The following is a 143,122-nucleotide window of genomic DNA, read 5'->3' as shown; positions in this document are numbered from 1 at the left end:
ATGCATATCACAAACTTAATTTTCATTGCAGCATGGCAAAGTCCTTCTGCAGGAACTTCATTAACCCTCAGGCATACTCTGGGAATGCTAGCAAACTTCTCTGCAATTGGGACTTCAATATCACGAATGAAAAAGCCGTGAAGCTGAAACAAAAGAATCTCAGCACGCAAATAAAGGTACAAAGCACAGGAGGTACAAAAAGGTAGAAAGGTACAAACCCCACATGCACGAGTCCCTCTGCCAGAGGCTTATTTCTGCATAGAAATTTATGTACGCACATAGAAGTCTGTGGCAGAGGGACTCGAGCATGCTAGCCCTGTTGCTCATAGACTTGAGGTTTCTTGACTGTTTCATTTGATTTGTACTCCTGGAGTTGTCTTAGCTTCTTGCTTTTCTTTTTAAGCTACATATAAATATTTGTATGCTTCTGTTCTATTGAATGAGTGTGACTGTGACTATTAAATATTTGCTGAACAGAGTACTCTGGTTTTCCTTCCTGCTATTTAACCATGTTGTAAACAAAAGGCACACTAGTAATATCTGTGAAATACAGGGTAACTGTCAAGAGAAGGGACTTTTAGGGTAGGAACACCCAGTTGTCCAGTAAATGTTCCCAGGATATTACTCTGCCCATCTTCTAGAGAAATAATCTTTCAGTCTCTCAAGTAGTTACTTGAAGCAAGTTTTGCTTTATGCTGTTGACTAAGGAATTCTTCATTAGGAATTGTTTCCTTGCAGGAAGACCTCTCTGAAGTAAACCGGGAAGTTCTAAGTTTTTCTTTAAAAGAGAGAGTTGTTCGCATTGCTATTCATTTTGCTTCGTGGGTTGCTTCTCTGGGAACAGCACTAGCTGCTTGTGCGGGTGTTTACTTCCTCTCCACTAATAACCTGAAGGTAAGGACAGATTTTACAGTCTCATTTTGAACATGGGTATCTTACACTGAGTGCAAGCACTGGTCTGTTCTCCCCCATCAGCTGACAGCTGCTTTCCTGGGCTCATGGCTACCTTAGGGATACCTTGAAAGAAATAGCAAGAAGCAGCTTCAGCAAGGCCTGCCTCTCCTTTGCCAAGGAGCTGCATTTAATCTGGGGCTCCCACCCTTGGTCTCATGTAACATGGGGGAAGGGGGGAAGGTCGCTGTACTGCTGGACATGGGCCCATAAACCATGATAATCTCTAACTTGCAATCATGCAGGGACATGTGCCAGGAGTCTTCCCTGTGGACACAACTTGAGGCAGTCTTTTGGTTAAGGCTCTAAGTTTTGTTTTGTTTTTTTCCTCTTTAAGCTATTTGTGAAAGGGCATAGAAATGACCTAGAGAGCCAAGCTGCCATGTTGGTGCTACCTCTTGTCGCATCTGTCCTCAACGCATTCATCCCATTCTTCTACTCATGGCTTGGACGCCTGGAAAGATTTCGTACTCCTGGACAGCATATATACATCACTATTGCCAGGTGTTTGTTGCTACCACCTCTTAGTGCTTTTTGCCTGAAGTTGCCTGACTCTTTTTTCTGATAGCAATCTATGTGTAGGTGATGTGGTGGGCAGCAGGGAGCTATGGAGGAGAATGCATCTTCTCCAAAGATCTCTGTACACCAGGGAAAGGAAGGGGAAAATGGAGTGATGAGATCTTACTTAAATACAGGTGCCTGAAATTAACAGTGTGTAACTGCTGGTGCTCCTCTGACCTTCCTCCCCTGTGGAGCCCACACACCCAACCAGCAGCCTCTTTAGCAGAGGCTGTGCCAAGGTTGTCATGCCCAGGTCCTTTTCCACCAGGACAATAGAATAATGCTGTGCTTAAGCTTCGAGGAGAGTTCCTGTTGGTCCTGGCACTCTGCAGTGCTATTCTTGTTATAAGAGGAGGTAATAGAGTGTAACCAATGATCATCCTGCCATCATTCCCTCCAGTGTGAACCAGCCCTCAGTGCAGTTACTGTTACTTTCTCTTTTCAGAAATATCATCCTGAAAATATCCATTGTTGGAATTCTGTGCTACTACTGGCTTAACATTGTGGCTGCATCAGAGTCACAGGTAAAAGTTTCAGAAATACAAATCTTTGATTTACAATGCCAGGTTAGGAACCACTTTCATAAGAGGCTTAATCCAGCAAAGAGAAGTACATGTAGTGTCTGGGGAAGCTGAATTTGCCACCCCAACATTTTTTTACTTAGCATCTCTAGAGAAATTAACTGTAGGGAAAAAGGAGTCTCTCAGCTCGGGTCTCAGTTGGTTTGGAGCATTTTTCAGTGAGAGGTCAGCTAGGATGGGTCAGGCTGTTAGCAAATCTTTGGCCTGTAGCTCAAGTTTCAGATGCCCAAGCCTTTGTGAAAAATGTTAAAATCACATGATTTTTGACTTCTAGATAAGCATTTTTAATGTTCTTTTCTTCTTTTCTCCTGCTTCTTAAAGTGCTGGGAAACACTGGTTGGCCAAGATATCTATCGTCTTATTGTAGTTGACTTCATGTTTTGTTTGCTTGGCTCTTTCTTTGGAGAGTTTTTACGAAGGTGAGTACTGCTTTTCTAATCTTGTTTTCATTCATTAACCAAAGACATGGTCTTTTTTTCCAGTATGAGAAACCTAGTCTAACAGAAGCATGAAACTTCCCTGGGTGCCTCTACCAGGCATAGCCTCTGATACTCGTCTTCTGTACGTTTCAGCTCCTTCTTAGGAGGAGGTCAGAGTGTGTACTGTTAAACTTTCCCAATGTGTCCTTTCATTTTGGAGGTGGAAACACAGGCAGGGAGGAAGCTGCATTGTACTCCCATGGATCTCCTGAATGGGGTGACAAAGAACCAAATGCCTCAAGCAGAAAAACTTGTTTTCTGCATATGCACAGGCAGACTGCTGGCTTTCCTTGGTATATCCTCCTGTAATTTTCTTTCGTCTTAGTTATGTTACTCTATAGAGCGCACACAAGTTAACAATCTTATTTTAATCAGTCTTATTAAGGATGCAGTATGACTGAAGTGTAGAGGTCTGTAGCATGGTAAATGAGAAAGTATTGTTTACCGAACATGAATACAGCTAAGCATTGTAACCAAGAAGTAATTTACTTCTGACATCTGCTGCATATACCCTTCTATTGCCAAACATTATTTCTGACTCAAGGTAGTAAATTATTTGAGTGCTTGCCAGCTTTATGAGCATTTATTGTTCCTGGCCATACTTGTGTAGGAGATGCATTGTTTGCCCTTCGCACATGACGTGAACAAGACTGATTTACAAAGTAAAACACTTAGTTAAAAACTTCATGTTAAATTAACACAGAACAACATTGAGAAACCCTTGAAGACTTTTTTCTCCACAGCTCTTGCCAGCGAACTTTAATCCTGCTCCTGTTTTTGTTCTGTTCAGATAGGAAACCACCTCCCAGCAAACAGCCACAGTACCAAAACAGCAGTGTCAGCTGTGATGAATGTCCTCACAGAGCTGTGCAAAAGCACCAGACTTACAGCTATGAAAGATTAGAAGTACAATTGCTTGTATTTATGATGCAGCTGATAAGGCCATAGCAAGACCTGTATTCAGGGTGAGATGGGATAGCTACCAAAATCTTTATTGTTCCTGCTATGACAAGCAGAAATTGAATCTCCCCAGCTCAGGAAAAAAATAGATGGTAAAAATGGATTGTTGGTCCTCGTTAGGAAATCTCTGAGTACTTGCTTATCTGTGTATGTCTCAGCTGCTTGCAACCCCAGTTAGTGTGAAGTAGGATATATGATGTGTATCAATCTGAAAGATTCATTTTTTTGACTGATTGAGGCTGAAAATTCTCAGGACTCAGCAACCGAGAAGCTGTTACAATTTTGTACTGAGGCAACTTGCCATTTGGACTGTTTAAGCATGAGCATACCTTTCTGATACACTTAAAACCCCTTATATTTTGGTTTTTTCCCTTTTTTTTTTGAGTTGCTTGAACAATACCCTAGGTCATGTTCCAACCCTGCTGTATGTTATGGGAACTCGATTTTCCCCAATTCTGTTTCATTTTTAATGTGCTGTTTTATCAGTAAGCTGTGGCTGCTTTGCATGATGTGATTGATGCAGCCCCTAAATAATTTGTCCTTGATGCTTGCATTCAGGAGGCCTTCTGTAGAGATTTCTACAAAGGGTTTTATGATTTAGTAAATGCTATTATGCTGTGGTGGTGGTTTCTTCTTCCAGAATTATTGGAACTACACTCTGTGTGAGCCTGGGGCTGCCAGAATTTGATATAGGACAAAATGTTTTAGATTTGATCTATGCACAGACTTTGACCTGGTAAGTGTTACATTTACAGCCAAAAGCTCATTTGCACTTAGAAATACCATGGAACATTCTTACTCTGACACTTCTGGATGCTTCCCATCATGGGGGAAAGAACAGGATACATGCCTGAGGGAGATGACGTATTAACTATGAGGATTGTGACATGCCAGTTCTCTTGTAATTGTGCAGGTATTACCAATAACTTTACCCTGTAGTTTACCCTGTGGCCAGTGGTCTTGGAGAAACCCATAAAAGGGATACCCTAGTTTTGTTTATTTCCCCATTGGAATGGTGTTCCTGTTGAAATACTCTCAGTATTAAACCCTGGAAAAGATGCCTTATTTCTAGGAATGAGTATGTTACTCGTATTACAAGAGAGTTTTGCAGGCATGTGCATAGACATGTACGTTTGAAGTTGCATATTTTTAAAGGTTGACTTCTGTTACAGGATCAATGTTAATAACAATACTATTATTGATCACATTTCCAAATAACCAAACACTAACTGTATATTAAGTTACTGTGATATTTTCTGCTTTTAGTGTACTGAGAGCTGGGTGGTGAATAGTGAAGATTTAACTTTCTTATAAATCCTTTCTTGCAGGATCGGTATCTTCTTCTCGCCTCTGACACCTGGTATCCAGATAATATCATTTTCTATAGTATTTTGTGTGAAAAAGGTAACAAGATTTACATGTATTCATCATAAACTGACACAGTTTGAAATCGGGCAGAATGTGTAGTGTTAAAGTGCTGGTTTTGTCTGGAGGCTCTGAGGTCTTGTATTTAGGGGAGCAGGTTGGTTGATTGGGTTTTGAAGGGTGGAGTTTGCTTTAAAGGAACACAATTTAGATGCAGACCCTTGAATTACAAACTTGTAAAAGGTGGGAGAGCGAAAAAGTGTGGAAGGGTTAAGGAGGGGTTATAGGAAGGGTTATAGAAGTGGTTAAGAGCTCAGTTAGAGAGAAAGGGGAGAGAATAAAGTAAAACTGAAGGCTTGGGAATTAATAGTGTACAAGTGCATATATCAATATAGACACTTAACCTGTGGCTGTCACTTTGGCTTCCTGCTTACCTTCTTACTCCCCACCGATGGCCTCCCAAGTCATCTAACCATAAGTAGGGTGGTTCAACTAAGGATCATGATGGAAATTTCTTCTTTTCAGAATTCTTTGTCTCAGTAGTATGACTAGATGATAGATCAGTTACTGAGTCACCAAACAGTTTGTAGTGTTGCACGTAGAACAAAGCTATAGGTAGAAAGAGTGGTTCAAAATTCAGAGAAACACAGAATGGTTTGGGTTGGAAAGGACCTTAGGATCATCTAGTTCCAACCCCTCTTCTGTAGGCAGGGACACCTCACACTAGACCATATTGCCCAAGGCTCTGTACAACCTGACCTTGAACACCACCAGGGATGGAGCATTTACGTCTTCTTTGGGCAACCTGTTCCAGTGCTTCACCAGCCTCACAGTGAAGAACTGCTTCCTTATATCTAACCTGTACTGTCCCTGTTTAAGTTTTAACCCATTACCCCCTTGTCCTATCACTACAGTCGCTAATGAAGAGTCCCTCCCAAGCATCCTTGTAGCCCCCTTCAGATACTGGAAGGCTGCTCTGAGGTCTTCACACAGCCTTCTCTTCTCCAGGCTGAACAGCTCCACCTTTCTCAGCCTGTTTTCATAAGGGAGGTGCTCCAGCCCCCTTGTTATCCCTCATGACCTCCTCTGGACTGGTCCAAACAGCTCCATGTCCTTCATACACTGAGGTCACCAGAAGTGTACACAGTACTCCAAGTGGGGTCTTATGAGAGCAGACTAGAGGGGCAGGATCACTTCCTTTGACCATGTCGCTGTCAAAACTCATGTTCCCTAAACTATGGGTTTACATATGCTACAAAAGCAAACTCTACCCGGCGGAGTCCTGAAGAACCCATCGTTTTGCCTCTTACAACTTAAAGACTATATTCTTGCCACTTTCTACAGTTTATCTGTCATAGTCTCATAAAAGAAGTTGTCGGAAACTTTTGATACATGCTATTCCAGAAATTGCTGCCAGCAATTTCAATGGGATTGACTTAAACTGAGTTGCTGTGGCAAGTAACACCATTCCAAGAGTCAGTGTACCTTCATCTCTTTAAAGGTCAGTCTGATGATGAATTGCCAACCGCCTCGCAAAGTCTGGAGAACTGCTCAAATGACAACAACCTTCCTGTTCCTGCTGTTTTTCCCTTCCTTCCTTGGAGTCCTGTCTGTCATTGGAGTCACTGTCTGGAGGTGTGGAAGATCACTGGCATTCAAGCCTGCTATGCTACACTGCGTGACCTGATACAACGCAGAATAACCTGTGGTTTTCTGTTGATAAAGCTGTATTAGTTGCTAATGGAAGGTTTTAGACATTCGTGAGCTGTTCTGTGTTCTGAAAACAAGACATGCTCAGTGAGTTTGCAAGAATGTGGTTAACACATAAGAAAGTAGAAGAAACAAGGTTACACTGAAGTTTTGGGTTCTATTTAAATGGCACAGCAAATTTCGCTTTTCTTCCTCCTTAAAGGTTTCTGCGACCTAGTCCTAGTCCCTGGGTTTATTTATGTTATAGGCCATACTGGGTCTGGAAACAGCAGCTGGAAAAACTCAATTGAGGTAAACTTCTGGATTATTTATGAACTTCAGGGACTCTTTTTGCAGTAAGTGGTGACCTCTGCAATAATGCATCTTGGTTGTTACCAGGAGTTTAAAGCTGCTTTGTTTACCTGCACATCACTGGCCACAGTAAGGAGGGCAGCATGGATACCCCTTTTCTTTTTCCTGGCAATTCTCAGCCACATAGTTTTGATGCTTAGTAAGGCAGGTGACTACACATGAAACCAGGTGGGATGCAGTACTTCAGAGCAAACATTTCCAGACTGCAAGTGGGAATTTCAGGCTGTCTTGCAGCAGTTGAGTTTCAAAGCAAAGAACACTTTCCTATTTCAGTCTACCTGAAAATGTTAATTCTTGCTACAGGCTGCCTTACTTCAACACATCCTGTTGTTACTGAAAATCTGTAGTGACTGATGTCTTCAAAGGCAAGGTGAAATGATGTGGGTGAAACTTTGACAATCTGGATTTTCTATTAGCTGTAGCTTGAACTACGGATTGACTTGTTGCATTTATGTCAAGGGCTTGTTACCTGTCCATAGCAGCAGGGTCTCTTATTTCTCACTGCATAGTCAGGTGGGATTTCAATGGCTGGAGAGGACCCAAGTTAAAAATCAAACAGAGATCATGGAAATTCCTGGGAGGCCCAAAGAGCAGTGGGCTATAGCAAACTAATGAGCATCTTAATGCACAAAATCACAATGTTAACTAAATCACTGGTCAATACATGAAGCTTTAAGTAGCTGTTTTCTCACACTTTCAGGTTAAAACCTTCAGAAGAATGTGGTCCTTTCAGAGGTTTGTCTTCTATGTATGCTGCAGTCTCCGAGTGGATAGAAATACTGGAAAATTACACTGCCTCAAAATGGGTAGTGTGGATCTACCATAACTTAATTACAAGTGAAATTTTCTTCTTCATCCTATCCACTTCTATCCTGTAAGTACCTGCAAATGAAAAGCACTGCAAAAGGACCCGAAGTGGAAAAAACTGCGTATGACGCAGCCATTCTTCATTAAAATAAAGTATCAGAAATGGTTAATATATTGGAAATTCATGTATTTGAAGTTATAAATGGATATAATATAATATATATATAAGAAGTTATAAAACCTGTTCCTTTAGTGTTGGGGTGACAAAGCTCTTTACAAACCAGCTTCATGCTAATCCTAGGATACACTGCTTTTAACTGTGTCTAGGCAGATCTTATTACCGCTGGCACACTTTGCCTTAGGAACATCAGTGAAGAGAAACATGCTGCATACACTTGGCAGCATAGATTGCATTTCTGTTTGGTTTTTTTTTCACCATTGCTTTTTTAGTTCCTTCCTCATTGGGTCATAAATCAGCAGGGAAAAGCAAGCTTTCACAAGCACAGCCAGTACAGGTCAAATGTATACTAGGACTCTGCACAACATAAAAAGCAGAAGTTTGGGAGGTGGTTGCTTTGACTTTTCTGACCATTTCTCATCAGTGGAGTCATTAGAGGAGCTGATAGCATGTAAAGTATAGCTGAAATACCAGAGGCACACTGTGGTGGAGGGGCATAGTAGCGCACAGTGTGTTCAAGTGAACACACTACATGGGGAAATGCTATTAAGTAGGTTGTAGTCTGCTTCCAGCTAATCTCTGGCAAATTCACGTACTGTCCCCTTGGCTGAAGTATATTATTTTGGCAAACCCAGTGTGTAGGTTTGATGGTGTAGCTGTGCTGCCTGGTATTTCTGGTATAAGCCACACACACTGAAGAACCCAAACCCGTCCTGATGAAACCAGATCCCACTCATTCTGGTGGGACCAAGACTGGCCTGGAAGCAGTAGGTGTTCAGTGTTGTGGTTTAGAGTCCAGGCATATATGTAAGCAAGTGACAAAAAGTTGGATAAGAGCATTAGTCTCCTATCTGTTATCTGGAATGCACCTTGTATTTCTGACTTACTTTTACTGTACCTTTCATTCAAATACAGGTCCACAAATCTTTGGGTCTTTTCCAAGAGAATGTTTTAAACAACTTCATGTGTTTGTCATTCCTTGTCTAATGTAATTGTATACATCTATTTTTTAATACGTCTGTGTATGTGTTTGTATATGTATATATGTATATGTATATATATGTGTGTGTATCTATAGATAATAGAATCATAGAATGGTTTGAGTTGGAAGGGACCTTAAAGATCGTCTAGTTCCAGCCTTCCTGCCATGGGCAGGGGCTATATATGTGTGTGCGTGTGTGTATCTTTAGTGACTAGGAGGGAATATTCATGGGTGGGAGTGCTCATATGCTGGACTTTTTTTTAATATTATTTTTTATTTTTTTAGAGTTATTGCTTATCTTTACTGGCAAATAATAGAAGGAAGAAAGATGATGATCAAACACTTAAATAAGCAAATTATTAATGTAAGTTTGACTTTCAGCTGTATCTGTTTAAAAAAACTTGGCTTCGTTGTTGATTGTCTTATGACACAGTCAGTGCTACTGCGGAGCTGTGATCTGCTTTGGCTATGACAGGGCAAGGGGGGTGGGAGCCCTCCCCCATGGGAGCTGCAAGGAAACTCAGAGTTGTTGCAGAACAATTTTATCCTCAAGCTGTGCTGCTGCAGCTCCCTCTGTAGACGGATTATTTTAGCATAAAAGGAATTGTAATGATTATTGTGGTCAGTGGCTCCTTACACGCCTTGAGCTAATGATCAAATGCTTCTTGACCACAGGGAGGAAAAGATAAAGTGTTTTTACTTGAAAAACTACGGGCACTGCAAGTGGCAAAGCAAACCCCATCTGCACCAGGAGGACAAGGCCAGCAGGTCAGTCTGATAGTTTAGATACCATCTCAGTTACGTGCTTGGTGCAGTTTCATGGGATTCCTCTAGCCTTGCAAACAAGCTGTCATGCTGGGATATGTCTGTATTTGAAGTTTCATGTGAGTTGATTGATGGCTAATTAACTCTGGGCAGGAAAAGGATACCATGGAAGTTGCCTAACTATGTGTTCCAGACTAGAATTCAGCCTGGGAAGAATATAGAGAAGTTCTTACCCTCGCTAGATGTCATTTATGGTTGTGAAACTGCAAGAAAGCATTCCTCATCTAGGAGTGCAGTGATGGTCACTGAAGGGCTTGGCCACACTTGAGCCTTGCCTAGGCTAAGAAGGAAGCTGCCTTCCTCCCCTGACTCTGTTTCCTTAGGGTTTCATGTTTTGCTCCTCCACCCAACCTTTTCAGCTGAGGTAAAAGTGAGTGCTTTGACCTAACCCCATTTTAAATCCCATATAACATCAAGATAGGCGCCTAATGTCTTAAGCTTGAACTTATTTTTCAAGTTAGTCCTGCCTGCTGAGCCATCAAATTAGTGTTAGAACATGCACATTTAGGTGCTGTGGAGCGTGGTTTTCATTTGAGTTGAGTGAAAACTCTTTGACCCTACATACTGCTGAAGAAAAAGGGTTTGTTCAGTTCCTCTCCTTTCTCCCCATAAAACATATCCCCCGGTATGACTGGCTGTCATTAATGTGATGATACAAATAAATGGAAATAAGCTTTGGTAATAATTGATATTGATATATTGATAAACAGTAATACATATGTGCTAATATAAACAAATATAAATAAATATTGACTATAAAGAGGGGACCATAAAGTAAACGGGCATTTTCTGTCTGCTGGGGATTTTCAAACACTCGACAACCCTGTGGCTGTATCCGGGAGTCCCACCTGGGACCCTGAGGGCAGGGTTTGCTGCAAAATATGGATTTTCTTGTACTTATTAAGGTCAGATTTCAAAAGGAGATGCCAGAATAATCTTATTGTGGATCTAATAGAAGAGCCACCTCCCTAGAACAAGGGTCATAGCCTTGGGTGGCTGTAAAGTCAGGACTGGAAGCCAGACCACAGTACCGCTAACGCAGCTATTCTGTCTTTCAGAGAAGCTCTTCTTCATACCACCCGTCCTGGCAGCCTGCCCAGCAAGTGCCAGGCTACCTAGAAAGGGCATTTGACAGAAATCGAAATGCATCCTACAACGAGGTGAGACGGTCAAAAGCAGAAATCTCTGCTAGATTTTCCTATATAGAGCCTGGGGCAAGATGCAGACAAGGGGTGCATATTGAACAAAGAGGTCATCCTGTACGCATAGAAAGAATTTTAAAGATTAACTTGAGCAAAATGTAATCAGAATAGCTGTTGGAATGCTCATACAAGCCTGCTTAAGATCTAGAGAGTACTGTTGCATTATAGGTAACCAGTATCTTTAAGTACAAGATAAATGGCACATGAGGGAAACATCAACCTCAATCTCCTCGTGAATTTTGTTTTCAGTATCCCTATGCTGCTGGGATCTTGAGGGGGACTGGCTTCCCACAAGGTAAGCAACAAATGCTGAACACAGAAAGCAGCTCATGTAAGCTCAACTCAGTAAAAGTGTTTGTTACAGTACAGACACAACTCATAACAGATGTAAGAGAGGCAGGATTTTAGCATCTTGTATGAAGAGAAAACAAAAAGACTGGGGGTTTGGGGTAAACATTTCCTATAGGGTGTGCTTGTTGTGATGTTGGTGGTGACTTCTGAAGACTGATCACAAGCTTCTGTATCCCAGAGAGTTGAATTTCTTTGGGTAAATGAGATGTTTTGTGTTATGGGAGCAGTCACAAGCAAGAATATTACATCACATTAGAGAGATGTTTTACATCTTGGTGTGAACCTCAGCAGAGGCTATTAATGATGTAGAGTCCCTAGGACACGGTATGTCCAGAACATAAAAAAGCTACGGGAACTTAGTGTGGTAGGTTGAACTATTCCTGGTTTACACAAACATGTAACTGCATTCCAAATACGGGACAGATGAGACACTTCAACAGCATGGGGCACTTTAGTGGGGGTGGTTACTGTAGTGACAACAGCATACTTAATGTTACTACCCCTGTGACAAGCAGGGCTGGAGGGAGGCCCACGCAGCAGTGGGCCCTGCATGTCAGAAGCAGTGGCGATCGCTCTGCGGGCCAGAGAAGCAGCTCAGTGGGAAGATGAAGATGATGACATCTATCCTTGACTGCGAGCCAGCAGAATCAATAATGAACGTACAGTGAGTGTTGTTCTGCAGAAAGCAGTGCTCGATTGCACTAAGGACTGTAGGAACCATTCGCACTTCCCTTTTTATCCTTAAATGGAAGAAAACAATAAGAGAACAGATTGAAAAATACATCCTGACTGGAGTTTGTTATTGTGATGGGGAATATCCTGTGTGTTTGGTTTGGTTTTGAAGTAGGGGTACTGTGCTGACAGCCTTCTCCAGGACTGGCTCACACTCTGACACTGTAAAGATCCCTACACAGCAGTCACTTGCTCTTGACTAAAGAGAGGAAACTTGTGCCTAATTGTAAATACAGCTTTGTTCCAAAACTATTTTTGTAACAGTTATATTGTTCAAACTGCTTTTATCTAATCTAAACCAAAAGCAATGCATTGGCCAAATAAAAATAGAAGGAAATTAACGTGCAGTTGTTTTTAATGCTGAAGACATTGTAATGGCTGCAAAGTAATTTCTGTGACCCACTTTAAGTTTCTATTCCATTTGCACTTTTCTGAGCCATTGTTATAGCTTATTACAGACATTAGAAGTTATCTAAACTCCTTTTTAAAGAGTGATTACTCATCAAAAGTCTCGTGTAAAACCACCGCTTGTAAACAAGAAGTTTATACATCCTTTCCTGTAAAGGATAGATTGGAAGTAACACAAGTGAGATTTTCTTTATCATGTATGACTTTCAGACACTTGATGCAGCTTCTTTTTACTCAGAGGCACAACTTTGCCCTGATGATAATTTTTTGTTTGTTTTTTAGCCCATTTTCTACTACTGCCTGGTTTGTTCCTCTCTCATTGCTTTACACATAAAAATGCCTTTAGGGAAGAGGCACATCTTGCTGTTGTGCTCGTAATTTGAGTGAAAGAATCCAGAAACAGCCACCAAAGGTACAGAAAAAAGGATGAACTTTATATACAATGTGAGACCAGAGGTTCAATTGTATTTAACATGTTTTTCTGCATGCAGAGCTCTGGAGTCGGGCTGTGACTATTGACGATCTTAAGGTCCTTTCCAACCCTAGCTATTCTGTGATTCTGTGAAATGGGCCTGACGTTTGCACTGAGGACAATGACTCCAGTGCCAGCAACTCATATAGCAACGGGCATTTGGCCTCCTGCTGGCTGCTCGGGGAGTGCCTGTAGAACATAGCAGCAGAGGAGGAGGTTACAAGCATAGCATACACGTGCAATAGGATGTGCACCAGGAGATGAGGTGTGGTGGTTCTGCAGTGCAGGGTAGATGCGGGACATGAACTGAAGAGGGTCTTGTCTTATCCTGCCATTAAAAATCAGCTCCTTACTCCTATGTTTCTTCATGCTTAGCTATAGCTAAAGGTACAAGCAAAAAAAATCCATCACCCCTTGCAGAAGGCAGCATTAATGTGCTGTTAATTCATAGGTTTGGACTTACCTTAATTGGGACAATTGTGTAGTTCTTTCTACCAATGACTGATTTTTACTGGTTTTTTAATTATACTTTGTCTCTTTTCTAGGCAAGCCATCTTTTATAGAAGTTTAAGAGTCCCAGTTGGCTCTGCGAATGAAAACCAATCCCAACCATGAGGCAGGCTCTCAAGAGCATTTATATCCAAAGTACAGTACCCAGCTGCACCCCTAGTCTGCTGTTCCATTTCTGGGAAAGGCAGCTTTCCCCTAGCACCTTGTAAAGGGCTCACCCAGTGCACAGTGCAGCGCCTTACCTGAAACACAGCAGTGCCCGAACAGGGAAAGGGTGAATTCAACACCACTGAAGCAGCACAAGGAACTACCTTACTCAAATGTGGTTACACTTCCTGGTTGAATATGCACATTGCTACATGCAGCCAACAGTGTCTTGTGAGACTGTGTCTGAATAGCCTGCAGCCTGTAACAAGTTAAATGCTCAAATTCCTCATTTCTGTTGAAATTAGTATTACATTCTCCTGAAATGAAATCATTAAACTTAGTAACTCCACATGTTGGCCATGAAGAAAAGGTGGTCTAATTTATGGTAGGGCTGGCTCCACAGGAGTTTTCTACTCTTTTAAGCATTGACAGTCTTCTCTAACCACCAGCTCCTTCCAGAGCAGAGGCAAAATTGTTCATTCCATGTTGATGGGAATACCTGGGGTTTTACATGTTAGAACAAACAGCACACAACCTGCGCTGGCTTACATCAATCTGCTGCTGTGCAGCTGATAAAGAACACCATACCCGTGAGTTATCAGATTACTTGTTTATTGTAACTTTTGATTTCAAGTTAAACCGGGGTTACAGTTTCCCACATATCTTTGTGTGTGGCCTTCAATCATCCAAACAATAAGGAAAGTTAAAAGACATTTCAGCTCTCATTTGTTCTACTGCTTCCAGCACTCAATACATAGCTTTCTTTGAATAAATACATTCATGTTCTGTGTCATTAGAAGAAATAACCTTCTATCCTCCCTTGGTTCTTTAAAAAGTCTGGAAGATAAGCAGCTATTCAAGTTTTATTCATTGATACTCACAGTCTACACACGGAACACTGAAATTTGGCTTGCTTTTCCTGGTCAAAACACAGCACAGGCATCTTCCTATGCAGCAAGAGAGAAACATATGCATGCTCTACTTAGCACCATTATTTTCAAGTTCTGTTTTAAGAACAGTAATGTAGATGTTTTTAAGATACCATAAATCAATCTCAAATTATTATACAGTTGTAGAACAGGCTGTTTAAATTACAAAAAAAAAATCAAGATATGACTTTAAAACTTGCCACCAAAAATTGCTGATTTGGCTTCATAATCAAGAGCTGAACAAAGCAAAGGAAGAGTCTGAGAATCACAAAGCAACAGGTCACTTGTCAAACTGGATCCCTTTATGTTAGAGTGTGATTTACTCAGACTGCATGTCCCTGTACCTTGTTTTTCCCTGGTGTTGCATCAGAGGGTTATTGCATTTGAGGTCTGACCACAGAGAGGAAGCACAGAACCGCCACTAGCGATCCCATCTGTGCTAGTGGGTACCCTCCTGATGGGGAGTTCAGGCTGCTCAGGCAAGAGAGCTTACTTGGAGTGGTGCACAAGTCTAATAATGAGGTTCACAGTCTTCCACCAAGCTGTCGGTGATGTAGTTGGATTCAAGGACACTTTCATAGTAGCTTTTTTCTGCAAACGTGTTCACTGTCCAGGCAACCACCTGAATCCCTTTTGAAGACCAGTGCCTCACATAGTCTCTGCAAGGAACAAGGACACCATAAGAGGAAGGCTGGCACTACCATATTTAATGCAGACAGTGCTGAGACTACAGCTGCGTTTTAGTCTCAAACCAGTTATCACATCAAGAATGATAGCGCATCCTTTTGCAACATCATCTTTTTGTGTTTTATTACTGTAAACAACAAAAGCAAAAATTTTCTCCCCCTTTAAACATCAAGCATAAGATAAAAATACACATTAAAGTGATAGAGGCTTAAAATAGTAAAATAGCACGGGCTAAAGGAATTATTCAAATAACCTTACACAACACTGAACGGAACACATTGGTTAGCATGTACTATGTTAACTCCATCCTTCTGTACTAACAGAATGGTAGTACCTCCCAGTATGTTAGGAAGCTTAACACTTACTGAGAAACAAAATTTTTCTGTATGAGGAGAGCTGAAACCCCACACAGTCGCCACAAGAAACTGTGTAGGCTCCAATCTAGAATGATATCCAGCATCATATACAAGTGATGTTTCCAGGAGGAACTGAAACGGGGTGTCCCGTCTCCAAAATGGCTCAGTAGCCAAGGCCTGTGTGTTAGTGCTGTTACGACATTTCTGTCAGCTTGTCTCATCTGGAAGATGAAGGAGAAAAGACTAATTCATACAGAAACCAAGCTGCATTAAATATGAACTGTGAGAGGTTAGATACAAAGTGCTAGCTTGCATTTGCAGCTCTCCCCCTCCTGATTCTTTTGTCACTCTTTTAGAAAGCTGCTTATGGTATTTTACTGGTTTTTTTTTTTTTCTTTAAAACATACTGAATAAACAACAGCTTTAATGTTAAAAAACTGCATGAGAGGCAATGGAATAAAATACACAATAAATGGACAGGGCAATGAGAATTAGGAAGCAGTTTTAAGAATAGCCTACACTTCCATCAAAACATGAGCTCTGTTTAACCTTCATCTCTTGTGCACAGATACCTGGCCACATGCCAACTGTAAAAGCAATGCACTCTTTTCTATACAGCTTTCAGGATGGACAGAATTGCTGTAGGTTCCTATGTGCATCTAATAAGCACAGAGTGATCTGGTAACATTATAGAATCACAGAATCAACTAGGTTGGAAAAGACCTTCAAGATCATTAAGTCCAACGATTATGTCAGCACTGCCAAGGCCACCACTAAATCATATCACTGAGGGCTTCATCTACACCGTTTGTGAACACTTCCAGGGATGGTGACCCCACCACTGCCCTGGGCAGCCTGTTCCAATGCCCGAGCACCCTCTATGTGAAGAAATTGTTCCTAATCTCCAATCTAAACCTCCCCTGGCACAACTTGAGGCCATTTCTTCTTGTCCTATCACTTGTCACTTGGGAGGGGAGACCAGCCACCTCCTCACTCCACCCTTTGTTCAGGCAGTTGTAGAGAGCGACAAGGTCCCCCCAAGCCACCTCTTTTCCATACTAAACCTATACTTTGTTCATTTTCAAAAGTTTTGGCGATTTTAACAACCCAGAAGTAATCCTGAACTGCAGTTGTTTATCTAACAAATTCCCAGGCAAAACTAACAAAACCCAAAGTAAACGTTGAGGAAACATCACCTTATACACAACATCTGGCATGAAAGAACAGACTATGCTGCTGTTGTACAAAGATGGAAACTCCAGGTAGAGTTGTTTCAGGGCATCAACTGCCTGCCAATTGGAGAAACACTCAGATGTTATATCTGTACATACACCCATATACACACTGCAAAGTCCTGTTAGAATAATCCCCTTGAAAAATACTTGTGTAGCAACATTGAAATGGAAAGCGGGGAGAAAAAAAATGGGGTATTGTTTATAGCTTTAACACAGAAATGATATTTTGGTTTTTGCAACATAAGCCCTTTTCATGAGTCTGTCTACAGTAGTGATTAGCATTCTTGGTGTTCACAATACCCTTGACTATATAGGGGATAAAATGAAGCACACCTAGAGTTTATTTCAAGGGGATTTTTTTCTCCGTATTTTGCTATGCTAGAGAAAATATTCCAATCTGCATAGAATTTTAATGATTGATCATCTGTATCTGCCTTCAGTAACACAAGTTATACACAACAGTGAGATCCCTAGTTGGAGGCTGAAGACAAGGTACTAACTCCCTTCAGCACAGGCTGGGAATTCACTTTGCTTTGTTTCGTGGTGGTGTGAGCTGAACTCAACACTCACACAAGTCTCATGCTGATTTTAAGTTGCAGCTTCCCTGGACAATGGAATGGGATGAGGGAACATGTCTTTGCTTTGACAGCCCAGCTTTGGGTGACACAAACAGCAGACCCAGTCTCATTCATTAGAGAAAGGACTGTTCTACACATCAGTTTGAGACCAACTGAAAAGCAGGTTAGAAACCCAGAGAAAAGGTGAAAAAAGGTCTTAGTACAGCAAGTAGTACCTGATTTGCATGGCCTTTGACATCAAAGTAGATTACAAGATTGTGCTGCATAGACTCCACAACAGCTTCTCTCAGAGTTGGTATCTTTTCACCTTGGAATTTGCTCCTGCAGAGACAAAGAACTCCTCACTGGAATGCAGTCAAGATACACGTGTGCACACACACGGGCACACAGCTACACAGAGCTGTTTCCTAGGGACTCCTGACTTCACCCTGCTGTGCCTGCGTCCCTAGCCCTGAGCCAGAATCACAGACCCTGGCAGAATAAGCCAGACAAACCGAGGATACAGGAGAAGCAGCTTCACATATCCATAAATTATTCCTGGTTAAGGTGACAATATACAGCAGCTGGTCAGTGGTAACTGCCTATGTGGAAGTTCTGGCTGTGTGGTTCAGCTGATCACCTTCCCAGTAATAGATGGGGAAGATGCTACTTGTACCACAGACTCACAGCTGGTACAAGAGCCTGGAAATCCCTAATGCAGTGTCTCAGGAGCACACACTAAAAGCTCTTCCTCTAAAAAGGATTCGTTTATGATACTGTACCAGTTGCATTGTTATCAAAATTTTAGTAACATATAAAAATACTTTCTCCTGCACACACTAGAAAGAACCTAATCACGGCTCCCACCTGAGGCTACCCAGGAAATCTATCTAGCTCCTTTTCAACAGTATAATCCTGATGTTTATAATCCCTAAGACACAATCACTTAAGAAATAAATGTGAATAAAATTAATTTAAGAAGTAATTACTCAAGCAAATTTTGACATCTCCTGAAACTCCCAGTATCACTGGTGTCCTGCAGTCAGTTTAAGGGAAGCTTATGTATAGATTAACCTGTTTCACATTAGATGCCTGTGGATTTTATCCTTGAAAGCCAATTATCTTGAATCTGACCCACAGTTCTGATTGCCAGGATATGTAAGGAGATACGGTCTCATACACTTCTAAATTCAAATCAGAAGGAGCATACGGGACTCATTTTTAAATTTAGAGAAGTTTTCACCAGTGATAGATCAAATCAATAATTTTCTTTACCAAGAATATTTTTTTTCACTGTTGAAACTGTAGTTTTGGAACAGCAACAGTTCAGTTACCATAGCCTGTGCTTTGCAGATGGATTAAGCCTCCTAATTTCCTCAAAAGTCAAGTCACGCAATCTTCCAGAGCCATCAGTTGTCCTTTCCACTGTTTCATCATGCATTAGGATGGGAACCCCATCTGCAGTAAATTCAAGATCCAGCTCAACACCTGTCGCTCCATTCTTAGCTGCCTTAAAGAAAGAAGAAGAGAAAAAGAAATCACATACACAACAGGAGACAGCTTTATAGATCGAATATAGGCACAGATATAGTTAGTCTTTATTCTGGCAAAAGGAAAAGATACACTAATAATGTTCTATTCAGTAAGCTTGATCTGTGGAACAAAGTAGGTTTTATCCAAGTTATTGTGAGAAGCATTCATAGATCAACTGAAAGCATATAACTTATTTTACGGCTAAAACCATAGTGCTAATGTCTCAGTCTTGGGATTGGGACTGTTTCAAGATAAAAATGCAGAAAAGAATCCTGCTTCCTCCTTCTGGTCTAATAACCCCTGAGTCCTTAAGTTATGTTAATTTCAAAGAGAGAAGGGAAGCAAATGCCTACACTTTAGATAATTTATAGATTAACACTTAGAAGCCAGAATCAGAGCAGGCCATCAGAGCATAGTGCCTGCTTGCACAGGGAAAAGTTATTACTCCTCTTTCTATGGCACACAGGTGCAGTATTTCCTGTAACACTCAGATTCACCACTCACATGCAGTATGGTCAATCCACCATACACAGTAGACAGAAAACCTCCCACAAGCACCACACACCATGCTCGTACTAAATACCAGATGTATGTGGGCAAATCCCTGCTCCTATCTGAGGAATGCCGATATCAGAGAGCAATAAGCAGCTGGGCTTCCTTAAAGCATTTTGTACATCCTGCTCCTGCCCTGGCTCTTTCCCAGGAACTCCTCAGAAAAGCACCCGAGTGAACTGCAAGCAAGTTGAATTGTTCTCAAGGCCAAGTGCCCTCCTGGGAAAAGGCCCAACAGAGCAGAAAGCCAAATGCCAGGCATGCACTAGAGGTCATAGCATTAGAGGTTACTCCAGAGGTATCTGCCAAGTTAGTTTCTCTATTGCACAGCTTCAGGCTTTGTCAGAAGAAAGAGCCCTGCCTTGCCCAAAGGTAAGAAATGATCAGAGCAGCAATGTCCCATCATCACAGGTACACTGCACTGAGAGGCTGCTAATCACGGTTTCAGATGGTCCTCAGAAGCAGATTCTGAACCCTGGCAGCACCACGGTGCCTCGCAGATGAGGCAGCAGTGAAGTTTCAGGGCAGGGCTGTACCAGTGGAGCTCTCACAATATCAGATCTTGCCATGACTGTGGATTCTCGTTACAGATCTTCAAGGCTCCGACGGCAAACAAGCTGTTACTAGGCTGCTGTCTGCTGTCTATATTCTGTTGCAACATCAGCAAAACACAGGTATTTCCTTATTGCTACACTGCTAAAATATCCACCAGCACCAAGGATGTAACACAGCTCCCACGAGCCTCGAATCTGACCAAACCGTTCGGATCCCGCTCCGGGACGAAGGACTGACATCCATACACAGCTCCCGGTGGCAGGTTGGAAGAAGCCGCAGTTATTCAGGGCGAGAATGGCTTGGTGCCTGCTGAGAAGGCAGGTTTTCAAACAGACCCCACAGGCCTGTAGTGCTGCCCACCGACTTCAGCTTCAGCACCGGCCTTACGGGGAGACAGGCTCCCGGGCCTCGCCCGCTCTCTACAGCGCATTGGGCAGCTTTGCCTCATGCTTCGAATCTCGCCCGGGCCCCGCACGTCCCTTGGCGGCTGTGCCCGCCGGGTCGGGGCGGAGCGGCTCGGGGCGCAGTGAGTTCTCCCCGTGCTGACCTGTCGGATGGCCGCCAGCGTGTTCTCGGGCGCGTCGTGCGCGCCGCCACGGTGGGCGATGCGGGCGGCGGTGCCGTGAGGCCGCAGGACGCTCTGTGCGCTCTGGGGCGCAGCGGGCTCCAGGCTGAAGAGGTGCAGCGCCAGGTAGAGGCCGGCCGTCAGGAGGCCGGACAGCGCCGGGCTGCGGCTCAGTGCCAGCGCCACCACCAGCAGCGCCGTGAGGGACCCTAGCAACCCCTCCCCGCGGCACAACATGGCGGCGGCGCCCACCACGCCGAGCCGGGCGGCACCGAGACCGCGAACACGCCTTGGGGCAACAGCGACGGCAACACCGCCCCGCCCCAACTCAGCGACCGGCAGCCAGCAGCCAATCGGCGCCCGCCGCTCCCCCGCCTTCAGCCAACCAGCTGTCCCCGCCCCCCGGCCGCGCTGAGGGGCGGGTGAGGCGGTGGCGGGAGCCCCCCTCAGGTAATGGTCAGAGCGGTGGTGCGAGGTGCGGATGGTTCCAGGTTAAAAATGCTCAGTTAAACATAAATGTTATACAGCTGGCTATATATGTTGTGTAGCTAACTGGCCCCCATGCCTGCTCGCAAGCTAAACCCGAGACTAAACCCCGGTGCTGTGAGGAGGGCCGAGACCCTGAGAGCCATCCGAGTGACAGACCCACATTCCCTCTGCCCAGGGAGGTGTCTGCTGGAGAGGGATGCTCGCTCCTGCCACTGTGGGTGACAAAAGGGAAGGATGCAGATGAAAAAGCAACAAGACAGGGGAATCGGTGAAGCTTGAGGAAACTGGGCTTGTTTAGTCCAGAAGTAGAATGGCAACGCAGAGGAGATAGCAGTTTGTATTCACATAAATGAGGATTTTGTGGGGGTTTTTGTATTCTCTGTGGGAAGAATGGAAAGAAACTGACTCCAGTGAGGAGCTCTTGCCAACCAGAGGTGGAATAGGCACCAGGTAATCTTCTAAACTGGAGATATATATATATATATGTCACATATCGTCCTACCTGGTTCTGAGCATCTTGGATATTCTTTTCTGTCCTATGGCTTTGTGTTTCTGCTGGGTGTGTCTGAAGAAAAACTTGGCACACACATGCAGGCACATAACATAATGGAATGTATAATTAAATGTCTTTACATATTTAGAGATCTCTTGATAAACAACAGCATGTGTTGAGATTAAAGACAAAGATTTAACCCCCCTCAATGATGTTTAACATACTGAAGAGGTAACAGATGGAGTTGTGTTTCTGAAACAAGAACAGCAGCTTTAACACCACGGAATGTTAATGGGGAACTAGGTGTTAAATTCATTGTTCCTGGGCCCATTGCTGGCAGACAAGTGTGCATTTTCCACCTGACCTGCCTCCTGGGTGAGTATTACCTGCTCCTCGGCTGGCGGGACCAGCAGCTGCCTGCTGCCCGGGTGGGATGGGATGAATGTCTGCCATGATACCCTGATGCTGTCCTCGAAGAGCGCAGTAGCAAGTTCTCATGTTTATCTTGCTCATCACAGTGTGTCTGGTGGCACCAATACTTGCTGGTGATAGTCTGCGGTCCAGGTTCTACAAGAACTGTGCAGTTGTGTGATACTTGGTGTGATAAAGCTGAATAGGCTTCACCCGTGCTGATAGGGATCTCCTCTTGGAAACCTATGGGTGGGAATCACTGGGAATCAGTCCCGGGTGGCCCTCGGTGCCACTTCATGCCTCTGAACGTTGGAGCTGCCTTTGCCCGGGAGCAAACCCAAACACGACCGGTCTGTCCCGTGGGCTCAGTGATGTGAACAGGTTTGTGGATCGCGCTCCCGCCCTTCCCCACACCAAGAGGGTTTTCTTCCTCAACTTTGGGCCGCAGGGAGCCCAGCACCTCGCCCGCGTGCCCAAGACCGCCCGGGAGGAGGAGCGGAGCGGAGCGGGCCGCAGTGCGCGCTGGGGCCTGTAGTGCTGCGTCCGGCTCGGTTGCCGGGAGGCGGCGCCGCTCGGGGCGGCCGGGCCGGGCCTCCGGGACCCGCGCAGGTACCGAGCGAATCGCCGGGAGCGCGGGCGCTGTGCAGGGCACAGCGGCCGTGGTGGGCACGCTGCTGGCGGGCGAGGAGGGCCGCGGGGTCGTGGCCCGGCCCCGCCGGTGCCGCAGGGCGGCCGAGGAGAGAGGAGAGGCCGCCGCCCGGCCTGTGGAGGTCTCGGTGCGCGCGGGGCGGGTGGGGAGACGGCGGGCAGGCAGAAATCGGCCGAACGAGTGTGCGAAGGGAACAAAAGCGTTGGCAGGCCTTGCCAGGAGATGCCTGGATCTGGGTTCTGACTCCGGTCGGCATGGGCACTGTGAGGAATGTCGGCTTCTGTAGGGAAATACGGCTAATTTAGGGTTTTGGTGGAAGCATTGGCGTGTACAAGCATGTATGGAGGAGGAGGCTCTTGGGGGTGAGAGACAGATACCCCTAAATATAAAGGCTGGTCTTGGTTTAACACCATCCTTTCTATAATTTTTTTACTGCAATTTTATTTATTCATTACAGTTGATGAGATCTGTCTGATAGCTGTGGGAGGCCTTAGAGGTTTAGTCTTGGATGGAAATTGGGAAGATTGTCTGTGGCATGTGTGGTTCTGTAAATCGATCATCTCGATGCTTGCTTTCCTCTCTGTACCTGTGATCATCGTTTTTTGCTCATTTATTCAGATTCTATTTTTATACGGGAAAAAAAAGAACAGCTTTCTAGCTTTTGTTAGTGATAGGAAGAAGAGAAACTTACTTGGGTTTTCTAATGAATAATTTGTTTCTCTGAATAGAGCCATACAGAATTAGTTGCGATATTGTTTTCCCTTCATGGTCTTGGAAGTACATGGAAGTCTAATGTTACTATTCTTTGTAGCTTTGTTAAAATGAAGATGGAGGATTATGAAATATTCTGTAAGAAGCATCTTGCCAGAATCCAAGAAGAAGCATTAAAAAGAGAAACCTCTTTTGTTATTCAGCACAAAAATATCTCCCTAATTCAGTTCCATGGAGTTCCTGTGCTTTCTCCTCTGGTAAGGGCTGTTATTTATTTATTATCTTCTTCTCTGCTGTGCTAACTTGTGCTATTGGCACGAGCCTTGATGTCCGCATGTAATGATTCTACTGAAGGTACAGCTCTGTGTGAGGTATCATCTGGCCTGCTCTTTATTGTATTATAGGCATTCCTAGCCTTAATATTAGTAAATAAAATGATAAAATAAAGGGGTAAAATATTCTTTTTTTTACATTGACTACGTTTGCTTTAATTTCTTGAAATTTGTTCTCTTCAGAAGGGCAATAAAAGTGTTTGTGGTATTAAATATATGAATATTATATTCCAAATGTTGAATACATAAAAACCCAGCCCAGTGCAAATAGGAAATACTAGGACACTTAAAAAGCTTTTAAGTAAATTTCTTTCTTGTATGTGTTTGCAGCTTCTTCTAACGTATTTCACAGACTCATCAATTATGTTAACTCATTCTATGGTTAATGCAAACAGAGCCAAGCAGAAGACTGTTGGTAGTTTGCACAGTAATGCAGCTGACTTCCTTGTTTCAGGGATGGGAAGTATGAATGGAGAGACTGTGTACCAACCATGTCCAAAAATCAGGATACAGATATACATCAGAGAATAAATGGTGTATCTTAATACTTTTAATTCACAGATGAGTTGTTATTTTAAGGTTTCATAAAATAAATGTATTATTTGACTTGAGAGTATTAAATTTTGTAGAACTTTGTGAGACTAATTTTTGTAGCTGTATGTTATAGATCTACTTCTGACTTTTATCCAAACCACATATTCTGAAGTTGTAACTCAGAAGATTTTCAGATTCTGATTGTTGAAAGGATCCAGCAGACTGCTTGCATACATTTCTTTCTTGTGAAATTCCCCTCTGTTCCAGGAAGGCACATGTGAGCTAGTCCTTCACAGAACTGACTATTTTGAGTACGGGTTTGAGTTGCAGAGGGGCTTCACAGGATGGCCAAACTTACCATTTCTATAGGGGACTGAAAAAGACCTGTCCTGCAGTGTCAGTCCTGTGTCATTTGAAGTTGGTGCTATAGCATGTAATGTTCATGCAGTGTTCTTATAAACAACCTTTTAAATTCATGTTCATTTGCATGTGTGCCAAGAAGGAGTTTTATGGATCTTCCATGGAAAAAAATATACAATTGGTTAAAAAGAAGCTGCTGTTTAAAATGTGTGCAAAGTCTCAGGTGATTTTTGTTGTTCTGTTGTTTTGTTCTTTTGTTTTTCTTTCTAATTTAATTCTGTATTGCAGTTTGCATTTAGTGATATAAACTGTGTTTCTTACATTCTGTTTTGCAGCTTAGCGTTGAAAAGAAAAAGGAAATACAGCAATATAAACAGAAAGCACTGGACCTAGAGACCTGGAGACAGAACTCCCGGAAAAGAGCTTTATTGAATCGTGTTCAGGAGATTCTAGATAATGTTCAGGTAGTGTTAGTCCAAAGACACCTTACAGCTTTACAGAAAACATCTCCTTACAGGCATTTTGAGAAAGTGCTGGGGTTTAAGTATTTGCCGTGAAATTGATAGCAGTTAACTCTCCAGAACCAGTACGTGCTAGTGCTTCATGCTATGTGACCTGATAATGGATTATTTAGTGATACATTCATTATCATGCATGGAACTTGCTTTTCACTGCTTTTGTTGGTATATGCAAAAGGCAGACTACACCAGATGTCTGACTGTTGCTTTTGTATCTGTTGAAACAACTAAACAGTAAAAACAAGTGAACAACTTACCTCACCTCCAGGTGTTAGAGCTTGCTGTAGTTGCAAGCTTACAGTTTAATCAGAAAATAATCTATATTCAACCTTACAGAATTACAATTACCTTCATAACAACTTGCAATTCTGTGTGCTTTGAATTTTACTGCAGCTGTCTTCTTTGCTGCTTCACTGATGAATTTACTAGAGGCTGAAATTGAAAAAGCTATTAAATACATCTAATTGAGATACTATTTTCCTTTGAAACAGTTGTAGTACAGTCTTTAAATTAACGTGTGGCTTAAGCAAATACAGTTAACACTGGATTTGTTGGGTTGCTAAGGTGGCAAACAAAACTTTGTGGTTTGCATTGTTAACTGGACTGTACATGGCAACACTCACGTGGCTTGGGACTGGAAGAGCAGATCAGGAATACAAAACAAAAAAAAGTTAGCCTGTTCTTTTTTTCTGAAGGTGTCCCCTTAATAATTGAGTCGCAACACACAGAATAACCTGTAGGATAATTGTAGTGTGAAAATCCTTTTAAACAGATGCTGGCTAGAAGTAGCATATAATACTTAAATAAAGGTGGTTTTCCAACTACTTTACAAGTGAAAACTCTTTTTTTTCCCTGGATTAGTGAAGAAATGAACAGATTTTAGTTCCACTATTTTTGTTAGGAATTATGTAGATTTGTTCTTAGTTATCTATAGGTTTATCTATATTTCATGGTGATTTTTTTCAATTAAATTTCTTACTGTAAACATGTTTTCATGTTTTAAGAGGAATCTTGCAAGATATTTTCAAGCCATAAAATGATTTTAATATATCCAGATTACCTTATGAAGAAAAGAGCATCTTTGTACTCTTACTTGGTATCAGTAAAAATTCTAAGTGGATCATTATTCAAATTTAGATTTTAATTCAGATAATTTGTTTCTCATTGAAAAGAGCTTTCTATTTTAAGGAATTTCTAGGAAATTGGTAACAGTTGAACTGTATTGGTTTTAAGGTGATAGTATTCTTTTATAAAGTCAGATGAAGCTTGCAGGAATCTGAGAATCTGAGATTTAATTGAAAATATGTCGTATTTTTCAATTTTTTATTTACAGACCAGGAGACGACCTAGTGTGAGTGACGTGAACACACAGGAGGCTGAGAATACTTGCCCTGATTCAGATACAAAAGCTTCAGCTGACTTCACAGTTCTATCAGATGGCACTTCGACATGTTCTTCTGAAAGGCATAGTTCTACAGTGCTTGAAAAGACACCAGATCTTAAGGCATCAGATGCTATTGGGCAGGTGACACCAAATGTGACAGAAGTAGTTAAAGCAGAAGAAGAAAATGTTATTTCAAAGCAAAGTGAGAGCCATGTCTCAAAAGATGTACCTTGTCCAAGGGCTGCATCTCCTGACAATGTGCATAATAAGCCTGCTTCGTTTGCTTTGCAAAAGCAGGAGAGACTAGGAGCATCGCTGTCAGATGAGGAAGTCCAAGATCCATGTGTAATGAGTCTTCAGAACCTGATGAAGAAATCTAGGGAGTGCATAGAGAAAGAGCAAACCAAGCGTAGCTCAAAAAGTAATTCAAAAAGGAGTATGAGTGAAAGTCATTCAGATAAAGAAAATGATGGTGTTAAAACAGCTGACTCTGTGAAAGAAAGAACAAAGCTTGCAGGCAGAAGTTGCAGTGCTGTGACACTTGATAAGCCTAGTCTTAATAAATCAAATACCCTTCTCCAAGGTGCCTCTACTCATACAACTAACACAAGTATGTCCGCTTTATCCAGTTTTTCTAAAGTGGACATACCAATGAGAGTTGGAACACCTCCACTGGTGGATTCAGATTCAGATGAAGAATTTAAAAAGACTTCTGTGTTTGATCGTGATAGTAGCATTGTCAGGAGCCTCACAGGCTCTTATGCCAAATTGCCATGCCCAGAGCCAAGCATGAGCCCTAAAATGCACCGGAGGCGCCCGAGACCTTTATCAATGGGACACATAGTTATAAATAACCCAGTGAATGCCTATGAATTGAGTCCTAAAGGCAAGGGTAGAGCGATGGATTTAATCATGCAAGATATTGCAGACAAAAACAACGTGTCTGAATCAGTGCCAAAGTTCATGGTGGACTTCACTATGGCTTGCCCTGGCAGAGTTCCTGGTGTCAACAGGAATTCTTCAGGCCCTTATGATGGGTTGGGAGTTGGCAGGCCGAATCGCCATTCCTTTGGGCTCTTTGAAAGCAAAGGAACATTGTCAACTACAGTGGAAGGACAGCTAGTGATGGACACCAGAGGCCCCTATAAAGTAGAGACCAGCACTAATGTTGTTGCTGCAAAACTGAATGAGCCATTTGACAGCAGCCAGTCTACAGTCATGCAGAAGCTCCTGCCTGCAAATGAAACCAACCCATCTAGTCTGCTAGAAAATACAAAATGTAATTCTCCAGTAGAACTCAATAAGTCGTACGATGTAGAAGACCCATCTCCACTACTAATGCAGACCAAGAATATGCAACAGCAGGTGGACACTCCAAGTGTTTCCTCAGCACATGAGCAGTTTCTAGAAAATAGTTTTGAAAAGGTAAAACGCAGACTTGATTTGAACACCGACAACTGCCAAAAAGAAAACAGTCCCTGTGTTCTAACAGTTGGAATGGAAGAACAAGAGAAGCAGTGGTTGCAGGAACAGAAGTATCCCATGGGATCAGTTTACATTACCAAGACTGCAGCCCCTGATAATATGGCAAAAGGTAAAAGATTTCCTGCACTTGAGGCCTTTTCTTACACTTCTCAGTTTATAAATCTTTTGGAAAAAACCCCAATGATCATTTGTCATTGGTGTTCCTAAGTATGTGCATATATTAAAAAGCTTAAATTTTGTCTAGTGTAAATTACCTTTTTTTCAGTAACCTCATTACTTCTCTCATTTTTAAGTAATGACACATTCTGAAATTCAGCTTGCTACGTGAGCTGTTTTTAACTGCTACAGGATGGAGTAATGGCTGTCTTAGGAGCCACTTGGAGTTAAAAGTCTTACAACAGTTATTTGTAACAAATACTTGATGAAAACAATTGATGAGGAAACATTGGCTAAAACATTGTGTATCAGTTTTGTCAATTCTGTATTCTCAATGGTATCATTTGACAGCACAAATAGTAATTTCCTGTTTGAATGTAGAAATCTGAATTTGGTTTTGCTAAGAAAATTATGTCTTATTCCACGAGGTTTAAATAAGATCACTAAAGATAGCCTGTGTATATTAAAATGCCTTTTAATGGGTTGCAAATCACTGTATAGGTATTTTGTTCAAATTCAAGACTGTTATATCTGTATGTGCCTCTACCAAATCAAGCTGGATTGACATAATTCACCCAAGTAGGTGCAGGTGTGCTATTTTTAGAGCTAGTTTTTTTGTGACCTCATTTTACTATAGGCTCAGATGGAATTACTGCTGGTCCATTCACATGCTTATCCCTCTAATGTGGACATGCAAATATTTTGAAGGACTGCAGTAACTGATGAGGTTCTTCGCAAGACATTGTAGAAACATGATATCAAGGTTCTTTGCAATACGTAACGGAAACCTGATAGCAAAGATCTGTTGTACATTTTTACTGATGATGCAAAATCCTTCTGTTAAAAGTATCTATGTCCATGGCAAAGATCATATAGAAATTATTTAATACTTGATTCTTTGTAATGTATCTTCTCAGAGGAGATTTTAAAAACTAAAATGTTGGCCTTTGAAGAAATGAGGAAGAGACTTGAGGAACAGCATGCACAACAACTGTCGATTCTGATAGCTGAGCAAGAGAGAGAACAGGAGAAATTGCAGAAGGTAAGGTAAAAAGAGGAAAAATTCTAAGCAAATGGCATGTGTGTTATGTTGCAGCTTGTCAGAAAGCAGTTGGTGTAAGAATGTATGTTCTGTTGCTTTGTAGAGGTAGAAAAATAGTCTCATACTTAATTCTTTCTTTTGTAGGAACTGGAAGAGCAGGAGAGAAAGTTGCAAGGGAAGAAGGTTGCTACAACAGAAATAGAAATTTCCAAAGTGAACATTAACAGCAGGATGGAGTTGGAGTGGAGGAAAAAAAGCGAAAGCAGCTTGCTGGAAAGTGTGCAGTCTCAGCTGGAGACGGTCCATAATGCAAACTCTACCAGCATTGGTAAAACTGACTGGGTAGAACGTAGATTAAATGTTGTAATATATTTTGGTCTACAATTCTTGATGGGACGAGGTGCCCCACTGTATTGATAAAAGCAGTGTTCCTGCCCTGGAATACTTGTTGGTAAGGATCATGTGGACAGCTGCTGCCTCCAGCTGTCTCCAGCACATGTAAAACAAATTCTGTGTTGCATCTTTGTCTAGATGGCATTTAGCACAGTTTCAGCCATCCTTGTACTGTGCCATGTACTGCATTTGTTATATAATTGTTATAGGTCATATTCGAGGACAACAGGCTGAGAGAAAACTCATTTGGTCAAGGATGTGCATGTGGATATGCATCATGTCACAGAAGGTTAATTCTCATGCCATGTAGCTGCCCAGCAGCGTGACAGGTGTTCTCCTTTGTGTAGGAGGATTAGAGGGGCTCTGCCAAGGGGTCTTGAATGCAAGAAAGTACAGCTATAGCTGTTGGAACACCTCTCACTGGTTCTGGGGCGTTATGAAATGTTTTGAAATGAAATGTCTTCTGTTCAGCAAATTTTGCTAGGAAATGCATCAGAAATACTCAGATTGCTTCTTCCAATAGACCTTGTAAACAAAGCTGCTGCCTCAGAGGTGTGTATGCACACACAGTCATTACTTTATGGACAAAAATGTAGGTTGAACTGTACTTTCTGCTTTGCATGCAGGTTTTGCTCATACTACAACACCTAGCACCTTTGCTACAACAAGTGAAACGTCATTCTTTCTCTGGGGACCATCAGGCACTGGAGTTATAAAAACCTCTGTATCTAGGCCAAGTAACAGGATCAAAACTAGGTGGACTCAGGTAAGGAAAAAAAAAGCTATTTATAGCTTTAAAACCCTGTAGTTCTTGTAAGTGGGTACTTCTGGCACAGCCAAAACTTTATCATAAACAGCTTGTTTCTCACCTCAAAATTTCGATCACATGATTGATGTTAGTTGAGTGAAAATGCATAATTCTTGGCTTTTTTAATCAAATATGTCGAATATGCTTCTTTTTTTACTTTAAGGTTTTCAGTCCCGAGATACAAATGAAGTTCGATAAGATCACTGCTGTGGCAAAGGGCTTTCTCACTCGTAGACTCCTGCAGACAGAAAAACTGAAACATCTGAAGCAAACTGTAAAAGTAAGATCAGCATTTTTATATTGTGCAGCTTCACCTCCTGTTTGGTTTTGTTCCTGTCTTCATGACACATGAAATGATGCATTTTCTGCTTTCAGAAGAATTTTGGCATGTCTATCACTTGAACATGTATTGCACTGCAGTGTCATAAGGCCCAAGTCAAAGACTGTGTGTCCAACAATACTGTTTGTAATGATTTCTTTGTTGCGAGGGATGATGGTTGGTGCTTAATCTTGTTTTCCTGTCTTCCCCAGGATACAATGGAGTTCATAAAAAATTTTCAGTCCGAAGCCCCATTAAAAAGAGGAAGTGTTTCTGCACAAGATGCATCCCTTCATGAAAGAGTCATGGCTCAGGTGACACAATTTAAGCTTTTTTCTTTTCCCCCTTTTTTTTTCTTTCCTAGCTATTCTGCTTTTGTAGTATAAATACCTAAAACCTTCAGGGTGACTTTGTTTAAAGTAAAAACTTTAAAATATGGCTGTGAAGAGAAGATTCCAGTTTTGTGCTGACACATTAAGAGAGATACCAGAATTATCTTTTCAAGTGTTTTGTTTAGATTGAAAGCAAGAAGAGTTTGATCAAAACCTGACACGTTACTTTATTAAAATGTTAATAAATGTTAATTATTCTTTCCAGCTGCGAGCTGCTCTGTATGACATCTATGACATCTTTTTTACAATGGAGGTGTCTGAAAGAATGAATATTCTGCGTCATGATCGTGAAGTTCGTAAAGAGAAGATGCTCAGGCAAATGGTGTGTTATATTCAAGAGAATGTGAACTGTTAAGGATTTTCAGTACTGAACCATTTTGCTTTTAGAAGGTTCTTCCTCAGCCAGTAAAAAGTTTTTAAAATCTAAGTTGTTTAATTATTTAAAAAAGTTTTTAAGATCTAAGTTGTTTAATTATGCTTTTTATTCTTCAGATTAAAAAAAAGGAAAAAAAGAGGTCAGTGCAGTAGGAATTATTATGTTGAAACTTTTAAAGTGTAGATGTATAAAAAGCGAGAATTAAAAAGTTGATGAAAATAATAACAGAAAGTCCCTAACAAGAATTTGTTATGGCACACAAACCTTTTTAACCTGGGAATATGAGACATCCTTGAATTTTAAAAGAGAAAAAAACCCTTGAATTGAGGCTGCATGTGAAATTAGTACTGAAAACAGTGTTGGTTTTGTCGGTTCTTTTGCTTTTTTAGGATAAAATAAAGAGCCCAAGAGAGCGAGTGACACTTTCAACAGCTACACAGAAATCTCTGGACAGGAAGAAGTACATGAAGTATGTGCAGTTTTCTCCTTTTGTGGTGGTGGTGGGTGGTGGTGGGTGGCAAGAGGATGAGTAGGAGGCATTGGAAGTAGTGAAAAGACTTTTTTGGAGTAAGAGCTTTTTTGCAAACTAACATATCTCCCAGGAAGAATGGACAAAAATCTGTCTGTGGGTGTGTGCTGTCTTAGTGATAGTAGTTCACCCTTATTTTTAAGAGACTTCTTGTTTGCATGGGAGAAAAAATGTTTGTTCTAAGTTGTGCACTTAACGTTATTTTCTAGTGGTGAGTACTTAGGTTATGGTTGATTTTGTAAATTGCAAAATTGTTCCAAGTTATTTTAGCAGTCTTTCTAAAGTGCCTAGCAACAGAAATACTTGATGGAGTATCTCTGCCAAAGGTTTTTGAGGGGATGGTAGCAGGTGGTGTTCTGCAACACAGTGGATTGAACAGTTGCGTGGCACTTGCTTGAGAGTAAAAAGTGGTGATCTGTAGTACTGCTGTAGATCCTGTTGTAGGCTTTCTCTTACTGTTTCCATTCAAGACCTAAATGATGATTTTATGATTTAAATATATTTCTATACTTTTGTTTCTCTAGGGCTTCAGAAATGGGAATGCCGAGTAAAAAAATAATCATAAAACAAAAAACTCCTGAAAGCCGGTGAGTGAAGATGAAGATTTCTAAATAATTCAGAAATTATTTATTTATGGCTTCAAATGTCTGTGTTCAGGTTCAACGTTTTTCTTCAAGATACACTGTTAGTATTTCTTAAGCTTCAGTTTGACACTGCTTATTTTAATACCTTTTACTTTGCAGTGTAATCATTGATATGCTTATCTTTGGAAAGCTGTCAGAAAAGAAGCAGTTTTCTGCTGTGATGTGATGTTCTTGCTCCTAGATTGTGTGATGGTTTCTTTAGATCACAGAAATTACAGTGTTCAGTACTTGCTATCCAGGAAGACAGCAGCTGCTCTCTTACGAGGCCTGTCTGCACCTTTCTCTAATATAAAAATACTTGGCATCCCTTAAAACCAATTTTTATCCCATGCTTACCCAAAAGCTTTGAAGATGTGCTGTCTACTAACACAGTTCAACCTTCAGTGACTAGTTTACGCGATTCAGTCCTTTTTTCCTGTATATTCTTATCAGTGCCTAGGACCCCAAGGCACTGTTGAGGAGTTTTATTATCTGTGTTCTTTCTTGTTTCTTTGTTTTAAATAGCAGGAGTAGTAATCCTATTCTGGAACTTTAATTCCATCCACTTTTGCCTACAAGTCATCTGCATTACAGAACCCATTGGTCTTTCTGAAATGTGTTATGTGAAACATGATCTATGTTGGAATTCAGTATTCCTTATGAGTTTTGGGTTGGTTTGGTTTTGTGGTTTGTTTTTTTTGGTTTGTTTTGTTTGGTCTTTTTTTAAGAAGGGAAAAAGAACTAATAAAGGTTTGTATTTTACCAGTGTACTTCAACCCAACCAAGGACAGAATGCCCCAGTTCACAGGCTTCTTTGCAGACAAGGGTAAGGGCACAGCATTTTACAGCCTGAATATGAAAGTAAAGCAAAGCGTAAGAGCACGCTGATTTCTGAATAATATTTACACATACTGGTGCAACTTTTGTGCAAAGTAAAAATACTTCTCACAGTATTTGGAGAGAGTGATGAAGCTTTGTTTTACCTTATACTGCAAGAAAATAGTGTTCTCGTCCTCTTGTGTATTGTCTCCATTTACACTGTGTTCCAACATTTCTATTTGTAACATTCATTCCACGAAGCTTCGCTTCCACGTAATGAAATATGTGTATTTTTATATTCAGTACCTGAACTGAATCAGTTTCTTGAATAGAGCTTTAAAAATCTGTTCATGGGGAGATGTTCTCCTATTTAATGTATCTATGTAGGCCATAATAACGTCAATAGGAATTGTACTCAGGAGGAGGCTCTGTGGAACACTGTAAAAATGTTTTCATGCCAAACACAGTTTGATAGTGTCTTTATATGTTTGGATACAGCCTTTCAACTTTGTTGCAAGTGACTTATTAACTCTTTTATATTTAATTAGAACCCCTAAGACCTCAGTGAAGGGGGTTGAGCAAAATAGAAAGAAGGCCTCAGAGAGCAGAATGTCTAACAAGGCTGTTTCAGGTGTGTAGAAAACTGATGCTTGGATCTTCTAGTAAATATGTTGTTGGTATCTAGAAAAAGTAAATGGGCAATATATTGTTTCCTTTTCTTGTGCACCTGCTTTGCTATGTCTTAAATCTAACCTATCTCTTTAAACAAACACGCTGGTAACTTAACCATCCACTTTCAAATTCTATAAACATAGTATATAGAATGCGCAGCACAGCTCATTTGCTTTCACTCACCAGATGCCCAGTCGTAAAAAAGTTTGCCAGGTATATTCAGTCTAACTGTTTGAAAAGCTCATAGTAGTCAAAATAGACTTACGGATTATTTGAATGGATAATGGATTAGAATCTTAATCTAGCATCCTACTGAATGTATTAAGTGTCAAACCTTTTTTGATAAGGGAAATTCTTATTTATTACTGCCCTGGAGCAGGTGCTGGCAGGGAGTATCTGCGAGGTTTAGTGCAGTGTGTACTGTTTAAATGTGATGTTTTCCCATAGTGTTTGGTCTTTCCATAGTACTTTGTGAAGCCAAGAGAAGTGGCTATAGAAGGATGTACCATAAGACACTAGGCAAACACATCTGTAGCATTTCAGTTTGAAGAGGTGAAAATAAAAAAGCAAACATGGAGTTTACAAACAAGGTTTGTTCATTTATTTTTCTGTTCTCCTAGTGGTGCTGTCACCACTAAAGTGGAGCAAGGCAGTTGTTCATTTGCACTCAAGTGACACTCCAGCAAAACTAGCAAAGGTTGTAAATAATCTCTCTGAAATATAAAGAAGAAAATTAAGTAAGCAATGTAATTTTAGCAACCAGAGGTAGTCATTAAGGGAAGTTTTCATCTCAAGCTTGCAAAACTGTGTCTTCTATTGACTAGTAAATGTGAGTGCTGCAGAAGACAACAAAATAGTCAATACGTGTACCAGTTACAAAGGTTGTAAAAGAGTAGTGGTGTAAGGGTGATGTCAGTGTCAGGTTCATCACTGGTTTGAGATTTGGATGCCCTCCCCAATTTCATATAATTCATGCTCAGCTCATAATGATATACAGCGTTTTTTACATTTGCCTCTGGCATCAGACCTCCAGTTAAAGCATTCTTTCTCTGTGTCGGCAGAGTGTGCTGCTCTGCTAATCTCTGAGTTTATTTCAGTCATGATTATTGAAGTTGTAACAGTTGATACTTGGCAATGAAAAGAATGCTTTGGTTTATATCTCTAAATTTCTCTTTGCCTTTCCTTATTGATGTTTGTTGAGTACCTGGAAACTTGTGCAATGCCTTCAGTAGTGGCCTTGGAACTTAGAGCAGAAGTGTCTAACCAACTTTATGCTGCCTAGTTCTGGTTGCACAACGTAACCTCATTTAGCGTTTGGACATCATGTGTTCCCATGTTGTAATACCAATACTTCCATATGCTCCTTTATAAATAGGTTAGACTACTTGTATTAATAAAAATGGCTTCTGAAATTATTAGGTGAGGAACACTTGGCATGAAAGAAATAATCTCCATAATTTTGCAATAATAGAAAGAACCTTAAGTTGAATGCATTTAAATATAAATTGTTTTCTTTATACATGGATAAAATGTGAATAGTGAAGAAAGGCTTGGCAGTAAGTTGAATAGAGGTTTGAAAAGAGGATGTAAAAAGCCAAACGAATACATATGCTTCTCTTATTGTAGTAGAAGTTGTGCATGTCAGAAAACAAAGACTTGTAGCAGCAGCTTGGTCCAGGCAATACGGAGATTTATTTTTACCTGTAACTATGCCAGTCTGCTGTACTCCTAACCCATAATATTTTTAATTTCTTTTCTTCATTCATCCCTGACTCCCAGTTAAATTGTGTCTATTACAGGGGCAAAAGGGCAGGAGGATTAGTAGAATACAGCTATTATAAATACATTCAAATTAGATACAAGACAAACCTTCAGAAGAAAAACAAGACTGTACTCATCCAACTCTTCTTTTTCTTCTTTCATTTTTCTGATTGTTTTAACTTCTGTCTACAAAGTGCTTTGTATCTTAATACCACTCCAATTGGTGGTTGTCTTTTTCTGGCAAGAAGGCATCTCATTCAGGAATCAGCTAGTGACCCTAAATTTATTTTTTGTTGTTTTGTACTCCTTCAAAGTTCTGTTCTAAAGAGAAAAGTACAAACTAATAGATCTATAAAGAGTTTTTTTTGTTGAGTTTTTAAGAAAGTATATTTTAAATAGCACAGAGATGTTCAGTCAGGAGCCTGCAAGCTGTACCAGGGTGGCATTTAATGTGGTCTGATTGTATTAAAAAGGTGTTTGAGATCAGGCTGCTGATACAACTAGACCTATTAATCTCCTTTGTTTTTGCCCAGTCTGACTAAGTGTTGTGGAAAAGAGGGCATGAGGCATATAGAGTATTTGGGTGGCAGAAGCACTTGGCCAAGTGTGGTGTTTCCCGCATGCCTGTGTGGGCTGACCAGGGAGCAGATGGCCTGTGTGAGATGGGATGTGCTATGAAGTGTGTTAAATTGGGCCAGCACTGCAGGAAGGCATCAGGCTTGCTCTGTGTGAGCAGCAGGTCAATTGTATACCATAAGAGAGAGGCTGCTTCTCTATACTGTATTCTTATGTGTGGGAGATTTTTATGTAACTTGGAGGAAAGTGAAGAGCTAGTGTTACATCACCAACAAAGCATCATGCCTGTCAGCCTGGTTGTTTTGTCCTACAAGATCACAGGTGAGCTGAAGAGTACAGCACTGGAAAGTGTTGGGCCAGCACAAATGCCTGTTTGTGTAGTGGGAAACAGTGTTCAGATGTGAGGGATCCTGACAGGGTGAGGTCTCTGTGGGCATTTCCAAAGCTGCTCTGCACTGTGCTGAATGTAGCCCTCGGACAACTGTGAGTAACCACTCCAACTCTGAGAAAGAGTAGCTGAAGAGCCTAAAAAGGACTGGCATGTACTTTGTTATATTCATGTATTTGCCTGGTAACTCTTTCTCTCCATGGCTGTCTTCCATTTCCACTGCTCTGCACCACATGGTATGATTGTCACTGCTTTGTGTGAATGTCTGCTCACACTGCTGGGCACTCGGTAGCTGCCTGAACCTAGTGAATGCTGAGCTGTGCTACTTCTTAGCAGCCTGCAGCGCTAAACCCTTATTACTGGAAGATATTTGTGCTATGCATAGTACAGTATGGCTTCATAAACATATAAATCTGTGTATATATTTGTTTCATGTGGAGAGATTTATTTGTTATTATTTTGATACTTGAGCACCTTCACTTTTGTAAGGGCCCTGCCTGATGACCTTACTCATACTGCACTTTGTGTATATGGAACCTGTGGAAACCTACAACTGTCTCTTGATTTATTAATGTGGCAGCTGGAGAAAAGGAAAGAATTATCTTAAATATTTTACTTTTATAATATTTTTTAATTGATAGGTTGTTTTAAAGTAATATGTGGCATAGTTAAACTTGTCAGTCATTTAATCTCTGTCTTGGTAATGTGACAGGTGTGCTATAAAAAATTTATAGTTGTAGATGTTTTAAAGTAGCAGAAAAGAAGATGGAATAATTACTGAGGAAGGAAATATTACAAAATATCATTACTTTCAAACCCATAGGTAATTTTTGTAAGGCATTTTAGGTGTAACATTATGAAAACTGACATTTTAAAAGTAGCCACTGGATATATAATAAAGCTTAAAAATATATAAATTGTCCTACACTTTTTCAGCTATATTTGATGGATAATCCTGTTAAAAAAAACAGTACTATTTATTATAAAATGGTAATGTTTCTACTTCATTTTTAGGAGCATATGCAGGAAGAACCCAAAGAAAGAAGCCAAATGTTGTGACAATTTAAGAAGGCAGCACTCACTGGGATAAAATGGCTGTTCTTTAATGATGGCATTCTCAGCAGTGATTGAAATACTGCGTCTCCTATGCGTATATGTATATTTAGAAATTATAAACATATTTTGTCATTTCCAGATGATGACACGTTAATACAATCATATTGAAGTAATAAAGGGCTGTGAAGCTTGAATACCTGTGGAAAAATTGCATGCTAAAACTTATATATTCGTACTGCTACATGCACATAAGATTATTAATCTTGTTTATTTAAAGACCACCACAGGGCAACATTAATTTGTGACTTTTTCCCACTCTTAATTCTTGTGTCTGACACACGCTTTTTGCATTACTTAAAATCACAATTTCTGTGTATGACTGAGATTACCTCAATTTAAATACTAATGGCCTAAATGTTTTGCATTTCTGCTGAGTTGGACAGACATGGATCCAGATTCACTGCTCGCCAGACAGAGGTACTTTCAAAGACTATACTGAAACAGTGCTTTTATACGTGAGGTAGATCAAACTGATGTGCTGAAAGAGTCCTAGGATTTTTTTTTTCCTTGCTGTCTACAGCATTTTCTTAATGGAAACAACTTTTGACCAAGATGAAGAGAAGTGTATGTGCTACAAAAATTTCAGAAGGCAAATTTTAATTGTTTTACCATTTCAGACTTACAAGTGATTGTCCATAATAATAATTCAGATGTCTTTTGTGTCATTGATGACAGTCACGATTTTTCTGGGCAGTTTCTCTTCTACCATGATCTGATAGGCCGTTGTAGTGAAATAATGATTCCAAGGAGGAAAAATGTCCCTATCAAATCCCAGCAAACACAATCTCGTGTTTGTGAAAATCTAATATGAAAAGATTGTGCTTATATTTTGCCTTGGCTTTTCTCCTGATGGATAGCATCCTTCAACTTGAGCAGAATCCTATAACTTCTTTTAATTAACTGGGCACATTAATAGGGAATTGGTAAGGAAAAGCTTGGCTGTGTGTGTCTTCGCAGGGCTTGCTTTGCTCTGCAACAGTAGTAGTAGAGAACTGACTAACAGAATGTGAAATGGATTGCATATTGTTACTTTCGCAGTACGGATACAGTGCAACACCCTGACTTTGAAGGCTTTGTAACATATTTAAATGGCTATAAGAAGGCTAACCAAAAATTTCCTTGTGTTAAATAGCGTGAAAGAGGAACATTGATGGTGGGGTGAGGAAGAGTGTTTTCAGAGCAGCAATGAGTGAATTGTCTTGCTTGTGGCACTGGTTGTGGCTTTCGTCTGCCACCACGTGTGTGCTCTGCAGCTGGTGACATTGTTCAGAACACACGTTTTACACCATACAGTAAGTTACCCGAACTGCACACCTGGAGAATGGAGGAAATGCCACCTGAACACTTTGAAGAACACCACTGCTTGGCAGCTCTTTACTGTGGTGTTTATTTAAGAGCCTGCGGTGGGGATTCCTCATGGTGCAAATTTAAGAGTTTTCACCAGTGGAGGACCTGATGCCCCCATACAAACGCTGTGATCCTCAAAATTCCAGATGTGATGCTGGAAATGCCTGAGGCAAGCTTCCCGCTCCCCCATGGAAACTCCAGTTTGGTTCCCACCTTTCCTTAGGAGTGGAAAACAGCTCGAAGGGAAAAATTTACAGTGACGAGAGTAACCTGTGTCACAGGTGACAAGATGTGCTGTTGGTATATCGGTGCTAAAGGTGGATGTTTTTAAGGGATGATTTATGTGCTGTATTTATTATTAGCATAGGTGATATGTTGATGTAAAATTAGGTTTAGTTTAAGTGTTGGTGAGAATGAATGCTTGCCTTCCGTTCAGGTTTCACATCTAAAACCTCTCTTACTTTAAGCATGCTTCCAGTGTGTGTATTAAACCATTCTAGCACAAGGGTTTTTTTAACTTTCACGAGGCCTTTCTTCTTGACAAGTGCCAGAATTTGTTTTTTGTACTTGGTGTTTTGTATTTATACCTATTTATCTTTTTATTTTGTGTGGAACTGTGACATCGTTATGAAAGTGTATTTATTTTTGTACTTTATTTCGTTTTCACCAGTCTTGCTTTTTACTTACAACATACTGCACAATAAACTTTACCGTCTTTGACAAGAACCGCGTTTCTCTCACCGGCCACGCCGGGGCAGCCGCCGGCCCTGAGGCGAGGGGCTGGGCGGGAAATGCCGGCGGAAGGCACCGCCCGGCTGCGGTGTCATGTGAACGGCGGCAAGATGGCTGCCTTTCCCTGGTGAGGCGAAGGGTGGTGGGTAGCGGGCTCTGAGGGGCTTTGGGTCCCTCGGTGTGTGGGGCAGCCGTCATGGTCAGCGCCCCTCACAGCCGAGGGGCTGAGGGGTGGAGGGGGCTCGGAGAACGCCCGAGTGTGCCGGAGGGGGAAGCCTCGCCCTCCGGGAGCGAAAGCGCTCGCCGCTCCCGAGACTCTTTTTGCTGGAGGGCCTGAGGGAAGTGGGACGTCCGAGGGTGGCAGGAGGGAGGGGGGCGCTGGGTGCAGTGGCTGCGCTGCCGTGGGGTCGCAGCCTGTGGTGCTGCTGGCAGCCGTCCGGAGAGATGGCGCCGTCCAGCTCAGATTTACAACGCAGTGGCGTTACCCTGGGCTCTGCGGGGTGCCGGGGCGGTGACGGGGGGCTGCCACACGGCAGCGGGCCCTCGGGGTCCGTGAGGAAGGCGGCCGAGGGAGCGGGCGGCCCCGGAGCGGGTCTTGCCCCTAAGCGAGGTGGTGGGTGGGTTTGATAACCTCATCCCCCCTGCTCGGAGGAAGGAGCAGCTGAAGGAGCGGAACCAGATGAAGGTTTCGTACCGTGAGCCTGAGTTTACATCACAGGTTACTGGCACAGTTTAGCTGCTTCTTTCACTGGCCCTTCAGAAGTAGACAGGGTGCTTAAGGGCTGCAAACTAAAGACAGCTTATTGCGACGTGCAGTATTTCTGCAGGAAAACTCGGTGTACTGCTAAAGAAATTGCACTACGTGGGACATGGAATAGCTTAGTCTGGTGTTTGTTGTGAAAAGGAAGGATAAAACAGGCACTCTTTCTCTGCCAGAGAAAAGGAAAATATGTTCATAGTTCGTTTTTCTTCAGAATTGTTTAAAATGAGCTAATTTTCTGTTTGTGGAAGACCTGCTCTCCTGAGGCTGTTGTTCTTTTAACACAAATATACCCAGTTCTAAGTTTTGATGTGGTTGATGGGTTATAGTCCTGAGAAAACTAGAAATGAAACCTCATGTGAGGTTCATCAACAAAAGTGATAGGCAGTAATTAGAGCATTAGGATGCCAGAAGGTTTCCTCCATATATACACTGCCGTGCTGGAAATCACCTGTCTTATTCTCTCATGTCATTAAGATGCGAGCAAACTTTCATGGTTAATAAAAAGCGGAAATAATTCATGGGTTTAAAAGTTAAAAAAGTTAATAAAACCTCAGTCGGTTTCATGAAAACACCAGAGCTGCGCTTTTGATAATGAACACACCGGTGCATGAAATACTTTAAAACCTGAACCTGTGTAGCTGAGGAAATTTGTGGGTGTAAGAGAGCTCTGACGCAGCTGGCTGCTGGAACTGTTGGTGCTTAGCGAGCACAGTAGTTTTGGTGGGATCTGTGTGATCTTGCAGAAACAGGAAGGAATAAATGTGCCTGTAACTTACGAATTTCTAGCAGTACCAAAATAGGATGAAAACCGAGGCCTGCAGCCACAAAGCAGAGCAGTGGGGCTGCCAACAGTTTGGTTTTTGTGTGATGCAGCACTGAGGTAGCTGGCTAACAAGTGGTAACACTGGTGCAGAAGTGGCCATGGAGAAATAACAAACCAGAGTAAAATGTTCTGATGCGTGTTTTTCTGTAATGTGGAAGATACTGTCTTGCTGCAGGGTTTCCCAGAACACTAGCTGCCTTTAAGCATTGTTGGATGCTGATTTTAAAGAGCTGTTAAGCTCTTTAAACAGCTGTTAAGCTTAAAACCTAGGGCTAGAATTCATTTTTGTATTAAATATGTGTAGATACCTAGATATATTGCTTGGGGTTTATGTTTAATATTCAAATAACGATAGGTACATTCACTTGTCGGGTGCACTTTTTTCTGTTATCAATACCAGTACATCTCTAGTGTTGTAAAGCGATTCTTTTCCATTTTACCTGCCGTGCTTGTTTGTGCTCCCTGCAAGCTTTCTGAAGTCTGTGCTTTAGGATGTTGGCAGCCTGGCAAGCGTCAAAGGTAGAGAGAGGTGGCAATTGCAGTGATGCTCATGTGTGTATAAAAAGGCCAAAAGCCACTGTTAAAACAGCACCTGCAGGCAGGAGTGTATCTTGCAGTATGCACTCGGGATGAAACCCTTGCTTGGCCCAAGCCTTATTTTAAGTTTACTTAAAATAAGTTTGCTCTCAGAAGTTGGCTGCATTGCTGTGGCCAAGAAAGAAATTCTTCATCTCCTTTCCCTAGAAAGTGGAGCATCATTTCAGTGCAAGCTTGGACTTGTCCCCTGTATTAGATATGTTACAAGCTGTCTTACCACTTGAACAGCCACATTGTAAATGTAGTTTTGCAGGGTGAACAGTTGCTCCTCATTCACATGTGTGTATTAGACATATATACTGCCTGGTGATGTCTCGCATTCTAATTAGAGTAGGATTGATTTTGGCCTGTGAGTGGTATGCCAAGTGTGAGCTGTCAGCGACATCTTTATTTACTGCTAGATAAGGAATATCTGTAAAGAAGAGATATGGAAAGTTGAGTGGCTGAAAGTAAAATTTCTTCTGTTTCAGTTTTATGTATCTTAGTAGAAAGGGAAATTCTGGTCTTTACATTGACTTATTTTTCAACATGCGTTTCTTTTTGTTAATGTGTCTGCATCTGTATAGGTGTAGGATGTGTTTCTCTGTTCATTAAGTACGTATATGATTATTCATATGCATATATACTTTCCTTTTACTCTTTTTAAGGCATGCAAGATCAAGAAACTATGTTTCAGAATCTGAAGCATGCAAACTGGAATCCATACCCTTGGATTTTGGCGATTACCATCCACTAAAGCCCATTACAGTGAGTTTCTTCTTGTGCTTTTGGAAAATTGAATGTGAATTCAAACTGATTGTGTTCTTCTTTTTACTTCTGTTCCTTTAAAATTAAAATGCTTTGAAGCTGGTGGTAGTACTAGTGAAGCTGCTTTCTCTTAGTGACGTATTATGTTAGAGACATCAAAGTTTATTCTGTTTGTCCTTTACAGAAATCTGCTGATGCTGTTATGGGTCAAAACCAGTCTCCTCCTGACAAATATAGCATTCCAACTTGTGGGTTTTCTTGGTTGCATTAAATGCTGAATAATGGATAAGTTTAAAATCAAATTGTTGCATTACAAATAACCTGCATAATTGCTTGATGTAAGATTTGGTTTTGGGTTAACTTCCAGTCAGCTGTATGCTTAAAACATTTATCATTTCCTTAATGTATGAGAGGCTTTTAAAACTATGGATGTACAAAAAAAATCCAGCCTCAAAGAGATGATAGTCATATTGTAATGAATGATAAATGGACAGCACCTTCTGCTCAGGAAGGTCAGTAGAGAGATGTGGCGGAGGTCTTAAGAATGGATGTGATGTTTCAGGCTTGAGTATTATACAAGAAAGTAAAGATGAGACAAGCAGAGGAAAACAAATAGCAAGGAGGAGGTTGGAGGAGATGGACAAAATCAATAAAATAGAGGGGGGGTGCTGGAAAGAAATTTAGAGTGGTTGTTCTTGTAGTTCTGTGGACCTGGAATTGGAAGGGGAAAAAAAAAAGTAATGGAAATGCTATCAAAGAGTGCCTGCAGTTCAGGGGTAAGGAGATGCTTCAATTTAAATGTGGATGCTCATTCTAGAGCTGGTTTTAGTTGTCCCTGCTCTCATTGCAACAGCAGAATTTATGTAGCACATATTTTGATGATTTATTAAAGAAAAAAGGGGGAAAGAGAAAGCCTTTTTAATAGTTCTGAACTTTTCTTTTAGGTTACTGAATCCAAGACCAAGAAAATGAACCGGAAAGGAAGCACTTCTTCTACGTCCTCCTCCTCTTCCAGTTCTATGCTGGATCCATTGAGCAGTGTACTGGATGGTACCGATCCCTTGTCTTTGTTTGCAGCAGCTGCAGATCCCGTGACTACTACTGTGACCATGGTAACACTGGAGGCAGTTATCTCCACTACATAAAATAACCCCTCCCCTCAAAAAACCCCACAAAGCCAACCCTGGATAAAATAGATTTGTTCTGCCAATTAGGAGGTTAATGCAAATGAGAAATATGCTTTATTAGTAGAATAGCATATTCTTCTTTTCTTTACCTCTTCTATGTGGCTGATGTTGACATATTTATTGAAATATGGAATTTTTATTTTTTTTTTTAAATACTGTAACTTTTGGAAGGATCAGTTATAACTTGAAATATGAAGTTGACCTTTATAGGTCTTCTCTTTTTTTTCCAGATTTGTATTTAACATTTGCACTCCCAATTCCCCTTGTAGGATAGCACACGAAAGAAACGGGATAAAGATGACAGCTCAGCAGTAGGAAGTGACTTTGAACCATGGTCAAGCAAACGTGGTGAAATCCTTGCTAGATACACGACAACAGAGAAGCTCTCTATTGTAAGTGGCATCTTCTCCAGTTTTGTTTCTACTAGACCTTTAATGGATTTTGGTTGTTGTTGTTTTGCAGTTATTTAATGGTTAAGTACTGTCTCTCTAGATTTCAGTTTTAATGTTGTAGAAAGCTGTACCACAACTCTCACTTGTAATAACTGTTCTGGAGCCAAGTCCAGAGATCTGTGGATACTTAGAAGCCATAACTTTGTCTTTTTGTGTAACAATACAAATTACTTCTGGTCTTATATCTGCTTCTAAACCATTAGGGACTTCATTAAAAGAATAAATTACCGTGTGCATTCTTGGAATGCTAGTGAGTACATGTTTTCTGAAGTCTGCTTTTTCTCTTTCTTCACAGAATCTGTACATGGGATCTGAAAAAGGTAAGCAGTTTCTTTAACAGCAACAAATTTTGCTTGAGGTGGTGTATAGTGACAGGTTTGCGGTCAAGTATAGTTGAAAAGTGTTTTCCTGGCCTCCCCCATTCCGACATGTAGTTGGGTCTGTGTTTTTGTGAACAAGATTTCTGCTGGAATTTTACTTAAAGTAAGTATTGAAAATAAACCACACAACCACCTTTGTCTTGTATTCCTGTAGGCTGATGAATTTGTGATTATGTGTTGTGGAAGGAAATGGAATTCATTACCTTCCACTATAACTTAAAACTTTCATTTAAGGTTCTGAAGGTCATCTTTATCAACTCTCCTGCTTTCTGGAAGGGAAAGCAAACAAGTCCCCTGGGAACTTGTTCAGTTATTCTCTTTACATGAAAGTGAAATGGTTTCAGCTGTATGCTGAGTGTTCAAAAAAGAACCAAATGTTAAATATTTTATCATGTTTTCTAGCAAAGCAAGTCTGGCCTTGCATAGTAAATCAGAAATTAGTAAATCAGAAAAAATAGTAAATCAGAATTTTTATATATGATTAAGCATGCAGCGCTTCAGCTTCTGCAAAAATATGAAATAGTTTTTTGGAATGAGAATGGTCAAACACTGAAACAGGATGCCCAGGGAGAGTGTGACATCTCTGTCCTTAGATATTATTGTTAAACTGACTGGATGTAACCCTGTGCAATCTGTGATAACTTCAAAATCAGACCTGCTTTGAGGAGGAGAGTAGGACGTAGATCTCCATAGGGCTTTTCTAGTCTAAATTATCCTATGGTTTTACGCATTGGGTCTTTTCTTACCAGCAAAACTTGCAAGAAAATTCATTTATATTCAGTTTTGCTTACTTGCCATTTCCTGTTCAAAGTGAATGAGCTGTAGGTATGTTTAAATGTGTGTCTTCAGAAATAGTCACCAAATAAATCCAACCACTTGTCTTCTAGCATGGAAGCTGACTAGTTGTCTGAGTCTGTCAAGCTTCTTCAGGTTTGTTTCCCTTTAGAGGTCCAAGTAAAGAAACTCAAGTATACAATTCTTTACAGGAAAAGCTGCAACTACTGGCTCAGCAGTTTCTGAAAAAGTGAGGACAAGGTTAGAAGAACTGGATGATCTGGAAGAGGTGAGACAGTCTTCTGATGCAGTTACATCACCATTTGAAAAGTAAAGTAAATTTGTGAAATAAGAATCTTTTACGAAACTTTTAAAAAGGTCCTGATTCTGCATGTGCTTATGCAATATTTAGTTAAGTATATACTTTCCACGGGACTTCCCTAGTAGCTTCAATCCTTATTGTTGCAGAATTCAGTTGGAGTCATATTTTTATATCATTAGAAATTGTGATTTGAAAATTCACCTGGTGTACCAGTGCTGCTTTACCTCAGTTCTGTGCACGGTCTGCAGATGCTCTAAACCTTTGTGGAGCCTGAAGTTTTAACATCTGATAATTTAATTTGCTGTCGTTGCAGAAGCTTCATCTCGTCTACCTGAGATTAATTAAAGTTGCCTTTATGTGCTTGATAGAAATACTGAGTACTCAAGTTGTTTCTCAAACTGCAGTATTTTACTGTGCAAAGATGAGGTGTTCCATAACTCACTTTCCTAGAACCTGAATTTATGGGGTACTTCTAGAATTGTTTTGGGTAATGTTGCTTTGAAAGTGCTGCCTCTTCACTAACTTCAGGTTGCCTGTTGCCTGAGCCAGCACAGTTCCAATACTTGCATATCACAAAGGATTGAATTATTTTAGTAGAAAAATCAAGTTCCCTTTATCATAAGGAAATATGTAACCTTTTGTGAAACTGTAATTGCATTTGCATTTTATCTCTTCGTCTGTGACTGTTTTACTGATGGTTGTTTCTAGATTCTCAGGTATTATGAGATCTGTTCTGTAATACAGCTTAATAAACACATCAAAACTAGTCCTGAAGCTATTTTTTAATGTCACTCTTATTTCTGCTGAAGACTGTTCCAGAACCACCTTAAGATTTTTCTAAATGCATTTTTAGTCACTTTTTTCCTGTGTCAGTTTGATTCTAAAGCTTAAACAGTTATTTCTGCTTCCAGGTTTAACTAGCTTATTTTTGCTGTGTAATCTTTTTATAAGGTCTGTAAGGTCTTTGAGAAGACAGGTCATAGGAGTGCTTTGGTACTGAGTATGAAATGAAGATGGTCTCCCTCTCGTGCTAATTAGGTTTATTTTTAATTGCCAGGGGTCACAGAAAGAGCTGTTGAATTTGACTCAGCAGGATTACATGAACCGAATTGAAGAACTGAACCAGTCTTTAAAGGATGCTTGGTCCTCTGATCAGAAAGTAAAAGCTCTGAAAATAGTCATCCAGGTCAGTTTTAATATTTTCATTCTGTACAGAGCTGATGAGTTTGGTAGTGGTGTGGCTTGTCCCATTTCTTTCTTGGGGAAAGAAGGTTTTCTGATACTTTTCTATTGCTTTATTCTGTTCTTCACTGAAACCAATCTCTTTGAGTTTTATGACTTCTGACAACAGCTGGATTTTCAACTTTGTTGTTATGTATTAATTTTGACTAGGGTATGGGGAATGGAATTCTCATAAAGAGAGTGGCTAAATGACAGATGTGGAAAATTTACCTGGTTAGGGATAATTATAAATAACATGTATAAATAACATGTAGTGATATCAACTCTTTTGAGGGCTTATAATTTATTTTCCTCTCCTTTTCCCCTTCTAGCCCCTTGCTCCCTACCCCAAGTCGTAACAGAATGACTTTTTGAATGTCAGTGTTTTCCCCATCTGGAGTAACTAAGGCAACTGAATAATCTGATTTAGGATCCTAGCAAGCTACAGAAAACAATTCCAAATTTTTAAAGTGTGTGTATGTTTTTGTTTATTCTTTAAACTTGTCCACAGTTGTCTTCTGGCTCATTTGGGGCAATGTGCTCTGAGGGGGGCAGGGGGAAATAGGACAATTAAATGCTCTTTTTGTTTGGCTTGGCCTTTAAAAAAAGCCAGAGGCAGAGTGCATCAGAGGACAGATGAGATAATGGCATCCTTAAAAGCTGTAAAACTGATATAATGCTCATAGGCATCAAGTGGGGTTATATAAAGTCATGATTTTTTTTCTTTTATCATGCTGGATACTCTTTTGAAAACGGTTTACAGTAATTTCAGCTTAAATTGTAGTAAAGATAATAAAGGAAATGAACCATAAAGTAAGTGAGATCAAATGTGTGACCCAGGGTGACTAATGTTCTATTGTAATACTATGAAAAACACTTAATACTGTAATACTAAAAAATCTTTATATAACATTTTGAAGCGTGAATATTTTAGTGAAAGAGAATATGAAAAGTCTTTGGATGAAAAGGAACATGGATGTACTGTATTTACAGTGCACTAATAAATGTATATGTATACAGTGTCTGACATGCAGTCACAATCTATGCTTAAATATGTTCTATGCTCATTAATTTAATATCCCATCACATGTTCTTTTGTAAATGGTTTCACAAACAGTTTTGAAATAATGTAGTTTCTAAGATGGGATTCAGTGCTTCCTTTTAGGAAAGTAGTATCAAAATGCCATATGTTCCTCTGTTAGTGGTGTGTGTGTGTTGTTCACTTTGCACTAGAACTTCATGCTGCAGATGCTCATCATTAATTGAAAGACTGGGTAAGAATGAAACAGGTATTTGAGTAATTAATAAGAATAAAAAGTTATAAAGGATAACCATTCTAGACTTAGAAAGCAGGATAGGGTGGAAACATGACCGAGCTTTCTTTGTTGTGGTTCTGCCTAGTAAATAATATAATATTAAGAATGTTATATCCTCTAAAAGAACTAAGCAGTTTTCTTGACATCAGGCTGTGATTATATGCATAGTCTATGATTGTCATCACCTACTGATTAGTGTGTAACAGGAGGGGTAAGTTTGGCTTTTGATTGTTATTTTCTGAAGTGTATGCTAGGCTGGAAAAGGCAATTTTGATTTGAATGCCAGAATTATCTTGATTTAAGAACTAATGATGAAATTACACTGATCTTTCATTTGGACATTGGGGATGAAGCTGTCATTCTATATGCAGGAGTTTTACAGAGCTTGAAGTGCAGAAAGAGTTCTGGTTGTTAAGGCAGGGTGTGACTAGTTGCTGAGGGAATACAGAGCTTTAGCTGGAGCTTAAGGAGGGAAAAAGAGAGTTTGTGACCTTTGGAAGAAGGGGCAGGCAAATCAGGAGGACTACAAGGATGTCATGAGGTTATGCAGGGAGAAAATTAAAAGGGGCAAAGCCCAACTAGAACTTAATCTGTCTGCTGCCTTAAAAGACAGTAAAAAATGTTTCTATAAATACATCAGCAACAAAAGGAGGGCTAAGGAGAATCTCCATTCTTTATTGGATGCAGGGAAACATAGTGACAAAGGATTAGGAGAAGGCTGAGGTACTTAAAGCCTTCTTTGCCCCAGTTCTTCTCTGAGTATCAGAAGACAGGGGTGGGAGCAGAATGAAGCACCCATCATCCAAGGGGAAATGGTCAGGAACCTGCTACACTACTCAGACACACATGCCTATGGGGCTGGATGGGATCCACTCAAGGGGACAGGGGTAGCTGACAGAAGTGCTCACTGAGCCACTGTCAATCGTTCATCAGTCCTGGCTAATCAGGGAGGTCCCAGTTGACTGGAGGTTAGCAGACATGACGCCCAGCTACAAGTAGGGCTGGAAGGAAGATCCAGGGAACTAAAGGCCTGTCAGCCTGACCTTGGTGCTGGGGAAGGTCATGGAGCAGATCATCACCATGCCATCGCATGGTATGTACAGGACAACCAGGTGTCCTGTATGGGTTTATGAAAGGCAGGTTCTGCTTGACATAACCTCATCTCCTTCTAGGACAAGGTGACCTGCTTAGTGAATGAGGGAAAAGCTATGGATGTTGTCTACATAGACTTGAGTAAAGCCTTTGACACTGCTTCTCACTGCGTTCTTCTGGAGAAACTGACTGCTCATGGCTTGGACAGGTGTGCTGTGCTGAGCAAAAAACTGTCTGCCCAACCGCAAAAGAGTGGTGTTAATGGAGTTAAATGCAGCTGGTGACCGGTCACTGATAAGTGATCTGGATGAGGGGATAGAGTGCACACTCAGGAATTTTGCAGATGACACCAAGTTGGGTGGTAGTGTTGATCTGCTTGAGGGTAGGAAGCCTCTGCAGAGGGATCTGGACAGGCTGGATTGTTGGGCCAAGGCCGGTTGTATGAGGCTGCACCTCGAATACTGTGCTCAGTTTTGGGCCCCTCAATATAAGACCAACCTTGAGGTGCTGGAGGGCACCAAAGCTGTTCAGGGGTCTGGAGAACAAGTCTTAGGAGAAGCAGCTGAGGGAACTGGGATTGTTTAGCCTGGAGAAAAGGAGGATCAGGAGAGACCTGATTGCTTTCTGCAACTACCTGAAAGGAGGTTATAGTGAGGTGAAGGTTGGTCTCTTCTCCCACGTAACAAGCGATAGGACAAGAGGAAATGCCCTCAAACTGCACAAGGCGGGGTTTAGTCTGAGTATTAGAAAAAAATTCTTCACCGAAAGAGTTGTCAAGTATTAGAACAGGCTGCCCAGCGAGGGAGTGGGCTCACTATCCCTGAGGCATAGCTGTGGCACTTAGAGACATGGTTTAGTGGTGAACTTAGCAGTGCTGGGTTAACAGTTGGACTAGATGATCTTAAAGGCTTTTTTCCAACCAAAACGATTCTATGATTCCTCAAGTGCCTTTTTACCATATACTTTGTCAAGAAGGAATAAGCTACTTAGAGTAAGCTGAAGTAAGTTGATTATGTGTGCTCTAAGAAAAGTGGTAATTAAGTGTTCATGGTACATGTAGGTTCTAAACAGCTACTGAATTACCTTTTTTGAAGATGACAGATTTGCCATGCGGTAGGGAATATTCTGCTTTCATTGTAAGATGCGAATTCTCTTGCCTGTCTTTCTGGTGCACTCACTTTAAGTTCCTCCCTGATGAATAAAGCAAAAAGGCTAAGCGTGCCCCTCGTTTAAGCATGTTCAAATGTCATTATGTTCTTGTTAAAACCAAGGAGTCTTGTGAGGTATTGGATTGCTTCCTGGATTTTTGGAATGCAATGAAAACTTGGGTCTTTATTCCACTGAGATCAAAGAGCTGTTTTCTGATGAAGGAGAGAGAAGGGGCAGAGATCACAGAGAATACTGCACTTATCAGACTTAAACAGAGATCAGAGAAGACTCTTTGTCAAAGGCTGCATTTAGCTGAAGTGGGGAGGAGGTGGGTTTCTCTCCCCAGTCAGTCATTTGCCTGTTTTGTTCAGGTGGAAGTTGATTTTTTTGTGAATTAACTTCTGCCAAACTTTTGATTCCAGTTCAGTCTGCAGTTTGTGCATCATCTTGGAAAACAAAGTATCATTTCATTAAATATCTTCAAAATGTCTTCATTCCTCGGTGTGTATTTTGAATTTATGTCATAGATGGACACATTCCTACCTGGACTTAACATTCAGCAGCGCTAGAACTAAATGGGCTGATATGTTTTCATATGGGACTTTGTACCAGCTACCATTATAATCCAAATGCCACAATGATGTTGGGTGCCTGTGGGTGGTGATTGATCACAGATTGCTCCCTGGGGCTGACTGTGGATCAGCTAGCCTGTTTCCAGGATGTTTGAACACAAACATGTGTTGAAAAGCTCATCAGCTAAACTTTTAAAATTGTTTCTTAATGTAGTCCATATAAAATTTTGTGTTTGATGTGGATGCTTAGAGAGATGCTGAGTAACTGAAAAAAACCCCAAAACCCTTAAAAAATTATTTTAGAAATGAAGTGTCTTTTAATGCTTCTTCTGGGAGAGGATTTGTCTTGTCTGAACAAATGCACAGATCTGCATGGTCAGCTGAAATTTTGCACTGTAGATTACCTTACGTAAAGGAAAACCAGATCTATGTCTAGCTCTGCTGGACATGAGTAATAACCTAAAAAATACCAAGAGTACCATGATGTTAGGAGTTCTTCTGCTTTTTGCTGGATTGTTTGTGTTGGTTCTTTCCATCTGTAGATATTCATCTGTTTTAGCCTGTCTGGGGTAAAAACACGAACTTGCGTTGTCCTCTAAAAATGTTTCTGTTCTTGTTTTTCTTTTCCCTCCTTCTAGTGTTCGAAGCTTCTTTCAGACACAACAGTAATCCAGTTCTATCCAAGTAAATTTGTTTTAATTACGGATATCCTCGATACTTTTGGTAAGTATCTCTTGTGCCAGACTAACTACACAATTGTTAAAAAAGTGAAATTATTTCTTGTGATGTTGCAAAACACCAAAGTTATGTGAAAATTGCTGAAATTACTCTGGTTTAATGTGGAATATTTCCAACATAAACATTTGGGCATTAGTGGTATAAACGTGGTATGTAATTGTTCAAAACTATGAGTGAAGTCTTTAGAATGAAAATACTTCATTTTCTAGTTCTGTGCTTTATGTATTAGTGAATATCTGAAAGAAAAATGATCTCTGCATTTTGAAATTTAAAACAGTGTAATTGGCATGAAAGTGTTTTGGTTTTGGCAACCTATCGACTTAGTATTTCATTCTGTTTATATTTGAGGAACAGAAGTTGGGAAGTTTTCTTTAGCTGAACGGGGGCTATGAAGTGATCAGAAAGTAGTTACTGATTTTTTTAAATCTATTTTAATAACTTTTAAATGATCCTTTAAGTGAAATTGTCATCCATTTCATGTGATTGTCTTGGTTTTCTGCCATGTTATGGAAAAGATTTACAATGGCATTCCAAGTAGAAGGGTATTTTGATGTTCAGCAGGATATGCTATGACAGATCCAATTGTTTTTTCAGGCTTTGTGCTCTTTCCTACTTACCAAAAATTGCTGAAGATAACATAATACCCAAGCTCAGCAAAGGCAGGACACTGGCTGTCCTTTCCTGGCTGGGGAGAAATCTGACCTGTGCTAGCTCTGCTCTTAAGGGAGCCAAATAATTTCATTTTATTTTTTATAGTGTGCAAAGTGCTAAATTTAGACTTAACAGTGCAGCCTCACTAGAGGGCAGCACAATGTTAGTGTTCTGGAGAGCTTTGTTCCAGCTAATTCCAGTGTATGTTGGAGAGGGAACCTTTGTGTCAACATTTTGTGTTTTACAGTTTGTTCATTTGTTCTGAATGATTTTTTTGTTTATTTTAAAACCAGGAAAACTGGTGTATGAAAGGATCCTGTCAATGTGTGTGGACAGCCGTGTCTCTTTGCCAGGTAATTTGGTGTTTGCTTCTGCTGTGCTGCTGGAAAAAGTCATGTCTGAACTAACCTGAGGAAGGTTAAGCAGGATCCATCTACTGTATCCCCTGTGGGAAAAGTTCTGATTTGAATCTTGTGATTTTTGGTTTTTAGCAGAGTAAAATCCATTACTTATAGCTTCCACCGTTCACCATTCATAAGTCATGCAAGGTTACATTGTAACTGTGAAGAGTATACCTAAGGTATAATAAAATATGCTTGTCGCTTTGATGTTACTAAACATAAAGTGGGTCTTCCTGAGACTCAGAATTGCAAAGAATGATATATGTAGAGGGTGAATTAAACATGAATGGCCAAATTAGATGAAGGAAGACCTTTTTCTTTATTTCTTAGCATATGCTCTTTTCTGAAGTACTGTGTAGCTTAAAGTTAGTGATACAAATCTAACAAAGCTGAGAATCTCAGAGTTTGGTAAACAGATTTTTTTAGTTGCTACATTGGAAACTTGATAATTTTGCTTTAGTTAGGGCAGGTTTTTGGAAGAAGCTGCAGAGGCTGTCATTGAGTTGGTGATGAGTTTATAAGGATAGAATAATCTTTCTAATTTGGGCCCTTTTTATTTTTTAACTTGAAGTTCCAACACAATGTAAAAGTCTGATTTGACATTTACAGTACAAATGTGTATGGAAGAACCTCTTTAGGAAGGTCCTATATCCAAAGATATATTCCATGGAAACACAAGTATTTTCTTGCAGTTTGGAGTATATTAAGTTCGTGTCCTTGAAACATTCTTACTCTGTTGTTGGCAATTCAACAGTATCATTAGTTTGTAGTTAAATCTGTAGGATTTGAGCCAGAAGCTTGAAATCAACAAATACATAAATTTGAAATAAGGGTACAGAAAATATTTATGATAAATTTTGTTGTTGCAGATATGACAAACTGTTCTGATAGATGTTAATGAAGGCAGACAGTTCCTGTAGCACATCATGATTACTGGGCACAGCTACCTCCATTCTGGAGAACTGAGCTACAGAGCTGCCAGAGGCATTGCTGGTGGGAGCTTCCCAAGCAGCTATAAAAGTGGGAGGGAGAAGGAAAATCTGTGCTGGCTGTGCACACACTGTGAACCCCCAGGGATTTCACACCCAACCGCCATGCTCATCCCTTGGGAACCATGTGAAACAAAGTTGGACAAGAACTCTTGTGGCTCTAGATGAGAAAGATATCTTCCTTTACCCAATCAGCATCTAGTGTGTGGCTTCACTAGTCTTGGAAGTTAGAAACCGTTGTGTGGAGCTGGAGCTTCTCCCTTTCTGGGAGCAGGGTTTGGAGAGCACTGGTATTTTACAACTGTTTCCCAAAGAGATAAACAGACATTCACAGCAGAAGCTGCTTGTGTAGCTTTATCACTGAGAGAAAATGGACCCATCCTCCCCAACTATTGTGCCTCAGACCTTGGTTGATCCCACGAAGCCTATTTTTGCCTTCTGCTTCAGGCAATGTAGAGAAAGAGGAGTCAGTTGCTGTGCAACTGCTTGCCCCCCTGACCAGAGCACTGCCCCCCAACCCATCTGTTCCACCCCAGGGTGGCAGCTTTTTTCTGCTGGCAGCTGACATGAATACTCCCAGAGCTCGTGAGGAGAGAACTGTGCTGCAGTGTTACATGTTTAGGGTAAAAAAATAAGTGTTCTGTCAGTGTTTAATATTTCCTAATTCTTGCACTATAGTTTTAAATAACATTCTTTAAAAATATATTAGCCTTTTAAAGTAAAGAATTTGAGTGCTTTAATCTTTTTTATATGTATGCATTTGGTACAGATTTATATAGCTGTATTTGTCACAGATTCCCTGTATTTTTTCTTGCAACTTCTCCTTTTGGGGGAGGCAGAGGTTAGATTCCTAAGTAGCAAATACAAGATTAGCTTCAAGTGCTCAACTTCAGCTTCTGACATGTTAATGCAAGCTAGAAGCTCTACTTACTTATTCTTGCCGTCTGTATACTCAGCTCTTACTGCTGCATGGGAGAGCTGAGAAGCAAACATGTTGCCTAGTTTATTATGGTGCGCCTGATTTCTTGGTGGAAAGAAAGAGAATATGGTTTTAAACCAACCTCAGCTGTAAAGTAACTTGTTTCCAGAAAGACTGTGACTATTTCTGGGCCCTTGGTTTTTTTTCCCCTCAGATAACTTTTCTCCAGAGAGTGTGAACGACACGGCCAAAGAAACTTGCTTAAACTGGTTTTTCAAGATTGCTTCCATCAGAGAGCTCATTCCCAGATTGTATCCTTGTCAAATTAGACTCTTGGAGTCTGTTTGCAGGTTTTCTGTAGACTTTCCCTAAAATGAACATGTCTGTTTCAATGAAATCCACAGCATCTGATGTGTATACTGACTTTGTTTTGTTTGTTTCAGGCTGTATGTTTTGAATTTAAATTTGAGTCGTGTTTCATAGTCAGCTGAACGCTGAATTATTGGCAGTGTGGCACTCATAGAAGAGATGATGTGTGAAAACTTTTGAAACAATAAACATCTAGATAAATCATAAAAATCAACAACGTGTAGTGAAATTAATTACAGAGAGCCTTGAAATAGTTGATTCAATATGTATTTGGTATGTAAGTTTGGTTTTATGTTTTTAAATGTCATGTATCTTGGTTTTATTCCTTAACTTGGCTTCATTTTAGTTATGTGGAAGCAGCAATTCTGAAGTGCAATAAGTTCCTGTCAAAAATGTAAGAGTAAATGTTAAGTATGGGAAGGAAGAGAATGGGCAGGCTTATAAACTAATCTCAGGAGTTAAGCATGCAAATTCTGGGATTAATGGTGAATTAGGGTCTTAATAGGTCTAAGAAGAAGTCCTGAGGGGCTTTGGAGTGCTAAGTGGGAATGCTATGGAAAAATTCAAGGTGAACTGTGATACAATTTGAGATGCAATAGTGCTTTGCAGTTTTGGAATATAGGTATAATTGTGACATCAGGAGTTTGCAAATTAAAAACCAGTGACTTCAGATGGTGGGGGGGGGAAGCAAGATTGCTGAGATGAGGAGTATGGAAAAAAGACGGGATAAAAAACTGACAGGAAAATACTGATATGTCATATTGCTAAAGGCAGAGTTGGAGAAACAATTTAGGAGCAATGAACTGCTATCTATTGAAGATCTTGGTATAAGCTTCCTGTGTTGCCAAACAGTGTCAGATGCTGAGCTGAGAATGTTCCTTCACCTGTAATCCTCCTTTTTCAGTTTCATTTTGAAATGAGTGTTGTAAGCCAAATTGCTACTATAGTGACAACTGTATTATCCCTAAAAAGCTGTTCTTTTACTGGAATTGATGGGCCTCATCTGCAGGCACGGGTACAGCTCTGTCAAAAAGGACCTGTGGGAAAATGAGACATACAAGGAGTTCTGCCAGTTCTGCTTTAAGTGGCTGCTTTCTTCTCATTGAATTACACCCCTTCTATAGCTTTGCTGTTCCTCCGAAATAAAGGAAGTTTTTCAGTTGTGCTTGTCTTTAGAAGCCAAGCATCCAACCTGGCTATCTGCACTACTGCTAGTGGCAAATACTGCTACTTGGATATAGAATGTGTGTGTTACTATACACATAAAATTTTGCTTCTGAAATAAATTTTTGTGCTAATGTGCTGCTGCTTTGGTAGTTGTTTCTGTGACTCAGACTCAGTTGTCAGTCTACAAGGCAGCTACTGACGTTATCTCTCAGTGATGACATTCTGTTATCGATCGTTGAATCTCATTTTTGTTTCTGAAAAATCTTCGCAGGGGGATTTCGGAATGTCTCCCACGGTTAACATCTATGATTAGAGGAATTGGAGATCCACTGGTTGCAGTCTATGCAAGAGCATACCTTTGCAGGGTAGGCTGTCATTTAACACTTTAGATTTGTCACAAAGATTTACTGCAGCTAGCTCTGCTGCTAAAGGGGAATTTCTTTTAACTACAGTTTGTATCTGAAGCAGTCAGCAGCCTGTCTCCTCCTTCTAACAAACAAAAAAATAAAGTTTCTTGTGTTTTAATAATGGGAAATCTTTCTTTTAAATGTTCATAATAAGTAAAAATAATTTTATGTGCTGCTTATGCTGGTTTTTCATCTTCAGGTAGGGCAAAATATAAGGGACCTAAGTAGAAAGAGAGTTTGGACTTTAAGGCTACCTGCTGTTGTCTGATTGCTGGGTGCTGTTGTTCACAGTTAAGATAAGCGCTTTCTCTATGTTCATCTTCCTTCTGCTGCTCAGGTGTATGTGGCAGGTAGAGGGCTGGCAAGCTCCTTGGCAGAGGAGCCACTTGGTGAAATGTTCAGACAGTGTCCGCACAGTGTGGCTGTCTTCTTATCCTCAGCTACTCCTGAGTTACCTTAGCAGCTCAGCCAAGATAAAATTACTCAAGAAAAGACCCTAAAATGATACAAGAAGTCATCAATGCTGGAAAAATAATTGTGAAACACATTTTTGAAGTAGTGGCAAAGAACTCAACTATGACTGGGAAATGGTAGGGCTGCTAATTAGCAATACTTGGTACACTATTCAGGGGTGTCCATGTGAATTCCTTTGTCTGCAAGTAATGGCTAACTTCTTGTTTGCTCTTACAGATGAGCTGCTTAGTCTATTTGAATCTTGAAATACAAGAATGCATTTTTGTTGTACCCTAATCATTCCTGCTACATAGTGCAAGGCTTCTGAAGGTTTCATAGGAAACATTTTGTGTGCACAGTCCACCTTTTACTACTCTTGATACTCCTAAAAGAGATGCATAATGATAGAGCAGTTAGGCCTAATAATCTAGTAATAGTAATTGCAATTTAGGGAGCGCTTGGCGTGATCTGTTTGTTCACAAAGATGATCATATAAAATAAATAATAAGATTTTTTTGGAATAAAATAGTAGCTACTAAGATCCTGACTTTTCTTTAAAATGAGAAATCTTAGTGGACTGGGAGGCATTTAATCTTCTGTATTCCAGCTGCTGACACTATATTAATACTTTCACAATGAAGATAAGGAAAACAGATATTTTAAAAAATATAAATTCTGGAATAGGAAACTTGTAGCATCAATATAAATGATGTCTAAAACCACAGTGTAATAAATTGTGCAAGTAAACTCTTGTATGAAACCAAAGAGCCAGATATTTACACAGCAGTGGAGCCACATGGTTTGATATGAAATGATATATAAAGAACTGTGCTGAAGTCGCTAGAGCTGCATATGCTTAGGGATCCCAGAAACTCAGACCCCTGGCTTTGTTTGGAGAGGGGGACCTTAAGCTGTTGAGATGGATTTGTTTGTTTATTAAGCCTGATCTGTTACTAATCTGTCAGCAGCTTCTCATTCATTATTGCATCTTTAGTAATATGTTTAATAGATTTGAATTCTTTGGTATTTTTCATCTGTGTTACTGAAAACAGTCATGTAAGGATGAGTTTCCTTTGCAATTCCACCTTTACTACATAGGCCTTGTGTTTGTGCATCGGCTTATATTATTTATCAATATTATATCTGTCAATGTATTTTCCTTTGGGATCTTTGCTTCATTCTGTCCATGGAATAAATACACATGATTTTAAGCAACTTCTGAACTTTGACTTTTTTAATGTTCTTCATCATAAGACTTTCTGCATACAATGAATATAGGCTGTTGCAGTGCAGGCGCTGGGGTAGACATTGATTTCCTCACTGTTTACAGGCACTTGGAGCTTGATGTTAGGAGAACCATGTTTAAACACAGCTGTAACTACTTCAGGATAGTTGTTAGTGGACATGACTAACATAGTAAGCAAGGAAATAATCAGTCAAAACCATGACTCAGTATTGATTTGATATGTGTGACTAGGTATTCTCCTCTGGAAAATGTGTTTTATCTTACAACTGAAGGAGAATCATAGCTGATAGGTGCAGATAAAATCTTTCTTTTAATACAGGTTGGAATGGAAGTGGCACCACAACTCAAAGAAAGCCTTAATGAAAATTTCTTTGACTTTCTTCTAACATTTAAACAAGTAAGCAAATAAGGTGTTGGGTTTTTTTATTTGCAAAACCACATGAATACACTCCTGAACCAAACTACCACATACTTTTTAAAAATCTTTAAAGTTCTTAAATCTAGATTTGGGGATGCTTTTGTTCCCAGAGGCAGTATGGGAAACTTTACATACATTCAGATAAATTGAAACTGCTCTACTCAGCATGTTTTAATAGTAATTCTTATGAGCTCCATATTTTTTCCCCAGCAAGCAAGAAATGCTTCAGAAAATCTGTATCTTTGTGATCTTGTCTGTTGTCATGTCGATTCATACACAAACTTTGTCCAGTTTATCTCCTATTTAAATACCTTTTCACAGCAACATGGTTTTGTCTTTGTTTTAACAGATTCATGGGGACACAGTTCAGAATCAGCTGGTAGTGCAGTGTGTGGAGATTCCTTTGTATTTGACTCTATATTCTCCTGCTATAGACTGGATTTTACAGTGCATTGCATATCATGCTCCTGAGGTAAGGAAGCATGGTAATGCTTGGTACTTTTTTTTTTGGCGTTTGGGTTTAGAGTTCATTTTGCGTATTAAAAAACTCCCTCAGTCAGTATTTACATGGGCGTGAGAACTGTCTGTTTATCTTTCCTATATAGGATGAATGTTCATGTCCACAAAGCTCAAGTTAGACCGTTTCAAATTCATAGGCAGTATTCCTGTTTGTTTCTTGCTGTCCTTTAGCTAGTTTAATCTTTATTTCCTGAATTCATTAGTTTCTTCTGTCATATAGATATGAAAATGATTTGAGTAAACTGTAGCTTTGTAATTGCTTAACATAGTCAACAGGCAGTCTGGTTTGCATTCTGTGGCAGAGAGTTGGTAATCTTCACCTCTCTTGCCAGAGGTAATTGACCTGGCTGGCAAATAGTAATTACTTTGAGAAATGGCATGGCTGAAGGATTGCAAATTTCACCTCCATAAAATGGTGGGCTTGATTAAAATGCCACTGCACTTATTCCAGGAGGTGTGTTTTATGTTGTACTACACCATTGTTTTCTTGTATTATAAATGCAGGATAATGTATAATACATTATATCCTGTCTTATAAATGCAGGATAAGTCAGGATTATTGGAAGGTATTGGGTAGGTAATTGAAACAGCTTTTAGTAGATTTTACTACAGCAATTAAAGCTGAGTTTATTTGCAGTCTCTACTTCCTAATTTTAATAAGTAATTCTTTCAGGTTCTGCTTACTGAGATGATGGAGAGATGCAAAAATTTGGGGAACAAGTAAGTATTGTACAATGTAGAAGACATGAATCTGTAATGAGTACCTGTGAGCCCCTGTAATAAAACTCTCTCTCTCCCTTTTGAAAACACTTTTTGGATGCATAGTATAGCTTTTGTTCTCCCAGTATCTTACTAAATCATGATTATGAACATCTGTTTTCCAGAGATGAATTCTAGAATATGGTCGATTACTTGTAGAACGAAAGTTAATTAATTTAACTTGGTTGCTGCATTCTGGTTCCTCAGCCAAAGTTTAGGACACATTATATGTTCCCCATCAGCCATGTTTGATTCCTGGTTGTGCTTCCTTTTTCTGTTTTCCTCCCCTTCCTTCCCCCTAGCCTGCACTGGCTACAGTCAGCCCACACATGAATTTTGCAAGGGAAGTTGTAAAGCAGCTTACACCTTTGGAAGATGGTAATATTTAGACGGCTGCTTTTTTCAACATTAAAATTGGTATCCCAAATGTCTCCTAGAAGTCTGTGTGCAGAATAATCGCCTTTGGTGACTAGTTCAGGAAGGTGGTCTGAAAGTTTTGGATGTACTTTGAGCTGTGTGTATGGACTTTGGCCTGCTGGCGAGCTAATCTCAGTTCATTTTGTTGGGTAGGCAGGCTGAGTTCTGTGAAAGTTTTCAGCTATCTGTTTTTTTCCTGATGTGCTTTGCACAGTCCAGTCCTGCAGTAGCTGAGGAACTGAAATATGTTAATCATTCAGATGAGGAATGCTAGCATTAGCAGTCTGTGACTGAGCTAAGGGGTGTGGGGAAAGTGTGATTTTAAAAATGCAAGGTGAAGATGCTGTTATATCAGAGTGTATAATATGGGTAATAATCCATATACTCTGCTGTATTAATTATTTTGTATCGGTATTGATTTGCTTTGTGGAACTTATAAATCACCTTTTAGCAGTTCTTGTAAAGATGGGCAAGGGGCGTTTTCTTTGTGCCTTTTTGCCCTTTGAAGGAAGGACAAAATGCTGAGTATGATGAGTTGAGGTTTTTTGCAGAAATGTTTTTGGGACATATCTTGTATTATTATTATTATTATTATTGGGAAGTTGACTAATCCATTGTAGATGATCTATAAAGCATGACAGTTTTCTTTTAAAGTGGAGTTCTGTGGTGACTGTCAAAATATTACAAAGCAAGAGGCATCAGTATATAAACCTTTAAATAATCTCAGTGTGTTCCGTGAACTACATTGCCACCATCTAAGTGAAAAGTGCGAGCCTGCTTCTCTGTATGGTGAAGCATATACCTACTGAACTGGAAGTTCTTGTCTAATGATAAAATACAAATCCCAGTCAAATTGCAGTGAGACCACTAAAGCTCAGTCAGAAAGCACAGAGGATGCTGGGCTATTCTAAGCACTCCGTAGATTTTGCTCAAGGTAAACTGCCCTGTATTCAAACTGTCTGCTTCAGCCTAGTGAAGGACACAGTGTTTTATGAGGCAGCTTCTGTGCTAACTCATGGCTGAGTTTGCCCAAAGGAACTGCCTTTTGAATGGTACTAGATTTTGTTTCTTATGTTTGCATAATACAATCAATGAACTGGGTTTTACAGTAACATGATGAGTTCTCTGTTCCATCGGTAACTTTGGCTTGATAGTAATACAGATATGGGTCTGAATGATTAATCATAAATGTCTGAATATGTCACTGCCAGTTATCATATGATAATGACTGTTTGGATTTATTTAAATCCAATTCAGCTGCTAGAAATTTCATTTTTTTAATGTACATATATATTTTAATTCAGTGAGAAAAACTTCAATAGAGATTTGCCCTCCCAAAATATACTTCTGAACTGTAGTTAAAAAGAGAGAGTAAGTTTCCAAATTTGTTGGCTACTCCTGGTTTACTTGATCTTTCCAGTAAATTTCTGGTAGAACAATGGCTTCAGATAAACCTGTGTGGAGTAAGTATTCTACAAGCTGGGCTATATTTTCCTTATCTGATGGCTTAATGTTTTCTTGTTTTGCTGTGGGTTCTTTCTTCCTTATCGCCTTCTTTACAATTTAGAATTGATTCTGCACAGTTTTTAGTTTAAGAAGTTTGGATTAATGTAACTGAAGGGACAATCAAAGTTTCATTGATGTGGAGCTTAATTGATTTGTTTTATGTTCATTGTAGTGCTTTGCTGTTGAATTCAATAATGTCAGCATTCAGAGCAGAGTTTATTGCTGCAAGATCTATGGACTTCATTGGCATGATTAAAGAGTGTGATGAATCTGGATTCCCGAAGGTAAGTTTTTGTATGTAATTTGTAACAGTTCCTGTTTGTTGTCTGACAGAGTTCTTTATGCAGTTAGTTGCCTGCCTAACTTGCACAGCATTTAAATTAAAGGTGGTGTAATCAAAAACTCTTCTTGCACAGTGTATGTGCCAGAGCAGTGTTGAACAGACATGCATCTTCTCCTCGTAATTTAAAATTTGTCATTAACTTTCAGCATCTCCTCTTTCGCTCCTTGGGATTAAACTTGGCATTGGCTGATCCTCCTGAAAATGATCGCCTTCAAATATTAAATGAAGCCTGGAAGGTTATAACAAAGCTGAAGAACCCGCAGGTGAGTTATTGTCTTTTCTGTTTCACTACTCATTTTGTGTTTAAGGCAGAATTGTTCAGTAAGCATATGCTTAGCATGACATGGTTTACCTTTTCTAGATACAGACAGTTGTCAAAAAATATAATGCTTGGTAATATCTGTATATGACCGCTGTTTTCCTGAGTTCTGTTAGAACAACTTAATTCTATATAATATAAGTCTACATAAGCAACTTTTGAGGTCTGTCATTAGTGCTTGATCCTTAGGTCTGCGTGAATAGTACCACAGAAGTTTATTCTTTTAAGTGTAATTTTTGCAAGTGTACTTCTTATAACCTCTTGTAAATAGTGGTAATTGTAAGCCATGTGTATTTCTAGGATTATATCAACTGTGCTGAAGTGTGGGTGGAGTACACATGCAGGCATTTTACGGTACGTGCAACTTATTTTGTTTCATTTGAAGGTTTTCTGATACAGATTAAGTAGCTGTATTAGCAGTTTGGTGTTAAAAATGGAAAAGCTATGAGTACCCAATGTAAGTGTATAGGACTTCAGTAGTGAAGGAAAAAATGTATTTCCTTTCGTGAAAGATGAATAGGGACAAAAGATGCAGATTTGAAGGAGTCTTTACCACTGCCCAGCACTGCCTGTTTCTTACCCTTTTATTATAATGGCAGATCCTACAAGGATGCTGGGGATGGACTATTCATCAGGGGCTGTAGTGACAGGACAAGGGGTAACGGGTTAAAACTTAAACAGGGGAAGTTTAGATTGGATATAAGGAAGAAATTCTTTACTGAGAGGGTGGTGAGGCACTGGAATGGGTTTGCCCAGGGAGGTTGTGAATGCTCCATCCTTGGCGGTGTTCAAGTCCATGTTGGATGAGGCCTTGGGTGACATGGTTTAGTGTGGGGTGTCCCTGCCCATGATAGGGGGTTGGCACTTGATGATCTTAAGGTCCTTTCCAACCCTAACTATTCTATGATTCTATGAACCAGTTTAAGTAATGATTTACTACAGCTATGCCTGAAGTTCCTGACTTAACTAGAGCTCTGTAGAAAGCTGATGCTTAGGCAAATGGAACTCCGACTAGTTTTCAGTGACTTGATTCATGTACCGATTTCATTACTGTATTTTGTAACCTCATTTTTCGCTAAACAGAAACGGGAGGTCAATACAGTTTTGGCTGATGTTATCAAACACATGACTCCTGATCGAGCCTTTGAAGATGCTTACCCCCAGGTAAAGAATTTGTTTTGCCCAATCTGTGAAAATCTGGTGTGCATTTTCTTAAATGAATTTAAATCTTAAACGTTACTGATGCCTGTTACCACAAAATAATTATTTTTAAACCCTGGCTATAATTTGGGAAGCCTTTTGGAGCAGTGTAATGCTGTGATTTGTTCCTTCATTTTTCTCTGCACATCAGTCTTTCAGAAAAATGCTAAACCAGAATGACATATGTATTTAGAAGCAGCAATAGTTAACTCCTACACCAACAGTGGTCTGCTGAAGAAAATGAGCAATCATGGCAGGCTGTTTAAACAGAAGTAAAATAATCAATCTCTACTTGACATTGTTAAGGCTTCAGAGAATTACCATGTCCAGTTCTGCATGCCAGGTGAGATATGGATTAGTTGAAGAGGTTCTAGAAGAAGGTTTTTGTGGTTACTTGGATGGTAGATAAAGTGCCTACAAAAGAAGATTTAGCAAATTGGTTTGGTTTTTTGTTTATTTGGTTTGTTTTTTTTTCTTTTAGTCAAGAGAGCTGGGATATGCAGACTATAAATTGGAAAAATCTGCCTAACTATAAAGGACAAATAAAGCCTGGGCAGGCTGATGACCCTTCTTTATATGAGTTCAGAAGAGCATGTTGGAAAAACATCTGCTAGGAACAGCATAGCTGTAGTTGATCCTGCTTTGGGGAAAGAAATTACATTGATGAATGCTTGAAGTGTCTTCCAACCTAGTTTTCTATGAATAACTAGAGAAGAATAATCCCAGGTGTGGATAGTCTTGATTCAACTTGTATTACAATAATTTCCCTCTTTTTTTTCCCTTTTTTTTTCTCTTTAGCTGCAGTCAATTATTCAGAAAGTTATTACCTATATCTATGACTTCTCTTTGCTTTTCTCAGTGGTAAGTGATACTCTGTTTAATAAAGTTTTAAGAACCATTTAGCACTGTTTCTGTAAGAGAATTTACCTGACTTGGTAACTGCTGCTTACTACTTATATATTCATTATTCTAATTCAAATTTTTTCCTTTTTTTTTTTCCTTAGGCTGTTAGATTCTGTATGTTTGTTACTATGGCATAAGTGACAATCAGTGGAAGATAAAATACCGTTTAGTTGTTTGTGTGTTTGTGTAATTGCTGATAGCTGGTTTTATGTTATGGTGTATACTTAACACGCTCTGTTATAGGGCTTAAATTTGGCATTGAAACCAAGTGAAATTTAGAGAGGTCAAGGACAGTGTATGAGGTAGAGAAAGAGGAACAAAGAGCATCAAAGTGCTGAAACCAGTTGAAGAGCAATATTCAGGAGTGACCCTGTGGATTTGAAATCAAGTCTTGTTCACAAATTGCTCAGATAATTCTGAAAAACTTACCCTTGCTATGTTCTTGATATGATACAGAAACAAAGTATTTCAGTATTTTAGCAACCTAAAGCCTTATCTTGGAAGGAAATGTGACTATCTTGGACCTTCATAAGTTGCCCTGGGTACATGGAAAATGGTTGCTGGCGCATGGCTTGTTTTCATTGTTTTTAATATCCTTCCTTTAGTTCCCATAGATGTCTGAATTTGTCATGATGTTAAGCTGTTTCAGTAAAATAATTTTAACTGAAACAGCTATGAATGTAAAACCCAACATATTTACTGTTTCAGTGTTTTGTTTGTAAAATACCTAATTTTACTTGTTTGTGTATTTGTACTTTCAGGAGAAATTCCTGCCATTTCTGGATATGTTCCAGAAGGAAAGTGTGAGAGTGGAGGTTTGCAAGTGCATTATGGAATCTTTTATTAAGTAAGTGGGGAATATTGAGATTAAATGCGTTCTGGAGGGTCTGGGGAATGTGTTGACAGATTGCTAGGGAAGGTAAGTCAGTATATAGGCCACGTAGCTTGTGAAGATGTTCCAGGCTGTGGACAAATGAAAATGAAAACGTGTGAATTTTGTTAATCTGTTGATTGACTGTTTAACTGTTCACAAAGAGAACTGAAATTGAAGAACTGCTGTTGATGCTGACTTGCTGTGGATTAACACAATAGTTGTAATCTGAGCTTTTTAAAATCTACATTGCCTAAGTCAGTTTATGAAATTTATTTCATGTTCCAGCTGATGTGACAGCACAGAACTGTTACTTTGCTATAATGAAGGAAGAGAGAGTCTCTTGTTACAAGATCCATTATGCAGAAAAATGGGTATTTCCACAGTTGAAAATGAACTTACAAGATGAGACTTCAGCTTCAAATGTTGTACAAGTCAAACAGTCCTTTTCTTTTCAAATAATTAACAGGTTCCTTGAAACATTTTTTACTTTTTCACCTTCCCTTCATGTATTTATGTACACTGCTCATTCTCCCAGAGCCTGCTTTTCCCTTGGCTAAACAGCCTTTGCTCATGAGAGATGCTGCAGCCCCTTAATCATCTTAATGGTGCTCTGCTGCACATATGCCCCTGTACCTAAACGTGACATACATCCAGCCTGCCTGTCCATCAGTAGCTGAGAAACTTTATTACTTCTGGATAGATCTAGGATTGCTTTGTTTTGATGTTCCTAGATTGTCTTAATGTATCCCATGTCTAGCGCTTTGTGTCCCTTAAGGAGTCAGATTCTGTAGCTTGGCAGTAAAGCTCCATGTATTAAGATAGCATTTCCTGACTGACATTTGTTGGAATTGTACGTCTGTAACCACATGATCTTAGGAGTTCTGTTGGTTAGAAAATGAATATAAAACTTCTGTAGTGTCATACAGTGGTGATAATTTGAATTATGCATTAAATTGGTATTATTCTAGTAACTGTTTTTCATTTAGACAGAGCAGGATTATTCATCGCTTTTCCTAAAACATTTTTACAGGCATCAGCAGGAATCTACAAAGGATCCAGTTATACTCAATGCTCTTCTGCATATCTGCAAGACGATGCATGATTCTGTGAAGTAAGATTAACTTTACTCATACTAATAACTGTCTTTATTGCAGAGTTTGGCTGCTTGGTGTACAGTTTCACATTTCTGAGGCTGTTTGTTTCATGGTGGATTAAGACATGGACCCAATTAGCGGTGAGGGAAGAGCTGTGCGGTGAAGTTGCAGCACGTACCATTTGCTCTTTAGTTACTGCTTTATTTTGAATACTGAAGCGGAATGTTAAAAGGAAAGTAGCAACAGTTTTGTAGTTTCTAGTGAAGCAGGGACTCTAAGCTGAGACAGAAACCAATGTAATCTTTGAGTTACAGCGAATAATAAGCTATTTTTGAGATGTTTTGAGATATTTTTTGAGAGCACAAATTTTCATGCTCAATTACACCTTTTCTTGGGCCACTTTTTTCAGCCGTTACAAAGGGGTGTGAAATCTTTAAAAGGTCACCTGCAAGATCTCTAGGAACTTGAGTAGGGGAAGTTAGAACAAAGGAAAAGCTCTTTGAACATTCGATGTCTTTCCCCTAAATACTCCTCTTTTCCCCTTGACTTTGAGTGCTGAGATTGCTGGGGATCCTGGTTACCCTGTGGCACCCTCACTGTTTGAATAGTAGTTGTGCAATCTGAAAAACAGCTGTGGTTTGCAGGTAACTTGAAAAAGCACACAGAAAACTGTGTTTGAAAATAGAGCCGGAATCACAGTGCTGCAAATTTTAGATCTTAAGAGCAAAAACCTATTTTTTTTCTTCTAGTTTGGGTTGAGTAGAATTGTAAGGGCAGTTTCTTTTTGCACTCTGAGCCCAGAGCCTCTTAGCATGGCAGATGCTGTAAAAGAACTTGTAACTTCCTCAGCCTTGATATGCCGTGAATGCAAGATTTAATGCCTGTAAAGAAGTCCAATTTGGCATGTAATTCCAATTTATACCAGCTAGAGTGCTTTATTTTGGGTTAAAGCACCTTATTTGGCTCTGTGTTGCACTAAAAGCAACTTCAACCTTTACATAGAACAATATATTGAAGGTGAAAGATCTTGTTATAAAAATTAAGCAGTTTATTGCAACCCATATTTGGTGCTCCTCTGACATTTTGCCAAAACATTTTCAAGCATTTACTGGGATCCTTAATGTCCCCTAAACCAGCAGTTCATTAGCTGGGATAAGCTGGTACATCATTAGCTTGGTTATGTTGTGTCATCTCTGATTGGCAAATCATCATAAAGTCTAACTAACTTAAAGTAACTCCTGCATTGACTTTACATCCTGACTCAGGAAACTCCCAAGCCATTGTGTAGGGCTCACTGACCCCCATAACAGCTGTTGGAGGATAACAGCCTGTAAGCTGGTGGGGGTCTGATTCAGAGTTGAACTGGAAACCTATAACTGACCCAGAGATCTCATTACAAGTCTTCTGAGCCTTTCAGAGCCCATCAGTTGGCTCTTTTGATTGGCAATGCACTAATGAACTAATCATGCTGAGATTTTCTTTCCTCCTTTACTGAATTTGTATAATAAAACTATTGTTCTCTTCCCATCTGGTGTCTGAGCTAGGAAATTGGTAACTAAAGGTCAAAGCTGGAGCCAAGTAGATAATAGTAAAAGGATTAAATTGTATTAGTTAATTGCAATTTAACTTTTTGTTCATCCATTTTCAGCAAACCAGGTTTGACTTACTGGATTTTCATGTGATGCAAATTTGTTTCAAATCAGATTTGGACTGTTGCTGTAGAACAGGTGTCTGTGATAATCTTGAAAAGAAACTATTTTTGCATGTTATTTTAATTCAGTTCTTACTAAAACATCAAAAAGTTAGAACTGTAACAAGATGATGTTAATTATTTTTCTAATTATGTGGCAGGGTTAGTTAAAAACAAAAATCCAAACAAAAACCCAGGCGAAACAATAAACGGATGTTGTTTCTAAAATAAGCACTTTAACTGTTACATATACTATTTAAAGTGTATTTTAAAAGCTTTACCCCTGCAATAAGATAATTTTCTTCTAAGAATAGATTTAGTAGTTTCTTTAGGTTTTTATAATCAGTTCCTGCTCAAATTCTCACGTTGTAACACAAGGCTGAAGCCGTTTGCTTGCTGCAGAAAAGAACATTAGCTTAGCTTCCTTCTCATTCCAAAATCGAGTGTCTGTGAAATCTGAAGACACTCTTAGTTATTTTTACGTTTATTTTCTATAATTTGGAATTTAGTTTGGTGCATGGTTGACCTAGTGGTACTCTAAAATTAGTTTTATTGCTTTATAACTAAAATTATGAGCTTAGTGGACTTAGTGTGAAAAATACTTTCTATAAACATAACATTATATAAAATACTATGTGTCATTTGAACCTTTACAGAGAGTAAGGCAAGAAATATGCTAAAATTTGCCATATAAATTTTCTGTTGTAGTGCACTAACACTTGAGGATGAGAAAAGAATGTTAGCAGCTTTGATAAATGGATTCATAAAAATGGTGAGTGACAATTGTGTGCAACTGTTGGGGTTGTACCTTATAGCTTGGATTTGCCTGGGATCCCCATGAGAAACAGGTGCCTGTTTCACTGAATCAGAGACTGTGTGTCTGACTTGCTTAAGGCCATTGAAAAGCCCAACTGGTGAATTTTATGAAGTAAGTATGTGTGTGTTGAAATAAATGTCATACAGTGTTGAAGCTGACATGGTGCACTATGAGAGTTTAAATTGCATATGTTTAACCACATTTTCTGCTAGGTTTTTGGGAACATGGGAAGTATTTGAAAGTTAAACAGCAGTTAAAGTCTTCCCTGTTATAGCTGATTTATGTGAATGAAGTTCCACTATCCAGCTCTAAATGGAGACAATGCCAGCTTTAAAAAACAGACAAAAAAAGACTTGCAATTTCTTATCTCTGCTTATCTTAATTTATAAATAAGATAATTTGAATTGTCAGATTAGGAATCCCACAAAAACTCCAACTGTTTTATCTTGAAATTTATTTTTAACCCTTCCCTCCCTCTTATCCCAATAAAATCTTTTGTTCTCATCTGTTGTGTTTGAAATGTCAGGTTGTTTTAGGGAGATGTTCTCAAGCTTTTTTTATTGTCTAACCAGGTACTCTCAACGCTTGGCTTTTCTTTCACATAGAGCTGACAGGCTTTGTCTCTACTTGTCGTCTTTGTTATTTGTTACAGTGCCATGAATTTATCTCTAGATGGTTGCTTTCTCTTCAGCTATAATAATTTGCTATTTAATATGTTCTAATATAATTTTGCTTTATTAAGCTTTATGTGCAGGATAATACTGTATTATTTCCTTTAGGAGGATTTCCCACATTGAATAGTATTTGATGTGGCTTTACAGTTTTGGTTTAGGGGGAAATAAAATCCCATAGCAGCAAAATGACTAGTTATAAATTTTAAACCAGCACACATTAGATGTGGGGTGGGAAGGTGTTGTGGCAGTCATTTTAGTCAGGCTTTCATATGGAAAGCACTGTATTTTTAGAGATGTTTTCTTGAGACTTGTAGTCAAGAATCAGCAGTTGCACAAATAGACGAAAGGCGAAGGCAGTTGTCTGTAATGCAAGAAGCAATCCTTTGTTTTCCAGTGCAGTTCCTTTGATCTTTCACTGTATGGATTAAGTGTCGTTTTCATTTTAATTCTGAAAAAAATCTTTTGCATGTGGCTTGAGAAATAATAAATAATGCAACCTTTACTTCTATTAGGAAGAAAAAAATCCATTTAAATTCATAAATGTAGACTGCCTGGAGACTGTTTCTCTTGCTGCGCTTTTAACTGACAGCTGAGACACTTCAGCTGACAGCACTTGGGGTTTTAAAATCTAGAGGCTTGGAATTAGAGTGCACTTACACAAGGGTTGTTTTTTTTGACTTCTCTCTTTCCTGCCAGCATCCAAGCTTACAGGCTTTTGCCATGCTATATAAGCATATATTTATTAACCAAATTCAAGGAAACCCTGCTTTTACAACTGGTACATCTGGTTAGGAAAATGCTAATCTCTCCCAGAGGCCCTGCATCAACTAGAAATTACAGTAATCTGAGTACAGATTCACTGACCTGTTTCTCGTTTTCTGTTGTTTGGGGTTTTAGAATCATAGAATAGTTAGGGCTGGAAAGGACCTAAAGATCATCTAGTTCCAACTCCCCTGCCATGGGCAGGAACGCCTACCACTAAACCATGTCACCCAAGGCTCTGTCCAACCTGGCCTTGAACACCGCTAGGGGTGGAGCATTCACAACTTCCCTGGGCAACCCATTCCAGTGCCTCACCACCCTCTCAGTAAAGAACTTTTTTGTTTTGTTTTGCTTTTCAAGTATGAGCAAGTATGAGCAAGTGTTGTTCCCTGTTCTGTGAAGAATTGAGAGTTCTGCTAGTTTTGAAAGCTCTTCACAAATCTAGGATTTAAGTTTCGTTTTATTGATAAATTCTTGATCTGTGAAGTAGGAGATCCTGTGGAGTATGGACAGAAAAAACCCAGCAAAACGTTCAAGTTTCCCTGAAAGTTAGGTATTGGAAATCATACAGTTAAAAGGACACAGATTCCCCAGGTGCTATTTTTTTGTTAGTGATGGGGGGTTTTCTTGCCCCAGTATATAGAGATTTTGATTTTTGAATATCTGTGCTTTGTCTGTATGCATTTTTCTTGTTTGTTTCTTAAAGTTAATGGCCTACAACGGTAAAAACTTACGAGTTTTTGTCTTTTATAGGTTTCATTTGGCCGTGACTTTGAACAACAGCTGAGTTTCTATGTTGAAGCCAGGTCAATGTTTTGCAATTTGGAGCCTGTTCTAGTCCAGTTGATTCATGTAAGCTTCAGTTTATCTCCATTATCTTAACAAGTGGGGATATATTTGCCATTCTCCCATTCCCTCTCCAGATTATTGGTCTATGTCAGAGTAAGTCTGAAGTCTTTTTATCAGGTGTTTATAAAGTAGACTTTGATCTTGTCTCTCATGTTATCACGCTAAACTCTGTGAAGTTTTTGCTTGACAGGCATGCATGGTGTCATTGCAACAAAGAAAACTGGCTATCTTGCTAGAGATTTCATGTCTTACAAAATAAATGGCACTTCTATGCAGTCAGAATTTTGGTTCTATCTTCTATAATCCTCCATCTAGGAGAGATTAGACTATGTCTGGCTGCAGATACAGGCAGAGTCCTGCTGTGATGGGGAAGGTTAATCTCTTCTGTATTCAGTCACATGTCAGGTGAGCATTAGTTGCATCTGATTGCTTTGCAGCACTGTATCTTCTCTTAAATCCTTTTATTATCTTGTGGTTGGTTTTTTTTTTTTGTTGGGTTTTTTTTTTAATAAACTAGAAATCATGGGTTTTCTGCCAGGCAGGAGTTGATGACAGCATTATAGCTGGGAAGCAAGGAAGGACCTAAAGCCTGAATAAATCAGCAAGTCTGCCTTCACAAACCTTCAGAATCATATTTGCCTTAAGGCACAATCACTAAAATTCTCCAAGTAAAAACAAAGTAGTACAGTGAGAGCACAACGTATCAGGGTCCCTTTTGACAGTTTCTGTTCTCTAAATGCATGCAGTAAAGCATGCAGTTTGTTACTTGCTGCTGACCTAATAAATCTGTGCATTTTTCTTTAATGATTTGCCTTTGTTTTTTCTGTGTAGTCTGTGAACCAGCTGGCAATGGAAACAAGAAAGGTGATGAAAGGAAATCATTCCAGAAAGACTGCAGCATTTGTCAGGGTAGGTCTGACTCTAACAAACTTTGAGCCTGCTGCCATAGCAGATAATACTATCTGCTGCCACCTAAGTTTATAGTTTTTGCAAAACTGATGTGTTAGTAATTTTTACACTGTTTGTAGTCCTGTTTTCTCTTGTTACCATTGATCTTTACTCTCTAAAGTAAATGCTGCTGTTTTAGGAAAAAAAAGCCCCAAAGCATCTAATATAGCAGCTTTGTGTTAAAAAAGAACAGCAAGACTGACTCCCTCTCCAAAGGAAGGTCCATTGGAGGGGTGTTCATGTGAATTCTAGAAAGCTCAGCTTTTCAAATTAGGTATGAAACCAAGTACGTAATTTCTGTGTAACCGTCGCAGCAAGAATGGGAGTTAGGGAGAAAAGAATATGTTTAAACTGTCTCATAATATCAGTGTTGATATGCTGAAATCAGTATTTGAATTTCAAATAAAGTGCTGCTTTCAACTATAGTGCCTCTGAGTCTATACAAATACGGTCAAATGAGCTTTGAACCATGCACAAGCTGTGCAAGTTGCTCGTGTTCCCCTCTTCTCACCTGAAATGTAGCAACTAAGGTGTCTTCATCTTCATGTGCTGGGAAGGTGTTTACATATGCTACCATTAAAGAATGGATTTTTGTTTGTGGTACCTGGGCATTGATGTCCTGGACAAAGGATAGTGAGGGTGGCAAGGGCCAATTTCTGTATGGCTGGGAGCTACTTCCTCAACCTAGGTATTTGGCCTGTTCCAGTAGGTTTAAAGCTGCAGCATGCTGCACTGGATCTGCTTCCTTCCAGATGCACACAGTGCACCTGACAGATAGATTGTCCCTGCTTTCCTACTTAGATTTTGGTCTTGAGCTGCAAGCTGGTTACCTGAGGAGAGAGGGACTCTGAGCTGGAGTCATAGAGTAAGCTTTGAGCTAATGTATTTATAATAACAATAATTAATAGTAATAAATGTTGTTATACTTATTGAAATAATGAGAAATTTGAAGTTGCTGGTTTTGGACTTCACATAACATTTTATGGAAAGTCTTTCCCAAAACCGATTTACAGATTTTGATTCCTAATGGTGTATAAAATCAGTAATGATTGCTGTAACTCTGAGATTGGAATTTTCTTCAGTTTCCTTTTTTTATTTGCTTTAGGCTTGTGTTGCCTTCTGCTTCATTACAATTCCATCTCTGAGTGGTATCTTCACACGCCTTAATCTGTATCTACACTCTGGACAGGTTGCTCTGGCAAATCAGTGCCTTTCACAAGGTAAGGCACAAATTTGTCTATTTAAAGGTTCTCATATTTCAGAAGTATTTCTAGCTATGAATAATAACTTGGTTGAAATCATAAGTTGTATAAGAATGTTTATGATGTAATTAAAATACAGCCCTGTTTGAAGCACTGTTACAGTGAAAACTTGTCACATAAAGCAACTCTTCAGTTCTAATGCATCCTGTGATCTAAAAAACCAAGACATCTGAGTCTGCTTGACATAGTCATGGCTATGAGGTAGGTTGTCCTAAATTACTTAGAAATTATGGAAAGCATGGAATGTTTTATTTTCCTCTTGCATAATTATGCAAGCACTCTGATCACAAATTACGTGCTTTATTATAACTGTGGGAAAAGAAACTAGTTCATCTGTGTAGTAGTTCACAAGCTGACAAAATCCTGCAACAAGCTGGAAAAGAATTAAAACTTAGGTCACTGACACTAGAAACTTGCTACCAAAGCATGTGTGTGAAAAACGTTTAGCTAAGAGATATGCCTCCGCATCAGAGTGAAGCAATTGAGTAATACCAAATAACATGAAGGATGAAAAATGTATTTTCTGATTTTGATCTGAAATATTTATTGAACCAGGGCCTGAGTACAGTTTGTAACCATCCTTTAGCTCTGTCTTTAAGTAATTGGAAATTCTGGCAAAAAGTGATTTGGGGAAACAACTGGAGCTCCCCTGGCACCAGAAGGAGTATTAAGTCTGCATCACCATTTAATATCATCTTATGCCTGTTCATATCACAAAGGGAACCTATTACCTATTCTGAAAGTCTTTTCATACTTTTAACTGCAGTATTTTATTTTTCCTTATTTTTTATGTGAAGTCATTCTACTTTGTTTCGCAATTTTAATACTGACTTTAAATGTCTCTTTTTTAATGGTGAATGCTTTTCCTATACATGTTTTTGGTGGAGCTGTGAAAGTAATAAATTGGATACTTTGCAACATCTTTTGTTGTGGCTATTAATTCTTTGTTTTAGCTGTCTGCTTCTTCACAAGAGCTTGCTTTCCAAGCCCTGCATTTACCAGTAAGTTCCAGCTGCACAAACAAGCTGACTTAGGATGCTGATAAAGACTTTTTAGTACTGGGTGACTGTTGTGTTTCTTTGTTTTGAATCTGACACTGCCCGTGTAGCAAAGCAGAGGGATTTAGAATAAAGCTGTCTGTTTTGTCCAAGTATATTGCGCAAATAAAAGATCTGCAAAGTCTGTTGTTGTACAATTAGTACTGTGCAGTTTCTTTGTAGATAACAGTTTACCAAAAATGGACTCACTTTTTCTTCCTTGTGTTTGTTTAATTGATCAGCTTACTTTATCATCTGTATCTATTCTTGTTATTGTTGCTTTGTTGCAGTGCATCTCTAGTTAGAAGCAAATCCAAAGCAGTTTTTCTGCAATGTTCAGTCTTTGAGGTCTATGTCCTGCCCATTTTGGGACCATCTCTGTGATGTAATAATCTTTCAATTTATAAACTGCCTTTCCACCATTTTTGTGATCCACGTCTTCTCTGAGAGAGACTCTTGGGCTGTAACAATTGCCCTCATTTTTCAGTGTGGCAGTTTGACATGTGAACACAGTGCACTCAGTGAACAATGAGTAGGATCCCCATTCTAAAATCTTTTAAGGTAACAGGTATATGCAAAGTATTGTGAACTCAATCTCTAAAATACATATCTATTAGCCACTGTCTCCTGAATTTTAGACTCACAGTCTAGAGGAAGGAGCATTTGGTCCATCTCAGTTTTTGTTGAAATGAAGCATATGCAAAACTGGTGTTCAGCAGCTTACTTGGTTTACCAAGGTTTTATTGTTATACACTTTTCTGCTTCCTTAGGAAAGCTATTTCAGGTATAAAATAATATATATAATTATATACATATATTATATAATATATATTATATATATAATATATATAATATACATATACATATATATGTATATACATATACATATATAATATAATATACACATATATATTATATAATATAATTTGTATTCAGAGACATGTCACTTGCATGAGTAATTTAGCATGTGTTAACCAGTTAGGGAACAGTGACACCAGTCTTGGGACATTTTTTGTGGATTGTTTTTGCAGATTCTGATGTACTGTAGTCAGATAACATGTCCTTGAAAGTTACTTTTAACACAGTTTAATCTGTAATGCATTTCATTTGTATAAGAAGTACTGATTAATTCATAACAGCAACTTTAAATCCAGTCAGTTAACTGAGTTAACTGATGGCAATTAGACACTGATCTGCACGAGCTAATGCAGCGTGACGTGAAGTTTCATTAGTGTGCAATTAATGATAGCGGTAGGCTATGAAGTGAAATTGTGCCTTGTATATAACCTTTATTTTATGCTGATTGAAATCAGTTTAATCAGTTTAGAATTGGGAAGAGAAATAAAACTGAAAGGTAATGTACCTGATCTGATAGCTCAGTCACCAGTGAGGTATGCATGTGTGTGTGTACATGTGCCTGCAGTTCCTCTTTAAAATTCCAGCTGTTGTTTTCTGTGAATTTGAATTTTCTGTGAAACTGAATTTCGCAGATCAGACTTATCTTGGTAATGGGTAATAGGAAAATTTCTCTAAATTGCCAGTGTATCTGACTTGAAAAAGGAGTTATGGTACCTGTTGGGGTAGAAAAGGGGAATTTGAAAGATTGCTTTTTTATAAAATGGATGTGCAGGTCATAGCAGTAACTAAAGTTTGACAGTCTGAGAATTGCACTGAGATATTACCGACAACTGTAGAGCCGCAGCTAACATGCCTGTAACTGGAGGAGTTTGGGTTTTGTGTCGTTCCCAATCCCAAGGGGTAGCAGTAGTAACCATCAGTCCTAGTGTCTCGCTGTTCCAATTTCCTATCAAATCGGAGCATTGCCTGCTGGGATTTGCCACACTGTTAATCAAAGCAACTGTGTGGTGCTAGTTTGAACTCACCTAAAAACTTCAGTATTAGAAAACTGTAATTTTTCTTGGAATAGATTTTCTTTAATATGATGAAGTTGTGTCAGAAAAAATGAATTCATAGGCTCATGAAAAGTCCAGTATTAATACACTGGCAGATGTCTGTCCAGTCATGCTGTTCAACATGTATTAATCATGACACCCTTTAAACTGAAAGAGGGTAGATTTGGATTAAATATTAGGCAGAAGCTCTTCCCCGTGAGGGTGGTGAGGCGCTGGCACAGATTGCCCAGAGAAGCTGTGGCTGCTCCATCCCTGGCAGTGTTCAAGGCCAGGCTGGGTGGGGCTTGGAGCAACCTGGTCTAGTGGAAGGTGTCCCTGCCCATGGCAGGGGGTTGGAACTGCTTTGAGGTCCCTTCCAACCCAAACCAGTCTGGGATTCTATGACTATTGTCTCTTTTGTTTCCAGCTCTCAAGAAGTGCTTTAAATAAATTGAATCTGTAATTATGTTCAATACGCTTTAAGTGATTCTGTCCTGGGTGCACAGTTTGTATCTCTGGTGAGCTTATTAAGAGCCCACCCTAGAAAGGAAGATAGGAAGATGCTAGATTTTACAGAGATATGCTTTTCTTTTTTGCAATCTGAGCCACAGAACACTGCATGCTGCCAACATAAAATAATAAATTCTCATCAGCCATGCTTTCTGTCATAGGGAATGCTTGGACTAAATTCAGATTAAATGCATGCTCTGTTACCACTTTCCTGAATTTTTGAGATAGAATCATAGAATCAACCAGGTTGGAAAAGACCTATAGGTATTATTTTAATTGCATATATTTCCTCCCTGCTGAAATGCTGCTTTTGCCTGTCAGAGAACAGTGTGATTTTTTAATTGCTGGTCACAGCATTCAGCAGGTGGGTAGAGATGATGTAACTTTCTGGTAATGTGTGTTGAGCAGCATTTTCGTTTTAAAGGCCGTGAAATCCTTGCTCGTTTCACAAGTAACATGCTGAGTGAACAAAGTAATTCAGCTGATTCTGTGTGACTAATTTCACTGGGATATTGTCAAGCATAAAACTTCATAAAAACAGGTAGTTTTTGTCCCCCAAAATCAACTGACACAGATCTTTATTTTGTTTAGCAAATGCTTTTGGGGCTTCTTGGCTCAGGATTTTCTGGCAAGATCAGTGTATGCTTTCTCTGATATGATGTCTTTGTTATGTTTTTAAATACTGTTTTCCTTGAAGGCAGCAAAGTAGCTTTGGCAGAAAGTGATGAGATACAGTTTTCCTCACTAGTAATACTAAATGTTGCTTTATTTGAACAAAATTATGACTTTTACCTGGAATTTCCACAGCTGGAAACTTCTCCCATTCACCGAGCTGCTTCTTGTTCCTCTCCTTATCCCAGCCAATAGCTTTTCCAGAGAGGGCATCTCTGTCTCTGTAAGCTTTTCAGACTAGCATTTCGCACCAGTTTGTCAGCTGTTCAAGACTGTCTAGCCCATGACCTGTTTTTGAAGGTGTCTAGTAGCATCTACCAAGGGAACATACAAAAAACAATAATGTAGAATGATGCTTCCTAGCTTTCAGCTGCAGGTGGTCTAAATACATCCTTCAGCAAAGGTTGCACAAGGATGACAGTATTTAATAAAAGAGATGGACCGATCCTTAGGAATTTTTATTTTTATATCAAGTTTTACTTTTTGCCCTTTGTAACTTCATGTGACAGTGAATTCTATGGTTGCATAGTACTTGGAAATCTACTACTTAGGGATTTATTTTCATATGCTGTTTAAATATTGAGTGTTTCAGTGCAAGCAGCTACTAGTGGTACTATGATAAATTCAGGCATTCTTGGTTCATTTTCTTCATGCTGTTTATGAGATGATGGAGTTGGTAAGTTGATAAGAATTCAAGTCAGTAAAGTCTTTTCTAATAAGGAGACGGTTCCGTGCATTAGGGCCTTTTTAATTTTCTTTTTATTCTTTTGGAAATGGGAAGATCGGGACCATATCCCAGGTATAAATGCACGACAGCTGTAAAAATGATACAGTGACACCTCAGTTTTCCATTACTGTCCTAATGATTCTTATAATTGCCTTGCCTTTTCGACAGCTGTTTAGGATGTAGTTTTCAAGGAACCATCTATAATGACTCCAAAACATTTCATGAGTGTAAATAGCCTATTTAGAGCTTAACTTTCTATAGTCACTGCAAGGGCTGCTTCTTTCTCCGTATGCCTTACTAATATTAGATTTCATCTGCTGTTTTATTGCTCAGAATCATGAGATCCATGTGCGATTCTTTGCAGTCACGTTCCAGACTAGTCTGCAAACATTGTTCCCTCCCAGCTCATTGTAAGGACGTTTCCCTGACAAACCTTAAGGACACAATAGTCATTTCACTCCTCTGTGAAAACTTTTTATTCCTACCCCTTTCCCCCTCCACCTCCTCCTTTATTAAGTTATGAATCCTCAGCAGGACTTTCCTCCCTATCCTTTGTCAGCTTAGTTGTTTTAAAAGCCTTTTGTATGAGGAACGTTGTTAAATGTTTTTAAAAATCTGAGTATTTCTATTGGCTGTGGGTCACTTTAAGCACAAACTTGTGGGTTCTTTGGAAAACTTTGAGGAATGATTTCTCTCCCCAAAAACCATATTGACACTTCAGTGTTGTATCAGGGTTTTCCTTGTGTCTGCTCATTTGATAGAATTTTTTTCCCCATTTCATAATAACCAGGAGAAACTACAGTATTCAACTTCGTTATCTCAAAGTTTACAGTATTACTGATAGACTGCTGACAATACCTTACCTCGCACTCTTTAGCGATTACATGGAATTTAGAGAGTCAGGCTGGATTTTTTGGGGTTTGTTCGGTTTATTTTCTTTTTTGGGGAGTGGTGGTGTGTGTTGTGTTTTTTGATCACAGTTTAAGAATAAAATATCTTGTATCCAGTGTTCTTGCTCATACTCCAAGATCTCCCTGTACAAATCTTCTCCTCCGCTTACGCCTCTGTATGCCTTTGTCTGGAAGTACGAAGGCCTTGTAGCAATCTATAATCAAGCTATTCCTCTAACTCGCACTAGCAGGCTTCATCCACATAATTACCTTTTTATCTACAGCTAATTCATAGTATGAATTAGTATGAAATAGTATTATTTAACATAGTGCATTCCAGTTCACCATGCAGCAGCCATTAGTTTCATCTTTGTTACTTCAAATAACTTTTCGTAGTTTCTGGATTGGAAGTGATGTGTAGAGAATTCTAAGATGGAGAATGTTCAATAAGCTCAAGGGGAAAAACACATTTCAGCAATGTGGCAAAACTCTCATAGTGGCCTCACCAATGTGAGGAGGAGGAGTTCCAAATGTTTGCAATGCTTGGTTGACAAAACAATAATGCGTTATTTTATTTAACAGAAAAAAAAAAGAAAGGCAACAAAACCCCCCCACACTTGCTTCCCATTATTTTTTTGCACTGGAGTATAAGGCTTCATTATATTTCCAACATCTGTCATATGTTGAAGCAAAATCTTTGGAGTATTAAAATAGGCTTGACAGTGTTGTAGGGCGTGAAGGTGATGTGTAATGCAGAAACACTGCATATGGGTCCTGATTTTGTCCTTTGGGTGTACTTAGCCTTGTGTAATTGTATCCATGACTAAAAATAGTTTGTGTAGGTATGTCAAACTCATTCCCTTTTTGCTCTTTGAAGGTGGGCTTAAGGAGCTTAATTGTTTTCCCCATTATTAATGGCTTCGTTCCTCGGTTTTTTGCCTGATTCTCATAGATGCAGCAAATATGATGCAAGTTAAATTTTTATTTGTAGGAAGATTGATATACAGAAATATATGGAGGTACACATATTTGTGTATATGTATAATTAAATGTGTGTGTATATGCACCATCATGAATATTGACAAGAGCAAAATGTTCAACACCAATTTCACTTGCTTTTTCATAGGGGACAGTATTACTGGAAGTGCTGACTTGGATATCCAAGACTTACTTTTTGCAGCCTGAAGGTCAACATGTGTGCTCAGGGGAAAGATTTATAGGATTATGGTCAACTAAAATGAAGGAGCTGCTGTGAAAGGATAAATTTAGCAGAGCATGAAGTATGTCATGTTCGGAGCACTGCACAAGATATTAACAGCAGTCTGGGAAGACTTTATCATGATGATTTGTTATAATGTGCAGGCTGCTGTCCTCTTATCCAGCTTAACAGTGGCTCACTTTAGAACTAGTGTCATACATTAGGCAGATAATAGAACAGCTTCCTTCACCAGAAGAAGTCTTCTTGTATGTATGTTATATTTTTCTATTTCTTTTTAATCAAGAATGTAACATCATTCTGGGGTTTGGTACTTACCATGTGGCTCCTTAAACCGGGAAAAGCAAGCATGTGGTTTTCTCTTGAAACATCTCTACAGCAATGCTTTATAAATTGACTGTTAAAAGATATAGAGAAAGCACTGTTGCATAACCTCATAATTAATGTAATTAAGAATTAAGTACCAATGCTCATTTTATTCTTATTAGGAAAAGAGCATGTCTGTGACATTCTATTTAGTGATTTTTTTCTCCAAACTCAGAGCATGCGATGTGTACTCTGACACCTCTCTGCAAGTGAGCATGGTGGTATTGTTTGCGGGACAGTTTTCTGCAAAGTCTCCAGTAAAACCTTTGCATTAATGTGAAATGTGAATTTATTTTTGCTTCTCACAAAGCACATATACCTTGGATAAATGTGCTTTTAGTGTTCCAGCGTAAGAACCATTTTGTGGTTAGCGCAGATTGCCTGAACTCATAGCAGAATGAACATATTCTCCTTTGCCGGTACGTCTGGATGTACCAAGGTAAAATCACCATTTTTTTAATAGAAAAGGTATCCAACAGCTTCTCTGCTCTATTACTTTTTTGGCTTGCCTGGCTGTGTTGTGTGGGGCAGGAGGAATGAGGCAAGGAGAATCAAAAGTTTAGGGGGCAAAAGCCCCACAGTCTCCCTGTTGCGCTGAGACAGCAATAGTATGTGGGGCTGCAAACACAACCATGTGGCAGCGGCAAGAGGACAGCAGCCACGAAGAGTCATAGCAGGGAGGCAGCAGTTCTGTGAGTATCATAGTCAGGAAGGACCAAGATGGAGGCACAGAGGAGCTTGTTGCAATGAGGATAGGTCCTGGTGAGCTGTTTGTGGTGTGGACAGCTCTCTCTTGGTTCCCGGCAGCAGTCACCTGCAGAGCTGGGCATGCTGCTCTAACTAGCAGGTCTAATGAGGGAGCTTGTGTCTCTGAAGGTGCTCAACCAGATGAGAAGGCAGCTCTCATTTGCAGTGACTGCAGGAGGTCAAGGAAAAGTAAATTTAATCAAATTGCAGTAAGTCATAGTGAAGATAGAGGGTTTGGTTTTGTGCTGTGGCTAAAGTTTAGAGGAGAATGACTAGGACTGTGATTGCTGGGAGAGCAGATGAGGTACTTTTACTTCTCTTTCATTATGGAGACTGATTGCTGCACAGACCCTTCTTGTCCCGCTGTGAAATAACTTTGGAAGGCAGGGGTATTCTCTGCACAGATGTGGGTACTTTGGAATGCAGACTATTTTCTGAGACACATTTTTTCATTTGTCTGGTCACATGTTTTTATTATAAAGTGATGTAGGGCATGGGCTTTTTTTTTGTCCTGAGACAACTGTGCAAGTGACAGCAATTCATTTACTTGTGCTAGAATGAATGTCAGCTGCTGCTTTCCTTCCTCTAATAAAGCTCAGCAAGATTACTTGCCTTCCTTTGGGTTGGCTGTTCAAACTTATATGTTTGAAATAAATAAGTCATTCTTTCACCTCAGATGTGCAGAATAAAAGAAGTATGATGTTTGACTGAAGGGGTCTGTGTTGTAAGCGCTGAAAAGTTAAGAAGGGATTGAGCATTCGCGTGCTGAAAAGAAATAAGAGTCAGAAGAACTTACAGTTTTTCCAAAGCAGATGTTTCCCTGGTATTCCTCAGGAGCTTGAATTAGATATCAGTTGGGGCTATATTTAACAAGTTTGCTTGGAGTCCCATGTGCTCAAATGAATTTTTCCAGAGCAAGCTGTGCTCCTGGAAGTGCCCATGCATGCCTGGCAGTGGTGTCTCCATCTCAGCCATGGGACGCCTCTTGGCTTTCACCAAGAATTCCTTTTTATTCTTTGCTAAAATTTGGTTTCATGGCCTCAATCTCTGTGCTAAAAGTAAAGATGCAGCATTAATTCTGAAGGTTGCTTTGAAGCATATAGCTAAACAGCTTGAGTGGGATTTGGGTGCTTTAGTATTTTGAAATGTAGCCAAGAAAGTGCAAAACAGTGCTGCTGTCAGAATCTTTTTTGGGAGTTTTTAGCATATATAGGAGGTGTAGGGTTAGAGGGAAACTATTGGTTTTAATTTATGAATATTAACTTAATAAACTGAGGAATAGATGTTCTCGTGTTTGAGGGGTTTTGTAGAATTAGAGACTTAATAGAGAGTTATGAAAAACATCTTAAGAGCTATTTTGCCAAGGCCATAATGGTGGATGGTTTGTGTAATTCCTCTATTGTGATTCTTAGAATCATTTTATCCAGCAATACCTTGGGTTCTGGTATTGTATCAGTATTTTACTGTTAATAACTGTAAATAGAGAAGTGAAGCCACCCATACTTCCTTAAAACTTTAACAGCCTTTTGTGAATGAATTTATGAACAAGATAGCAAGATCTTCCCCTTGCACCCTCCTCTGGGTTCCCCATTCTACTGGCGTAAGCCAGATGAGTCAGTTTTGTATTGTGTGCTTTTCTTGTTAATTATATTTGCAATCTGTTTGAAAGAGTGGTGTCTTCCTGTTGGGCAAAGGAGAACTGTAACTTCACAAGTCTCGAGTGAAGTGGCAACTTCTTTTGAAAAACCAGCATCACTTAAATTGCAGCAGATACTGATTGCTCAGTCTCGAGCTTCTTTGCTGTTAAGCATAGGTTCATTTTCTGTCATGTTTCAAACAGACTTGAATCAATCCTTGGATCAGGGGCATGACTGTGCCACCACAGCTGGAGTAATAATGCAGCAACTGTATATTTCTTTTGTAGCTGATGCTTTTTTCAAAGCTGCAGTGAGCCTTGTTCCTGAAGTGCCAAAACTGATCAATGTCGATGGAAAGATGCGACCTTCTGATGCCTTCCTCCTGGAATTCCTTTGTAATTTTTTTTCCACCTTATTAGTTGTTCCGGTAAGTCATGTGTTTATGAATAGCACATAGGCTATTTCGACTTTCCTGTTTAAAACTTTAGAGTATAATGGGCTTTTGGGAGTGGGAGATCCAGTGCTTGGTTTTCCATAAGCAAGCTGAACCCATTTGTTTATTGGCTGCAAAATCACTCACCCAAGTGCAAAATGGGGAGACAGAATAATTGGAGCTGGAGAACAGCGCTGCCTCTCTCAGTAGCATCTTGCACTTAACTGGATTTGGATACACCTCATAGCAGTATACTAGAAGTACACTTCATAGCAGATACTTCCAGTATCTGAAAGGGGCCTACAAGGATGTTGGGGAGGGACTCTTCATTAGGGACTGTAGTGATAGGACAAGGGGTAACGGGTTAAAACTTAAACAGGGGAAGTTTAGATTGGATATAAGGAAGAAATTCTTTACTGTGAGGGTGGTGAGGCACTGGAATGGGTTGCCCAAAGAAGTTGTGAATGATCCATCCCTGGCAGTGTTCAAGGTCAGGTTGGACAGCACCTTGGGTGACATGGTTTAGTGGGAGATGTCCCTGCCATGGCAGGGGGGTTGGAACTTGATGATCTTAAGGTCCTTTCCAACCCTAACTATTCTATGATTCTGTGAAATCTCACCATCATTTAATTGTGTAAGCATAATTTACTGGTTTAATAGATCCTTGCAGAAAAGTGGTATTTTAGCTAAGCACTCATAAAATCTAATACCTGAGGAGGGGAAAAATATACAGCTGTAGTTTCTATTAGTTTCAGTTACTTTGTTACAGGTTGCCTAATCTTTTGAGTGGAAAAAAAAAAAAAAGATAGGAGATGTGTTTTTGCATGATTTTCCTCTTCTGATGAATATTTCACAAAATACTGCCATTCTACACCCTTCCAGTTTTTAGCCAACTGCCAAGTTTAGACATATAGATGTAATTTTCCTTCCTGTATTTTCAGCTGTAGCTGAGAGATGAGGAAAAATTGTAAATTAGTCTGGAAGATCTGAGATAAAACTTACACAGCCAAGGTATTTTGTTGACCTTCCTCTGAAGGAAGGCTATATCAGAACTTGATGCTGCTCAAAGAAATGGCTTGGATCAGATGATTGAAGGAGAAATTTGCCTCTTGGATTCAGTACTGAGGAACTTGCAATGAGATACCAGGATTCAGAAATCAGCTTCCATATTTTTTTTTCTGCTTACTTTATGGGATAGATTATCAGAAGGAATTGTCCCCAGTGGACTGTGATTTGTCTTTATGTATGTTGGTGTCATTACACCATCAGCTTTAAATAAGCTGGGCACAGTATTAAAACTACTTGCAAAACCCCGTAACTTATGTAAATCGGAGGTCTTTATATTCCTTTCATAATAAAAGATTGTTGATTGTCTGTAGCTTTGACTTCCCAGTGTAGGTGTTCTTCTGAAACTCATAATTATATGAGTAATATACTTGTTTCTGTAGCTTACTGACATTATTTAAATTAAAAAGTCTACCCGGTGTGTTTAATTTTAGAGGCTTAGCTGTTACGAAGCTGGCAATTAAATTTTGTACTACTCCCCCATGACTAGAAAACAAAGCATTTTAAGTTTGTCTGTGGAGGCTGCCTTAGATCAAGTTTATGATTATGGGTCAAATGGGCATTTTAGAAGGAAACTGGAACAATTTTTAAAAAGGATTTGCAGGAAGCACTTAACTTAAGAAAAGTAGTTGTCAGCTTTAATTATATTGTGGTGTTTGCTTTTATAGAGGTGATATTATGACCAACCCCCTGAATTACTGCAAATAATCCAAGTTTGGTTTTGGGGTGGTTATGGTGGTGTTTTTGACTTGTCTTGATTTTTCTTTTCTACAGGACCATCCAGAACAAGGAGTGTTGTTTCTTGTGCGAGGATTACTAAATGTGATCCAGGATTACACTTGGGAGGATAACAGTGATGACAAAGTCAGGATTTATACTAATGTTTTGCATCTGCTGTCTGCGATGACTCAGGAAGTATATATCTACCACGTAGATAAAGGTAATAAATAAGGATGGCTCTGTATCCTTGTCTTCCACCATGCAATTTGTAGTATTGTTATCATCTTATCTAGTTAATGAAGATCAATGATGGTCAATAATACAGAACGGATTATTTTCCTTGTGCAGGTCCAGATACTGTAACTTAAAGTAATCACAGGAGTGACTCCTGAACAGATGTACAGTCTGTTCTTTAATGTGGAACTGTGTAGGGTGGTTTACATATTTTATTCCTGGTGGTGCTGGTGCAAATACTTAGAACTGTGAATTTTTCAAGTAAATATTAGAAGTTCGTATCTATGGAGGGTTTTCTTTTAGTCTAAAGTGTCAACCTGACTTACACCTGTTGTTGGTGTTTCATTCTCACCTATTAACTACTCCAGTTTAGCATGCAATGCCTACTCTTCGTTATTAAAAGATGTATTTGCTGCTTTGAATGCCAGCTTTTAGTTTTGGAAATTGTGCTGGTAACTTACAAAAAAATTTTCAGACCAGCTAGAGAAAAAGAATCTGAAGATTTTTCATTTTATTAAATAGCTGTATTCTTTTTGTAATATTTTGTAATATGCTCTAAGATTTGAGTGTTTGCCTTCTGATCATAAAGAAGTTACTAAATTAAGGTAGAGTATTAATCAGGCCTTTTAAAGCACACTGACATGATTAGTTAGTCTGAGAGGCCAAGCTAGTTTGGCTTTTACTTCTAGTTGCACAGGGCTTTCACAAAGAGGCAGGCTGGAATACATTCTGCAGTTTTCCTGCTGGATAGTCTGTCAGAGTTACCAACCATGACAAAGCACCTCTTGCAGTTAGCAGCACAGAAAATAGTTGTCAGTTGAACAAGTACTCTATAGTAAATCTGCTCTTCAGGTTCTGTAAGGAAATGTGGTTTAGCTGCCCTTTTTTTCACTCTGTGTTTTGTATGACCAAAACAGCTGCATAATCCCAAGATGAGAAATCTGAATTAATTACATTTCAAGGGAAAGGAGCATGGAAATATAAATTACTGATTTTTCCCCTGTAGCTGGATGATTTTTTTTTTTTCCTATGTGGACCATGTGCGTTAGCTTCCTAAAATGAAGTTTACTTGGGAAGAGGGGATCACCTTTTATCTCGAGTGCTCTCTGATTTACCCAGAATACACTTAAACCACTTAAACTTACAAATTTTTGCAAGCAGCTTCTTACTAAAACGTAAACAAATTCGGCCAAAACACGTGTTTAAAATCACAACTATATAAGCTCTAAAAACTTGGAGCTCTCTCTCCCCTTACACCCCCCCAAAAAAAAAAGTCCTTCAAGGTCTTTGACATTGAAAAGACACTTCCTGAATTTCTGTCCATAACTCTGAGGTAGTCAAGGCTTTATTTTAGTTAAAAAAGGCAGTTTCCTTTGAAAATCTTGCTGGTTTTAGTAAGTAAACTGTTTGGCCCAGCCCTGCCGCCATTGAAGATGATAGCCATGCTCTTCTAAACTGATGGGAACAGAGAGTCTGTGTCTGTGGAAAAAGTGAAAATTAACACTTTATGTTGCTTTGCATGTAAGTCTAGCAGAAGGTTTTGAACCTGGCTGCATTGAGGAATACAGCACTGGCCTTAACCTAACAAAGTGGTAGGCACTTAAAGATTGTTCTGTTTGTGTTTCATGGAGGAGAATTTTATTATAAGGGTCATTTATAATATAGGGTCATTTTATAACTTCCAAATCTGGTCTTCTATAAATAGCTGGTGTTTTCAGTAGCAAATGAATGCATAGCTCCTTAGCCAAACCTAAGCTTGAATTCATCTCTGCAGTTGATTCTAATGATACCCTGTATGGTGGAGACTCCAAGTTCCTGGCTGAAATTAATAAACTGTGTGAAACAGTGATAGCGCAGATCCTGGATCATCTGAAAACCCTTGGAAAAGAAGAGGTATGTTCTTACTCAGCTCGATTCAATACAAAGCCAGAATTACTTTGGAGTTGAATAAATGGTCTAGCTTCTTGACCAGGCTTTGTCATATACAAAGCTCCAGGAACCTTGCAACAGGAAGAAATTAGGTAATTTTATTTGTTAAAAGGTGGATCAGTCACGTAGCCAGGCTTGTGGTGGAGAGACCTAATGATGTGAAACAGATCATGTAGCAATTACAGTACATTTCTACTGTTCAGGCTAAAGTTACCTGCTTAGCTATATGTTGTACACAGATAGTACAGCAAACCAACAAACAGTAGAAGCTACGCTGTTGTATTGATTGTGCACCTGCAGTGCCTAGAATAATGATTGCAGAGCAGCATAGTGAGGTTGGCTTTAAATTAACCAGCTTGAGCCCTGGTGTAGTCTGATTATGGAAACATGATGCTCTGTGAGGTTTACAGTTAGCTTTAAATTAACTGGCTTGAGTCCTGGTGTAGTTTGGTTATGGAAATATGATGCTCAGTCTGGGATAACTTTTTTTCTTATGAGAGTCTGACTATAATGAGCTGGATGATGCTGGTACTGCAATTATTGGGCTAAGAGAACTGGAGACAATGCCACAGTCACCCTTTTGACTGCCATATAGTTATGCCTAGAATCTGCTCTGTATGTGTCCTTCCTGTTGTTTCCTCATGGCTATCAACTTTCTCTCTCTGTAAATAAACCATATTTTCTTGGCAGCTAAGTTAACAGTAGCCTGGAGTGCCCAATTTTGTAATGGGAAAGAAAGAATTCATAGAATCATAGAATAGTTAGGGTTGGAAAGGACCTTAAGATCATCTAGTTCCAAACCCCCTGCCATGGGCAGGGACACCTCACACTAAACCATGCCACCCAAGGCTCTGTCCAACCTGGCCTCAAACACTGCCAAGAATGGAACATTCACAACTTCCCTGGGCAACCCATTCCAGTGCCTCACCACCCTCACGGTAAAGAACTTCTTCCTTATAGCCAATCGAAACTTCCCCTGTTTTAAGTTTTAACTTGTTACCCCTTGTCCTATCACTACAGTCCCTAATGAATAGTTCATCCCCAGCATCCCTATAGCCCTTCTTCAGGTACTGGAAGGCTGCTCTGAGGTCTCCATGCAGCCTTCTCTTCTCCAGGCTGAACAGCCCCAACTTTCTCAGCCTATCTTCATATGGGAGGTGCTCCAGTCCCCTGATCATCCTTGTGGCCCTCTTCTGGACTTGTTCCAACAGTTCCATGTCCTTTTTATGTTGAGGACACCAGAATTGTACACAATACTAACCTGTTACTGAGTAAAATACAGTGGCAACCACCTTTAACTGGTAAAAGTTTTGGGTTCCAGACACTAGGATGAAGTCAGGAGAAAGGTGCAGAGGGAGGGGGAAGATGTTTTGGCTTTATCCTGTTTTTAATGCAGGGTCATATTTGTTCAATATTGAATACAGAAAACTCTAGGCAGCTTATTGGATTTCTTGATTGGAATTCAGAAGCTCTGAGGGATCAAATACAGGGTAATGGATTGTATGTGAAAGGCAAGTGAGTGAAGTTTTCAGTGTTACTGAAATAATAAGAACTTGCTGTTTCTGAGATCGAACCCCTCCACAACTTCCTAAACACCCCTTACTAAACTGCTGTTTTGATAGAAATCCTGTGTCTTGTAGAGTGAAATGGGAGGGCAGGGGATGATTAATTTGATGTAACTTTTTAGGTAGCCTGTTTGCACAATAGCCTGTAGTGTTTGCCGATACAGAATGTGTTGAATGATATGTATTTGGAGGACACTATGCTAAGTTTAGCCTTTTCTCTACTTTTGGTATCCTTTCTATCCTTCCTTTAGCAATAGTAGAGACATAAGATGAATAAACTCTTTGCTCAAATGACTCTACATCATTATACACATCATCACAGTGAATAGCAGTTCTTTCTCAGAACAGTAACAGAAGAAAACAACTGCTCTTGCACAGCTTAGAATATCCAAGCAGATATTGGGAAGAGATTTTTAACAGTGTTTTTAGGCCTGTGGCTTGTATATTAAGGATTTTTTGCATCTGACTCGTATGCGGAGTATGTGTGTGGGGATGTTTGTAAAGCTTGAAATCTGTGGTTTCTGAAAAGCTTTTTCTTTTTTTCTTTCAAGCTTAGTACTTTGAGTAATGAGATCCTGTGTTATTTCACTGAAGCAGTTGTTGCATGGAAAACTGGATTTAAAGCTAAGCAGCATGGATGTAGGTCCTTGCCCTGCGTCTGCCTCTGTGGCGCTGGATTTACTCCTCTGTTGGTCCTTATTTACAAAGGGGGAGCATTTATTTTGCTTAATTGAGTAAAAGTCCTTGAGAGGTTGAGATAAAAGTTGATGTGTAAGAATGAATAGTTTTTTGAGGAAGCTGTTGTTGCTGAGGGAATGGAGGCGACGAGAATATTGTCAGACACCTCCATTTGTGCTAAAGTAGAACCAGTCATAAAATCACTGTGGTATTTGGATTGCTTCAGTGTCAGTGACCTTTTATTATTCATCTTCTTGGCTGCGCGTTTAAATGAACAAGTCTCTGATGATTCTGCATTTTTTATTGGTTCATTTCCTTTAAAAGCTATAAAGGAAAATAAATTTTACTCACAGTGAAATGCTTTCACCAAAAGGACGATTTGGAAGAGAACAGTGCATCTTATGTTAACACAGCATGATGTTTTCACAGTATTGGAGAATGCTTCAGTTATGTGACAGTGTTGGAATGGATATTTTCTGTTCTGGATAGTTCTGTAAACTTCAAGCTGTTTGTGGTCACAGGAGCATGTACCAGTGAATCGTCTCTGCCTTTGGGTGGGTGGAAGACTGATCTTATGCTTCAGTTTCTTAGGAGTGTAAATACCTTGCCTCTTGCTACTCAGTGATAAATGTCCAGATTGAGTATGTTTTATTCAAACATGACTTTTGATCCAAAACATTCGGAACATGTTGTTGTGTCATTGGCAGTGTCATGTTAGGATGGCAGTCTTCCCATGTACTGTATGATAGGTACTGGACGTTTTATAGTAAGTATCAAAAAAGGAAAAGTAAAAAGCAATTTCTGGATATACTCTTGAGGCCTTTGCTTTCAAAACATCTGATTGATAATTTTATATAAACTTATAAAAACTTCAGTTGATTTCATGTGTTTGAATACTGAACTAGAAGCAGAGTTGGATGTAGTTCTCTGTGTGTGGACATGTTTTAAATTGAGGAGAGATTGCTCATCCTTAAGAATTTTGTGTCCTTGGCCAAGATTTTCTAAGGTGGTTAAACATCATATTCCACTTTGGGAGGAGAGGGACAAGAGAGTTTACCTGCTGCGGTTTCCAGAAGACACTGCAGATGGTGGAGGTTCCTGTTTTGGCACCTTGCAGCTCCCCTGCTGATGGGTCAGCAACAGGATAGGTACATTGCAGTTAGGAACTGTGGCTGGTGAGTGTGTGTCAACGCCACTTCTTTGTCTCAGAGTTGGAGAGTCTGAACTCCCGGGTTAATCCTTTTATTACACCATTGCCTCTGGCATGGTGGTGGAGTTTAAAGACTAGAGAAAGTTTAATTGGGAACATTGTTTCTGCATGTTTGCAGCATACTTGGTAAATGGAGGAAACCAAAATACATAAATCAGAATTCTGCTAACAGCCTACGGTAGGATTACTCAGTATAGTTTTGGAAAGTGTGGTCTGGTTGGCCGTGAACCACAAGTTAGTTCTACATGGAGCACTTCTTTGTTGGATTAATTTTAGAGGGAAATAAAACTGATGTGAGCAGCACAATGAATATTAAAAGCTTTAAAAATATATCAAGGACTTTGAAATAGAGATGAAGCTGCCCTGGTGCTGGTATAGAGCTAGGAGTAAAGTGTTTCAGCCTGTCTTAACTAGAGGTGTGTTACTGTACCTTGAGCCAGCAGAAGCTGTCACTGAGATTGAGTATTTTAGAGGGAGGTTCAGGACTGCTGTTTCAAGGATTGTGTCCAAGAGAAAGCTCTTTCTCTTCTGGCCATCTCAGTGTGCTAGAGGAGTTGTGAAATAGGGGATACGTGTCCTCTTGTGTGGTATAAGAGCTCCCAGCTGCAGCTTGGTGCTTGGTGTTTTCTGAGATCATTATTTCCTTTTATTATAAATGAGCCTGTATGAGCTGCTGGTGGTGCTGGGTGCTTCATTTATCCTGTGTTAGGACAGTTGTGTAATGAGAGAGTTGAGCACATGGTCTGCCCCATGCAGCTCATGATCTTTTTCAGTGAACAAACAGATGTTAAAAGGTTCCCAAAGAGCTTAACGTGAGAGCTTTTAAGGAAAGACAAGGCTGCCTTCATGGCTTTGTTTAGGAATATCTAGATTTGTATCACAAGGACGTAAGCACCAGCATCACAGTAGTGTTGGCATTAATCTCAAGCCAGATAGTTCAGGTAACACCAGCAAACAGATGCTGTATCAGCGTGGAGACTCAGCCTAGACTGATATATTTAGTACCTTGGAGGAGCCTTACAGGCCATGCTGAGCTCTGTGCTGCCACATATGGCCTGTTAAGGAGTATCAGAGCCTGTTACATGGGAGCTGCAGCAGGCTGGATGCACTTTCAGAGGAGCAACGTATCTGAATGCACAAATGCTTTTCTGACAGAAGGCTCAAGGTATCCTTATGACATCGATGTCTGGCAAAAGTCACTGACAGGAATGAATATTTTAATTGCTAGGCAAAATTTGGTGAAATATGTTACACAGTCATTTGTATGGAAGGTCCTTCTTTTTTCTGTTATGCTTGCATGAAGTTTGGACATTGCTGTGCACTTCAGTAGAGGGGCTCGGGCACAAGGGGGGTCACATTCTGGGATGAGGTGTTTTGTTTCACTGTCATCAGCATTATTCCAAAACTTATGGAAAACGCACTGCCTAGAAGGCTGGCAATTCCTTTTGATGTGGGAATTGCTAGCCCCATGATGTCTGTGGCTGCCAAATGGCTGAGCTGTTGCTTTCTCCTTGCTGCCTGTGAAGATATCCTGTGAATTGGAGTGCCATCCACTTTTCCATCTCAGGAATGCCAGCAGGCGTGGCAGCATGCTGGCACAGGTGTCTCTCTCAGGTTGGAAGTCAGTGCCATGGTGCACAAACATTCCTGTTCATCATCATGTGAAGCCTTTTCTCTGTCTTGTTCATTTTCAGACGTGGTAGGGTTTACTGCATACCCAAGCCTGCCTCTCTCTTCTCTCTGCATTGTGTTACTGATGACTAGATGTCAACATCCTGTTACACCTACCCCAGTACAATGAGAGTCAGTGTGCATCTCATTCTTCCAGCTTTTTAATGTGTTTTTAGAACCTTTTTGAAATGTGATCCTTTCTGAATTATATATAGAATCATAGAATAGTTAGGGTTGGAAAGGGCCTTAAGATCATCCAGTTCCAACCCCCTGCCATGGGCAGGGACACCCCACACTAAACCGTGTCACCCAAGGCCTCATCCAACCTGGCCTTGAACACCGCCAAGGATGGAGCATTCACAACCTCCCTGGGCAACCCATTCCAGTGCCTCACCACCCTCTCAGTAAAGATGTTTTAAATTAGTCAAAATAGCATCCTTCTTTTAAAGAACGGTTTTTGTATTTGCATTGGTACTGCCTGGAAAACTTCATTTGTTGATACTCAGACCAGAGTACTGCTGCTTTTGCATTCTGCCTGATAATTTGACTGTCCCACTTGTTGTGAGGAAACCTCCAGGCAATTCCCAGGAACCTCTTTGAAGTTAGTATTCAGCAGAAGACATACAGGCATTAGATGGTCAATGGGAAAAAGAAATACAGTTAATAAAGGTTATTTTGTTAATCCAGGATACATGTTAATGTGGCAGGATGCCTTGTGAATAATGTGGCAAAACATGGACCAGATGGCTGTACCTTCTGGTTTTCCCTTGAATAATGGGAGTCCTACACGAGAAATCCTACAGTGGCATTTAAACATAACCACTTTCCATTTTATTGTCTTTTTGAGTTGTATTTCTGATTTTTTTTGTTACTACTACTGGACTAAACTGATCAATTGTGTTTCTCTGTCTGGTATGTTCAACACTCCAAATGATGGTTGTAGTTTTAGCCTATGGATAGGTTTTGATGATATTGGGATGGAAATTGCTAATGTAGATAACTGTTACAGGAACAGCTGTCATCTCGGGAGCTTCATGCAGTTAGTTTAGTGCTTAGGAAACTTCCGGAGCCTGGAGCAGCTCTGGGCATTGCATATGCATGCGTGTGTGTGGGTACACAGTTTCTGATGTGTCAGATCTTTTCTGTGTGCACAAATCTACTCTGTGCGTCTCGTACATCCAGTAGCAGTCTGATGCTTCTAGTCTGGGGCATGCTGTGTTCTCTTTTCTAGTTAGCCAGGTTTTTAATGATGCCTTTATCCTTTTCCATGTTTGTCTGGAGGACTGATAGCTCAGTGTGTGCCCTTTCTTTGATGAATAGCATCTGACCTCTCTTTTGCTGGCAGTGAGAAGGGAAATTAATTTACTTTTGATCCCTTAGGGAAAGGGCAGAGGCTGCATAGTTGCATTGGTATCATTTCAGGAGTGCACAAGTCAGAGATCACTGCACTCCTCTTATCCTAGTCTCTGTTTCAATCTTCTGTAACTTCATATCTGAATGCTGTGCGATACCTACCTCGTATGTGTTGAACTCAGAGGGCTAAAGTGAAGTATTAAGTTCATTAATCGAGCTGCTCAGCTGACAGTTTTGTTTTAACTGCTACTCTGCTGCTGTGGTTTCTTTGTAAGATGGAGCTGTGCTTTTATTAGTGGTTTGTCTTGAGCAAAAAACAAAGGATAGCTGCAGCAAAGCACTATAAACAGATACTACACTCACATGCATCCAGTAGTAATTCATCTTTTTAGCCTTTTAGAATTTATTCTAAAGGAATAAGCAGAATCTGCAATAGCATTTTAATTCTGTTTTCCACTCATCCTAAATCAGCATGGTAGCAACGTGTAAGCTTAGTGCAGGATTGTCTGTGCCCCAGAACTCCTTTCCAGAGGCTAAAGGGCATGGTGCTCCTCTACGGTAGGCTACCAGGAAGCAAGGATCTTCCTTAAGGTCCCTCCTTGGCAAAATAGCTGCAAATATGGTACAAATATGTTGGTATCACCAAAGTCTCAGTGAAAGAACAGCAGGGGAAAACCATCTTTAGTAGAACAGACTGCTGGAAAAGGCCTGAAATTGCATTCATCTAGATTGATGATAGTGGTCTCTCTAAAAAATACATAGCTATGGTGATGTAAGTTGAAGGTTGGTTGGTGGGGAGTGATTTCTGTGCAGTTGTAAGGAGTTTTTGAGTTAAAAATGTGTCAGACCTACATGCTGTGCTAAAGTGGGACAAGATGTAGGAGTCTTATGTAATTATTTTAGTTACAGCAGCTTAGGCTGATTTGCGATTATCACTACTTGTTGTGTTTTGAAATTAAAAACTATGCCCATTTTCTTGTGTATTGCTGTGTATCACAAAATGAGTGTCTGCCCCTTGCACTTCTGAGAGTTCAGAGAATACAGTGAGGCTATGCTGGATATTTTGGGATGACTGCCTGATAATACAGGATTTTTATATATTTTTTTCTTTATTATAGACCCTAAAGCGACAGAGCCAGTTGGCACTCTATTTCTTTAACACTATTCTAGCTCATGGGGATCTACGGAACAACAAACTAAACCAGCTTTCAGTCAACCTCTGGAATCTTGCTCAGAAGCATGGCTTTGCTGACACCAGTACTATGGTAAGGAAAAGGGGTAATGCAGGGAAATTGTAGTTCTTAAGATCTTTTTGAACTCCTTATTTGCGAAAAGGTAACATTTCTTTATCTGAATAAAGCCAGTAGCTTTACAAGTTGCTGTCTTAAAAAGTATATCAGCTTAAACCCCACTTATTTTTAAATGCTTCTTAAGGAATAAGCAGCTTGTCTTTCTTCAAGTGGTCTGTATCTTTCTGGCACTTTTACATGTATTTCACACATTAAGGAATGTGCAAATGTTGGGTGCTATAACTTTTTTCAGTACAGAAAACTAAGAGAAGTACAACATTTTTGTTAGTGGAAGGAACTACATGGTGTAAGCTTGGAAAGTGGGTGGTTTAGAGCCTTTAAGAAAGATACACGATAAGCAGCTCTGGAGCAAGAAAAGCAAGTGCTCATGTAGCCAGTGACATTTAGGGAAAATCATGAGTGTCTATTCAAAACACCTTCACATATAGATTAAGTGATGGCCTGTGAACTGAGAACACAGACACTAAAAGTCTCAAAATACCTTTCTTTTGTACCCAGGTGACAACACTAGAATACATCAAGAAGCAAAGCAAACAACCTGAAATGAGTCACTTCACAGATTTGGCCCTTCGGCTTCCTCTGCAGTCCAGGACCTGAGGAATGCTGCTTTCCCAAGGAATCACCTGCACAAGGGAGTGTGTAGCCAAGGCCCAAATCACTGATCTGGGTTGTGACTGGAGGAGTTCAGTGTATTTTTATTTTACTTAGTGTGACAGATTTACTTGGACACAGATAAAGGTAAAACTGTTCTGAGTGCAATAATTTAACCTGAATTTGTTTCCAGTTTTACCTCTACATTCTTATTAAATGCTGATTTAGATTCAGTAAATGGTATTTTGAACCTCTGTGGTTGCAAAAGCCTTTAGAAATCTAACCTGTTGTCAATTTTAGCAACAAAGAAAGAAGATAAACTGCACGGATCAGTTCACATCTTCCAGACTTCATCCCACATGCAGAATAGTCTTTCTCCTCTGTAGAAACCAGCATTTCAATATAATAGTCCTACAAAGTCATCTTCCTGCTTTGGGAAGCTGCCAACATTGGTTTGGTCAGTTCCGGTAGAAGAGAAAAATGTCCGAGGTGTTATTGTTCTAATTTCTGCAATGTATTTTCATGGACATGTTGATGCTTTCATTTTAGTTCAGTGTTGTTTTGTAAAATGGAAAGAATCTTTTAAGTGCTGTCTGCAAAGAAAAATGGAAATGTATGCAAAGTACTCTGTGTTTGCAAAGTACACTATCCCTGAATAAAACAATTTGCAGTTCATCTGTTTGTTCTTGGGGACTTTGTGTATACAAATTTGTCACTTCACCCTTGTGGAATTAAGTTACATGTACTGCTATTACATCTAATAACATTTCACTCTCACCACTTCTGTCCCATGGTAAGGAGGAACCATGCTGAGACCTTGCATCTATTGCTGGTTTTGCTTAGTGGTAAGTATTTTAATGAGCTAAATTCACATATAGATATTAAGATACATTTTTGCACAAAACTGCTTTATTTTGTTAAGGCTAAACAAGTAATCAGTTTTGCCAGAACCGTATATTTAAGGAGTTAGCAAGCTGATAATAAATACCACCCAAATTATTAAAGCATTCTTGCTGCCTGTTTTCATCTCCTCTGTGGTTACAGAAGCAGGGTACATCTAAAATACGTATTTTCTGTTAAGGTTGTAAAGAAATGAACCAGGACATTTTTGTCCTGATACAGACTGTAGCTGTAACCTAAGTAAAACTGCAGGAATACAAGATAACTATGAAGTGGTATCAGCTTGGTACAGAACCTTTCCGACTTTAGTACATGGCCATTTTGATTATACTGATGTTCCTTAAATAATTCTTTATGTAGTGCACATAGATATTGATGCACATGATATGTTATCATGTCCCACTTTAATTTAGCTTTCCTTCTTTCTGCAGCTGCACAAAACAACTCTCAACAGTATGGAGATGATTCTTCGTGTTGTGCTTGGAAACATAAACCACAAACTGGGTAAGTGGGATTAAACTCTGAGCTGTGTAAACCACCAAGTGGGTCACACTAAGCAGCTGTGGTATGGCAGAAATTGCCCTCTGGAGGCAAATGTACTGCTCTAAACCAAGTGTGGAGTTCCTTCAGACTCTGTAAAATAGAAACTCTTACAACAGGCTTACAGACATGCCCACTGTTCCTCTTTCCATGCAGGCATCCATTTTTGCCTGTTGTCTGTGAAGCACAGTATTTATTACTTTCTTTCCTTTACTGATGCAACACCACCATGGGAAATGTTTTACTACTACTTTTCTATGGGTGGTGAGGCACTGGAATGGGTTGCCCAGGGAGGTTGTGAATGCTCCATCCTTGGTGGTGTTCAAGGCCAGGTTGGATGAGGCCTTGGGTGACACGGTTTAGTGTGAGGTGTCCCTGCCCATGGCAGGGGGGTTGGAACTGGATGATCTTAAGGTCCTTTCCAACCCTAACTATTCTATGATTCTATGATTCTACTTTTATTAGTGCAAAAATAGCTCAACAACAGGCAGAAAACTCTCCTTAGTTATCAGAAGTAAACTCTATAAAAATCCAGCTTAGAAGCTAACGCAATCACTCTAATAAACTGCTTTTAGCTTATTTCCATGTTAGAGAAAAACTAATTTTAGTTAAAACACTCTACTTATTAGAACCATAGAATAGTTAGGGTTGGCAAGGACCTTAAGATCATCTGGTTCCAACCCCCCTGCCATGGTCAAGGATACCTCACACTAAACCATGTCATCCAAAGCTCTGTCCAACCTGGCCTTGGAACACCACCAGGGATGTTCAACTTCCTTGGGCAACCCATTCCAGTGCATCACCACCCTTACAGTAAGGAACTTCCTCCTTATATCCAATCTAAACTTCTCCTGTTTAAGTTTGAACCCGTCACCCCTTGTCCTATCACTACAGTACATACAGTACTGTACACTATTACAGACCTCCTCTTTCTTTTACATGCAGCACATGTACAGGCTAGACCAAGTTTATCTGCTTGAAAAAAGCTGACAGTTTTTTTCCCTCAGGTATGTGTCTTCATTTTTAAACTACATTTCCATATGTACATTACTATCAATTCATACTATCATTCTAGATGGGGAGAGAGAGTTCTTATCTAAAGGCAAGGCTGGGACTAATATCACCTTCAGCATCTTGTCAGTGATAGTGCAAAACAAGTCATTACCGATCCAGGACTGACTCTGCAGCAGAAAGCTGTATATGCTGTCCCTTTCTTCCTCAATGAAGTCACTAGTTGACATTTTCTTACCTGTTCCTTTATTTTACATCAGGTTTTTTGCTAGGCAAGTAGCTGAGGGCCTGAATTCAGCATTTGTTTTGGAACAGAAAACAGAACCTCCACTACCTGGGTTTAAGTAAAGCAAAAGCTGCTGCTGGCTGCAGCCAGTCACTGAACTTTGAGAGCACTGGTGCAAAACAGATTCGCCCTGAGGTAGTGGTGGTTTTAAATGACACTATAAAGGAGATGTTTCCTCAAAGACCCTGCAGGAAGTGGTTCAGCATCTCCTTCATCCCATCATATGGGAATGGATTCATAGCAACCCCTTAAGCTGGAGCGTCTCCATAATTTTCACTTCCCCTCAGGAGCTGCCCAAAATATATCATCACATTTGTAGGCATATCAGTAGTGTTTCTTCAAAGTAAAACACCATCACTTTGTAAACATCATCACTTACTGAGTGTAAAAATGTCAAGATTTTACAGAACATCAAAATCCCTTTGAATCACTGAGGTGTTGTCCTGGGTTCAGCAGTAGCAGTCATTTTTCTCCTTCTTAGTAGCTGGTGCAGTGCTGTGGTTTTGACTTTCAGCCTGGGAACAACACTGATAACACCGATGTTTTTAGTTGCTGCTTAGCAATGTTTACCCTGACCAAGGACCTCTGAGTCTCATGCTCTGCCAGGGAGGAGGGGAAGCCAGGAGGAAGCAGAGACAGGACACCTGACCCAAACTAACCAAAGAGGTATTCCATACCACAGCACATCATGCCCAGGATGTAAAACTGGGGGCGGTTACCTGGAAGGGCTAGATCACTGCTTGGATCGGGCTGGGTATCGGTCAGCGGGTGGTGAGCAGTTGTATTCTCTTCCCTTGTTATTTCCCTTATCATTATTATTATTGGTGGTAGCAGTAGTGATTTGTGTTATACCTTAGTTACTGGACTGTTCTTATCTCAACCCATGGGAGCTACATTCTTTCGATTCTCCTCCCTATCCCTCCAGGAGCGGGGTGGGGGAAGGAAGGGGGGGAGGTTCTTCTTTCACTGTACTTTATGGTAATGACTTGTAATACAATAGACTCATTGATGATGAAACTGATCTGGCTTGCATTCCCACTGTGGTCACCATCTCTATACCTTGGGAGGTATAAAATAGAAGTGTATAGCAATTACACATCCTTTTTCCTCTCCTTGGGTGGTCAGCCTATGAGGGAGACATTCCCACACACCCTAGTGACAAGTACAGCAGCTACTCAGACTCTGACTACAACAGATAACACAGCTACTCCAAGTACAGCAGCTACACCAGCCCCAGCGACAAGTACAGCAGCTACTCAAACTCCGACCACAGCAGACAGCGCAGCTACTCCAGCTCCAAGCACAGCAGCTACACCAGCCCCAGTGACAAGTACAGCAGCGTCATTTGAGAGTTCTGAAGGTTTTGAATGGTCTTTGAGTACCCTTGAGACCTGCCTGCTGATTGTGATGGGGATCACTATGTTGGCACACATACAGAGTGTGTTTTACCCACGGCCATTTCATCTGATCTCGAAAGTTAAGCGGAGTTGTGTCTGGGTCTTGTCTAGGATTAGACAACGATATAGGAGGACCAAGAGATTTTCCCCAAGGCTGGACAGTCATGAGTGGCAGGGTGTGTGGGACAATATGCTCGAATATCTAGTCCACTGGGCCCCTCCGGTGCTTTGGAAGCATTGGAGATGGAAGGCAGCTGTATGGAGTCCCCAGTGAGAAGTTGCAGAAACTGCTGAAGGGGAGGGTGAATTATTTTGAGCCTGATGGGCCCATGACACATCAGGGCAGAGATGTGACATAGAGATGGACTCATGATCGAGGGGTGGACTTAACAATGGACACTATTGCCCAGGTTATTCATGAGTGTGAACACTGCACACAGCCTCTCCTGCTCTGAAAGACTGTTACAAGAGATGGAGCCCGACATCATGAACCAGATGGACTCAGCAGCTTTATAGGGATTGGTCCATGCACTAATGATCTCTCTCTGTGTGTGTGGATCTGTATATATGTATATATATAAGAGTGATGGTATATTGAAAATGTGGGATCTGAGCATGACGTGAATGGTATGGAATAAGGGGTGGATACTGTCCTGGTTTCAGCAGTAGCAGTCATTTTTCTCCTCCTTAGTAGCTGGTGCAGTGCTGTGGTTTTGACTTTCAGCCTGGGAACAACACTGATAACACCGATGTTTTTAGTTGCTGCTCAGTCATGTTTACTCTGACCAAGGACTTCGTGAGTCTCATGCTCTGCCAGGGAGGAGGGGAAGCCAGGAGGAAGCAGAGACAGGACACCTGACCCAAACTAGCCAAAGAGGTATTCCGTACCACAGCACGTCATGCCCAGGATGTAAAACTGGTGGCAGTTACCCGGAAGGGCTAGATCACTGCTTGGATCGGGCTGGGTATCTGTCAGCGGGTGGTGAGCGGTTGTATTCTCTTCCCTTGTTATTTCCCTTATCATTATTATTATTGGTGGTAGCAGTAGTGATTTGTGTTATACCTTAGTTACTGGACTGCTCTTATCTCAACCCGTGGGAGTCACATTCTTTCGATTTTCCTCCCTATCCCTCTGGGAGCGGGGTGGCGGGGGGGAGCAGGGAGGAAGGGGGGAGTGAGAGAGAGACTGCGTGGCTGAGTTTAAACCACGACAGATGTAGCTGAAAATAAGGGTATAAAATCAGCATTTTAAAAAAATTTACTAAGTTTCAACTAGTTACAGGTATTGCTCACGTAGTTGAAATCTTCAAAGCAGACTGTCTCTTGCCTTGTAGAAAACATTGTAAAGGTATCAAAAACTTACTGCTTAACTGAAGGGAGGACTCAGCTCTGGTTCATGTAGTTGACAACTTGTAGTACAAGTACCTCATAAATCAAATTTCTTAAATATTTTATATCTTATTTCAAGTTAAAAAGATGTGGGAAGTAAAAGAATTTGCCTGTTGAATTTCTATCCCTTTTATTGCTTCAGAGTTTTAATCTTCAAATTTTATAGATCTGGATGTATATTTGTCTATGTGTACTTTTTTGTTGGCAGCAGGTTGAAATCCAAGACCAATTCCTCTATGTTGCTTCAAGTCCATCGCTTTATCAAATTCCATCTTCAGAGCCTGCTGTAACTTCTCCTCCCCTTCCCTGTTCAGAGCCATGTTTGGTTTGTTTGTAGTTGCTGAGAGATTTTGGATAGGACCAGAGCCCTTTTTAAAGCCACCCATCAGTCTAAGAAACTTCATTTGTTGCTCAGAACTTTGAAAAGCAGCTGTACTCCACTGGCCAAACTTTGCATCCTGTGAAGCAAAACAAGGTTAGTGCTAAAATTCAATAATACCAAGATCAAGGACGACAATTTCTGGCTGTGTACCATGAGAACAGAACCAACTAAACAACCCAACAGGGCTGAGAAACAGTAATTTTATGGGTAGTATCTCTCGAAGGACATGATAAAAGAATGACACAATCCTGCATGAGTGCATCCTCATTAGCATTTCAGCTCATTTAACCTGGAGACAAGGTTTAATGCACTTTGAGAATCTCCTTTCCCTCTGTCTTAGGAATCTTGGCTTTTCTGCAGTCTGAATACTCCTCAAAGAGCCAGACATTGTCCAATCATTTCTCTTATTCTAAGACAATTGACAGCTTAATCCTCTTTCACTCTGTCACTTTGTGCAGTTATCTTCTCATTTTCCTGTTGCCTAGTTAGGTATCTGTGGGTTTTAGCAATGTCTTAGTATGTTTTGGAGACAGTGTTCAATCTGGCTCTCAAGCTTTGAGTAATATTTGCAGTCTCATCCCACTGATATCACAAGGGTGCAAAAACTGAAGGCGAATCCTTATCTGACAGGACTAAATGTAGTACTCTGAAAGCCTCCCTCCCGTGCAGCTTGCTCTATTCCTTGTATTCGCCTCTCATTGTATACTTTGAACTAGTTCAGTCCTTCAGGATTTTTTTTTTGTCTGCAGCTGTGTCCCTTCTGAGAGAACAGCCAATGTCCAAGTAAAATCAGGGTTCAGCCTTTTGTGGATTACCAAAGACACATCATATGATTTATAAAGTTCATGAACTTTTGGCTTACCTAAGAACAGGCTTCATTATCTAAGGATCTTATTTGACTCCCAAGCTATATCTAGGAGCTCTGCTCTTGTTTGTAACTGGTTTTGGCAGAACTGCTACTCCCAATTTTTTCTTTAAAATTGGGGGTGATACTAAATAGACTGAGCTGGCTACATCAAAGGAAAAAACATGAATTTAGTGGCGTGTTTTATGGAAGCCTGAAATCCTTCCAACTGAACAGTTCCAGCTTGCATGAAAGAGTCATTCTCCACTCGACAGCCAACATGACACACAGCATGCTACTCAATATTGCAGGCAAGCTGTAGCAGGCTTTTTAAGCTAAAAAATTGCAAGCCTGGAGTGTCATTCACTATCAGAGGCCGGAATACCTGCTGTTAAAAAAGCTACCCATAATACTTCTGTATTTTTACTATGCTCAAAGACAAATTGCTGTATAAGCCCAGCTCTGTGACAGATGCATGTGCACATATACATAAATACATGTCCTCCCTTTGGCATGGGAGACATCTGCACAGATGCAGAAATAATTATGCCTTGTCAAACTCTGTAATTTCTTTTAAGTGAAGCGCTGGCAGGCACTACACATAGCTTTTGCTGCAGCATTTCCAGCTCGCTCTGTGAAGCTGATGAATTAATTTTCTATTCTTCTGTGTACTCCTAAACAGAGACAGATCAGCACCACAGAACGGAGATCCCCTGCCAAGGATGTCATTTTTCTCAATGGCTTCAAAGACTATTAGATAGTTGCAGTTCCAGAGCTATTGCAGTTTGCCTCCCACTATGTAAAAACCTACAGGAGTTGTTTCTGGCATTTCACTGAGGTATGTTCCAACTTTCTAGGCATACTGGCAGTCTTGTGAAACAACTAAGAATACTGAGTTGCAAGCAAAGCTTTCTCTCTTTCTGAACCTTTTTACCACTGCTACACTACTGCCACAATTTCTACCACATTCCTGTAAATGTGTCAGGAGGCAGGCTGAGTAGGATGCAAAAGCAAAGAATAAAGAATCATCTTTCAAAAAGGCAGAAGAAAGATGTAAAAGTTAGGAGGGGACTGACTGTAAATATCACACGTGTTATCAGCTGTCATCCCTTTCACCTTTCTATGTTCACCCCTGTTTCTGAATGTCTTCCACATAACAATTCAGATACAGTTCAGTGACTGCTATATCCATAGTCTAGAATTATTTGTATTTCAGAGTCAGCAGAAAACGCTTCTGTAGCATTTTGTCATGGCTCATTCTCCAGAGGAACCAGACAAAATGTTGCTTTTGAGGACTGATGCTGGGAATTAGAGCACTGTACAATGCCAGCTGTTGTTGGGAGTTCACTGGTCAGCTCCCAGACTCTCCTGGCATTGTACTAATTTGTTCTATAGCATGCCCTGAAATTTACAGTCAAAAGGAGGAACGTTGTGGCAAGCCTTGTACCTGAGCCACATACAAAGAGCACAGTGCTTTTCAGGAACTTGCTCTGTGACACAGTATTTCTGTCAGATCGTGATCTAAGTTCATACATACCTCTTTCACTTTGGGACTGAAAGCCTTAGTTTTGCCAGATTCCCTATCAATTTCTTCTTGCAGAGCCTGTCGCCTCACCTAGCATGCAGAAAAAACAGCACAAGGCACTATGTTCTGTGTGTTAAATGAGTTAATGTCATTCATAATGAAAAGATAAGACTAAAATAATTAGTTCTCTTCAGAATTTTGCAAGGATAGTTAAAAGGTTGCATGTGATCCATTTACATCCCTCAACATCAGAACTGTGATTTTGCTAGTGGTATTTTAAATTAACATTTTGCCATATCAGATATATTTAGTCTTCCAACTGCAGGTAATAGCTACACTGAAACTGTCAAAGTTAATGAGAAGCAAAGAAACCTGTATTTAACTTAATAAGCTTCTCAGACATTGACTGGAGCTGTACATTTTGGACTTAACCCATGGAAGGTAAAACACTCTTTAAGAAGAGCTCTATCTGCGGAAATCTTGCCATAGACAAGCAACAAAGGTTTTTTGTTACGAATTCTATGCATACAGTAAATGCTGAATTGCTTTAAATCTTACACAATTAAGACAAAGCATACCTTATCTATGTTAACTTCATCACAGTTTCCTTTTTTTTCCTGCACAATAGTTACATCATCCACATATTCCTGTAAAACAGTAAAAAAGCTTGTATGAATGTTTTTATCCATTCTGGTTAATTAGAATTTACATAGCTCTGACTACAAAAGTAGTAAAAAAAAAAAAAAGTAGTAAAACCACCAAGCAATAAATCAGTACTAATGTGAGGCAAGAAACAGTCAAATCTAAGCTGGAAATGCCAATTAAAGCTGTGTATTTCTATGGAGAGACTTTTCTCTCCAAGGAAGAGATCCTTTTTTTCCTTCTAAACAAAGAGCATAAGGGATTTCTTTAAATTCACACATTAAAATGGACCTGCCCACATCACTGGCACATACAGTAATGTCTGCAGACAGGGTCATTTCAAATTAAGCCACTTCATAAAAGTTTAAGTTTATACTTCAAGCAGGGGGCAGAAAGAGTGAAAGTTAACATAAATTTAAAAACCTGGAAAGAGCACAGGAAGAGGTGCACACATACACAAAGTGTCTCCTACAATGGCAGTAAAGAGCACTTCAGTTCCACATTTGGGAGTGAGGAATGGGGAGCTGATGTGGAGACAGAGCAGCTCTGGCAAGTATGGCTGGCTAAAATAGCAAGGTAAATCAGTGCCAGAGTCCCCAAACAAATACTGATACTGCCTACTCTAAAGTGCAGCCCTTCAGGTTCTGCTCCCATTGACAACTTCCAGATCACTGCCCTCAGCCTTTCCTTTCCAAATTGGTAATAAGGGTAAGATTTTGGGGCATCCAGTGTAACAGGGTAAGTAGTAAGTCCAGGACAGGGGTAAATTAGAGCCATAAGCTTTAGACCAGCCTGGAAAAGGTGGCCAAAGGGAAGATCTATTGATACACCTAACATAATAATCGAAGCATGAATAGCCAGGGAATGCAGGACAAGGAAAAGATTTGTAACATACTTCTGTCAGCAAAAGCTGCTGTTACTTTTTTTAGGTTTTATAGTTTTATTTAAAGCCATAGAATCATAGAATAGCTAGGGTTGGAAAGGACCTCAAGATCATCTAGTTCCAACCCCCCTGCCATGATTTAGTTAATTTTCCAAAGCCACCTTTTATGTACTGATTTCACACACACACAGAAGTACATGCACCATTAAAAATGCGAGAACACTGTCTGCGATAAGGAAAGCTTGTTCTCTTGGATGAAAAGAAAAGATCAAAACCCCAATTTACTTCTAGATGGCCTGGTACTGTCTTTTCAGATCTATTCAAACGAGCAGAACTGATGTGACAGGATTCTGCAAACAGCTGCAATGTTACCTTTTTTTTTCTAGCTGGAAGGTCAAGTGGAAGATGGGGAAGGAGGAAGGGTGCACCCTCATCCCTGCCAATTCACAGCCTGTTGCTGGCCTCCTCTGTGGCAAAAATTACCCCTCCAGGAGTGGCGGTCTTCCCCCAACTTCATGGAAGGGGAGCACGTTCACATGTGGTAGGATTATGCTATCTGCAGGCAAGTAACTTCAAGGAAGTAAACCAAAGTTGTCACTCTGCCCAAGGTGACTGTCATGGTCTCCAATTGGAAAAACAGTAATCATTGATATAAAGTGGGTATCACTCCACACTGTCTTGAAAAACTCACTCATTTGTTTGCTGCACAAGTCCAACAGAGGATTTTTCAAGGCATGCAGCAGTGTGTGTGACAAACCATAGACTAGAAAATGTGTCAGGACTATGGCACAGTTAAAAGTAAGACCGACATTATCAGCCATTTACTACAACAGTGTCTTTTGGTCTGGCAGGAACTAGATCGCTCTGGAACTGATTTACCCAGACTTCTCAATCTTCAGGAGAATTTCCCTGAAGTGCTTTTTATTATTAAAGGTCAGAGCTGAATATGGGAAAGAGAAACAACACATGCATCATCCTATATCCTTCTCCTCAATTGTTCGCAAGGTATTTGCTGTGTTTTCCATTGTAATCCATCATGAGATTTTACTTGTTATTAGGCTTATCTTGCCTCCACAGAATGTGAACAGCTACAAGAATCTAAATAATGTCTAACAGTCTCAAAAAGTCAGTGTCAGTTTAATTAGAAAATATATGCCAGCAATAAAACCATCTTGTCCTTTGAATGGTCAAAAAGAGAAACCTAAAGACAAAGCCCCAAACATCTGCTCAGCTGGTGACTGAGAAGCATACACACTCCCAACACAAACCTTTGTGGAAAAGCCTCTACCTGGGTCTCCATGGACACTGAAGAACCTGCTTATATAAAATCTGTATTGAATTATTAGCCAGATACCAGAAAGCTGCGGGTTTCCACAGAACATGAATAAACTGCATACAGGAGTGCGTAAGAAAGCAAAGCACACCGTGAAGCGGGTCGGAGAGGCAGCCAGTGCTGCAGCCCGCCCTGTCCCTAGTTTACAGAAATCTTCAATGATGCTTTACTTACAAGAGCTTGACTTTTAAACAAGCCAAATATCCAAATTCTTGATAAAAACAACTGGAGTGCAGTTTCCCATTACCTCTGAATATCAAAGCAAGCTCCTAGTCATTTGCAGTTAGCCATTGTTGTTTAAGTAGTAAAAATACAGATAGGTACCTACTGAATTTCTAAGCATCTCACAGCTTAATTCCCAACAATAACAACAGAGGTTAGGCATGTAGGTACTAACTTTAGGCACTTAAATAGCTCTAAAATAGGACCCTAATCAGATTTAAAAAAAGAAGTTAAAAAAAAAAAAAGTTAAAGCAATAAAACAAGATTTTAATAGCCCCCCCTTTTTTTTGGGGGGGGGGGCGGGGGATTGGGGAGGGAATCAAAGAAAAAACTTCTATATTTCTGTATTTCAAATCTTCCATCAGTTGCTTTCCATGTTTGTTTCACCTCAGAAATAGCAGTACTGCAAGACGAGGATGGGATTTCCTTTAACAGCCAGTCTGGGTACTATTCCAGTTACTTTCAGGTATAATTTACAGCTCTTGTATCTACTTATTGTCTTGCATTGATTTATTTTTTTAATTAAGAATTTGTGTTTAGGTTGTTCTCTAGTATTCTTCTATAAGAATTCATACATCAGTGCTCTAGGCCTCATCTACACTTTGGATTCTTAGGATTTTCTCTAAAGTTTTGTCAAAGTTAGATGACAGGTTTTGGCTAAATTTCCCCCTTGTTTCTAACACTCCATTTCCAGCATTAACAGCAGCAAAAGCTTAAGGAAAAGTCTAACAAGGTTAGATGCACTCATGCTGCCAATGTTACCGACCTGCTCAGGTTAAATGACATGGTATTAAAATCCTGTTTTACAGGAGTGCTGCCACTTTGCCAAGAGCAATTGAAGGAAGGACAGAACAACACTATGTCTGTACATACGAGTTTTCTTTTGGGGCCAATACTTGCTCTTAGTTGTAATATTTACATTTTCACAGCTGAAACACGATCACTACAAGAGTTGGCATTAAAAACCATTTTGCAGTGTTTCACAAATATTACATGCTGAAATCAACAGATCAGCTGATCCTGCTTCTTGAACACCAGAGAAGGCCCCTGTTGACCTAAGTGTATCCCAATGGTCTGAACAGGCTGAGCAGCCTGCAGGAGGAAACTGCCTACCTAAAAAGCTTTCAATTCCTTAGCAGGATTCCTTAGCAAAGACAGCCTTTTCTTTACAACTTACCAGTGCCTCATTTCCCACGTCTTCTTCTTTGATCTTTTTTGTGTTTGCTTTTGAACCTGGTTCTTCAGCAGAGTCCTGGTGTGATTCTTTTTTCCTTTTTTTCCTTTTTCCATCACAGTGTGTGTGGTTACTGTTGCATAATACCCCATCTACAGTGTCCCCTGTGACACATTCTGCTTGCTTCATTTCCCTCTCTTGGTTCTTTTTAGTGCTTTCTAGTAGTGTTATTTTTTGGCTTTTTGATGGACTGTCATTGTTTAACAAAACTTTTGAGTCCTTCTCTTTCTGAATCTTCTTTTTCTTTTTCTTCTTGATGACTTCACGATTATCCTTTATATTCTTCCTGCTTTTCTTCCCAGAAAGCTCTTCTTCCTCAGACTCAACTTTTTGCTGTGCTGGGAGATGCTTATCAGGAGCACCGTGACTGTAGTCTTTATTATCTGTATGTGTTAAGGAAGAAACATCTTTTCTTCTCTTCTTCTTCTTCTTGGTCTCTCTGCTACTTCCAGAGTTCTCAGCTGTGTCCTCTTCCTCTCTATTTGTCAGTGTAATTTCCAGGGAATTCTTTCTTTGCCTTTTTCCAAAGTCACTTAATGCAATGGGGCTATCAGGAACTCCATTGGTACTGTCCTGATTATCTGCTAGTGGTAAAAAGGAGTCAGGCTTATCTTTCTTCTTTCTCTTCTTTCTTCTCACATAACTCTCCCCATCATTCTGGATAATACCTGTAAAAGGTTTTTCTTGTGAAATACATTTCTGTGAGTTTTTAGGAACTTTTTCAGCCTGTTCATGTTCACTGTCCTGGATGTCCTCTAATGAGCAAGAAAAAACGCCTTTCTTCTTTTTTTTCTTGGTTACTTCACCATCCAATTCCAAATTCAAAGCGATCTTCTTTCTGCTTTTTTTAAAAGCAAATCCATTTTCATTAGTACTATATGCATGGTGATTTGAAAGCTCCACACCACGACTCTCATTATTCTCCAATGATAAGGAGGAATGACACTGGGGTTTTTTTTTCTTCTTTTTGACAATTTTAATTTGTTCCTCTGACTCTTCTTTAGGTTCGGAATCCAGATGGCTGCCTACATTTACAAAGCTTTCTGAATATGCTTCTTTCAGTAATCCAGAGCCAGCTTTCTTTTTCTTCTTTTTCTTCTTATTATTTTTCAGTTCTAATTGGTCTAAATGTTCATCTTTTAATTTTTCCTTTTTCCTTCTCTTTGTTTTTGTCTCAAGCTCGTCATCATCCTCAATTTTAACAACATTTTGAACATCTTTCTCAATGGTAGTGACAGTTTGGCTCCTACTCCTTTTGGCTTTTTTCTTTTTTCGTACAGGTTCCTCATGGACCTCTTTTCTCTTTATCATTCTAAAAACATGAAATGGAGACATCAGTCCACAGCTTCAGCAACTCCCAGGCTATCTGGTCTCCCTTTACTCCGAAACCATCCTGTATCTCTCATTATCACTCTCTTTTCAGTTTCACAATCTGCTTTCTGTGATACAGGGAACCAAAAGTGCTGCACTGAAAACAGTGTACCGGAGTGGCCACGGGGTGTTTTTTCATCTTCTTTGTTGCTGTCCTTCTCTGTTTGTAACTTTTTATGTGTCTCTCTGCCAGCTGCCCTGCATGACCTTTTCACAGGTTTAGCTACCCTCTGAAACATCTTTCCTAAGTGACAAAGCGGATACCTACTATATATGTGTGTGTATACATGTGTGTGTGTATACATGTGTGTGTGGAGTTAAGGTGGTTTTCCACACATGTGTAACTTTTCACTTATTTAACACTGAACATCCCTTTACTGCCCGCTTGGCACTGCAGGATCCTTTCAAGGCACCTTAGTAATTACCTTGAGTTTGCTTCTGTTTGTAATTGCTTGTCCTTGCTCTGTGTTTTGGGACACTCGTGCCTATGCACAGGTTATAGCAGACCTCCGTACCTGTGGTACCCACGCGGTGACACCCCTGCCTTTGCTGAGGAACCTATTTGGTTGAGGAACCTAGATGGTCTCCCATCCTTTAATCAATAACTAACCCACAGGGCTCTTTTAAGTGCCTCTCACACCCCTGCCGCAATCCTTCAAACCCCCAAGTGCACCAGAGCACACCGCGGTGACCCGCTCGCTGCCTCTCCCGCCTGACCCGCCGACTGGGCCCACCCAGCTCCCGCTACACTCCGGCCCCCGTTAGACGGACGTGACGGAGAGGAGCGCGGAGGCCTCTCATATAGGAACACACCAGACCCCGCCGCCGCTTACCTGCCGCGGCCACGTGCAGCTCTCGCCGACCCGGAAGGGGAACGTGGCCGCGCCCGCCCCTCGGCGGGGACTGGTGGAGCGGTTGCCGCGGCAACACAACACAACGCGGCGCGGCATGGAGGAAGGCGGGAGGGAGCCGAGCCTGTGGGAGCGCGTGTGCGCAGGTGGGAGCCGTGAGGTGCGGGGGGCGGCCCGGCCCTGACCCCGCTGCTGGCACCGGGAGGGTGGGCCCGGCCCTGACCCCGCAGGCAGAGCCCCGCTGCCTCGGTCACTCGGGGCTCTTCCACGCTGCTCCTCGCTGCTGCAGCGTCCAATGGGGCTCCTGCCCTGCCCGTGGCGATGAGGCGCCCGGTCTCAGCAGCGCTGTGGAGCCGGCGGAGGGGCTGGCTGTACCTGCTAAAACCCGCGCTTCGCACCGCTGAGAGCAAGCCCCAAAGAGGTGCCGCTCCCGAGCGTTACCTGTCCTCTTGCTGTCATCAACTTGTGACAGAAACATACCTCTGTGCGTGTTTCTGCTGCCGGTAGGGCCAGAAGTACCCAGGTTACTGCAGTAGCGTCATGGCCTGTGGCTTACCACACAGCAGTCTGTGCCCTGCGTGGAGGCAGCTTTGGGTTATCCTGGCAACGGAGTTAGGTTGCTGCCTTGGGGAAGTAGAGAGGTTACTGCTATTCATGGCAAGTTCAGTGAATACACATCTTCTGTTACCAGAGCCTGATTCTAATAGCAAAAGTCTTGGCGTTTTCCCAAAGTCAGAGTGCTGAGGCTGGTCAGGAAGCTGAGAGACCAGCACCGCAGCTTTGTAGTGGGCTTCTCTTCAGTTAGTACTTTATAGTGCCTTAAAAGTAGATATTTTGTGTTAAAATGACAATTTTAAATGTAGGGATAAACTTTCTTATTCTAATATAACTCAGCTGAGCCATGTGTAGTATGTGTAGAAGTGGCAATGCCAGTAAGTCTGATTATAATGGTAGAATGGTAAACCTGGGTTTGGCTGCAGGAGTTTTCTGTATCATGGAATCTGGAAGATTTTTTCTATTTTTTTCCAAGATTCAATTCCATTGTCCTTATCTTTTAATTTTATTCCCCTGATTCACTCAGTAATCTATATCGGTCATGTACTGCTTTCACCTTTTGTGTTTTGGTTGATTGGTTGGTTGTTTTGAAGGTGGAGACTAATGCTTGGCAATGTCATGGGGATTTAATTGCTTATAGAGGAATACAAATTAAAAAGCAGTATTATACACTGATAAAACAATGGCTAATTCTATGCAAGCATCTGCATTTCACTTACATTAGATTACATCTAAATTGTTAATTTCAATAAAGATCTCTTTGCATTAAAGGATTCTGTTATCACTGGGAACCTGGGACTTGACTTAAACCACAGACAAGAGGCTCTGAAGTTCTCACTTGTTTTAAAACATTAGAATTCATGTTAAGCATTTGTGGTATACTAAGTTTTACTGTTTAAATCCGGAATAGGCATCTTTAGAAAGTAATGTTTGTTTAGGAGAAAAATAGTTACGTTTTTAAAGTCTTCTGAATAAATGTTGTACTTCTTTTTACTTCCAGAGTATGAAGCAGAGCAGCCTCAATTTCCAGATGGTCCCGCCTCAAAACAAGAATATGTGAGTATAGTTCAATAAAAAAATCTGTATAGGGCTGGTTTTAAAAATATTTTGCATAACTAAATGGGAAAATTAGATACCCACAGAGTACACTCATTCATAAAGTGAAAAAAAGAAAACCCAAACCCCAACCATATTTTGCAAACAACTTCTGTGAATCAACAAACATAATATTCCAAATAATTACTTTATTTAAAGCAACTTGGGTAGCGTTACCCTAAAATTAGATTGGCAGCTGTGTTTGGTTTATACGTCTCGCTGTCTTTTAGCTGCAACTGTCTGCTTTGCAAGCAGGGCTCTGAAGCATGCCAGGAGCTCCTTTGAGTGATGGTTGAGCAGAGCGAGTACTGCTATGCACGGGAGAGAGGAGCAAGCACAGCAACAGAGTTACTGCCCGGTGTCACATATGTGATAGGTCATGTAGACGTGGCCATTGAAATTAGTGGATTAAACCTGGTCAAAGTGGTTTGAAGTCTAATTTTGATAAATTCAGTCTAGGAAGATTTGTTTGGCAGACATAAAAATTTAAGAAAGACAAACCAGTTTAAACCTTTGGCCCCAAAAGTTCTAGGAGCAGCAAGATTAATTCTTTTGGGCATCTCACACAAAGTTAGCTTTCATTTATGTTAGGCATTTTTGTAGATGTGTTATCCTATTTTTCTTTGTTATTTTTTTAAAGCTATTTTAAGACATGGTTTAAATTGTGTGACAGTGTATCTGTTTAGATGTACCCTGCTTCCCCAGATGAAACTGGCTTCTTTCCAGGCTGTTATTAAATGTGAATAGTGAATTTTGCTTGGGGCATTAGTCTGGGCATAATATATTGATATATTTGAGCATTGAAAATGAAATAATATACCTTGTTACACTGATGCACTTTCTGAATTTGCGAAAGTACCGTTTTTTGTATCTTGCATGTGTTAAAAAGGAATCTCTGCAGTTATTGACATACAGTGTATTACAAGCGTAGTGGCCTGATCCCACCACCTGCTTTGCAGTAGCTCATAAATCCAATTGAATTTAAAATTAAACTATTCAGGTGACGTAATTTTCGTAACATGTTTTCATAGCAAACTCTAATGTGATGCATTCTTGGGGATAAAAGGCTGTACCTATCTTTCTACAACAGGTGTAGCTCAGCGTCTCATAGGACTATTCTGCAGGCTCAGTGCAACAGTTCCTGCACTTCTAAAAAACATCCGTAAAATTGTGGGCTATCTTTTTTTATGGCATCCATAAATGTCCCTGTGTGGGGAAACTAAAGATCTGCTCTGAATTTGTCTATGCTTTGTTTAGAAGGAAAGTTTCTTTTCTTTATAAGGCGAGTGTCAGGACTTCTGAACCATACAGAAACAAACATATCAATCTCTGACTGGAAAATACTTACTCATAAAATTTTAATTTTCAAAGAATTACTATTTCTTCCAAAGGCTAAAATATCTTTTAAATTGTGGTGTCTCACCTTATTCTCTTAGAAGCATTCATATACCTTCTGTTAGGTTTGGATGTTTTTCTTGTGCTGGAACTGTGCAGACTTTTTAAAAGCTTAATTCTTTCTTTGAAAGTACTCATAAAATAATGAAACAATTTAATATTGAATTAGAAATTATATTTTTTTTAACTGACTTCATACTTTTTCATGTTGAATTGGATTTTATTTATTTTTTTTACAGTCTTAATTGGGATATTTATATAGGTTACATTTATCTTGAACAGGTGTCTTTGGAAGCAGGAATAGCGCAGCCATTACGTATGGAACAATTTTATTCAGCCCCTGCAGCTGGTACTTCTGTCCAACAGTTGCTTTCCACACCCAAGGCAGATCTCCTTCCAGAACCACCTGATCCAAAAACATGTAAGTAGGAGCTTATTATCTGGAACCCCGCTGTGATTATTTTTCTTGCATTTGGCAAGGGTTTGTCATTTGTTATATTTAAAGTGTTAACAGCTACAACACCTTAAGTGGAATTTGCGTGATCGAACCCGTGTTCTGTAAACAGGGAGCCAGCTTGGTCAATTGGTCAATGGAAGAAAGCTCAACTGGTGCATCATGAGTCAGTAGCATTGTCTAGCTGTTGAGATAGTTTTGTCTCTTCCAAATAAGTGACATTTTATTTAGCCACTTAAATCAGAGAAAGGCAAGCATTTTCTCCTCTAATTTAATAACGCAAAACTAGGATCAATAGATTAAATAGACAATTGAGTTTGAAAACTGCTTTCAAAATATCATATTTGCCCGTCTGCTTACAAATTAGAATGGAAACAGCTCTAAGGTTTTGTTCCTCATTTTTATCTATTTCTATACTTTATAAACTTTACCAAGTACCAATGTATTTTTATTATGCATTTTAGCCCTCTTGTTTGGCTCTTCCTCTCTTCCATTCATTTGTGCCCATTGAGAATTCAGGTTGCTTATCAGAAGCAGTATTACCCTTGCCTATTATACATATATAGTGTCCTTCCAGTTATGAATATTTTTTGGCAGGAGATGAACCAATTAAAGGTATAAAGAAGAGAATAAATTTTCAGCTGTGTTGCCAGAAGAGAACACTTCTATAACTTAATCTTTACTGACCACACCAAAACCTGAATACTTACTGAATGGCAGGCAGTCTGCCTTTAACTCAAGGACAGTCCTTTAGCCAATAAGCCATGCCTGCTTGTCTAGGATCCTAACAGGTTTTGGTTTGTTCATCTTTCTGAAGGAAGTGCTCTTATGCCTTCTTACAGGGTCAGGCTCCCTGTTCCCTCTGGCCCAGGGGTTCAGTGCCTTCATAGAAAGGGGTAGAAGGCTCCTCCACTTCACCTAGTTTATGATGGTGAAAGGTCCTGTTAGGGAAGATGGAGATATGGGACAAAACTGTGAAGGAAAGGGAGCTTGAGTCTCTAAATTGAGCAAACATGTAGCTATTAGGCTATATGTAGAGGAGCATGGGCAATAGCACTGCTAGCTTTTGGTTTTAAAGACGGCAACTGCTTGCTTCTGCATGGAACTCCATGTTGCCAATGTGTGCAAGCATGTGAGGTATGGTAAGCAGTAAGGGCAGTGCAGTCAAACATGAGAGAGATGCAAACCCAGACATCCCTCTTGAGTTAGGAAAACTGGGTATATGGAGTCACATTCAAATTTCTGAAGGATCTGGCAAGTAGGAAGTAATTATACAAAAGAAATCACAGCACCACTGAAACATAACCTTGATTTTTCCTCTGTCTAGAAATTCAGTTTTATGACCAACTCTGTTACTGCACATTGTAAAGGGCATGAGGATAGATACCAAAAGTGGTCTAGCTGTAACAGTACTGAGTTCAGGGCATGCCAATTTACTTTTCTTTCTGTCAGGGTAAATTAAACTGCTTCTGGTATCTGAGCTTACTCATTTAAAACTAAATCTGACATCTCTAAGGAACACTGTAGTTTGCAGTGTTGATGCACGTTTACTATGAAATTTACTCAAGTTTATGTTGTCTTGGCTGAAGAGAAGTGAAGACAGATTTGTGGCTGTATCTGAACTGAATTAATCTGTTTAGTTTAAGCTGTGATGGTACTGATAAAATAACTGATATTTAGTTTATGATATCTAATGTTTGCTTTTCTGTGAAATCTGAGTGTTTAATTGTAAATAAAGGCCGTGTTGTTTTCTCAGGTCCTCCTCGAGAATACTTGGAGTATTACGTATTTCCAGTACTCTTACCCGGAATGGCGGAACTCTTGCATCGAGCACAGGAGGAAAAATGTTTTGAGGTTCGTTTTCAGTTCAAATCACTGGCAGGAAATCACAGAGTTTTATTTCACGGGCTGTATTTGGTGGTTTTTTTTTGGTTTTTTGCAAGAAAACCACAATAATATGAAATAACATATCATGAGTTGTTTTAGATCTGGTCTTGGATATTGTTTTCTCCAGTGATTTAGAATAGTTTGCATATTGCACTCACTTGATTGTTATGATGATCTCTGACTCCCAACCAATCCACCTTAAATATCCAGTTTAGCAGCCTAAATAGTGTCGTATTCTAGAGAAAGAGGCTTCCTGTCAGGTTCATACACTCTATTGAGGGTGAGGTAAAGAATCTGAATTCATGACTCAAATATTTTTGCTGATCTGGCATCCTAACAAAGGTGTATTTTGTTCTTTAGCTGTTTAACGTTCAGTGTAAATTCCATTTAATTGGAAAGCAGGGTATTCAGCATTAATGAGCTTATAAGAATTGTACATCTTAAAAATAATTTTGTTACATATATTTTTATACATTTGGTTTCAGTGTTTGGGTGCATAATTGTATCTGGAGAGACATTCCTCACTGTATATAGGGAATGCTTTAAAAAGCGTTAGAACTGGTGCAAAATAAAGCTCATTGCATCACCACAGCCTAACTTGAAAACCACCAGCAATAGATTAGATACTGGGAGGTTTGAGGTCTTCCATCATTTCTGCTATTTTCTTCAACCATAGAAGCAATTATTTTTCTGCCTTTCATCCACACTTTCCAGTGAAAACTTCTCTATATTTTTATGCCTGTGGCAGAGCCTCCTCTTACTTGCAGCTTCATCATATAAAAAAGAAATTCATATAAATGCAAATGCAAATTTCTCCCTTTTTCTAAATAATACACATCTGAGAAATACAGTCTGTGCTTTTGAGGTTATTGATTAAAATGATAGTGAAATGAGGAGGACTTTGTTACTCATGGCTTATTAATCATCTTAGGCCCTGATCTGTATATATGATAACAGACATTATGTGTGCTGTTTGCCGCTGATCTGTACATGCCTCACACAGCCAACATCCACAAAGCTTACCACACTTGAACAGGCACCCCAAACTAGCATTTTAAATCCAGATTGGTACATTTAATAACAGTAAGTTATTTCAGTTTTTGCTTAGATCGTCACGAGATTTGTGTGCCTATAAACTGGTTCATTGATAGATGTGTGTATATGTATTTATAATCTGTAATTAATACAGGTGAAATAGGAAAATGGTTCATTTACATGTCGTTATGGCATGACACCTCTGTGCATCATTCCTGCCATCACATTTACATTACCTAGCCAAGAACAGTTTAAACATGTATATTATTCATCACACTTCTAATGAAATCTATATTGATCAGGGTTTGATTTTTTTTTTAAAAGGAAGCACATATCCTTTAACAGGGAAAAGGCATGTCTTACAGCTGGCTTAAAGCACCGTCCTTGATAGATGATACACATTTCTGGAGGCAATAAACCAGCGCTTAGTACAAAAATGCTGGAATTCTTAGAAATTTCAGTTTCAACCTCAGGACAAATCTTAGGTTACTTTGTCTATTTTTAATCAGAGCAATTTTACAGAGCTTCAGTATTACATAGATTAGAAAGTATCTGATCTCAAAACGAATTTTCTATGGGTCTGTGCTGCTTTATAGTAAACTAATAAACCCAATTACTTTCTAATGTATGGAAATGTCATAGAAGTGAGCATATCTTATAAAAAAGACAGTGATTTTTGTCGTTACATGAAGGGATGTCCTGCTATTTAGTTTTAGTTTAGGAAAGAAAGCAAGCTTATGTCAGATGATCATTTTCCATTGTGACATCATCTCTTCCTTCTTTTGAACAATAACTAGTAAAACAATGGCTCTTTGTGCTTGTCATATAACTCAATATTTATGTTCTTTTCCATTACTGTCCAGGTGCTGGTACTTGGACGTTCTATTTCCTGATCTGACTTAAATACGTCTTTTCAAATTGTACTTTTGTTTCATAAGAAATGTTTTGTTCCATGTGGATTTGGATTAGAAAGCATGCTATGATTTGTATTTAAATGGTTAGTGCAATAACTGGAATAGATTTAGGGTCAAAAATAGAGCTCTTAGAAACCCAGGGAGTTAGTGACAGGGAGAAAGGATCTTGTGATAACACCAGAATATAGCTTCAAAAACCAGGAGAACAAAGAGTAGAGAGATTCATGGAACTCATGAGAGAACAGGAGAGGAGCATGATTAATTGTGATCAAGCTAACTGAAGTCATGAAGGACGGGAACAGAATACTGGGTTTGAATTTTGGCTAGATGTGCATCATTAAAGCCTATAAAGGGCAGCTGTACAGAACAAACCAGTGGAAGATGAATGGAAGGAGCACTGAAAGAACGGGAGGAATAATCGAACTGACTGCAGTCAACATTGAATGAGCCTGTGAGAAGAGAGGGGCAATTGTGATGAAGAACGCAGAGCGGGTGTTTGATGGGGGAGACCGCAGGTTCCTGTGTTTTGAAGGGGAGTGGAGCTGACTGAGGGGCGGGTGGCGGGAAATCCGTGTGCGCCCACTGCCCACCAGAGCGCTATCATGAGGCGGCAGTGCAGGGCGGGCGGCGTAGCCCCCCCAGGGCTTTTGTCCTTCAGCTGAATATAGAGGCTGTTAATGTCTACCCAACCGCTGTAGGGAGAGCTCACAAGTACATGCGTGTGAAAAGTATTTTCTTCCATGAGAGAATGACAGCCACTCTCCAGATGTGCGCCTTGCGGCCGTCCGGCTACCAGCACCGGGAGCAGATTAGGGCACCCCGGCCCCAGGGACAGGGAGCCCAGCCATGGAATTGTCACAGGCAGGACTCATACTACAGGCTGCTGCCACCTGGCAAAGAGCGCTGCCATGCTGTGTGTTCTTCCTCCCTGCTCGTTGTTCATTCCTGTACCCGTGCTCGGAAAAGCTGTTGGGACTTCTAATTTGTGAATGCAGGAATCCAGGTTCCAAAGGTTTGGGAGAAAGTGCAGACAGCCTCTTCCTTCAGCAGATGTAGGTGTTTCGTTGCACATTTACGTCCTTTTATAACAGCTTTGATGAGATCAAGCTATACAAGCTTATGTCTTAGCATAATGCAATGCTATTTGACAAAAAGTGGCAGTGATGCAGCTGCAACTCGAATCTAGAGTGTCCTCAGTAATGTTCTTTTGTGCCTATGTGTGCCACAAGCAGGCAACAAATAAAACCAGCAAACACGGAGCTTGGTGTTTGTTATTTCCAGCCCAGCACCTACACTTTTTAATTTTTACACTGGATAATTGTTTCTAGTTCTAAGTTCCACTGATTTTGCCCTCTTACTGTGCCTAAGTAATGGAGCACCAGGACCAGGGCCTCCACAGGTGATTTTAAGAGCAGAGGTAAGTTTTTACAGGATCAGGTCCCAGAGCCACTGTCAGCAGCCTTCAGCAGCCTTCCAAATGAAACACCTCTGTGGTGCAAGGGGAAGCTCAGCTTCCTGAACTATTCACCCTTCCCTATCTACACAATTAGCAGTTTTGATGGTGTATTATTTTATCTGGAGTACTGCGTCCAGCTCTGGGGCCCCCAGCATAAGAAGGGCATGGTCCTGTTGGAGCCAGTCCAGAGGAAGCCACAAAGATGCTCAGGGAGCTGAAGCACCTCTGCTCTGGAGACAGACTGGGAGAGTTGGGGTTGTTCAGCCTGGAAAAGAGAAGGCTTTGGGAGACCTTAGAGCAGCTTCCAGTGCCTAAAGGGGGGCTACAAGAAATCTGGAGAGGGACTTTTTACTAGGGCATGTAGTTACAAGACCAGGGGTAATGGCTTTAAACTGGAAGAGGGTAGATTTACATTAAACAGTAAGAATAAATTCTTTACTATGAGGGTGCTGAGGCCCTGGTGCAGGTTGCCCAGAGAAGCTGTGGCTGCCCCATCCTTGGCAGCTTTCAAGGCCAGGCTGGACGGGGCTTGGAGCAAGCCGGTATAATGAAAGGTGTCCCTGCCTGTGGCAGGGGGTTGGAACTGGATGATCTGTAAGGTCTCTTCCAACCCAAACCATTCTATCATTCTGTGATAAAAATTACATTGGAGAGTTGTTTGAAATTGTGGTAAAGGAGATCAGATCATGGGACAAACAGAAGAACTCAAGGAAGAGATCAGAAAAGATGCACCTGTGTTTGGAAAGGAACAATCAGATGGGAAAGTCAGGAAAGGAAGATGGTTGTGCTGAAAGTAGTCATTTGTTTAGGAAAGAAAGCTGCAAGATCTTATTTGGAAGGCTATATAGAACAACTATAACTTATTTGGAAGCTATAGCAACTTAAACATTTAATTTAAAATAGGCTGTCATGCATTACGTAGTGCATATGAGAAATCTGAAAAGCAAAATCCTAGAAAAACCACCAGCTGCTAGATACATTTGCAGACTTCAAACTGACATAAATATGAGAACAGCCTGCAAAAGCTTAGTTTTTAAATTAGAGATGAAAGAAACCTATTAGCTTGCCCAGTGTATTCCCTTGCTGATTTTTCTTTTCCCTAGCGTAAGTTCTCCTGTGCTTTATCCTATCTGCTATCAAATGTCTCTTGGGGAAAGGCTATTTTCTTAAATCTTTTCTCTCATGAGAACTGGCTAATGCATTCATTTTTCAGCATTAAAATTGAGCAATGTTTAAATGTTTTTATTAGCATAATTCTGACTTTTCTTTCTAGCTCACAATCACAGAAGGAAAGTGCTGTACCAGACTCTGTAATAGAATATATTATATTTAAAAGTGTGATAGATCAGGGAAAGTGAATGGAAGAAGGTTTTCTAATGACTTTGCCAGCCTCTGATCACCAGGATTTCGCATGCTTATTACCAAGCACAGCATATTTAAACTGAAAAATGGGAAATTAATTCTGAATATAAATAGTTTATAAACACATCTGCAGGTTAACAATGCACATTGTGCAGATATTTCCTGTGTTTATCCTGATTCATGCAGCATAGGAGGAATGTGTCAAAGGCAGGTCAATTTATGTCATTTTTTCCCTTCTATTAATGTTGCCTGCTGTGCAACTAATGATTTAATTCACAGCAAAGGGAACTGTTTCCTGGCAAAAGAATTAACAAAATAAAAAAATACTCAGCTTGACCAAATTTCTCCTTGGTAAGTTCACTGGATCTAACAAGGATAAGGCAAGATAAATTTGATTCCTTTGGTGATGGCTGTTTTGACAAGACTGTTCCGATTGTGTTTTCCCATTGCAAAGGAAAAGCAATTTACTTAGATTAAATTACAACTCCAAGCTTAAATTGAATTTTGTTGTCAAAGTATAGAATTTATTCTCTGAAACAATTCACTAAGTGATGGCATGCAGTTTCATACCGTGTTTCCAAATAGCTGCATGGTGATTGCAAGACTCTGCTATCAGTTTTCAGGTTCTGTTCAAGTCAAAATTTGTCAATTTAACATCTAAAATGACCTGTAGAAAGCTCTCTAGTGAAGGTGTTGCTCTCTTAAAGCTCAGGTGTTTGGCTTCTCAGAACAGTTTCTGATATTAGCATGACAAGTGTTAAAAATGCCTTAAGGAGATCGGTTTCATCCCAAAGCTACATGACTACCCTGTGTTCTTCACTGTGTAGTCAGCACCTCACATAATGTTCCTCTTCCACTTCACCTGTGGCTGGAGTAATTGATTGACCCCCAAATTATGCCATTTGTTAATATCCCAAACTGAAAGAATTATGCCATGTACAGCACTTTTTTTCTACCTCTCTGTTCACATCCCTCAGTCCTTTTTGCATCATATTCTTGTAGCACAGGGAGAAACACAGTGAGGATAATGCATAGAATAAAGTCATTCGTCATGCATTGCATTTCCAATTACATGTTTAGTATATTTTTCTTAGCAAGTGGTAATAGTACCTTCATTTCTTACATTTTAATCAAGACTCCAGCCTCTTTCATGACATTTAGCAGTTTCACAAATGTGTTTGATAGTGTGAATTGTTTTCCTAAAAAGTAGTAATTGCAGTTGAATCCTCTATTTGACAGGGTAAGTACTACCTTCTGCAAGGGAGCTAGAGCTTTCTCTTAGCTGCTTTGATAAAGCACTCAGCCTCTCTGTTCTGTGAGTGCTTAATGGCTTCCAGCGTTCACTCTCTGGCTGTGCGCATCCATAACATATCTCATGTAAGAGGGATTCAGAAGGTACTAGTCAAGGTCTTCTGTTATTCCAACCAGAAGTCTACGTTATCTTCATCACATCATGGTTACTCTGATTTGTGATGAGCAGAATAAGCACCAGTACTTATTTATACATTCAGTCTGTAAAGATGGAATGTGAAGAGGAAATCTGAGAAAACGAAGATCCTAATTAATTCTGTATTGATCAAACTTAATGATTTGAATTTCAGACTCAAAATGTGTTTTACGGTGTGCAGTGCTGTCCAGCTTAACAGGTACTGGCTGCAGGAGTCACTAAGGATAACCCACTGCATAGCATTTTGCAAAATCAATCCACCGCAATCTTCATAGTAGTAAAGAAGTCTTAGAACTGGAAGCAAAGGACACAGATGTTTAGCTCCAAAGCTCCAGGTTTTGAACTTTTTACCTGATTCTCTGTAATGTCCATGGTACCCATGGCTGTGGATATACATATGTCTTGTTTCGGCTTTCCTTTCTGGATTACCCAACAGATGATTTTATCTGAGCAACCATATAACACTCTCTGTGTGTCTTAAGTATTTACGACACCTTCAAGCTGGTTCTGTGCAGGAGAAAACAATATTCCATCAATGTTCTTTCTGTGCCTTGGAAGCAATGAAGTAGTTGAAGTATGATAATAGAACTTTGAACAAAATGGCAAGTAATTTACAATGTGTTTTCATACATGAGTTCTGTGAATTTCCTTGCAATGAGATTGCCACTTGGAAAGCACACCAGAGATATTTGGTATAGCCACACTGCAGCAAATGTCAAGATAGTGTATGTAGAACTTTCTCAGTCATTTTTGACTTGACTTGAAAGCGTTCCACAAAATTTCTAAAAGTTTGGCTGAGCCACTGACTGTTGGCAGTAGCAATATGAAAGTAGACAGAGTAATGTACCGCATATTTGATTTAATGAAAGCAGTCAATTTAGCTTCTGTTCCTCTCCAGTAGTAAAAACATGTGTCCAGTCCAAGGATAATAAATAATTTGAAACTATCTTTTATCTTTAGAGAATAAGGACCAAATTTATTGCCTGTGATTTCCTCACTGAGTGGTTATACAAGTAAGTTAATCATGGCTTTTACTATTAATTATGCTTGATGAATCAAAGGCATTAATTTACCAATCGAATAGTTGAAATCTAAATTAATATGAGTTGTTTTCTTCTCTTTTCTTTCTTCTTTTTTTTTTTTTTTTTATCTTTATCAGCAACAACCCAAAGAGGAAAGATGAGTCATTCACAGAATTCTTTTCCATTCCTTTTGTTAAGGACTGGCTAAAGGACCAGTAAGTTATCACAATACTCAGAGTAACCTTTTCTCCTTTTATTCTTTTTCCCCTGGTAGTCCAAAAAAGTGATAGAGCTTTGATGTGTTACAGTTGTGCCCTCTAAATGCCCCTTTACTATGTGAAACAAAGAAATATGTGGTACTCTCTGACTTGGTAATGTATTAGTTACAAGATGTTTTGTACCAGAATTGTTCACTCATAAATTAGCTTAAAATTCCTAAATATTTTAACTGTATATTGGAGAGCATTTGAATAGTCTGGTAGTATTATGAATATCTTTGTACTAAGGAACAAAGCTGTGTTTTCAATGCTGCTTCCTACTATGGAAGTCTTTGAGGATATGCAATCTAGAAATTCTTCCTCTAACTGTAAGCAGCTGTTTTAAAAATACCTGCAGCAATCCTTGGTGTCAGGGTACATTTCTGCAGACATTTATGACTCTGCACCTGAGAAGTGAACTTGTTTTGACAGCCCCAATCAATATTCTTCGTTATTCTTGTGGAATCAAATGACACAGTAGTTTTGAAAGAAATGTTACTGCCTTTGAGACTGTGTTTTGTTTTAAAATGGAATTGTTGTATGGGAAGTAAAGTAATAGTCCACTGTGAGAGGATAAGAAAATTACAGAGGCCAGATTTAAAGAAAATTTTCAATTTGAAAACTTACTTGGAGGCTAGGTTGGTGGTCAGTGAAAACTTAAGAGATCAATACCTTTGTAGGAATGTTTACTTCATTACAGTGTGTAAAGTGGAAATTGGGCTTTCTTGAACTCCTAACCTGTGAAGCTTAGAACTTTGATTCACTGATCCAGCTCCTTGACATTCACAGGTCTTTGGAGACAAGCTGGTAGTTGTGGCATGAGCAGTTAACTTTGACTATCTTAGAGGTAGTCATGTGGTCAAAGTTGTGTAGGACGTTCCTGCAGTAAGAGACAGACATCTCTGGGAAACAACCCATTTCACCTCAAATGATGCCTTCAGGTACCTGCTACTGCATTGTACTGTCCAGCCACTGCTGTTCAAACCTTCCACTGGTGGGACACTTCTAAGTTTCCTTCTGTAGATCACTAGGTCTTGCCGACAAGATTCCAGATTAACAGAGAGAAGTCTGTGGTTTGGAAACTGATTATGAACTGTGGTGAGGTTGTCATACTCATTTCTTAAGCATACTGAAGAACCATCAGTAAGGCAGTTTTGATACCACTGAATTGAATAGATATTTGTACCTAAGATAAATCAAAGACAGCGGTTTCATAAGCATTTGTTTTGGAAGTAAAGCTGCCCAAAATCTCTCCTTGTTCTCTCCCGGTCTTCACCGCAACCTGCTTGTAGGCAACCTCATCTGCATGGTTGGATGCTTGGTTATTCTGATCAGGGACGTACTCTGAGTTAGAAATCTCTCTGCCAAAACATGTGAGGAGGTTTTGTATAGCTATTTAAAATATAGATAATTTCTCCACTCTGGTTCACCTGGGAACATGACAAACCTTTGTATTGGCACAAATGAAGGATTAAAATGAAGGGCTCAGGGCAAGGTGAAGAGAACAAATGAGCTGCTAAGATATAGAGGTGGTGGAAGGAATTGCTTAAGTCAGCTTTGCCAACAAGAGAAATACACTGTGGAAGCACAGCCTGAATGACTCATAGCTTCTGTTAGTACTTGCACTCCTAAATAATGTAGTGATAGCTCCACAAGGACACTGAAGTGTCAAAGTCCTGCTTAAATTGATACACACTTGATCTCAAATCCTCTAAACAAATAGACCTTTAAAAATAACAATTAAAATCATTAAAACCTAACTTTTTGTGGAAATACCTTAAAATTACAGATTTCTTAGCAAATATTACTTATAAAGTAAGCAATTAGAGTGTATGAAAGCTTGCAATACTAAATAACAATAAAAATGAGAGAATTTATCATTATGTCCTCCTGGATAGGTCATAAATAGTTTATTATTGTATCCTTCCAAGTATCACATTTAAAATGCAATTAATTTTATGCTTTTTTATTGTAATTTCCATTTTTATTTGTAAAAGAGTTTGCTTTTTTTAACAGGATTTGTGAATATGTAAGAGACAATATGCTAAAGTGTGCTGGTCAAGGGAAACAGCCTTATTCCAACTGTTTGGATGGTATAATTGAGAAAAAGAAGTAAAAAGCATTGCTGCAATTTTAAGGGGTAAACTCCTGTGTTGCTTTTTCTAAAAAAGCTGACTTGTCTAAATTTGGAAAGCATTCTGTGAAGTCTGTTAAATAGGAATACATTTCCAGGCTGTGTTAAAATAGGGTGTATCAGAGCAAAGTGGTCTTCATGCTTGAAAAAAAAAGAAAGAAAACGAAACCATGAAAACTCCAGAGAAATAATTTTTTGTTCTATCAGAGATCCGGCTTTTTTTTTTTCTTAATACATTCCATACTTGAGCGTGACTTTTTTTGGCTCTTCTCCAGTGCCTCCAGTTTTTTCTTTGAAGCTCAATTCTTCTTTTTTAAAGAATAATCAAAGCCACAGTCTTATGACCACCACTCTCTGTATTCTGTGTTTCTAAATGAGATCTTGCAGCCTACTTTTCCTTTGTAAGGAGACCCAAATGCTGTATTGGTTTCCAGAATTTGAAATGCAAGCATGGCACCTTCAGAAGCTGGGTACTGTAGGTGAAGGAGCTTGTGAAATTTGGATTTCCTTCCAGCTTTAGTATTTATAGTAATTGCTGTGCCATCAGTAAATAGAAGCCTCAGTATAGTTAACCTTGTGTCCACTGGGATCTGTGAGCTACCAGCAGTACTGACAAAATTTTATATCCCTTGGGAATTCTTGATTCCTGAAGCAGATTTCAAAAGCTCTGGAAGGAGCAGCCTCAACACTGACTGGTATTCTACATCTCACATCCAGGAGAACACAAAACATTCCTGTTGTCTAAAAGGGCAGCTGGACCTTTCAGAGGACAAGAAACTGGAGTTTAACAAGAAACTAAGAAAAGTTTTTTTGGGAACTGGCTGAGGTACATACTGGTGTCCCTATTCCTACGTTGAAGCCTGCTGATGCAGCCAAGTAAAGTAAATGGAATTAGAGCCTTGAATGTTTTGTACTCCTATAAATATGCTAATGAGCAACAGAGTTGCCTTTTGTCAGCATTTTCCAGTGGTGTTTCTGGTTGAATAGCGGTGAAGCTCAGCATAAGTAACCAAGCTCTACGTACTGAACCAGGGACAGGGAAAGAGTGATCTGTGTTTATGCCCTGATTGCCCTTAAATTTTACTTTTCTGGCATAGTTAGACTGAGTCTTCATTCTGAGTATCACAGGAGCATCACTATCCAACTTTCTTTAGCATATTAATGAAAGAAATATGAAGAAACCAATAAAAAATAGTTCCACTGCTCTGAAAGAGAGTGATAGCATAGACGTCTACTGTCACATGAATTTACTAACATGGCAGAATTATTCAAGCTCACCTTCAAACCTTTACATTCAGTGAAAGAGGATGGTGTATGGATCTAGGTTAGGAATAAGCATAAGTATTTTCCTAGCTGTTGAAGATCAGTCTTTGAATGCCTATTTTACAGGGTTACAGGAACTGAAGGTATGCTTTATAAATGAACATTCATACACCAAAATTGTTTAGCTGTATTTTCTTGTTTTCTGTATAGAGGTATTCACTTGATACTCAGTTCCGAAGGACACATTTCCTGGTTTACTCTGTGTCTTCTAAAACAAATGTGCAGATACAGAGAAAATAAAATTATCATGGCTTTAATGAAGTGGACAGCTGAAATAAATATATATATATCTGTATATATAAAGTTATTAATCAATCTCACATAGTGGCTTTTTGCCAAATACCTGTATATTCACATATATGCATTGATCTCCCTCCCATTTTAATTAGGGAAGTCTGCTGGTCTCAGCTGCCTTTACAGTTGACTTCATTGTCAGTTCTCAGATGGCCAATAGGGGTAATTTTGCATGGATGACTGCTTGCTTTCTCTCCATAATGTGCCCAGTTTCTACAGGCTTTGCTTTCTGCACACTGCTATGTTTTATTGGTTTGTCTCTAAACCAACCGTGTTTAGAGTATATTTGATTCGCATTATGTTTTTTCTTTCATTTTCTTCAATAATTTGATCTTTAATGTGCTTTTTTTTCCATTTTTTTGGGGGGGATGGTGTGCAGCACATTTAGTTGTAATAACAGAAAAGTCCAACAAATATGTCTGTATGGATGTTAGTCTATGTGGATCCAAGAAGGATTGCTATGACAGCTATATGGCAGGATTTGAGTTAATGAAGGAGAAATTTTTTACTTAAACCCCTACCCTACAACTGTGTGTTGGAAAATTGCACGAAGTTGCTGTATAAAATATTTATATTGTGTAATGGTTTTACGTGGTTGAGGTTCTGTGGCTCAAATCCTGATGCAGTGATGAAACTTGCCTTAATTTATGTAAAGATTGTCAAAATGGCAATGAGAAAATTGAAAATGTATTAGTGGTTTGTGCCATCTTCTTAATGTTGCTGTTAGAGCATTAAGTGGAGGTTATTCCTCCTGCTGTTAGCTTTTCATGTTTACAGGATACAAGGTCTGATCTAAAGTACACAAACATAGATGGAAATTTGCCAATTAACATGAGTGGACTTTGGAATAGTTCCATGTTTGATTTCCTTCAGTCCAGGACCACAAACGCTCTTACAGACTATAAATACTGGTACTCCAAAAGAGAAAATTAAGGCAACACACTGTGACTTGCAAAATATGTAGCAAGTGTGCAAGGAGGGCTGAGTTTTATCATTAAAATGGATAAGTTCTCCTGAAGTAAAAAGCAAATTGAGAGGCAAGAAAGCTGCTATAATTTTCAGACAGAAATGGAGACAAAAGATTCTTGCTCTGCCACTGTTTTGGCATGTTCTGACTACTAAGACTTCTTGCTGTGCTTCCTCTCATTCCTCTCACATTCTTGTTATCATTCACCTGTTCTGCCTCATTCCCCTGTCTGTTATATGACTCTGGCTCCCCAGTTAGCAGCTTTCTCATGTTAATTCCGTGTTATCTTTTCTTTTTACCATGTCTTTTCTTCATTATGAAAAGGTAAATAAGTGTTTTAGAGGTTTGTATGTGTTAACAGTTGTATGCATATTATCACTATGACCACTTTGATAATACTTCTGAGTGTAATTTTATGGTTTTATTATCCTGTAATATTTTGCATCTTTAGGGGGAGGGGGAAGGTTTGTGGGGTTTGTTTGGTGTTGTGAGGGTTTTTTTTAGAATTGTGGCTGAGACAGAAGTGAAACAGGAAATTTGTTTGTTCAGAACATGCAGCCTTTGTATTTGAGGATATTCAAAGTACAGAAGTGTTTTCAAAAGACCAGCAAAGCAGTGGAGGATGCAGAGAATGGAGGGGGCAGAAGGGGTCAAAGTACATTTTTTTTTATTCTTCATTTAGCTATTGACGGTATCAAGGAGCTTTTATGTGGAGGTGATAGAGTTCAGGCAGGTAGCAGGAGTCACACTTCAAGATGTCTGCTCCTTTGCACTTCCTTTCTTCAGAAGATTAAATTTGGTTATTTTTACAATGCTTCAAAAATGTACCCTTTATATAATGCACAAAATTGTTTTCTTATATATTGTAAGATATGTTTTTCTCCAAATACTTTTCTGTTATTCTAGTGCATTTAGAATACTGCACAAGAAAAACAGTAATTTCTTTCTGACTGTTGAATAGTTGTATTAATTCTTAAAATGTTACAAAGAAAGGTCTTGGTTCGCACTCAGTTTTACCTGGGAAAATGTTCCGGGTGTATTTGTTAAGTGTCTGGGGGAATATTTGCTATAAAGCTGTGAGGCTCCTACCGTGATAGTGTAATATGTGATTAACATGTCTAATTGGTTTCAAACAGGTCAGATAAGTCAGTACTTCAGTGTCTGATTGTTTATGAACAATGTTTTTCCTGCTTTCTGGGTAAATGATCTTGATAGCATCTATAGGCAGAGATTTTGAAACATGTATTCAATCAAAACAATACTTTTTCATTGTTGTGCACATTTGCATCTCTGGATTAGGCATTGTAAGAAGAAGTCTTAATGAAGTCAGGTGCTGCTACAGTATTTCTAGATTCTCTGGCAGGAAATATGAAAGAAAACAACTTTGAAACATTTCCAGAACTTTTTTGGTTGTTCAGACCAGCATGTGAATTTCTGGAGTACTTTCAAGCCATAGACTTTACCAGAGGAGTTACACAGATCACCATGTCATTTACTTGCGTCTCCTATATTTATCCCTGTTCTTTGATCTGTTCTTGTGTCTTTTAGATTATGAGTTTTGCAGTGACTCTGTCATTGCCTGTGTTCACACATGATACAAAATATTCAAGAACAATAACCATCACAGTCAAATTAAAGGTGAAGTGGTTGTTGCTGTTTAATATGGCAGTAGCTGTCATATTGAAACTTAGAGGCCTCCAGAAGGCCTGATCCTTGTGATTCGGGTTGCTTCACTATTTCTAGAGACAAGCAGAGAAAACAGAGAGAAACCCTGATCATTCATGGGCTGTGCCTGGATATCCCACTGTCACTCACACACCATCCGCCCCAGGCACTGATGCTTTCCGTAGCTGGCACAGTGGTCCTGCAGCAGCTTGCTGTGAGGCTGGTGGTTAAATTTGGTGGTTGTCTGTTACTGTGAGGGAACAGATTTGAATAAAATGAGCAATTATGAAATCCTGAATTATAAATAATGAAAATTTTGCTCAATTAATTTTTTTCTTGTATTTCTTTTTCAAGATAAAAATCAGACCTATCTGTCAGACACATTGGGAATTTAATGACACTCGGGGGTTCTGGACATTACTGTGTAAAATTAGTGACTGTATACAGTGCCCGTCAATGTGACTATGAACCCCAAGAGGTTAACTTCTCTATTTTAGTGACAAGATAATGGAGGGCCTTTCTCCCCTCCCTTTTTGAGAGTTCACTGAGAAACCCAGCTGCTGCACATGAGGAAATCAGATATGCATCTTCAATAAGAAACCTTTTCAATACCTCATACATTTATTTAATCCAAGTCTTTTGTCTATCTTTTGGGTGCCACATTCCACCTGCATAATGTAACATAATTAGTAAGTATCTCACACAGTCAGGATCTGTGCAAGTTTGTTGAGAAAGCAAGAAACAACTTTCCTCTGTTTGGTGTCTGCTTTATTCAAAGTTGGTAAAATACAGTAGTTAGGAAAAAATCATTTTACTGATGCTCTTTTACATCATTTAACTTACATTAAACAATATAGCTGATATATATATATATCTCAAAATAGGTATCAACGTGTTTAATGCACGGGCTTTTAAGATGGTGCATAATCAAAGACTAAACAGGCAGAATATAGTTAGTGTCAGTTTTAATCTTCTTGGAGGCATACAGCTGTCTTCTGCCACAAATGATATATTCCTTCTTTTCCTAGTTCACCGCTGAGGGGTGATTGCCTCTGCTCAGATTCTATTTTTATTTGACCTGAAGCCAATTGCGTATATTCTCTCAGACAAAACTGGACCTGGCATGACTTCACTTCTTTAAAGCTGCCCAGTTGAAATGATTGATATTTACTGGTGACTGTCGTACTGAAAACTAAGTCCTGTTCTTGCCTGATTTTTATATTAGTTTCTCAAATTTAGTGTTGGATTATAAACTAGACATTTTTCTAATTTAAAAATGAAAGCAAATGAATGCTAGAGTCAGCCTTGCAGGCTAAGAGACTTCTCAGCTTGTTCTTTGGAGATGTGCTCTTTCACAGAGAAAGTTCAATGTCTTTGATATAACTGCTATAAAATATGTAGGTCTTTCTGTGACTTGCCTGCTCAAAGTTTTGATTTTCAAAAAGATCAAAAATAGAATAGAGGATGAAAAGCCTATCAGGTAAACCAGCACAGCCCAACTTTGTATTTTTAAGTCTGATCATAGGAAGCCGTTAGCTTTGCTTGTCCAGCACTTCTGATTCGCTTGAGCAGTAGAAATGCTAATTAACGTTCACAGGGCTAAAACTGTTTAGCTTAATAGAGAGACTTCTTTTTATTCTTGCCTTATTTCTACTCTTCCAAAAAGACCAAGGTTTTCTTTCACGTTAAAATAAATGTAGGCCAAAACCCAGCTGACATGATGATGAGACCAATTTAGCTGAGTACACAGACTAAAATGGTGCAGTCAGTGTAGCATTAGATAATAGTTAAGATTGTGCTCTAAGTTGAAATGCTCCTTCACTGAAGACAAGCTCTAAGAGCAAGATGTCAGAGAGCACAGGAAACTTACCAGGGTAGAGACTAATAGGAATGAAATTAAGTGAAGGGAAAATGTAAGCTGTCAAGCCTCTTAGCTTGAGCTGTAATATACTGTAAAATAAATTTCCTAAAGAAATGGCAGAAGAAATGTTTTAGCCAGAAAACGTAAGACTGCATGAATAGCTTACTAAATGGTGGTCGTTACAGTATATCTTTAGATATATCTTTTATAGTATAAATATGGTAAATAATGTTTCTGCATTGGTTGCATGTGTCTATAGATGATTGTTGCATCCAGATTCATAATTTTGTGTTCAATCTGTTTCCCATACAAGGAAAAGTGGCTCTTAGCAGCCCTCCTAATCCTGTGCTAAGTCTAGTGTCCATAACAGGTATTTTCATGATTTGCAGTATTATAGCCCTGTAGTTCATTAGCTTCAAATTACATTTATTATGAAAGAAACTTCAATTAATTTCATCTTGTCCTTTCCAACGGATGCTTTCTGATCATTGTGTGTGAGAAAAAAATCAACATCCATAGAATGTGGCTTTTGGGAAGCAGGATCTGTTACAGTGATTTGAGTTTTTGTTAGTGATGGCTGAATTGTAATTATAGTTTAGAATGCTTCCCATTAAAATTGGTAGTGACAGAATCAGCAAACATGTTTCCCAATTACTGTAAATTTTGACTGAAAATTCTTGACTTCACATATGTATTACTTTCTCTTATCACCAAATAATGTGTATATTGAGAGTAAAATTTCAGTATTTTAAGAACTCGTTTAGACATCATTTCCAAAAGTGAACCCATGCTTATGCAGTTATGATAATCATTACATTTTGAGTGCTTTTTAATTTTTAGTGAAATCATACTGTAAATTAATATACTAAAATATATTTACATTCTGTGTATTTAATAATTGCTATAAGTGTTTGTGTCATGAGGCTGTTCATTGTTTACGTGCACACTAAAACCTCCTCTGCTTTTGAAATAAATGGCATGTTTACTTCTCTTGCCCTTCTCCCACTGCCACCTCAAACTTTACTGTAATAGTTGGAACTTGAAATCCATGTAGAAGAATAAGAAAGATTAAGCCTCTTGATGTCCTATTTATGTATTATTATTTTAAAGAAGAAGTGGTTGTAGTAGACATAACATAGAATATATTTTTAAAGGAGATATTCTTTGCACATTTTATCTTTGGAGCAATAAGAAATTGTATCTTTCAAGCTCCTGAATAACCTTTCTTCTTTTTTTCATAAAATATCCTGTTAGGGAAGAAAGTATTTTACATTTATAGGCTGTCTGATTACAAAACATGTATTTTTTTTTTAAGTCCTAGACGACCAATTCCTCTCTCTCTCCTTCTATCAGAAGAAGCAGCAAGCATAATAATTCAGTCCTTCTGGAGAGGTTATCGGGTAAGAGTAATCTATAATTATTTTGCTTGATGTTGAAAACTGTAGAACTGTGAAGGCCCCAGGGAAAATCCTTACATAAATTTTAAGTAGGGGATACTATAAATAGCTGCTGAGACCCCCCATGGTTCATTGGCTTTGTATGTTGCTTTGCCTTATGCCTAGTGACTGCAATCTTTTCACAGGCATTTGTGTTGATGCAGTCTCACTGTTTTCCTCAACAACAGAAAATCCACAGAAATTTGGTTTTCAAAAATACAATTAACAGTGATCAACTTTAATTTTTATTTTTTTTTTATCTTTGGCTGGTTGCTAAAGGATGAAGTGTTAACTTTGCTTCATTCAGGGATACATGAGTGAGTGAGTGTGTGAGAAGATGCACAAAGGAGGACTGGTGGGGTCTGTTAAGAAATAAAAGCATACAGAAATAAAGGATAAAAAAATTGAGACCAATAATGAGACAGGAAATGTAGGAGAGGCATGAACTTTTATTCAAAGAAGGGGAAAACAAAGTGGTACTAGTAGTATAACACTAACAAAATCCTTATTTAAGGAGAAAAGCAAGATGCATAAAATAAATACAAAGAAAATGGGCTAATACTGTTCTTGTGGAGGGTAACAGCCATGCTAACCCCAGGGTACAAAGTAAATTACTTCAAAAATCCTGAACAGATTTGATCAAATACTTTTTTGAAAGGCTCTAACACCTTCAGGCCTTGGAAAGAAATTGACTTGAAATTCAGGTGACACTGGTGACAAAGAAATGTCTTTTGACTGCCTTTATCAAACTTTATGCTTGTAAATAGCCTTCAGTTATAGCAGTAATTTCATTGTGATGGACGGTGAGACACCTCTGTCTGTATGTTAGGTGTTCTTTAAGTAGCAATCAGTATAAAACACTGCTAAGTTTTTCTTTACTACTTTTAACAAGCATGAACATATGAGTGGATACATAATGTGCCACGCAACCAAAGACGATAAAATACCTTGAAATGATCTTCTTGACTGATAGATTTGTGTGATGCTTTCTGCTTTTTCATTTTCCTTTATTTTTCCTATTTAAAACCAGAGATGGCATTGACACTAACATTAATTAGCACTGACAGCCTCACTGCAGGCATCCTTACAGTGGTATATTGCAAAGGCAGCCATTATTCAGTAACATTTATGTTTGCTGAACAGTGCAAGGTTGCTCAGATACCCTGTGCTTCTACCAAAGCTTCTGAAGGACACTATCCTTTCTTGTTATATATATTAATGTCAAAATTTTCACAGTACTATTTATCATTCTAAACCAGTTCCCAGAAATGAGAGAGAAACTGTACAATAAAAAGGAGGAGACATAAAAAATAATTCAGACTATAAAATTAGCTGTGAAATGTTTTAGCTAATTAGAGCTGAAAGAACTTGGGGTTTTAAAAATTTAAATTTAAATTAAAATCAAGACTATAAAACAAAAATCGTTAGTAACAAGTTACTACATAGGGGCATGTGTTATGCCTGAGCTTGTAAATTAAGAGAACACGAAGCTTAAATAGCGTTTCAACACATTAATGATAAAGTATATTATGAAAATTCACCAAAGAATTCAAATATTTTGCTTTTAGAATAAATAGCTCTGTCAGCTAACAGGGATTTATTGTGGCAATAACTGAACACTTACTTACAAATATGCCCTTTTGCATTCTAAGGCTATTACTGTGTCAGTATTTTAAGCTCTTTTTCTGAAGTTTTTCATTAAACCTTGTTTTATAATTCAGAGAATTTGGAACTTATTAAACACTATTATCAAAATAAAAAAATACACATTGTAATAATATTGAACAATTAAACACAAGCACACATACATTTTTTACATGACACTGTGATAAAGGAGCAGTGTATTGTGCTTCATAATTGGTCTTCTCCAGACCAATCATCAGTGTTCCAGGCCAAAATACAGGTCTTACATATTTGCAGCTGGAAATGGGCACTTCAATTGTTCAAAAATGTTATATTTAGACATAGAGGTAGTAATATCTCTATCTTTCTGCCTCTTCTGCTACTGACAGTTGCATGTTCCATAAGCATTCCCTTAACCCTTTCCTGTGCAGATAAACTGACTCCTTGCAAGGAAATTATGAGTTCTATAAAGGCATAAATTACAGTATAACAGAAAAAAAGTGTCTTGCAAGCCTAAAGAAACTATCCTGGGTTGGGGATTGTATTTTATTTTTGAAAATAGTATCTGATGTATTTAATAGAAAATGGTTTTGTGAGAACTTTGTATAACTTTTATAGAAGATAATACAGAACTGTATTAGTATAATGGGATATTATTAGAGGCCTCAGAGGTATCTGATGTCAAGTCACTGAGCAGAAGTCTTGCCTAGCGTTATTGATCATGTAACCTTTCTGCTCTGCCAGTGTACTGTCTGAAACATAGCAAGTTATCTTCTAAGTGGATTAAAAATTGCTGTGGGAGTTCTGCTACTGTCTATTGCATTCTCAGCTGTACCACAAAGGAGAATTTCTGGGTGGAAATACTATATCTGATGATAAATAATTTATATTGTTTTCTTTTATTTCTTTCTTTAACTAGTGGAAAACCATATCCTGCTCTTTTGCTCTGTAGGTATCTTGGGAAAGTGGGAGAAAAGCAGAGTGTAATGAAGTAGGGTAGTAGAATTCAAGTTACAGAGCAAACCCATTACCTTACCATGTAAGAATAAAATAAATACAGAAAATTTCTAGAAAACTAAGTAGTCAGTTTCCCAAGAACAAGAATGTGTTCAGGAGACCCTAAGCTTATTGCTGCTTGTTTCTACCACGTTGTTCAACTCCAGACTGAATTATTAGGGCATTAAGTCCTAAAACATAATGACATTTTACTTATATAACATTTAGAAAAAAACCAGAAATGGCATTTTTAATAATTCTATTATAATTTGAATATGAGTTTAAAAGAATAATCACTAACCAATGTCTAAGCTAATTTTAGCATGTCCCTTTCCCTCCATAGTCAGAAGGACAGTATCTATTGTGGATTTTAGCTCCGGCACAGAGGTAGAAACTGTGTGAATGCCAATGTAGACAACAGGCAACATACTGCTAATTAATCAAATCCTGCTTAGAACAAGTTTAAGTAGCAGAGTGGTAAAAGCTGCTGACGTAAAGCTTGCTCTTTCTTGCATTAGTAGGATCTACACTAGTACAAAAGCAATAATAGAAGAATTCAACTTAAATCTTAAATGGAGTCAAGGCTTGTGACTATTGTCATTTTATGTAGAAGCAGAATTATGCCCTTCATAGAGTGATTGACTGACAAAGAATAGATATCATGTAATGCATTCCAATTACTTTAAATAACAGATTAATGGCTCTCCTGTTTGTGAAAATTGTATAGCTGGGCTTGTCAGTAAGCCTATTTGCAGCTGATAGCAGGTGTGAATCAGTTTGCTGGAATAAATTTCCTGCTGTATGACCTTTCATGCTCCTTTGCTCCTCTATTATGTTGGTCAGTGGGTTGGTTTTACAGTTGTGGTTTTCTAAAGGCACAAATACCCTTTAGCATAATGCTTTAAATTTTAATTAACTCAAAGAATAAAGTACCTCACTGCAATCACATTCTCAGGAGTCCTTTGTAATCAAAATGATCCCCTAATTGGCATATTTATGTTTTCAATGGGGTTTGTCAGTTACATGGGCTTTATTTCTGTGCAAGTTGAAAACTGTAAACCTCTGGGATTGTGCTTTTCCATCAGGCTCAGAAAAAAAAGGATGAATGTCATGTATTTGCCTAGTCACAGCCCCATATAAAAAATTGTATCATCCTCTTGGGTAGCACGAATGTGTATGATTTTAGTAGCATCTTCTGTTTTCCCTTTCACAGGTCCGCTGTGATAGTGAAGTACAAGAGCTACGTCAGTGGCAAAAGAAGTTGAGAGAGGAGAAAAACATTGTTAAGGTAGTGAAAGAATTCTGGACTAAGCAGGAAGCCAAAGGTAAGTGAATTGTGTATTTATTTTAATTATTTTTTTTTTTTACATTGTGTTGATTTTTTGTACTTCAAGGTGCATTATAAAATAGGACACACAGAAGAGAAGATAATGTCTGGTGGAAATGGCTGGCTGTTTCCATACTACTTATTCCGAGTTAGTTGCCTGAATGGCTGAAAGTAGCAATGAAAATGCAGTACAGGGCCAAAACTCAGTGATTTCAGAGGACTATGACAGCGTGCTGGCACAGTATTTCATAGGGCAGGATCAGACCTCTACCAGCTACACAACATGTAAATGCTGGTTTTTACCAGAGGGGTTATAGTAAGGTTTTTCTGAACTGTGGGATCTCAATCTAGTAAATGTTCTACTGGCATTTTCCTGTAGTTATTTATAGCAGAAGTTAGCCCGTACAGTTCTAAAAAAAGAAAGCAAACCCAAACAACCCAATATAATTGCCAAGGGAAATGAGGACAGATTGGTTTAAGAACCAGCACCGTAATATGTTCCCGTTTGCCCTGATTGTGGACAAGACTTTACTGGCAGGGCCAAATTTATCATTCACTTACTCAGCCACAGAGGTGTAATTATGATTATTTGCACAGCCTCTTTGTCTGCTGCTGCAGGAGGATTCACTAGCTCCTCAGCCAGTCTACTTTTTATCAGCCTCTGTGGACTGAACTCTGATGTGATGCATGTAGGGATGTCAACTATACACCAATAGATGGAGGTGGGAAGAGGTTATTCAGCTGTGCTGTTCATGTGTTGAAGAGAGGGAAAATTACGTTGTACCAGTCACCACTGTGTGGTCCTTCGGTCTGATGGGACTGTTGCAGATGTGTGCTCAGATGGTCAACCTTTGCCCTGAACTACATACATTCAGAGTATAGTTTCATGGAGTCAAGTGGATCAAACTGAGAGCTGCCAAAAGGGTTGATCCCACCCTGTAGCTCTTGCATCAGTTTTAGTGGTTGTGTACCTGCACCATGTGTTTGGATCAGTGAGGGGTTTGGTATGGAGCAGATTAGTTTTCCGCTGTGCTGTTGCCACATGAATCGCTGTATCTAGCATAAAGGAGAAAGTCAACTGGGGAGAGAGAAGCATAATTGCTTCCAGCAGCTCACAGCTTGGTTAAATTGAGCAGAATATGAGAAGGTATTCTTGTATATTTGTTCCTGGCTGAGGAAGAGTCAATCTCCAGGTGACTAGCAGGAGCTGATGATACCGTTGATTTTTTTAAAGAACAAATAAATAGATCTGGTTTTGATGATTTGAAAACAGTGGATTCAGATTTACTATGATAAAATTAATCTCATTATAGATTTGAAAAGTACAAGCCAAATCTTTCTCTTTGTAATACATGTTTAATTCTGTCAGTGTTAATGGTTGAAAAATGCATTCCTGAGGGTGGTGATAGAAGTTGACCTTACAGGCTTCATAATGAATTTTAAATGATGTCAAAATGTTGCATCTAAGAAAAGGAGGTGCTAAGGGTGGAGTGGACCGTGTCAATTGGCAGTTGAATTGATTAAAATACCCTCCTGTCCCTGGAGAACTTTAATCTTTACATGCATTCTATTTATATAATGTATATTGTGTTGGAGAGTAATGTAGTGATAAGATTTCCTTTGCCGCCTTTGCCAGTTGTTTTAAAAGGAAAAACAAATTTCCTTTTAATCACTCTCATAGAGCTTTGCTGTCATCAGATCAATTACTTTAAGACTGTAGGACACACAGCTGTTTCACCACTTCAAAGAATCTTGTAAAATTGCCCTTCTTCCATTTTTTTTTCTTAAACCAGTACAGTTTATATTCCTTATGTCACATTAGCTTTCAGTATTATCACATTGTTTCTGTAATTCTTTAACTGCGCTCTGCTAAGTTAATTTAAGAGTATCCATACATAAAATAGCTTTGGGGCCCAGACAGATGGCTCTTTGGAAACAGCTGTACTAGTTTGAGAATTTACTGTCCAGGGGTTTTCATTATCAATTTCAGCTGTGATGCCACAATTAGTTTTGTTAGTGCTCCAGCTGTTTCTATTTCTGCTATTATTATTCTGCTCTTTATTAATGTTGTTAAACCCCATTTCATGTAAAGTCAGCAAGGTTAGCTTAGACTGCTTTTACCAGTGGTTTCATCTAACCCAGCTGACTTTGTGCTAAAGTGGATTGGGAGCACTCATAATGAATAGCATAACACCACTACTTCTTAACCTGTTGTTATAGACATTTGGTTTAACTGAATTAATTGAATTAATCTCCTTCAAGTAAACCACTGAGCTCTTCGCGTGAAGCAGACAAAGCATTTATTGTTACTAAACACTCAGATGTCACAAATAAATCATTAAGATTCATGATCAAAAGAAAAAGAAGAAAAATGTTTTTAAATAGGTGCAACAATTTATTATAAAGTAAAATACATTGAGAGTAACAGTGAAGTATCTCTTAAATTCGTATGTGAGTCTAACCCTGTTTATTAGATGCTGTAAACAGTGTCGAATCTGACTGTAGGGGATAAATGGTGAGCTGCCAAATAGCTTTTAGAAAATGCTGACTTGGGCAGTAATGTGATTCTATTGACACTACTAGAAAGATCAGCATACCTTTTGTGAAAATATCAGCCAAAGACTCAGATAATGTGAGCTAACAGATTCTGCTTTGTTGTGGCTTTCAGCACAAGGCTGTGTAGACCTTATTTCAAGGGTGCGTTTGAGGCAAAGACGTATAATTTTATGAAAGTATGTTTGTATAATCTTGACCAGTCTGATACTTAAAAAGGATATGAAGAGGAAGTTAAAAATTAAACTGATTGTAATTGACAAATCCAAAGGGACCCTCAACTAATTTTTCTGGTTTCAGGAATTGTGTTAAAACACGTTCATTATTATTGAAACAAATAGTGAAGTTTTAGTTTTCATTAGAACATAACCAGCATGAAGCACTTCTGAGGTTTTTCTTCAAGTAAGGACCAGTCTGATTTCTGTTGGGCAGCTAAGGCAATCCAGCAGCTTCTCCAGGAAAAAGGCAGCTCTGTGCTTCTTTGGCCAAGGCTTCTGCCATCCTTTCCTTTTCTTGGCACTAGCAATCATGGCTTCACAGTGAGTTGGTTCAGTGGATCTGACAAAGAACTGCTCCTCAGTTCCGATTTGCTGCCCCTCAGGTTAGTTTTCTGCTGGATCAGCCTGACAAACTGGCTTGCCCAGTAATGACACAGTCCTTACGTCCACTAGAAAAGAAATACTGCAACAGTAAATAGAGGGAAGGCAAACTGCCCATTTGTGATGGCCACTCACTTTCAGATCAGCTAATCTGTCCTGTGCCTGCTGTGTCATGTGAAACCATACCCTACATGGTGTGGCTGCTTGGTTTGGTAGGCTGGGTATAATGTAGCCTCATATAAACCACTGATCCCCCCCTGCTTCACAGCATGTTTAAAGTGTCACATTCATTTTCTTTCTTTATAATTCTTCTTTCACTGTATCTTTTACTGTGTATTACTCATGTCAGAAAGTGTTCTAGGATAGAAAGTATGAAAACTTTGCATGAAAATTCTAAGTATCATTTTGCAAGGACTGTTGACCTCTTTAGTGCATATGCCTGCCAAATTTCTTTTTGAGTGCCAAGAAGGAGGTGTGTTTCTTTCAGCCTTTACCTAAGATCATAAAGCTGCAACATTCTTAGCTGACATTTTGTTTGCTATACTGCTCCAGAGCTGTAACATCACATTCCACAAAACAATCTATATTTAAGGTGTGATAGTCCTTACTCTTCACAGATTCAGACTGAAAATGCAGAGAGAAGCATAGCACTATAGACTCAGTTTAGTGGCTCACAGCTTTAGACTTGTAGGGAGAGAGCATCCTCCCCAATATAGCACAGCTGATGGGATAAGTTTGTTCCAGAATATTTTACAGATCTTTAAAAATAAAAAATACTACTTTTTACAGAAAACACAGCCAATAAAGAGCAACCTGCAGAGCATGTGAGTGAATAGTGGATAAGCTGGGGGGCTTTTTCTTTCCTTTTCCTTTCTTCTTTCCCCTTTCCTTTTTTCCCTTTCTTTCCTTCTTTTTTTTTTTTTTTATTTTTTCTGAGATTATGTCCTTTCTGATTTTATTATTCCCATTTGCTGAAATTACTTTAATGTAAATGTATGTAACCTGCATGTTATTTGAGATTATGTTTTCCTATTTGGCAGGATGTGACACAGGGGCATGCACGTCTCAAGATCTGCTTTTGGTTTCATGCAGCTGATGTTCTACCATGAGATTGCTTAGGAGAACTCTTCCCAGTGTGCATTTATCTAGGGCTGTCCGTATCAATTCTGTCAGTATCTGCACCCTAAACCATCCATTTGTAACTGGACTTAATTTCCTGCAGCTGGCTTTTTAGCTGGTATCCCACATAGCTCCAGCTGTATTTTTGCTTTCATGTTTCCAAGAAGACACATTTGGGTTTTTGTTAATGACCTGGTTAATTTGATTTGTGCCTCCCTGCAGTGGACAAACCCCATCTAGCCATGATTCTGAGTGGTGTGTTATGCAGATGCAGTACTGCTGAGACATCACTGGAAATGAAAAATTCCTGTCCTACAATTAAAGGAATTTGAAAATATTTGAACTTTTTAATGAAAATACCTAAATCTTCATTCATCACTTATGTGAACAAAACACTCTCTTGACACTGCTACAATGATTATTTCTTTGCTGGTGTGCTGTGGAAAGACTGTTGGTTCTGTAGACACTGCCTAGTACATTCAGCTGTTTTGTTTCCTAAGGGCTTTCTTTTCTTCTTCTTATCTGCTTAAAGTCTGCAAAATTTTCTTTGTAAAAAGCATTGTTCTTAGTATAAGAATAAATATTCCTGGTTTTATGGCAAAACCAATTGTGACCCTATTAGCTAGCAGTTCTTATGGATCAACCATAGCCTTGGCTTTGCAAGGTACTTCTGTAACAGTAAATGTACACAGTGTGTGGAAAATCTAGTTAAACCAGACTGAGACAGAAAGTAATCTTCATAGCAGGTGTGTGTGTGGGTGTGATTTCAGGATACAGGAGGGAATATTCTTTTACATTCCGTTCGATTTTCCAGCTGTATTTCTCCTTTGGCAGTAGAAGTTACTACTCACATAGACTGAAAGATTTTACAAATGCTTTTTTGGTAGAATCTTTTCCTTTGGGAAGATGCGACCAGCAACATGCTGTTCTGTCACAGGAAAATCCTTGAAGATATGAATGAGATTGCAGATAAAGAGGAGAACACGCTCCATATTTTAGGAGCACTAGAGCAGGAACAGATGCATACTGTCAAGAAGC

The 143,122-nt window shown here is 39.4% G+C and overlaps 6 protein-coding genes across 12 annotated transcripts in view; 4 read left to right on the top strand and 2 right to left on the bottom strand.

Annotated features, from left to right (window-relative positions):
- Positions 1 to 9,686, top strand: part of TMC5 (transmembrane channel like 5) — a gene marked incomplete at its 5' end in the record, with an annotated part of 16,517 nt that extends 6,831 nt beyond the window's left edge. The window contains 10 exons of the mRNA XM_080618753.1: positions 32 to 176; positions 739 to 894; positions 1,289 to 1,455; positions 1,958 to 2,036; positions 2,415 to 2,512; positions 4,173 to 4,268; positions 4,861 to 4,936; positions 6,399 to 6,532; positions 7,659 to 7,832; positions 9,211 to 9,686. Coding sequence (XP_080474879.1) covers positions 32 to 176; positions 739 to 894; positions 1,289 to 1,455; positions 1,958 to 2,036; positions 2,415 to 2,512; positions 4,173 to 4,268; positions 4,861 to 4,936; positions 6,399 to 6,532; positions 7,659 to 7,832; positions 9,211 to 9,397 — 1,312 coding nt within the window. The 3' untranslated portion in view covers positions 9,398 to 9,686. The remainder of the gene's footprint in view (positions 1 to 31; positions 177 to 738; positions 895 to 1,288; positions 1,456 to 1,957; positions 2,037 to 2,414; positions 2,513 to 4,172; positions 4,269 to 4,860; positions 4,937 to 6,398; positions 6,533 to 7,658; positions 7,833 to 9,210) is intronic.
- Positions 9,687 to 14,480: 4,794 nt separating this feature from the next.
- Positions 14,481 to 20,778, bottom strand: GDE1 (glycerophosphodiester phosphodiesterase 1; the record flags this gene model as incomplete). Its single annotated transcript, XM_080619911.1, has 7 exons — positions 14,481 to 14,519; positions 14,995 to 15,160; positions 15,554 to 15,765; positions 16,741 to 16,833; positions 17,573 to 17,678; positions 18,671 to 18,846; positions 20,524 to 20,778. 6 exons carry the CDS (start codon positions 20,776 to 20,778, stop codon positions 15,013 to 15,015), a joined length of 990 nt encoding a protein of 329 aa, XP_080476037.1. The 3' UTR covers positions 14,481 to 14,519; positions 14,995 to 15,012.
- Positions 20,779 to 22,469: 1,691 nt separating this feature from the next.
- CCP110 (centriolar coiled-coil protein 110) lies at positions 22,470 to 39,944 on the top strand. Of its 5 annotated transcripts, none has more exons than XM_080619906.1 (15): positions 22,470 to 22,543; positions 23,395 to 23,551; positions 24,856 to 24,984; positions 26,372 to 28,016; positions 28,981 to 29,105; positions 29,250 to 29,433; positions 30,125 to 30,264; positions 30,470 to 30,586; positions 30,838 to 30,939; positions 31,223 to 31,339; positions 31,783 to 31,862; positions 32,447 to 32,509; positions 33,312 to 33,371; positions 33,913 to 33,995; positions 37,776 to 39,944. In XM_080619906.1, exons 2-15 carry the CDS (start codon positions 23,405 to 23,407, stop codon positions 37,826 to 37,828), a joined length of 3,045 nt encoding a protein of 1,014 aa, XP_080476032.1. In that variant the 5' UTR covers positions 22,470 to 22,543; positions 23,395 to 23,404; the 3' UTR covers positions 37,829 to 39,944. The 5 variants fall into 5 exon arrangements, with proteins under 5 accessions (XP_080476032.1, XP_080476035.1, XP_080476036.1 ...); XM_080619907.1 differs by lacking the exon at positions 22,470 to 22,543 and adding an exon at positions 22,591 to 22,704; XM_080619908.1 differs by lacking the exon at positions 22,470 to 22,543 and adding an exon at positions 22,772 to 22,846.
- A 125-nt stretch (positions 39,945 to 40,069) lies between these two features.
- VPS35L (VPS35 endosomal protein sorting factor like) lies at positions 40,070 to 96,912 on the top strand. Of its 3 annotated transcripts, XM_080617382.1 has the most exons (31): positions 40,070 to 40,083; positions 42,787 to 42,886; positions 43,831 to 43,998; positions 44,343 to 44,465; positions 44,821 to 44,845; positions 45,892 to 45,968; positions 47,059 to 47,187; positions 51,990 to 52,074; positions 53,034 to 53,093; positions 55,264 to 55,360; positions 55,765 to 55,812; positions 56,857 to 56,950; positions 59,011 to 59,088; positions 59,459 to 59,581; positions 60,302 to 60,348; positions 62,483 to 62,594; positions 62,800 to 62,916; positions 63,273 to 63,326; positions 64,056 to 64,136; positions 64,971 to 65,033; positions 65,837 to 65,922; positions 66,980 to 67,060; positions 69,442 to 69,505; positions 71,740 to 71,838; positions 72,667 to 72,744; positions 73,889 to 74,003; positions 84,027 to 84,166; positions 86,012 to 86,177; positions 87,966 to 88,084; positions 95,716 to 95,862; positions 96,406 to 96,912. In XM_080617382.1, the coding sequence occupies exons 3-31, from the start codon at positions 43,855 to 43,857 to the stop codon at positions 96,502 to 96,504; spliced, it is 2,751 nt and encodes a 916-aa protein (XP_080473508.1). In that variant the 5' UTR covers positions 40,070 to 40,083; positions 42,787 to 42,886; positions 43,831 to 43,854; the 3' UTR covers positions 96,505 to 96,912. The 3 variants fall into 3 exon arrangements, with proteins under 3 accessions (XP_080473508.1, XP_080473509.1, XP_080473510.1); XM_080617383.1 differs by lacking the exons at positions 40,070 to 40,083; positions 42,787 to 42,886; positions 43,831 to 43,998; ... (5 more) ...; positions 55,765 to 55,812; positions 56,857 to 56,950 and having other exon boundaries at positions 51,988 to 52,074; XM_080617384.1 differs by lacking the exons at positions 40,070 to 40,083; positions 42,787 to 42,886; positions 43,831 to 43,998; ... (6 more) ...; positions 55,765 to 55,812; positions 56,857 to 56,950 and having other exon boundaries at positions 53,032 to 53,093.
- Positions 96,913 to 102,167: 5,255 nt separating this feature from the next.
- KNOP1 (lysine rich nucleolar protein 1) lies at positions 102,168 to 110,666 on the bottom strand (the record flags this gene model as incomplete). The annotated part of the gene is made up of 4 exons (XM_080619484.1): positions 109,030 to 110,666; positions 105,351 to 105,419; positions 104,785 to 104,862; positions 102,168 to 102,479 (listed from the first exon to the last, which is right to left on the bottom strand). The coding sequence occupies exons 1-4, from the start codon at positions 110,419 to 110,421 to the stop codon at positions 102,168 to 102,170; spliced, it is 1,851 nt and encodes a 616-aa protein (XP_080475610.1). The 5' UTR covers positions 110,422 to 110,666.
- A 739-nt stretch (positions 110,667 to 111,405) lies between these two features.
- Positions 111,406 to 138,262, top strand: IQCK (IQ motif containing K; the record flags this gene model as incomplete). The annotated part of the gene is made up of 9 exons (XM_080618136.1): positions 111,406 to 111,454; positions 112,864 to 112,919; positions 113,959 to 113,963; positions 114,485 to 114,774; positions 116,564 to 116,661; positions 123,869 to 123,921; positions 124,068 to 124,145; positions 133,747 to 133,831; positions 137,700 to 138,262. The coding sequence occupies 9 exons, from the start codon at positions 111,406 to 111,408 to the stop codon at positions 137,817 to 137,819; spliced, it is 834 nt and encodes a 277-aa protein (XP_080474262.1). The 3' UTR covers positions 137,820 to 138,262.
- Positions 138,263 to 143,122: the final 4,860 nt, after the last annotated feature.

Source organism: Psittacula echo (assembly GCF_963264785.1).
Source record: "Psittacula echo genome assembly, chromosome: 5".
NCBI classification, from domain to species: domain Eukaryota; kingdom Metazoa; phylum Chordata; class Aves; order Psittaciformes; family Psittacidae; genus Psittacula; species Psittacula echo.
This window is presented reverse-complemented; position numbering and strand designations above follow the sequence as displayed.

Bases quoted from the DNA above. Each gene is read 5' to 3' on its own strand.
- CCP110 (XM_080619906.1), top strand. From the start codon at position 23,405: ATGAAGATGGAGGATTATGAAATATTCTGTAAGAAGCATCTTGCCAGA. The intron at 29,106-29,249 runs GTAAGGTAAAAA...TTTCTTTTGTAG, and splicing joins AACAGGAGAAATTGCAGAAG to GAACTGGAAGAGCAGGAGAG. The intron at 30,265-30,469 runs GTAAGGAAAAAA...TTTTACTTTAAG, and splicing joins TCAAAACTAGGTGGACTCAG to GTTTTCAGTCCCGAGATACA.
- VPS35L (XM_080617382.1), top strand. From the start codon at position 43,855: ATGAACCGGAAAGGAAGCACTTCTTCTACGTCCTCCTCCTCTTCCAGT. The intron at 44,466-44,820 runs GTAAGTGGCATC...CTTTCTTCACAG, and splicing joins CAACAGAGAAGCTCTCTATT to AATCTGTACATGGGATCTGA. The intron at 59,582-60,301 runs GTAAGGAAGCAT...TAATTCTTTCAG, and splicing joins TTGCATATCATGCTCCTGAG to GTTCTGCTTACTGAGATGAT.